At 33.9% G+C, this 144,179-nt stretch overlaps 5 protein-coding genes across 6 annotated transcripts in view; 3 read left to right on the plus strand and 2 right to left on the minus strand.

The window, feature by feature from the left end:
* The window catches only part of LOC128986369 (peptidoglycan-recognition protein LF-like), a 3,928-nt gene extending 2,956 nt beyond the window's left edge, over positions 1 to 972 (plus strand). Inside the window, exon 4 of one of the 2 annotated variants that reach the window (XM_054406717.1) lies at positions 705 to 972. In XM_054406717.1, the coding sequence (XP_054262692.1) occupies positions 705 to 871 (167 nt within the window). In that variant the 3' untranslated portion in view covers positions 872 to 972. Of the gene's footprint in view, positions 164 to 704 lie in introns of those variants that run through there. The other variant, XM_054406719.1, reaches the window with a different exon arrangement.
* Positions 973 to 1,796: 824 nt separating this feature from the next.
* On the minus strand, positions 1,797 to 5,208 carry LOC128985213 (peptidoglycan-recognition protein 2-like). The gene is made up of 4 exons (XM_054404600.1): positions 5,111 to 5,208; positions 3,853 to 4,153; positions 3,336 to 3,463; positions 1,797 to 1,954 (listed from the first exon to the last, which is right to left on the minus strand). The coding sequence occupies exons 1-4, from the start codon at positions 5,127 to 5,129 to the stop codon at positions 1,797 to 1,799; spliced, it is 606 nt and encodes a 201-aa protein (XP_054260575.1). The 5' UTR covers positions 5,130 to 5,208.
* A 1,242-nt stretch (positions 5,209 to 6,450) lies between these two features.
* LOC128985214 (peptidoglycan recognition protein 1-like) lies at positions 6,451 to 9,402 on the plus strand. Its single transcript, XM_054404601.1, has 4 exons — positions 6,451 to 6,574; positions 7,273 to 7,492; positions 8,400 to 8,527; positions 9,116 to 9,402. The coding sequence occupies exons 1-4, from the start codon at positions 6,451 to 6,453 to the stop codon at positions 9,292 to 9,294; spliced, it is 651 nt and encodes a 216-aa protein (XP_054260576.1). The 3' UTR covers positions 9,295 to 9,402.
* A 20,968-nt stretch (positions 9,403 to 30,370) lies between these two features.
* On the minus strand, positions 30,371 to 108,871 carry LOC128986373 (netrin receptor UNC5C-like). The gene is made up of 18 exons (XM_054406723.1): positions 108,749 to 108,871; positions 88,683 to 88,712; positions 60,770 to 60,896; positions 59,399 to 59,812; positions 54,151 to 54,429; positions 44,544 to 44,711; positions 38,101 to 38,265; positions 37,749 to 37,787; positions 36,720 to 36,866; positions 36,227 to 36,466; positions 35,824 to 36,045; positions 35,347 to 35,513; positions 34,795 to 35,043; positions 34,384 to 34,530; positions 33,965 to 34,156; positions 33,066 to 33,145; positions 32,790 to 32,891; positions 30,371 to 32,082 (listed from the first exon to the last, which is right to left on the minus strand). Exons 3-18 carry the CDS (start codon positions 60,834 to 60,836, stop codon positions 31,911 to 31,913), a joined length of 2,850 nt encoding a protein of 949 aa, XP_054262698.1. The 5' UTR covers positions 60,837 to 60,896; positions 88,683 to 88,712; positions 108,749 to 108,871; the 3' UTR covers positions 30,371 to 31,910.
* LOC128985215 (involucrin-like) lies at positions 64,679 to 66,459 on the plus strand. Its single transcript, XM_054404602.1, has 6 exons — positions 64,679 to 64,824; positions 64,911 to 65,033; positions 65,223 to 65,342; positions 65,747 to 65,866; positions 65,953 to 66,075; positions 66,165 to 66,459. The coding sequence occupies exons 1-6, from the start codon at positions 64,679 to 64,681 to the stop codon at positions 66,457 to 66,459; spliced, it is 927 nt and encodes a 308-aa protein (XP_054260577.1).
* Positions 108,872 to 144,179: the final 35,308 nt, after the last annotated feature.

Consider the following 144,179-nt stretch of genomic DNA (forward strand, 5'->3'; position numbering starts at 1 on the left):
AGACGAAGATATCATGAGTTATAAGGTCACTGCTAAAAAAGCTGCAATGGATTGGATTGTACATGGTCCGCAAGGAAACAACTATGTTGATAAGAATTTCTTCCTCTATGAATTTTAAATCTATTAACGATAGACAATTATAACAGTACACTACTTCGTTTGTTTTTACTGATCATGTTTAGCTGAAGTAAAATTTCCTAGTTCGAAATTTACTGTTTACTAGATTGGATATATGAAAATATGTTCGTTTAAATTAAACTATTTAAAACAAATCTTTCTCTTTAAACATCCCGATCTTTATAAATCGTAATACTAACATATCTCAGTACTATAACAAAATATCACATTGTTACTAATTTATTTTACATTACCTTTCATCAGTTCCAAATTTTAACATTCAAAATGCTACATTTCATTGCGAGCTGCCATTTCAGCAAAAACTACAGTCACCGAAACCTGTACCACTTTGTGCCAATTATATAATACAAACTGCAACTATACAAATACAAACTGATAATAGGTATTATAAAACTAATTAGTCAATGTTGTAATTCCTGTGCCAATACAATAAATTGTAAACCTGAAATCAGTATTATATCTAAGAAAATTCATTATAAAAGGATAAACACTTTAATCCGGTTTGAAAATCCAAATCTAAGCTAACCATTTAGCTATTAAAGCTTGAAACCGGACATGTTTTTCAGATCCTAACCATTCTGTCATGAGGAACCCTTTCCCGAAGCAAAAGCAAGAACAACACGGGTTCAACTGGGCGAATCATGGGACTGACAGACACGGTTATGTCGTAGAAAAATTCGATGTTGTTCAAGACCTCCTGCCTAATATGTTCGACCCATTGTATTTCATGTAGAATAAAATAATCGAGGGCTAGAAGTACTTAACATGGTTGTGGCCAAGTTTGATGAATCAGCCAGGCTATATATTGGGATGCTGAAGAAAACATTCGCCTGACGAGAGCTAATTAATTAAGAATATGTCTGTTATTATTTGTCTTTCCAATAGAAATAAGAGTAATAGTTTTTTAAGAGTCAATTTATTTGTAACATTGAAGGAATATGTAGATTCAATCCAATAATGGTTTAATGTACCATAAACTAAGTTATGTTAAACCCAGGTAACACAGAAAAGTCATATAAATACAGTTAAACATAGAGAATGAATTGACATGGAGTAACCATAAAGGTGTTCTCTGAATGGGCACAAAAAAGCAGTCCGCCTACTCCCCCCCCCCCCCAAACATCACCATAACAAAAGTGCCTCAAATTTTTTTAAACGCTTTTAAGTTTGATAAGAGCTAAATCAATTAACGAATAGGGGAAAAACGTTAGAATGATTCAGAGTTATAAAGCATTTAAAAGTATGCAAATATTTTTTTGGAAACGATACAGAAAATCATATTTTAGTTGTAAGGCAAACAGTTTGAGCAATATAAATTTCACAAACGGAAAAATAAATAAATCACTCATAGTTAATTTTTTCATTATCAATGAAGTTTATTGTTAAGCGAGCAAAATCAACCGTTAAAGTAAAAACCTGACATAAGAAGAAATTAGGGTAGACATTTTTTTCCTAAGAACCATACCATCAATTCTGTTGCCGTTTTATCAGTCATGACTTCATATTTCATGATATCTTCGTCTTTTTGTCGATATAAAAGTTTTAAGGTTGTACCATGAAATAAGAACGGCTTATTTGTATGTTTAATTGCATACATACAACACACTATACAATTTTATAACACAATTTACCCTGCGAGTGTAAGGACATTTCTCAAGTTATATACCGGGAAATCTAATTACATTTACGAAGGAGGTCATCATTTCATGATCCTCTGCTACTTGTTTTATTTCAATTCCGTATCCTGCCCAAGCTGAACCGTGCATTTCACTTTTCTTACTTGGAAAAGGATTGTCTGGGACATGTCGAGACTCATCTGAAAATATAATGTCGTTAACTACGATACTTTTACTAACCTTTTTGACAATTAAATATGTTGTCTTTCCAGGAGAAAAATAACACTATGAAAAATCAAAGGGAATACAGTAATTCTAAGCCGGGTTAACTTTCAAAGTTAAAAATCAATCTGCGTAATCCATTTCAGAATAATATAACTTTTCCCCATGCTTATATTGCTAAGCAATTTTGTGTAAAAAAAGTTGAAGATTTCTAAATATTTAGAGTAATATAAAAAAATCAAAACAAATCTACTTATTGTTTGCTAATTACAATTACACACCTCAATCTAAATAGCCCAGTTGAAGCTATGCCATAAGCTGTATTTTTATAAATTAAACTAAAAATACCTTAAACTATTTAACGATCTTATAAATACTAGTTGATTTGGTGAGAATGCAAAAGAGAGACGTGGGTCTTTGCATCTACATATCTCAAAATAGTTACACGCGTATTTTAATGAAATCTCTCATGTAAGAATATAAACTGACAAATTTATCTTAATGTTAAATGTAGAGAATCTCTAACGAAAGTTAAAAGTTTAACATAGGAAAAACATTAGACCCACGATAAAAATAATAGATATAAATAAAAAAACTGATTAAATAAAATCCTTTAGCTGAAATTCATGCCCTTAGGCTCTCAGGTACGTGTGTTAAAAGGGTTTATCGAGAAAAAAAAACTATTCTTTCGGGGAAGTTGCTCATCGAGACCTTTTACTAAAGAATTCAGTTGATATGCAAGTTTTCTCGAAATGTTTATTCGTTTACCCTTATTAGTTTATATATTGAGATAAAGTAAGATGATTCATATCCAAAACAATTACCGTGTATCCTGAAGTAAAGAGTCCTTTACCTCGACTTCATAATTTTTTTTTTTTTATGATGCACACAATTTTGGGTACTTTTCTGTTAAAGGGAACATTCATTAATATGGATGATTTTTTCGATATATCGATATTTTTGTTTTCCGATCCATTACAAATTGACAACAACTAACTACTGATCTTGTTTAGGCTAAAACAGTCTATTATATAAATTAAGAAATGAAACTTTTCTAACCTAACCGTTTGATAACAGAAAAGGCAAGTTAAACACGGAATTTTTAAATGTTACAGCAAGTTTGGTTAGTTATGTTAGGTTATTTTTTAGAACAGTTTCATTTTATTACTGTTTGATGATCCTGAACAATATTTATCGTAGCTGTCAGCTGATATGTTTCAATTTGTTAATATCGATATATCGAGAAAAAATAATAATGAATGTTCCCTTTAACAGGAAAGTACCCAGTTTTGTCACAAATAAAATGAATTAAATGGTATTTTCAAACTATTTAGCTCTGATACGGGGTTAATTACCAACCTTTCTTATTGCCGATGAAAGCGATGTCGATACATTTCGTCTGTAGACGGTTGTATTTTGGGGCACGATCTGCATCATTCGTCCAGCCTCGTCCCTCGTATATCGTACCGTCAGCTCCCACCATGAAACTGAGGGAAGGACAAAGCTAAAAGACGTCCAGGCTACTTAGTAGCTACAACAGTAAAAGCAAGTTGTGAAGACAATGAACAAACCCCAACAGGGATTGAGAACGTTTGTATTATATAAGGAAAATATGTTTTACATTATGTTTATGCTTTTTAATTTTGATTATTCAGCCTGTGAGTCGAATAGATTTATTGCAAGAGAAAACTACACGATAGTTAACCCTTAAGACTGTATTTTGTCGATTTTGATGTTGGTTCTCGCTCTGATTTCTGCTACCACATTTGACTACATTTGTGGAGTTAGAGCTTTACTATAGGCGTGGAAATCGGCTGATCCCTAAAACACCTATCATCTAAAAATCATCTGAGTACTGAAACAGCGTTTTCGTTACTTGTATTTGATGTCGGGCAGATTCTCTTTCTCCATGTGGTCTTTCTGCAGACGTTGCAGTAGTCGGAAGCAGTCGTGGGGCGTGTAGCACTCATCAGTGCCCGTGTCTACAAACCTCACATGACTCGCGGGAAACTTGACCTTCCTCATGGGCAGCCGCGGGTCCGGGTCCATCGCTCCCCACAACTCCCGCGGACAGAATGAGAAAGTTAGTTCATCGTTGTACTCGCTCCTTTCATGCGGAATTTTTGTCATTTTATCAAGAACTTCTAGGTCTTCTTTGGTGTAACTGTTTGGTTGAACTGGAATAGAAAACGGTATCGTGTTTACAATAATTGCACAAAGTATGCTATTTTAATGTGTAAATGTGTTCTAATTTTCAAGACTAATTTTCTGGTGGTACATTTCAAACTTGTCTCTTTTTGTTCTATTTTAAGTAATATTCGTGCTTACTTCCTGGGTGGGAAATTCACAAGACATCTTTCCTGTTATATACTGTGATGTATTAGTATTTTTTAGTTATTAGTTTTACATGTATTTATGCGTTAGTCAGGAGTTTGAGTCATACAAGATATAAATGTTGAGTCATACAACAAAGCTTGTCTTGGTATACTGACTTGTTATTATTCAAAAAATCTAAATAATTAATACTACGAGAGGTCGTCCAGTGGTCGAAACTCGACCAAAAATGTCCAATGTACTGTACTCACTTATCTATTTTTACCCTACACTGTAAATAAAACATGTGATTGGAGTTTCTTCCATTTGTTTTGATTTTCTGTTTATATTTCGTTGTTATTTCGTCACCATGGCAACGCATAAGATCCATGTTAATTTTTTTCAAATTTTTAAACTCATTTTTCGTGCTTATCGTTGAGCCTATTTAAATTTATAAAGGGATTCTGCACACCTAGAGGAAAATAGCTTTCTAACGGTATGCGTAGATTTCACCTACGATGCACACGAGCTGAGAAAAAAGGTTTTAAAGAAACATGCTTGCCTATTAATATATAGATAGATTGTTACAATAAATTGTATAATTTTGTATAAATAACCTACTGTGGTCCATCATCCAGGACAAGTGCGATAATTTTAGATCAATAGACTAATATAATGTAGATGGATAAGTATACTTCTCAGTTTTTGTATAGCATACTGTCATGATGTATTTATGGTTTCGTGTTTGAATAACATTGCAATCAAATTAAATAAACTAAACTTATACAGCACATTTTGTCTAGTATATAAAAAATACCTACCTCCTTCGTAGTCTTCCATGTTTATAAGTTATGTGATTTCTTGAAAGAACTTGTTGTAATTGACAGAATTTGTTATCTTCCTCGTTACTAACCTATACCTACTAGTGCGAGTAATGCTCAACTTGATCTACACAAAGAACTAATATAGATATTGTTAAGTGCGTCTAGACGTATAGTTCTTTGGTTATTTATGAGCTTAACTTATCTCACTATAGATAGAGTAGTTGTTTATAACTGTAAATCTGAAAATAATATGCACATTTTCTTCTGAAATGCACTCTTGCTGTTCTACCCAACGCATTTGCTCATTACACTTTTACAAGTTATAAACTTGTTTTTACAACTAGTATAATCAGGGTTCGAAAGTAATTCAGGTGTAAGGGGACTAATAGTTATTTACTTATAAATAAATGTATCAATAGTCCGATCTAATAGGAAAATAAGTTCGATCATTCATATAGATTTATGAACTTCAATAAATTGTACTAAGCCATCTCTAACAGAATTATTTAACTGATAACATAATCTCGGTTCAATTTTCTAGCACGATCAATTACCTAAACAGTTAGAAACACTTGATCAGTTGTATGTCCATTAATACATAGTGAAATAAAATTTCACTTTACTCACATCAGTAAGTACGAAAGTTTACTGTAACACTTTATGAACTTTTTAAACATTTCTTTACTTGGTGGAGCTCAATTGTAGGTTCAAAATTTGTGGACTTTGACTTTTATCCTTTTATGTTTTGTGTACAAACTTTAATCATTTTTGACAGTACTTTTAGCTAATCCTCGTCAAGGAATCAGTATCACAATCGTTAAACTAGTTAAAAAATGATTTTACACTCTATTTTTACAGTAAATATATTCATCTCCTTAGGAACAATACTTCGTGTAAAGATCGTATGATATGAGCCAACTGTTATCAAAAGTTTGAGTTAATAATTTCAGATTATAACGTAAGGAAAAAAATAAGCTTTGTGAACATTTTTATCGTTGTATTCAGATTGTTAGCAAAAAATACGGTATATCTCACAAATTTAGTAATCATTGTTTTAAGTGCCAAACGGAGTATTTTGTCCGTTACGTTATCCTAATACAGCGTATAATTAGTTATGTAGATATCTTTATATTACAAATACAGTTATACAATTTGACAGCTTTGCTTCTAATTCAATATTACAATTTATCAACACTAATTGACTCATTTCAGGAAACCTAACTCTTTAAGAATGAGTAATTTGTATTATTCATAGGTTATAAAAATTCCATAAAAACGCAGTATACATCATGCAGGTTTTATACAGCAGATGATTTTTTAATGATAGTTAGATAAAAATGGAATCAACAAGTACCTCACTGCTCTCTGAAGAACTGTCAGACTTGATTGGTGCCAATTCATCGTCAACTGCTTTATTCAGTAAACTTAGCAAGGAGCTAGGATACCCGGACAGCAAAACAGGTAGGTAATTGCTCACGTAGAATAAAATAAACTTTGCTGAAATATCTGCTTATTATGCGTCAACAATTCTTAACATACAAAAACTATCTGTGAAATGACTATAACTACAGAATACTAACACTAAAATATTGGAATAGTTCAATGATTCACTATCATTGTTTGAATTATACATGTACAATTTTGTCAGAAAATGTAAACCAGTTATTTAGTTATTGGAATAATCTAAATTTGTATAATGCATAAATACATTTGAATTGCTATAACCTGACTACGAACGTGTGCAAATACAGTCATCTACCAATTAAAAGAAGCTATATAATGTAAAATAACAAGGTCATTATATGGTATTTGCACTTTGCATTAGTTTAAAAGCGGAATTTTCTTCTATAATATGTTTATATGAGGTCCTATTCAAAGTAAAGTTTAACGTGATGAAATTAAAGAGAGTTGTGTCCTAAAGGTTAACTCAAAGAATATGATAAGTCACTAATCAACTATTGACCAACCTCTAAATGAAATGTCCATCCAAGTAACATCCTATATCCTATTCTAGTTCAAATATATTGCGAGTCAGAAATGTTTTTTCTAAGCATACAAACGTTCAAAGATTTAATTTAGTTACTTAAAATTGTATTTAAGGCAATAGGAGAAGGGAGTTATATAGCTAAGCTTAGCAGCCACGATATGAAAATTTTCAGGATGGGATAACCCAACGTTCATACTGTACGAAAGGAAGGATTGGCAGGCTCTGCCTACTTCGCAGACACCGCCTATCGTGAAGCCTGTCAGAGCAGTCAGGTTTACAGACACAGGCCCAGGTATACCTTACTGTACGGACCATGAGATGTGTGCACCGATCATACAACAACTACAGCAGAAACACATCCAGGACCTGGGCATGGTCGATATACAGTACAAGTAGGGTAAATATGACTTTGACTGTATGACGTAATAGAATAATTGTCAACCAGCTACTGTGCTAGGTATCCAATGTTAGGAGCTCTTGCAAATAGTTGAATTCTTTTGCTGGTTTCATATTAGGAATATAGGCCTATATAGATTACAATAAGGATGCTCACTAGATTGGCTCACTGATATACTTTATAAAGTATCAATCGTGTTTGATTTTGATTTTCCAATTAAAATTAAAAACGGAATTTTTTTCAAGGTCACATTGATTTATTTAGGTTAAGACCACTTAATTGTAAACTCTGCCTGGCATAACTAAACTTTAGTGCACTATAAGTGATAAGTTTTCAAAAAGTATCTCTTAGTCATTAAATAAATAACTTATTGATCAGCAATAAATACATATGAAAGGAGGTTAAGTGAAAACACAACCTTTAGTAGACCTGAATTATGTTTGACCTTAATTAGTGTGAAAGGTGCGAAATTTTATAGAAGGCAGATACTGTTTTAATTCAATACTCAAAATACAAATGTGCGATTAGGAAAGGCATCAGTTGTCACTGTTCGGCAAACTACTTGGACAGATTTTAATCAGTTCAACTGATAAATAGACGTAGACGATGATAAAATCATGTATTATTTTTACATTTTACGATCAGTTTTACCCGCTTTCAGCACCTAAATGACACGTAACTTGGTTCCAGTTTTTACAACCAGTGATCCACAATAAACTTTGTAAATGTTATCCAATCAGAATATGCCAGTTATGTGTAGAGAACATCACTCGAAATAAGAAACATTACGTTAAGAATATCTAAAAATAATGCTTTAACTGTTTTTACTTACACTAAGTCAAATTTTTAGATTTTTTTTTTTATATTTGGATGATTGGCGTGATGGTTGTATTGTTTTACAGCTTTCTGATCGGCAACGACGGCACCTTATTTGAAGGCAGAGGCTGGCATTCCGCACCTCACATGACACCGGAGGAGGAGCAGATTGGAGAGTATTTCTATCATTTCGCTTACATAGGCGACTTTAGCAGTAAGTAAGAACAGAACAATTAACACAGCATCCCTCACAAACTTATACACATTGCTTAGCAATAAAAATACTAATTGCAAGATATTGATTTCGAATTCGAGTAAGTGAAGGATATTATACTATTACAAAACAAATTCAGATCACATTGAAGTATTTTTATCACGAAAAGTATTTTAATAATACCTTCTTATCAATTTAGATTCCATAATTGCCAAAGTCAGTAAAAAGTTGCTTTTGAGATCATTTTAGCTCAGTGACTCACATCTGCAACCATTATTTATTTATTATTATTATTTATTTAGCACAATGTTGAACGTTGCTATGATGGCTTGACTAGACAAGAAAATGGGCCATTTAGATTTTTAAATGACCTTAAAAGTGTCCGTTTGCAATTGACTCTAGTAAATGTTTATACTCTAACCCAACGTATACAATACTTAACCTATAATAATCCAATATAGATTTAGTTTTTTTGCTTTTGCATTAGTTTGATAATCTTTGGAATATAGTCAAAGTTATACAACTAAGTATAACACTTACAATGTTCAGTGTTTACACTAACTGTCTGCATCTTGTTTTATATTTCAGGAAGAAGCCCAACATTCCATATGCTTACCAATGGATACAGCATGATGGTTAAGGGAGAGTCGTTGAAGTACATTGTGAGACCTCCAAAGATAACTAATTTGAAAACACTAAAAAAGTCAGTTGAAAATGAATTGACTCTGTTATATAAGCGTTTTGAACAGAAGCATCCAGATTTGTAAGAATACGTTGTCATTGCAATCCTAAAATTGTATAGCTTTAAACAAAGGTAACTAGGTATAATACTAGAAAGGTATACAACAAAAACTATCCATAAAACAATATATGTTTTGTTACATTCTTCAGAAGCAATTTATCAGCATAAAATATATGTTAAAAAGTAATGGTTACGTAAATAACAATTGGAGAAATGTTGTCCTTACACCTGCAACCACTATTCTTAAAACAGTTAAAACAATTGGGAAATGGCTTTAAAGTGCCCAAAAATAATTATAAATTACTTAAAAATCTAATTAATGCCCTTACAAATATTTATTTTTTTGTCTAAACCAATCTGTAGTTTTATGCCTCGTAGTAACTGACTAACTGATTAAAATTATTTATTTGTACGTGAGTCCATTTTGTATCTGTGCTTATTATGGTGTAAAAATAATTTTAGAAAATATAAGTAGAGTTTTTTTAAGCTAATATTGTTATGAACATTTATGAAAGACAAAAGTTGTACAAAAAGGAACCACAAGACTTGGTCGAGATGTGTCAATAAGGTTGATGAGGAAACTTTCAACATACCGGTAAACCAATAAGTACAAAGGTAGGGGTTCTATAGTTTTGTTTCTTTTGGACTACCTTCATTCCCAATACATACCTCTTATAAACACGTCGACGCCCAAAGTGCTTATTTTGACCTCGCAAACCGTCAACCGTTTAACAATTGCGCGCCACGGCCCATTTTCATAATGGGTTATCTAAATTGGCTAAGCTCAGCCTTTGTACTTCCAGGACAATAGGAGGAAATTAAATTTTGTTATGGCGCGCATCATCCGTGCAGCCCTGCCAAGCCGGAAACAAGATGTTTTAAAACGTCTGTTTCGTTGTATAAACCTCCAAATGATTACATCACAGTAAATTCAAAACCTTTAACCTATAGCTGTAAAACAACGTTTGTGGATATGTTGATATGAGAATTGTACATGTGAGTATCAGACTTAAAATTATATATAGCCTTTTAATTGCAGCTGTACTGGTTACTTTTGGAATCAATTCACCCTTTCGTGGGTAAGACACCCAAACTTAGGAAATTTGGTCAATAAGGAAATAGCTCTTAAATCCAATTTGTATTATACATAGATTAGAAATGGAATAGACGGGTTTGTTTTTTGTAATTTATTTATTTTATAGTAATGCTATAAAACAACGTTACACCCAGTTACAAAGTAGCATTAATACACGGCAAAAGAATATTTAACATAATGAATATAGTATAAGTCCATCTTGCTGAAGAAATACTTCCAAGTATTTACACTCAAATATATATCATAAATAATCATACATAAATCAAGTTGTTTATATTAAATTTAACGAATAAATGTAGTAATGTTTTCATGTTATAATAATGAACGAGAACAATGCCAGTTTTCACTATTCCTAGAGGTTAAAAATTACGTCGGTAAAATACTTTCACAACTGTGATGAATTGTCTTTTCGTAATTTATTTTTTTGTAATTATATTATATGTAATTATATTTTTGTAATTGTATTTTCCGTGATATTTGTGACGTGCGAAATCAATGCCGAGACACGTGGCTAAAGTTTGTCCAACGTTTGATTAAACCCCCCCCCTCCCCCTACAAGTCAGACACAACGGCTATTTAGCTCCTTTTCTAGTTGTATCCCCCAACAAAGTAATCAAAAGCTGGTCGATGATGAAGGAAATTGTTATTATTTATGCGTCTGTAAACAAATAACTTAATATGCAACAACAGGTAATTATACGAGATGAATAGTTTTAATTAAATGTTATACCTTTACAACACAAGTCTGTGTGGTATCATATTACCATAGATTAAAGGAGTAGACTATACTATACTATGTCTATACTCCTTTTATCCATGATATTACCTCTTGAAACTGTACCTCTTACCAAATATTTGTTTGTAAAGTTTTTCTAACGAAAAATGTTTATTGTTAAGGAGTATACAATTTACGTAAATGCAATTTTGTCAGGTATCTCAGGAATTGTTGTTATGTATCCTCAAAATCTTAGAATGTCTTTGAGTACTAATACAAATGAATAATGAACGAAACAATCTCCTTTACGTAAACTAAAAACAGTTTACCATAAGTTTTATTAACATAAGTACACTATGTCCCATGCAGGCCAGATTCTCTAAAACTCCTGTTATGTGCATCTTTTCTCACAATTACTGTATTACTTCAATTTATAAGTATGAATTACGAAAAAATACAGTTTATAATATATCAATTACTGTAAAAACACTTGAACACAAATTAATAATATTCAAAGAAAATACAAATGTTGACGAACCATTTCCACATACATAGAGTTGGTAATTTTATAAATCTAGAAAGTTATTGATTTACATAGAAATGCGTGTAAATGGCCGTACAATAGAATAGAAGGGTGTAAAACATCCTGTTAAAAACTGCAAACAAGTTTGTACAAATAAATGTTCAATAAAAGTGTATATATAAAAAATATAGTTCCTGACAAACTAATGTACTTTATATATTGCTTTCCATTTTGAAGCAATCTCAGAGCTTAAACGGTTTCCCAGAAAGCCCGTCCGCAATGCGCCCAGCTCTAATATAAAGCCAGGCTGCCAGTGACAACGGCGTGGTTTACCCATCAGCCAAGGATTAGCCTGTCCTGACCATGTAGTCTGTGATGTTCATGCGTTTATTTAAAACTCAGGATTTTATAAAATCAAAAATTAAATCCCCTTTGTAAATATAATATACATAAGAAGTGTAAAATATGTCACGCTTTTCAGTAAAAAGGACGTAAAATTGTTCGCTGACATCACATTGGCTTGGAAACGCAGTGCTGCACGTTTTAACCAGAATATGAGAGGATAGCCTATCTGATACCTTAGACCATTTATTAAAAATACTTTTAAGGACAGCTGGGTCAGTTTCGAACAGAAATAAAGCCAGAACGGTTGCCGCAACGAGCAATGTCGATTAACCCGGAACGTCAACATACAATGGGCTTATGTTGCATGTTTTATCTGATAATTTTCAGATATCCCTGATTATTTCTCATAATTTTTTCGTTGGCTAAATAAAATTTAGATAAAAATATATCTTATAAAATATAGTAAGTAAAGTAAACGAAAGATCCTCTAGATATACTCTAAAGACACTCTAACCCATCCTAATTTTAAATTTACCCACGGAAGAACATTCAGCTTCTTAAGGACCCTACGTCACTCCCCGATTTTATCAATCCATTGTACGCCCCCGTTTGTTCTTGCGTTAACAAAGTCCGTTCAATTATGCCTAATTGCGTTCTCAAATTGAGCAACAAAGGGCAGCATCCTGACAGAGCTGAGCGTGGGCCGAGGAAGCGGGGAATTACACACTTGGAGTTTTAAGTAACCAATTGAGGGATTGAGCAATCTGACAAAACATAGGCAATTCAATGAGTTCGAGAGAGGCTGACAAGATAATATGAAAAGTATTTGTTTTGGTACGGGCATTTGAGTGTATGGGGTCGAAGATGATTGGTTTGGAAGATAAGTAGTATGGTATTGGTGGAGTAACTTAAAATGTGTTTAAAAAGAGGTATTTTAAGTGAATTTCGAAGACAGGAAAGGTTTCTGACAATATTAGAGCGGAGATGGCTCAAGTGAGCCATTCATAAGACATTTAACGAAGGTAAGTTGAAGACTTGAGTGGTTCACATCAATAATAAAGAAAATTATCGGACGTTAAAGACATTTAAATGGATTTTCAAACCTATTCCGCACCTTGATCAGACGATCATGAGAAATCTTGATAAAATAAAACGTTAAATGAAAAATGTATGAAAATTTGAAAAAAACAAACAGCTATCCCGTACTTGTACCACCTGATCCCAACTATTGGTGTTTACTATGACGTCAACCATTCAAACCATCAAATTAGGTCATCAAACAATGTCACTCTTTTCATAAATACTTCACAATTCAGTCCCATCTTCACCCCACCTTAATAAACCTCTAAATAGCCTTATTGACTCCAGGAGTGCTGTATCTCTTACCGAAATTTGCGTTATTTTGCGTAAAAGGTTTCACGAGTGATTATATTAGTACCCTACACAACCTTTTTAAAGCTTTTTTTGGGGAATTAAATGTAATAAATGCATGTTTTCGATCTTTGAAGCACTATTACTGTGCACTTAAATTTTTCGTTTTTAAGGTTTTGCGATGTATTATTGATGTAAGTTTATTAGTTCATAACCACATTAATTCATATTTCCACACGTTGTATAAATTTTTGTTAGCTTAAAATAGTGAGAGCTGTGAATAAATGGGGATAAAAACTAGATGTCACAAAGGGTAAATGAGGTGTTAGAAGGGACGTGTGTCGTACAATAATTGTTTCATATCGCTGTACACGGGGGTGAAGTTTGACATTAATGTTATAACTGATATTCCTAGTGTAACCGTGAATCTGTGTAACCTGTTGATGTGTAAACATCGCTCCTGATTTAAACATTCGGTGCATAAAACATATGATCATGTTACTTAAATAAAATACTTCGGTCAATTTATTATTCATATAGAATTGTATAAGTTCCAATAAGTACTCTTTTCAACCAGGCACAGAACATGTTTAAACTTGATTCACTATGTTTCTTGAAAATGTATTTATGATTTTTATCCAAATTTACTGAATACTTCTCTCCATCAGTTCTTATTTTAAACCTAGTTGGAAAAAATTTACTATATATTTACTGTACTGGAGTGAGGAGTGAGCTGGAGGTAGAGCACAGGACTTCAGTGCCCGAGGTCCTGGGTTCAAATCCCGCCAATCACCAATGGATTTTATCCATGTGATAATGCAACAACCCTTTAGGACTAACCTGGAGTAAGGTGTAAAATAGTTCCAGGATAGAACTATCGTCTTAGGATGTGAAAGCGAGACGTAAAAGATTATATATTGGAGTGTAAAAATAAGCATAAGTACAAATCTTTTAAGGACATTTATTTCTGTTAAAACTATTTATACATCGGCAATATTTTGTTATGTATATTATATTATAAGTAACATTTAGATTTCCGTAAAATAAATATTTAATAATTCGCTTTGGCATTTCGTCCAAAAAAAAAACTATTGAAAAATGCAAATATCTATTACACTTAGTAAAAAATGTATTCATTCAAAAAACTGTTCATTTTGAAAAACTTATTTTTGCGGAACTATTTTCATGGGTTTATTACTAAAATATTTTTTAAGGGTTTTAAAATAGTTTAGGATTAAATAATTTGAAGGAAAGAAATAAACAAGATCGTTTAAGCATCGTAATTTTACCTTAGCAACCGTGGATCTACGGTATCCTTTTTCCTGAGGTGCACTCGCCACATGGCAAGATTGATCATTTGCTCCTGGTCCCATCAACCTAAATTTGTCCCTTTTATCCCCGAGATGGGTTTTGTGGCCAAGTGATCTTCTTGATGGTGTAATTCACTTCACTCCAATCCCGCCAAGCTGGGCAAAAACAGGTGTCGAGCGTTGGAGCGAAACAGGTTAATGAAACTAAGAAACCTTGTGACGCTCGGTTCATTGTTGTTTGGTTTTAGTCGGAGTTTTGTTTTCAATTCCTTTATTCAATCTGGTTTATTTCGTTTCAAGCGTTTATAACTCATTTCAACGCTTAAAAGGCTATTGATTATTATAAACAATAATTTGTATCAACGATTGTTGTAAATAGATTTATTTGGAAAAATAAATACAGAAATAAGGAAAAGATTATTAAAACAAAGCAATACAAAGTCTATTTTTTTATACAAATTAACCTACTGATAAAAGAAAACTATTATACACCCATTTAAGATTTTTTTGTTGACAAAGACATACTGTAAAATAGTTGTCAAAGTTATGGATTCTTCAAGTTACAATTAGACAATGTACTACAAGTTACAATTACATACTAATTTGAATGATGTTCGAAAATCATAAACCGTAGTTAATGCTATTAATCGGATATAACACTACAGTTGAAAGAAACTTCGAATGAGCTTGCTTTTCTCAAAGGGACTACCAACAAAATGTGTATTAATTGATCATGGTCAATTTATTAGTAGAGGGTCTATCTAGATAGCACTAGTACATATTTTATACAAGTTCGTGCATTTAAAAAAAATTAGCTAAATTTGCCTACATTCAGTACTTCACCTTTAATTATTAAGTTACACAGATATATTGTTTAACCTCCATTTAAGACACAAATGTAAGTAACATAAGTGAATTCCAGCAAATTTACAGTGATATTATCCAACACACTATGATATTTCAATAAGATACGCGAGAGGGCTGTAAGTGAAGTCAAGCCGTTTCTGTGAGGTTTGCTGTCAGCTGATGACCCGATGCACACCACCTCATCAGCTGATGGATAAGTTTGTCAACGTCATGTGGGCTGAGTGAAGAGATCACCAATCTTGCTCGTTAAACACAGCTGATGAGATGGCGATTTCATCCCATTCGTCTGATCTTATTTGCTGTGCAGTGTAGTAATAGACAAGGATCTCGAACGAAACTTTTGGTTTTTCAAATATTTGAGGTTTATGAAATAATTTTAATGTTACTGTTTTTACAGGTGGGTTTGTTGGGTTTTGGGTTTTGTTAAGTGTTTAAATTCTAAAGTAAAGTAATAATTTCCTATTTTCCATACGTTTATATACTTATCCAAATTGATTCACATTTTATTTATTTTATAGAATAAGAAGCTGTTAGGAGTTCCTTGTGGAAAACATAAGTGTAATTTTTATAATAATTATCAAACTTATACTTACACTAAATTGTTTAGCCATTAACCACATAGTAGCACAATAAACCCAAACTAAAACCAGCCAAACGCTTATAATGGTTCCATTATTGAAGGCTGGTTACTACCTGAAATTGTGAACAAGTGTAAAACAATTCCTCATTGAAATCACGCCCATTTTGATCGGGAGAAAAGTAAAAGGTTTCCACAAACTCGTAAAATACTAAAAATATCGACTTTGTTTTCAAAGCCCTCATTTAAAATGCATTAATTAATCCAGTACTGTATACCTTTTATATTATGTTATAGCACAAGTAAAGTAATATTTGACGTTCACTAGAAGGAAACAATTTACTTATATTTCTCTTCAACTAATACTGTATGTAAGATACCAGTATAGGATTATAAATGAGGTTTTTTTATCTGGACTACCAATTTTTTCATCACTATAAATAAATTCTGTGAACCATATAAAACCTTTGGCCATGGATTAATTTATTTATAATAGTTAAAGTATATACATGGTATTAATATACAGATGACGGTTATTATGTTGCTTTTTAAAAGTAAGTCGTCAGTATAGCGTTGGCGCAAGGGAAACCAAGAGACTACATAGGGGAGATTTTATCACACACCCAGCCCCAAGCTGCCCTTAACAATTAGGACCCTGCCGATGACGAAAAAACTACGCCTTTTATGGACTTAATTATTTTGTTGTGGTTTTTAGCTACAATTATCCAAAATGAGTTGGCTTCTATGTACTTTTTATCGTCGTTGGCTCCTAAATGTGTCTAAAATTATTCGAATAATGAGTTCAACAATAAGAAGTAAACCTGATACGTTTTAAGAAAAGAGTTTCATCAGGCGATCATTCAACACCAATTCAAACAATTTCCGTTATAAAAAATAGTTCTGACTATATGTTTCCTACAGTTCGGATCATGATAGTAACCATCAGTGAAATGATTTGATGATTCAAAGAGCTCGTCTTCTCTTATAAAAGTTAAGACCGCTGGAACCCCTTATCCAGAGGTCGAGAGTTCAATACATTCCTACAAAACTCACGTACAAAGTCCCGTAGTTGGTAAACGCAATGAATACACTTGGACTTGTATTGCATTCGCTAAAGATTAACAATTACTTAAAGCTCAACATCAGCTACAAATAAAATGTCGGTTGTTAAATTTAGCAGGATGCGTTTTAGAAGCCTTTTAAAGTTGTTTTTTTTTTTTTTTTTAAGTTTAGGTAACGGTTACTCGTACACTAAGGGTGATTAATGTGAACAAATAAAATCGTTAACGATGTTTTCTTACATTTTTTTTACGATTTCGTGGATGTAAAATTCAAAAACGTTAAAACGTGTAGTACGTTTACATTTTTAATATTACACCAAAACTTATGAACATTTTTATTCTAGATTACTGCACAACTAAACGATACGGAAATACGTTTCAGAAAAGTATAACAGATGTGTAGTGAGCATATAATGGTAGGGCCTAGTTTAAAAATTAAACATACATATTTTTGGTTTCAGATAGTAAGCAGAATGTAATATTTAGTGTTTGTTTCGTTCAATAAAACAAAACAATTATTTTTAAATTATTAATGTAAAACATATTTATCTTCTTATAACACACAGTGCTATCATATTGCACTGGAAACTAATTCCGAGAGCTCCTGAATAGCCTACATATTGTACTTGGATGTATTTCACTTATCCACACACTGTATGCATTGCACTCTAATAACAATAATGTAAAACTCTTCATCCATTACAATATTAAAGCTTGAAAAATTTTGAAACACAAGTTAATAGTGTGCACACCAGTAAATACCAAAAGTATGCATTGTAACAGTCAGATTTTCGCCCCCATTACCCTGGGATAAAACAATTATCTGTATCCCACCCTCGTCCCTTGCATCACGCTTCGCTGGGGACATCCCCAACGTCACTGTCCACACCCCTACACTGTAGAGCTGTTTGCTAACTTCGTAATCTAGTTAGAACAATGCTCGGCTGTAGAGGGGGAATTCAGTTTCATTTATTTATTATCTCTGAATATTAAATATATTGATTGATACTCCTGTATTTTATTGATTTTGATATACAAATTTTTTTACATTTTATATTGTTTTTTAGTTCACAAAAGCTTTTTTATTTTTACTGTGTATTTGACCGTTATTAGCATTTGTAGCCCCTCTCCCAACAGTTAAATCACAATATGGAAATAAGAAACTGTACCATAAACAAACTAGGTTCAAGAAACAGTTACGGGCAGTTACACTACTGTTTTCGAAGTGTATGGTTTCGCCTTTTTTAGTATTAATTTTCTGTATAAGATTTCATAATGTATTTAGTTGGTATGGTTTTATTAAGCTGCTAACGTACTTTTATTAAGTTACAGGGTTGTAAAACATTTTATGTCAATAATATATAGATAAAAATTAGCTATGATGTTAGAAATAGAACATAACATGGGCCAACCGAGAATTATCATTAAGTAAAATAATTTTTTTATGTGTAAGGCTTGTTTTTTATTTAGTAGTTTTAAGTTGGAAAAATAATAGATTTCATGGATTGTTTCCAGTTTTTTTTTCATTTACCTAAATATAAAAATAACTATCAAATACATACATTTAATTGTGTATTATAAAATCAAATCAACTTTAAAACGGCAAATGAAATACTCATTAGTCATAGTACAACAGGAACTCCTGATAATGGAAAAGCATCAAAATACTTAAATATTACTTGAACAGTTTCCATTGTACCAAACAGGATATTATGAGTCAACATCAGATGATTGTGTAAAACCACATAGCACATACTTCTTCTATTATATCTTTTGTCAAATTTTAATAGTATGCAATATAAAATCATGTTAAATGCTTCATCTTACTTTAAAAAAATTTCCTTATTAAAAGCTTATTGCTTTTAAAATTGATCTAGATTACATACATAACAAAACATAGTGTTTGCTTGGTAAGCAAAATATCAGCATAACAGTTCTTTGAGAGTTGTACACCAAAATCAATTGCATTAGTCTATATTTAATTCGTTTAAAACACCTTTAACGTACTTAATTGATCAAATTAAGCTCAAAGTAAGTCAAATGTATTCTACAGTACGTGTTTTACACATCACACGTCGGGTTGAAGGTTGTGTGAGACTGGAGGTCCAGTCTGGGGAGGAATTTAATCAAACTGTGGACAAACGGTGAAACGTGTGACAACGTCACTGAAATCACGGCGTGAAGCGACGCCGACGTCAGATCTAGGGGTTTCAATTTGAAAACTAATCAGGTGGTCTTATGAGGATAGCGTTATATCAAACTAAGTTTTTAATCAAAATGTATCAGTTATGAATTTCATAGTGTTAAAAATCGTAATATTTCGATCCCAAGATCGGATTACTGATTGAGAGTATATGATATTAAATAAATGATGCATGCGGATGATCTTAGATTGTTAGGGCATGGGCAATAAAACATAGAATTAATTATACTTCGTAAGAAACTATTCTATAAAATTACTATTATTACTCAAGTAAATTACTGAATTAATCTATCTCATATTAAATGAATAATGTATGTGGAAATATAAGTTCTTAGTATATTCATAAGAGTAATAGCAGTAAGCTTATTAACTTATAAGGCAAAGTAGGTTAACTTTTATTTCGCTAGATTTGATTACTAACTCAAGATATAAGATTAAATGAATGTATTAACGATTACGTGTAAGGTCTTCATACACAAAACACACACAATTAAAAGTATTGTATGTGTGTGGGGAAAGCCCTTTTTATAAAATTCAGCAAGTAAATTTTATGCAATTGATCTAACTAATAACGTTATTATCAAACACTTTATATTATTACGAAACCTAAATTATCACTGAATTAAAATATTGTCTTAATAAAATATAATATTTCTGAAACTAATAGAATTATTTTGAACCGTTTATTCTATGAAACATTTAATGTTCAGGTAAGCCAGTGATGGTTTACATCCCCCGGGGGTTGTTCGTAGTTCTAATTGTTTCCACCAGAGGGACCGTCTGTGATAAGATCTCCCCTTCAGACCACCCTTGCCTTCTCTTCTAGGCATCACACCTCTAGCGGAGTAATCCCATCTTCATGATGAAAAATATATCTAAATTCCCATTCAAAAGTACAAATGAAATTCATTCTTCACACCTGTAAAAATATTGATACTCCAAAGTTTCCTCTGGTATTGCAAGTGTGGTTGGTGTTGTCCAAATCAATCTACGTCAATTTTTATCGCAATCATCTGAACGTTATGTATCGCTTGACTTTATCTCCAATCGAAAACTTTTTCAGTTACAAATATATCTGACACAAAGTAACGAATGGTGTGTCGCCAGTTGAAATTGGCTTTTCGTCCTCTAAATTTATCGTCATACAGTAAGTATTTTATCACCGATTTTAAAGAAATTAAATTTGAGAACTAGACCGTCTTAATAATTTGATTAACTTATTTATGAGAATATTCATTTTATAAATTTTACATTTTGTCCAAATTTTCTTATGACTATTTTAATGAATATTTTTTACAAAACAAATTTTATGAATAAACTCAAAACTTTAGTCTCATTGTGAGTTTGGCAATAAAATAAGTTTCTGTGCAAAATGTTTAGCATTTGATCACAGGCTAGTTTTATCCACGACAATTCATTGAATAAAAAACAGGGTAAAGAAATACTATATCCGGAACGAAATTTCTTGTCGAAGACCTATATTTAATGTCAGTTAAACAAATCTTACAGAAATTTGAATGTGATTAAATGGTCATTAAAGCTTGTACAATTAAGTATTTTGTATTAAGTTTATCGGGGGCAGAGTAAAACTGGCAGCTTAACAATATTTTTTCCACTTGTAATATTACTTAGTACAATGTTGTTATTTAGTAAATCCATAGTGGGTTTAGTATTAGAGCTAAAATAATGTATACAGGCCTAAGTATTCAGGAGTAATAAAATTAATATCAGTAGAAGTTATGATAAGAAATAAGTTTTTAAGCCTTTATATGTAAAGGAACGAAATAATCGTACGAGAGAAGACAGTATACGTACGGGTTGGAATTTAATTAAATAGCAATACAAACATTCGGCACGTGTTTTGAAATTAGTATCAAATGTCACAGAAAAAATGCGATTAACAGCTATAGGTACTATTATTTTTTATTCAGAGCAGTTACTTGCAAATTTTAGCTGTTGAAATAACGTTGGGGATGTCTTATATAATAGTAATTAAAAATTGTAAATGACACTTACTTGAAATCATTTTGTCAGTAGCTCAAAGTTTGAGCGATATATTTGTTCAAAAATATCTATCACTTACTCTTTAAGGTCGACAAATGTATTATTAAGTTTTTTTTATTTCATGATATTTTTTTATTTTAGAATTTTTTATAAAGTTTTGACTGAAATGTTTGTTAGGTTCTTTGTGGATTTCTATTCTACCAAATTTAAAATTTTAATATAAGTAAGATTATTTAAACACTATATTGTGTATATTTTCCAAAGGTTTTACTCGTATTCAAAAATTTTATATACGTGAATTTATTTCTGGATTGGATCCGAAATGCCTGGATTTACCTATGCGACCCCTTTGTATAATTCAACTCCAGTGGATACTGCAAAACACAGCGATTTAATTTAAAATTCCAAATAACTTTCGTCCCGTATGTGTTGTTGAGAGGGGAGGATTTGATCAGATACAGGGAAACATTGACTATATTCCTCAGCTCCGGATGGATCCTGAGCTCAACATCATTCACAGAGATCGGCTAATCGAACTGGCGTGGACAACAGAATAAATGATTTTAAAATACAAACGTTGCTCGGAAATGCAGTGTAGTAAGAGTAACCGATACGTTGTGCGAAGCAATATATGTTACAGCAAACCCATTAGTTTCTAAGATATCAAAAGTGCACAATTTCCTAACCATTAAAATTAGTTAAAGAAATTATTTAGGTAAAGTACCAAACAAAAACAGTATAGGTATAATTTGTGTGCAAGTTATTAGTAACTTTAAACGGTGTAAATGTGTTTTTAGAGGGTATTTCAGTTTTTTGTTTTTTTGTTTTTTTTTAGTTTTATTGACATTGGCCCACGAAAACGTTTAAACTTTATAACTCACCTCTATAAGTCTATTGAATTTTAAAATAACGTGATTACTTTCTATTTTTATTTTTAAAATTTATTTAGACAGAGGTATTTAGAAATATATTACTTATGATAGGTAAAGCTTTAAAATAAAATGAAAAATAAATTGAATCAAAACTAAAATTTTGTTTGAACTATATTTTTGGGTTTTAATTATAATTTTGTTTTTAGCTTAGTTGTTATAAAGTAGTCAAATTAGTGTACAATATTTAGTAATGAGTACTAAGGCGTGATTTTACGCCCACACCATCAAGATTCATTATTCATTCTGTGCTGGTATTTGAAAATAATAATAGATTATAAATAAATATGTCCAAAAATTAGCAAGCGTTTGTCTGATACATATCGGGTTTTCAGAACAACTTTTGCCACTAAACTACTGTACTTACAACTAAACATTCATATCTTTTAAGAACCTTCTAAACTTAATCATAAGATAATAATTGAAGTTAATAATAATAAGAATATAATATAATCATAAGATTAAGGTAATACTCATAATAATTGTTTTATAAACCTGTATAGCACAGGTTTATGTTAATTATATTTATGTAGTATGGTATTATATTATGACAACAAATCAATCCAAAAACTAATTAACATTTTCAATATAAAATATGTTTTTTTCTACATTCTTATGCAATTAAATTGCGTTAGTTGAATGATTCAAGTAGTTTCAACGTGGGGTTGTACAACCAACACGCTGTACTAATTATGTAAGAGGTTCCAGAGTTGATTTGTAGATAGCATCTACCCTCTACGACCCTTACAAGATGCTCTGAGAAGGGGTGAAACAGTTTGAATAGCATGTTACAGAATAATGTTGTCGTATAAACAACTTCTAATTGTTACAATAAAAAAAAAATTAAATCTTATAATATAGTATTTATGGATAAAACAAATTTATATTTTAATAAGATATATCAAAGAAATGATTTAATTACACATATCCCATTATAACTAGGCGTATTTCAGAAATGGTACGTAAGTCAAATATCAACAAACAACACGCTGGATTCATTTGATTGGTCGTGCAGTATTTTCAATATGTCTGTCTAATAATATAACAGTACTGTATAATCAATTACAATGTAATAAATTGTCTCTACGACAGATTAACGAAAAACCACTAATCCGAGCCACATGTTACCAACCATCCCTGATATGTAAAAATGCAGCCCTGTAAAATATTTTAAATAAAAACAAAATTTTACTCCGTCCATGAGACTTTTTTCATCTTTACATCGAATCGCTTGGGGAGCGAGCTGACGAGGTTAGAGCACGGGACTTCAACCCCTGAGGTCCCGGGTTCGATCCCCGCCAAGTCACCAATGGATTTTATCTAAGTGATAATGCCGCAACCCCTAGGTCTAGCCTGAAGTAATGTGAAAACCATCTTAGGCTCGTGCCTAGCGTCCTAGGACAAAAAAAACATAGAATCGTGTTGTATCTTACTTGTTTCTTTCAATTAATTTCTTCTGTGGATATTTAGGTAGGATATTTTATATATTCAATCACTACTACTGTCGTTAATAGAAACTATTTAAGATAAGGTAGTTAACGAAACACTCTTGAAAAATTCACATGGTTCATTACAACACTTATCATTTTGCTACGCAATTAATCAAATCAGAAACCACGAGGATAATTTATATATTTACATATAGTTACTTATACCCTAGGTGAATATATAGATTTATGTTTTAATCTAAGTAATTTATATCCATCGTCAGACACATTTTCCTTCAAAACCCTTCTATTAGCCCACCAAAGATTATTTCCCTCAAACGTTTACTATGGTTTTTTACGATACTAAAGCTGATGAAATGATACTATCTCGGTGACAGCCTCCTGATCACCTTAAGGAGATACGACCAATCAGGAGGTGAGCGGAACACTCAGGTGCAATCAATCTTGCCCTTCCTTGAGTGAAACTGGCAAAAACTCTTAACTGAAACCATCCGTTAAACCTCTCCTGTAGGGTAAGCCCTAGGTGAATGTATCGATAAACTGTTCTATGTATTTGGCGAGTAAAGACAAAATCTTTTAAGCAAAGAGTGAATGCAACCTTTATTTGACCTAAATAGTTAATTTTTAAGTGCATATCAGATGCATGTACAACTTGTATATGTCTTGTTTGTACTTGAATAACGTTTGATAGAAATAACTATATAGTCAATACGTATAGGTTTTTAAAATCCTAACATAACATGTATCAAAAGGATTTTTGGTTGCTTTGGTATTCCAACACACACTAACACTAACATTACATTTATCATCAACGTGCTCATGCTTTTGGGAATTGTTGAATAAAACGTCTTGCTAAGTTTGGTGACTTTAAGCAGTTTTTTTATTAATTTGAAGCCGAATAACATATTTAAATCAGCATAGCTCACTTGTTAGACAAATTAAGTTTTCTTTAACTCTTTAGTGTAATAATTTATCCTAAAATCAATACAATACATCTACAATAGTTATAATTAAAACAAAACCATCACCAGTTGATATCGAGCGCCCTAAGTCTGTTATTCATAATATTTTTGGGTAAATTGAGTTCAGGTAAACGATTCTAAGATAAAAATGATCCTGAACAATACAGTGCTTTAGACTTACAGTAACAAGGGCAAGTTGTGTACACTGCACTAATAAGTATATTGTAGTAAGTAGTATTTTGTTTACTTATACCTATAATGTAGGCCTAGTTATCAAATAAAAATTAAGATAAAACTACATCTCTTTGATCACTCATGTCTTTACTTTCATAACTTTCGTCCGAAAGAAAATTCGTATTATGAAAATCATTTCAATGCGCAATCAGAATATGTTAACTCCAAGTATCCGGCAGTAATAAGTCCTGTAGCTGGTTTATGGCTCTCTATGGCAACCGTCATGATTTCTACAACATTTACTCGACATAAAACAATAAATCGGAGGGTAACAACCCTCAGGGTCTCACGCATCACGCTTGTTAGCAGCATCTCACTTTCAGCTGTACCCCTCCCCCCTCCCCCACACAATTCGGTCTGGGACTGACTAGATTTTTTAAATATATTATACAAAAGTTTTTTTTCGATTTGACCACGCGTATATTGTTCAATTTAAATCGTTTCTTTCGTATGAAAACATTTAATTATTTTTCCTAGGGATGTTTGTACCATTCTCCGAAGTGATTCGCTGACATAGCTATTTACGTATTAAATTCCCAGGAATGAAATGGTAAATACCTTAACTTTGGAAAACTGAAAAAATTACTACTTTTTACTTGAACGGCCACAAAACATAAAATTTATTAAGGTCTAGAAATTATAATACTGCTGCGAAATGACCACGGTTTTTGGATTTTTCAATTTTAACACTTAGATCTCTCTTAAGCTAGTTATTAAGATTTTTGCTTCTTCATATTATAATTACCATTATAATAAGGATTTCTAGAATTTCCATCATTAGGATATTCAATTACGTATATTTAGCATAATTCGTCAACAATAAGCTAGATATAATTTTCAACCTCGACTTTCTATCTGATAAGATCAAAACAAATTCTCAAAAACCCGTGATAAATTTGAAATTTCCAAATTAAGTTATGAGATAACCTTGAATTTTGCCAAGGTCTCACAAGTCTTTGAAAAACGATTGCTTACTGAAAAAGCCCTAACTCCTAGCATCTTTGGAACGACCTTATCCGCTACATTCAGGATGCTGCCCTTTGTTGCTCAATTTGGGAACACAATTAGCCATAATTGAACGGACTTTGTTAACGCAAGAACAAATGGGGGCGTACAATGGTTTGATAAAATCGGGGAGCGTCGTGCGCCGCGGCGGATATTGAAGTCTGTAAGGCGGTGCTACTACTGTGTTGACCATTTTTTATTGTTAGCTGCAATAGTACATTTAATTTTAAAGTCAATAAAAATAATAGAGCATACTACGATTTATTTTTAAAAAGCGTTGAGCCATACATATCCTAAAATTAGACTTACCAATCGAGATTTACCTCTGTAAATCTACAAGGCGAAAAGTGTCTATTTACGAAAACCTTCAAAATGTATTACACAATCCAGGTAAAGGTAGTGTCACAGACAACTTAGGTGGGGATTACTGTCTAGAGTGTAGTTTACAATGTACAGATTGTATTTATGTACAGCGTCCTGTACGTGAGCGCAGTGAGAATGTACATACACCTCTTGACCTCTGTCGCGCTGCACCTTGCATACTCAGTGTAAACTCTTATAATACCACTTTGATGAAAGTTAGCTGTAATAAAAAAAAACTGTTTTCTATGGTTTTAAAATGTATTCAGTTCTTTTGTTTCATTACCTTCTGAACAAATAATATTTTCTAACAATAATCATTACACTTTTCAGCAATTACAGTTTCGTCTTACGTACGTTCTAAAAGAGGTGCATAATTATCACGATTATTGGCACTTTCCATCGTTATAGGTCAATATAACGAGATAAGATAGATCCAAGAGTCAAACTAAAACTTTACTCTTTACTATATCTTAGGAATTTTTTTTGAGTAGTTTTCTTTTACCTTGTCGTTTAAGAACGATAAATGTTTTTTTACCCAAGAGGTTTTCTATTGTATTTATGAAATGTTGTTAATAAATATATTTAAAGTGTTGGTAATAGTGAACTTATATTTTTAATTGCGGAACAAAACCTTAAGCAAATTGGCCAGTAACTCTACAACTACGAAATTGACACATTTATCTTAATAATTGTTAAGAAAACCTTTAAATGTTAAATCAACCAAAATGTTAATGTTAGTAGAAAAAATCCTATTGATAAAATATTATTGTTCTAAAGATTCAAAAATGGTGTTTGCGAAAAATAAAGTTTTGCTAAATTCTTCCGTCAAGAAAATTGAATAGTTATTGTTGGCCACAAATAAAAGAAATATTTATATAGCCAAATAAATGTTTTTAAATTGTTAAGTTTTTTACTCGTGCATATAATGCATACGGTATATCGTTTTATACGTAATTGTATCTTGACCATTAGTCTTTGAAGTACAAAGGAAATGTATTATTTTACACCTTACACTAGTCAGTAATGTTCAAAGAAAATTAAAAAGCTACGTGCAATTAAAAGAGAGCACGAGGTACTGGCTTTAGTGACACGTCGTAGGGACTAGCCCCGTCAGCGATAAAATCTCCCATTGCCCACCTGAATATCCAAGGGGAGATTTAAAGTTTGAATGCACCTAAATAAATTGACTTGTGACGTTACATCAAAATACTTGAAGTTGTCTAAATTTTTTAATTCAACAAAATACATACAATATGAAAAGACGGAGGACACATGTTGCCCAATTTTTTTTAACTTGGTTGAGTATTTTTATAAATGTCCATACACATTTTAGCTATTTGCGTTCATTTATTTTTAACTAGAATACCATTTTCATACACAGTTATGTAACCATATTTTCTTTAAAATTTCACAAAAATAGTTTTGTATCATTATACATATGCACCACCGAGTAATCTAGCTCATAGAATACCATTACCTACATAGTAAATATTATCTCCATTTAAAGTGATACCGTTTTAAAAAAAGCTACAGGTAAAAACCTAAGATTTTATGTGCTTGTTGTTAAACTATTTGATCATAGCCTTTAAGCACATAATTTATAATGTTTCAAAAATCTAATTACAATAATATTGTACGCACTAGTAGAATTTAGTAAAGTTATGCAACACTTATCTAATAATGTTTTCCTGGACGATGTCCAGCTAAAATATTTCTGATAAGAAAGTTTGTTTTAATATGAAATATTATTACATTAGTGTAACAAATTCCACTTATGATTGGTTGTAATAAAAAAAAAGAATAACAATCAAATTTCTTAAAATAAGAGATCATAATGAGACCCAGTCACTAAAGGACTACCTTGGTTGCGCTGGTACTAAACCCTTTCCTTGATAACATCTACCCTTCGTCTTCCTAACTCTCTTGGTGGAGATTTAACAAAGACAGAAACACTGAAATATACCCTCCGTGTCTTCCGCTGGAATTGTGCTAGCAGCTTAATAAATTCATTTTATTTTGTTAACATATTCTGAACCTTAACAGTTGTTTGAAATATAAAAACATATATTTTTTCTAAATACCTGTTTTTATAACAGAGTATAAATGTACTTCATTGATCTCTACTAAGAAAATTAAAACATTTTTTTTATATAAATTTTGATATAGAATGAGTTTAGTTTATCCTAAGCCTGGCAGCTAACTTGCGTTAAGGTAAGTAATACTAGAAATCTGTGTTAAAAAACATTCTAGCATTGATGATGAAGTAATAACGATCAAATAAAAACAATGTAAATTTTCATAAAATACAATAATCAAATTTTAAAAATTAACATTATTTTAAAATGGGATTAAATGAAAATAAAAAAAAATTTTGTAATAAATATTTGTTTATAAAATTCTGCTACGTCTAATTCTATCAACTTTGTTGACAGAAAATGTTATTCATTTTGTTTTATACTCTGAAAATCATTAGGGATAAATCTACGAATTGTAATCTATAATTACATTTATCGTTAATAGCAAAGAGAAATAACCCTCAAGTCTTACTTAGTTTTTTATTCCGAGAACAATGTTTTTTACGTACTAATAGTGGAAATGAAAGTGGATTCTAGCTCCATCAATAAGAGGCAGAAAGATCATTAATTGAAAGTCCAAAGATAAATGGACACTGGGTCAAGTGCCGTACCTTCAGCGGATATTTCCTTAAATCGATCTAGTTAGATACTCCATCTTGTATCAGGAGACCGTCTGAATTATTGTACGATTTAACAAAATAGTTTATTTCTTAATACAATTAAAGAACCCCCTAATGTTATTTTAAAGTTTGCATCATTCCTATTTTTAGAGTGGACAGGTCAAGAACTCAAATTCAAATAAAAAGTATTTTAAAATATTTTATACTCTACACTTTGAATGTTATCATAATTTTTATCAACAAAAAATATTACCTTTAATTGTTTAGATTGTTTTGATGTAGAACCCAAAAAAAAATTAAATACAAAATTCTATATGAATACAAAATATATTTTGGTTTTGCTTATTTAAATCTATAGAATGACAGATGCTATATACGATGTATCACAGTCTAGTTGGACAGGCTAATCCTTGGCTAAAGGGTAAACCACGCCGTTGTCACTGGCAGCCTGGCTTTATATTAGAGCTGAGCGCATTGCGGACGGGCTTTCTGGGAAACCTTTCACTTGTAATATTACCAGACTTGACTTGGAAAACAACGAAATTCTTCAAAGAATACTAAAATAATTCATCGTGCTTTTACCAGGACAATAAAATAAAGATATATTTCTCTGAAAAAGAGTGTTATTGGAATCTTTTAGTTTATTAGATATACCATTCCTTGTTTACGGATAAAATCAATTGTATAACCATCGCTAAGCTGTAATGATTTGTTTTTTACAAGAATTTTACTTGGTATCCGTTCAATTTAAAATCATACTTTTAAAATTACTCAAAAATAACGTAAAATGAACTAAATCATGGAGTTTTAACTATATATATATTTCCTAAGTAATATTAATGTTTTTACGTGACATTTATATTACTTTCTTTACGATACGTAATCATTAGGTTAGAATTTAACACAGTAGCTGATTCTTTTTCCATACGCATTTCTGCATTGGAACAGTTATTGTATTATGAATTATGTGGTGAGTCAGTGGCTCAGTAGTTGCTGATTTTTCCTGGCACCTGCCACTGTTATTTATCAGTACCCTTGTACTGTACCGGCTAACTTCTTGCTTTTTAGGATACGTTCCACTCTCAGGTCCTCTGTGGCCCATGTGACTGGTTAAATGCAAAGTAAAAGAAGCTGGTAGCTTTTTTATACAAAACTGTAGGCTTACAGTCATCCATGAGGATTCTTGAAAATAATACAAAACCATGTTTAAAAATGTTTATAACTTTGTCAAAAAAATTTTAGTATCTTTATTTGTTTTTATTAAAACTCTATTAAACTCTCTTACTAACTGTCCCCGTCTAACTATTAGCCTTAGTAATATTTTTAGCTTAAATACTATAATAACCGAAAATATTTGTATTGCTGATAATATACTGGGAATAATAAAGTGAACCATTGTAAAAAATATTTTACTGATCTCTATGTACACAGTACATATACATTACGTTTGTACATTTCTACTAAGACACAAACATCTCATATACAGTTATTGTACAACAATCTACAAATTTCTACATACTCGGTTAAACAGTATAACACGATTGTTATCATAAATAAAGATCTACAAATCACCTTTTAAATAAATAGTATAAAAATCTATGACACTATACATTAACTTCGTGGCCTCTATAAAGGAATACAAAAATATCAATGCGCCATACATCCAATTTACTCAATTCCAGTTATATTTAGTACTGGGAACTTTGAAGTTTTATTGGCCTAGGCCCTTAAGGAACTACTTGGTTCTAGAAATACGCGTACATTATCATTTCGCTATATATTGACTTATAAAAATCAGGCGGGGTAAGAAATTCTAGAAAATATTTACATTTCGTAATATGTAAATGGTTAAACTGTATAATGGTAGAGGAACATGTATATCTTACAGACTTATGTTATTGATTGGCTTGAGTATACTTAGTTTAATATTGTTTTATTGTAGTATTGTACGGTATTAACCTTTTACAACAAATCTATCCCTTGTAGATATTGTACTTTTAAAATATTTTAGTATTTTATGGAAAAAAATGAAACATTTAAAATAAATATCTGACCATTTCTTACCTATTACATAAACTTATTATTTTTAATATATATTTGTTTATTCTTACAATTTTTACAAATTTATGTCTTGTAACTAATAAAATATAGGATGTACATAAATATACAAGATATGATGAGAATAATGTATATACCAATGTAAATTCGTTAAGAGGTATTTTCGTTGTACGTGAATGTAATGATTTCAAATATAGAGATACCTAATTGAAAGAAATACCTTTACCAATAAATATTAGTACATAATTGTATGTATATTAGTACATAAAATGCATATTAATCAATGTAACATTTATAGTAAGCCAGCCTATAAAAAAATATATTAGAGAAGTATACAGTTCCTAGCTTTTGTTCAAAGAGTATAAATAATACAGTGATATTTAATATAACGCTATCACGTATATTTGCATTTGATACTTTACTTGTTGTTTATTTGTCAAATTATAATTGATACGTAAAGTCAAAGACCATTCTTTAACTTTATTCAAGCCAAATGTATTTTTGTTAAACAGCTCGAGTCAAGAAATGTTTAATCATATTTTAGAAGAAACACTTATACTAATCGATTCAAAGATACTGTAGTGTATGTTATACTTTATAACAGAGTCTAATTATTGTTCATATGTAATTAGTAAACTCATATTAACAATAACGAAGTCTATACTCTGCATATTACTACATCCAAATATTACTCTAGTTTGGTTACAGCACACTTCAAAATATGTCTATCACAATATTGTTAGCTTAAATCACTTTTTTCATGAAGTAACGTACCTCCAGTATGTTATTGTTGGGCCGAAGTATAGTATCTGATTCATTTTCATCAACGTATTTGATGTTTATGTTTAGAATTATTAGTGTTGACCAGTAGCTAACTACAGCCAAGGTCCTAGTTGCTTCTCTATTAGTGATGCTGCATCATTTCTACCCATGACTCTCAATATGTTGACCAGGTCAGTAACAGCTGAGGGTTCCCTGTGTCTGGCTTCCCATAGGTCAAGGATGTGCTCTGTTGGGCTCGGCTTGGTGGCGAAATAGTTCAGATATCTGCCAAAAAAAATAAAAGCTCTGAATTAGTTGTATCTAAGAAAATATTTTTAAGGTAATAGATTTAAATCCAATTTCCATTTTACAGTTAAGGGTGTACCCAACGTTGATGGTATTACTGATTTCTCGGTATAGGTTAAGTACAGTGGAACCTCGATAACAAATTAGACTCTCAAGGGGATTATAATATTGACACATTCATATATAAATCCCAAAGTACCCATGAAATTTTGAAAAAAAACTTCAAGTCACGCCTCCATAAACCACACACTTAAAATGTTCGTCATGACGAGAAACCTTGCGCATAACATTATTTCATAAATTGCCCTTTAAGGTCGTAATTCCTTTCGAAAGGGAACTTTCCATATACCTAATGTTAGAAATACCTCATCTGTACTATTGGTTTGTTATTCTTTCAATTTATTACCTTATTAAAATCAAGTGTGATGATTTGTTTGTATTACTGTGATTATCTGTTTTTGTTTATTTCAGCTTAACTTAACCAATAAATAGTTTTATTAATACATACAAAGTCAAACGGGGTGAAGCCCGTGGGTAACAGCTAGTTTTAAAAATACCTATATATTGATTTGAAAACTCTTTTAAACTTAACTCCAAACAAAGTGCTAAAAGAAACCACTGTTTCAAACAGACAACGAATTTAGATATTGTTCACCACGAGAGTTTTGTTTGTATGGTTGGTTTACCTGTCTATATTTAGTTTCTGGGCCAACATTCTCCAGTCGTTGCAGGAGGTGTTGGGCGGGTCCAGACATTGACTGAGCTGCCTCCTCAGTGTTCTGCTAAATCTAGAATAAAGAAAGATACGTAAAAATTTCATTTTTGTTTTAAAAAGCAATACTCTTTATAATTTATTTACTAAATTTTACCAAAAATGAATATTTCAAGTATTGTTTTTACTGTTTTCATTACTTTTGTTTATTATTTATTACATTCCAACAACATTAATTCTTAAAACTCACTTGAAAGGCTTGGTGTCGCACGTAGTAACACTAGAGCCACAACCACTGCTGCTCGTGACGGTTCGACAGCCCTGGATTCCCTGGAACAAAAAGGAAAAGTCACGAATTAAATGTTAAGTTTTTTTAGGTGTTGGGTGACTTTTTATCAAGCCTCTGTAGAACAAATTCATCAAAAAATGCACAAAAATGACTCGTTGACATGTTAATTATTCAGGATAAGAAATTTAATCGTTTGAACATAAAATATTTATTTTTTTATAAAAAGAGTTTGGTAGCCTCTTTTAACCTTGCATTTGCCCGTCCACATAGACTAAAGATCCGTGCGTGGAACCTAGGAACGTATCCAGCAAAGCAAGGGGTGAGCCGGTACAGTACGAAGGTGAACTGTACTGATAAAATGTTTGTGCTAGTGGCCAGGATCCAAACCCACGACATCGCTGCCTTGGACCCCAAGTCCGTGACGCTACCAACTGAGCCAACGCACCGAAAAAATCCAAAACTAAAAAATTACTCTTGAGGATAGCAAAGTGAAAAAATATTATTCTCCATTGATATTGTCGAATCTATGAAAATGCTTATAGGCCAATTTTTATCTTTCACCGTGGTACGTTTTCTACTGTATAATTTATATGTAAGAATACTTTGTTTTAGGCAATGCTCGGTTCTAATCTAACCCAGCCGAACCTAAACTAAGTGTTACTACTACTAACTTTACCCTAAATAATAGTTTTGGATAATTATAAGATTGCAACCTGTGAAACGAGGTGGTAGTCGTATAACGGTAAAAAAATATCATAATTATTTATTTTGGGCTTAATTTAATAAAGCAAAAGGTGCACTTCAATGTCCTAATTATGATTTCCTAATATACAAAACACTCTGAAATCATAAACACTCACGAAAGAAGAGCTGCTAGAGTCCGAGGAGAGGTCGGAGTTGACTCTGAAGATGAGTCGCTGGTTGTGACATCCCGCTTGACTGACGAGGAGTCTGAAGCAGACTGAGGGTGCTTGACGATCAACCCTCTCCAGGGTGAACTGGCAATGTAGGTGGTTCTGACTGCTGTGCCATACGTGGTGAAACGGCACCTCCTGAGAATAGGTAGACCACTTCATAGAATGTGATTGAAAAGGTTTACTACAGCACTACAGTTTTTAGTAAAGTAGATCAAGGTTATCTGCAAACTGTTGCGAATTGGATAAACTACAATTCAACTAATTGATTTTTTATGTCAAAAAACATGCACATCCAAAATTACATCCAGATACACCTATCTTACTCTAGATCTTTTTTGTATGGTTTTAAACCAATGAACTACCTGATAATCTGCTTGTAGCTTGCTTCTCCAGCCTGGTCCAATGTCTTCAAGACTTAAGCACAAATTTCCACCACCTTCTTGGAACAGTAGAGTCTTCGTTTTGTCCATCAAACATCCTCTGAGCTGCTTCTCCATTTGAATAACACCCTGTAAAAAATAATTTAATAAAGTAACAAAAATGTAAGGTAGGGTATTTATGTAAGGGGGAGAATATTAGTTACCACAGTCCCAAGAACAACCATCCAAATAATTTAGGCAATAATTATAATGTGTCAAATTGGCCTACTATAAATAAATCTCACAACAATGACTCTTTGCTTATAATACCAATCCCCCTATCCATCTTTAATTTTTTTTAATAGTTAGAGAACTTTTAGTGAAAATGTATGCAAACATGTTTAGAAATCCTACCTCTAAAGCAGCCGATGTGTCCTCTAGAATATACACTCTGACACTGTAGTCCAGAGGCTGCTGGGACAGTGGCAAGGGAGCGAACACAGCAAGCCTTAGAACCTTGAGAGGTCTCTCAGCAGAAGCGTGACTTGGTTCTCCTACCAGGACGAACCTTGACAATCTCTCAGTCATCAGAAACAGCCTACTGTCGTCCAGCTGGGCAAATACTGGAGTGTTGATGGTCTCCTCTTCCAACGTCACCACCTCCTGGTAAAGGAATATTTTGTTGATTACCTTTCTAAAATTTCTGTTCTACTATTAAGAACATTTCAGTTAAGGATTGAGATATTTATGAGGTATACATGCCAAAAAACTATGAAAAGTATTAATGGTTGGGAAGTCATTTTGTTTATAGAATCTTGAATATACGTAGCTTCAGATTTCTATTAAATCCGACTTATGAATTCGATTTTCAAATTCTACCCATGAATATTAATAGTCTATTAATTAAGTTTATGAATGGGCCTTAGTCAGTTATGATGCAAGAGCATTGGCAAGGATGTCACGTACATGCCATGTGGGCGCCATATCTAGAGGTGTGTCTGAACTCCACAGAGATATCCTCCAGTTGCCGTGCTGAAGACTGGCGCAATGCTGCATACTTATGACTGCGGGCTTCTTCAGCGTCACTCCTCCAGGTCCGCTCAGCACTACTGGGCTTAGCTGCGTCAGCCCATCTGAAGACATTGAGAACTTCAGAATCCGATGAGGTTTATGTGTAATAGTTAATAAACCTCTTATTTCGTGTAATACAAGCAATGTCGATATCGTTTAGTCCACGAGCTTGGATGTAGCAAACGTTATCTACTTAGCCAAGATAAATAGCTAATTTGGAAAATTTACTATTATTATCATTCTGTAAGGAAATTCAAATAAACTGTATAAAAGCCTTTACAAATAAAATTACCTGAAGGAAAAATAAACTTACCAAAACTTTTAGCATATTTATGTTCAATCAACTATTTAGAAACAATGTTTAACACTCACCCTTAAGCTTAGGCCTGTGTCTGTCCTCTCTTAACACGGCGAGATAGACTTGTTCCTTCACTCCCTTAGGCACCGCACCCTCTGGGATTGTCAAAGACACTCCAGCATCTGGCAGGCTTAGTCTGGTGCCTGCAAACGTGACAGGCCCAGTAGCCAAGCTGTCGGTGTCTCCCAGGCCACAGACTGAAGTACAGCTCTTGCAGGACCCGTCTGTACTGGAGCCTGCAAAACAATCAAGAATAGTTTAGAACCGTGTATGATGAATAATCAATCAAATAAACCCTTAAACTTCCTTAAAAAATCCATTGATTCCAAAATAAACAAACATTATGCCTAGTATTCTTCCAACATCACCACCACCTAACCTATCCTAAAAGTAAAAACATGTGTATTTTCTACTTACAGGAGTCCGAGTAGGTGCTTCTGCTCTGGCTGTAGGGACTGTGTAGGTGAGGTACGTCGTAGTGATGATCGCTGAAGGATCTGTGCATGGAGCCACATTTGTCCACGGTCTCGGAGTAAGGGTATTCGTAACAGCTAGGCACTGCTACTGGAATCACGACTCCACGAGTGAGGTCCGGCTGGAGGGGCTCTACCTGGTAGGTCTTCTTGTCCTCATTGGGAAGGTACTCCGGTTGGTACTCTGGAAAAAAATAGGATGAAATGGCATCTTAGCTGGTCTGGCGTTAAATAAAACTGAAAGAAAAAATATAAGGATATCCATGCAAAATATCTGCATACTTGCATTTTTTTAATACTTTTTGAGTGCACATTTCAATACTTTTTGGGTGTTTAAAATTTGGAAAAACTGTTAATATTTACCTATAAAAGTAAATATCAATACACCTAAATTTTCAGTATCTGGTTGCATTATCAATCGGGAATATAAAACTCACCGGAGACAGCCATGTTGTACATGCTGTGGTCTCTGCCTTTCCGTCTATGCAGCAGAAACAACAATGTTGCAATGCAGCTGAATACAGCACAAGCTACGATCAGACCAATGTACAAGGCAACCTTCACATCGGCGTCGGCTCTGCTCGCTAGAAAACACAGAGACAAGTTTAGATACAAATATCACATACTGATGTTAAAATTGTTTAGTTTTATTATTCATTGTAAATATGATAATTTTCTATATTCTTCAGTCTAAGGTTTAATAAACAAACAATTAAATATTGTACAAATAATTGGTTTGTTTCAAACAAAATACAATTGAACACGTATTACGTCGCTCAAACAACCATCTTTAGTCTCCCTCTCGAAAACGAAATCACGTTCTGAGGGAAAACGTTGTCAAAAAAGGGAGAAAGAGAGGCGGATTTGACGGCGCCAAAGTATTATGTTCCGGCCACGATCACTTTCCATATTACAAAAGGGATGAAGTAGGGTGCGAGAATGGATTGATTCGGTTGATCTAATGAAGGACGTATTTATTTACAGGGGAGGATATCTCTCGGTCACGTCCCAATACCTGCTTCACTTCCCTCTCCAATTCTCTCTCTCTTCTGCCCTTAGGCACGTAAATCTTAGCTATTTTTGTCCCGGAGCTCTAAGTGATTTATTTTACAAAGCGGATCTCAACAATGCTCTTTTGTAGACCCTCACTGGTGTTTACTAATTAATTCCGTAATGATTTTTGTATTCACAATTCGGTGTTGAAATCACTGAGGAATTCTGCTCCTTGACATCGCAAACATAATTTAAGTCGGTCCTTCAATGGATTATTCAGCGCGCTCTTTATAGTCGCCGGCTTCAACGTTATTGAATATAAATAATGCTGTAGAGTGAGATTGTTTGTTTATAGAGTTTTGTTTGTAATTTTGTGGGCAGTTTTTACAAAATAATAAAACTATTTTCGCAACCTAATTCATTATTTTAATTGTACTGTATGCATTATCAAATTAAGTTAATAACCATCTTACCTTCCTCTGTTAACAATGAACTCGGCTCATCCCGCATTACTGAAAAAAAGTACAAATAACATTAGTACAACCAGATCAGTAAACTTAAATATTTTTTTATTATATATTACTTTATTGTTTTTTGCTTGTAATATGATTAATATTGCTACTGATATTTAATATTGCTCCATGATTGATCAACATGAAACTTCCCATTATTCATTATACAAACTGACAATGAAAACATCAAAGAACACATATTTTTTCACAATTTATTATTGTTAGCATTGTATCATCACTATTTTTAAAGTAATCGAAAATCACAGAAATATGCTAATGACAATACAGTGAAATAAAATATATATCCACCAACCTGTACACAGAGGTCCAGTACAGTTGGCCGTAGCGGTGTCTTTGCCCTGACAGTAGCTGCCGCCGTTGGAAGGTGCAGGATTGCTGCAAGTTCTTCTCTTGGTGTGTTTACAATCAGGACCACAGGCACTCCAGGACGACCACGCCGACCATCTACCGTCCACGGCTGTCGACAAAGAATGATATGTAGAAAACCTAAGAAAGATACGTTCCAAGCGAAAATACTTGAAGAAATGTATAGTTGATATTTTATAATAACACTAAATTAACGAATTAACGGTTTGTAGACACAAACGAACTAATAATACAAACTCAGCGTAAACACTTTGTAATTTAAAGTATATGTTTCTGGTATGTTCTTGTTGTTGGCCAATAAATGATGATTATGTAAACTAATAATGAGGACATAATAATCACTCAGAAAACATTTAACCATTTCAGGGGGCACGACTTATTAAGAATTCAAAATTTGAACCATTGTTATCAGTGTTGGTCAATAGTTTGCAGTTTTAACCATGATATACAATTTAGTTGTGCTAAAACTCGAAAGATTTGAATTTATATACATCTTAGATATTTTCTCACGAATAGAAAACTAATTTTTTTAAGTTACAACAAAGTGCATTTATGCAATCCATATATTAAACATATATTGAAACACCATCCGTTTTGTTACTACAACATTTGAAATTGATACAAAGACTTAAAACCAGCATAACATTAATTGAAGAAAGGTTGAATTTTAATTAAAATTGATTATAATCAATTTGTGTTCATTGTTATAATCCACCAACCCCATGACTACCAAACTACTCAACTTTCAAAACGACATCCAAACGAAAGTAAGAATGCACTTTGTAAAGCCAGCAGAGGTATGCAAGGTATAAATAACCCGAAGCACGAGGTGGGTTTTTAAGTGAAGTTATTGTTTAGTAAAATTTGAATATTTCCCAAGTCGCATACAGACGACGCTCGTTGTGAAGTGAGCTATCGTCGCCACTTTTTGTAGGTGTGATCCTAGTGACTAATTGTTGGCTTAAGTAAGCGTTGCACGCTCAGGCTAACAATGGACATTAATCTTGAATATATTAACAGCGGATATTACTTTAGCTGATTTACAACACGCGTTTTAATAAGACAGGAAACGCTGTGGAGGTTGTCATTTATAAGCAAACAATACGTTAGACTGTGATTGATACATAGACAATTATAGGGGAGTTTACTGTTTATAAATCATTTGAGAAGATACAGGGTTTTATAAATGAGAAAAATCTTCGTTTTGTAAATTTTGTACAATTAATATGATATATACCCTAAAGCTCACAATGACGTAGTACAGTACCAGTTAAAAAATTAACATACTTATTTGATTACAAAGTAGTTTAAGTACACCAAACAAATGTCTCTATTCTAAAAAGATTATTCTAAAATATAAATAAATAAAAGTCTAACGAGTTTGAATTGCAGTCTAGGTTTGGATGAACAGTTAGTCACGAAAGGTGTATGGAAACTCTGCTTGGTTTTTATGAAGTGCGACAAGTGTTCCCAGGCTAGTGTCCAAAGAGTAGAGGATGTTTTTAGTGGGTAGTCTTTGGGTTTAGACCCTTTGGAGTCCCACACTAAAGGCTAGCCATCTTTTTGCGTAAACGCATTACCCATCTTACTAAAAAAAAGATTTAAGACACCACAATCGTTTTAATACATTTATGACTTAAATTAATTCTTTAAAAACATGTACTGTACATGATATTTTCGGGTAAATTCCATAATTTTCATCAGCCATTACAGACAATTTAAACTCAGACGTTTTTCTGATTTTACATTATAAAACAAGAGCAACGCTGTTTATTTATATAACATGAGTTTTAAGTACGGTATTCAGAAATTTACGTTTTTTGCAGTAACAGAACTAAATTTTATTCATATATATACAACAATCAATATCAATATGATTATCAACACGTCATATGGTTCAAATTTTTATATTTTCATGTTCTTTGATTTAAAAAAATTGATTAGGACGTTGACCTGGTAACTTGATTCATCATCACTGTAGTAATACTTTAAACGTTTCCTTTAAAATGTGTAATGTACTACAAGTGAGATAGCCTATCGGAAAAGCATCACGACCGTGTAGCGAGACACGTTACCGAGCAAAGGTTTTATCATGTTTCAAGCTCGTGGTTCTCGGGGTGAATTTTCGTATAAATCTAACTTTTCAGTTATCAGGAAAGTAGGCTTGTCCTCGACAACATTAGTGTTTCCAAGAGCGAGTGTCTTCCGCGACATTACTCTAGATGGAGACTTTCGCCACACGCCATTGCTCTTTGGAAAACTGTAAACTGCATATTAGAAAACAAGAGGAGACGGTGTGAGTTTTAAGGGGAAAACTTTTAATTTACCATGGGGTTAAAGAAAAAATATTTCCGGTTGTATAATAAGTTGTTTTTTATGAAGAAAAAAATGTATAGTTTAACTTTTACGGATAGAAGCAACATTCTATTACTGTAAACACATTTTTAACGCATCGGACGGATAAGAAAATTAATAAAATGCTAATCATTGATCTGACTTAGGGGATGACAATCTACAATTTATTCGTTAAAGCGTTATGTTTAATTAAAAGTAACATAAACGTTGGATAGGTACAATAATATGCCTTTACAATTGGACATAAGAAATAGTAACATTTTGCACTACTGTTTATCATAGTTAACTTTAAAAAAATATCAAATGGATATAGGTTAAACATACATTAGAACTAGAAAAAACTTCTAGTTCTTGGCGTTTGAATTAATATAAAATACAAACAACCTCTGCTTAAAGTACAAGATCAAAGTACGAAGGAATGGACAACAAAGTATATTCAAAATCATGGAAACACAACTCTATAAGTAAGGTACACAGAGTGTAATAAAAAATACTAAATAATATCGGTGATTATCACTTTAATTAGGATTACACAAATATACACAGTTGCAATATAACAAATCATTCAACAGAAACATTAACGCCCAAATTTACCAACATATAAACATTTACAAAACCCATATCACATGCATGATAAAAAATCTGATTTAACACTAAAGCAAGTACATTGACCCCGTAGTTGACTGGGTAAGTAGGTGCTTGCAGAGGCTTTTTACACCGACAATCTGACATAGATAGAAATACCACGTTTGTACCAGACACTATACAGAGATGGAGATAGAGAGTCCACGCATCTCATGTTGTCTATAACGACCTCGTTACGCCGATTGTATCATTTGATTACGTCATCGGCTTATCAATAGGTTAATCAAACACAGAGTAAACAAACATGGAGGTACTTACTCTGTTCCTCTTCGGCGGCAGTGGTACAGAAAACACACAGTTAATACGTCTCACTTTTTTAAGCTTGTTTGAATAAGTTTTATAGTTATTTTCAGCAGTCTTGTAAATTATTTTTAAACAATTCCTACTGAAAATCAGGGATAATTAATTTTTGGGGTATTTGGACACCTGGGTTTAATTGTATTAAAACCACATCTTTACGGTCTTTAGAAAAAGTCTGAAAGGAAATTGGTCAAATTCCACAGTTCAAAAACTGTGAAATACCCATACAATATATTTTCATATAAAACATCGAAAATTTCTAAATGCATACTATTTTTTCAAAGTAATTCTCATAAACTTATTTACGAATTTTATAATCCACAATATGTAGGCCTACTCAGCAATATGAAAAAATATAATCAAATGTTAATCATGCATCAAAACAAAACGTAACATAATACTCGAAACATTGACTATGATAAAAAATAACGGCAGTATGTCATGCACGTCTGAAATTATATTTGTTCACTATTACAAATTTAGTAAATTTAGGAAATAATTATTTTTGTAAAATATAAAATATATATACAGGAGTAATTTAGGTTAACAGGTGTTTCCCATACGCTATAACCACATAACAGTACATTTTCTTCATCGTGTGAAAATCGTTACGCTCCGTCTAATCCAGCAAACAGGTGATCTTATATCAATAGCATGTAACGTTGCTTTAATGGCTAATTTGTTTAAATAAATCCTCCGAAACAAGCTGAGATCCTTATCTCCACTGTCGTAAGGACTTTCTCAGGAAGTGAAGTCCAGTAGTTTCTCACGTGTTATATGTAGGACATTATCAGTTGGTTAACTCCCGATTAAACTAACAACGGTTCTTGTTCACACCTTGACGATCCAATTCCATTGTTAACTTGGGACGATTTTAACCATGAAACTGCACTTTACAAACGAGCTCTCTGTTCAGAGTGCCACTAATCTCCAGTTTGCTAAACACCGTTTGGGTAAAGCGATTTTTCGATATAGACTAACACGGCATTGACTGTTCGATCTATTTCAGAATGGGTTGAAACATGTGAAACAATATTTTTGAATGTGAATTGTGGGCAGTTTGTTTTCATATAGAATGGGATTAAGTATTTGCAACAATTTATTACTCTTGAAACATTTCCAAGATGTATTCGGATGGATATGAATTTCAGAAGTTAACTCGGAAGTACAACTAAGGAAAATAATTCAAATGAAATCTACCCAAATAGATAATAATAATTATCTAAATTATTAGATACTCTTTTGCATTAGTGTTTTAACTTTTAAATAGTTAGACATTTATTATTGACATTTTGTTGCACTTTTAGTAATTACTTTTGAAAATATATTAAGCTTTTTTCGTTGTTTTTAAAACAATCTGTTAAATATCTGTCTGCATATTTAAAATTTTCAAATACACATTTTGTGGTAACACAAGGTTTAAACATTGGATTATAGTTCGTATATATACATTGCAAATCTTTTTTTCAGCAATGACAATTGATTTTGGAATTTATTTAGATAAAAATTTTAAAACAAAATTGTCTTACAAAGATTTGTCAAACAAAAGAGGAGCCGGCTTATTTCAAAATGCCTTTCTATAAACTATCAGCAATATACTTTAATATTGCTAAAATTGTCATTGTATACAAGCTTTACTTTACAAAGCTATTTGAACTTTTTTGAAGTTTTGATAAACAGTTTTATTAACTTCCTGTTCTCAAGTCAGTCGGCGAGGAAGTAGTTTTTCCAACCTCTGCGTTAGCTCGGTAGATAGGGTAATTAATGACGCCCGATCTATTTACTGAGGTAACCGTTTTGGTGAAGTTTGTTAATTAACCTCAACTACTGAATGTTCATTAGTGTTATCGCTCTTTGGATTCAATCTATCGCTTTACACTGCCCAGATATTGGTATTTGGACACCCAAACCAACTGTTATTGAAAAGTGTTGATTTAAAACCCAATAGTCGACATGGTAAAGTAGAATCTTTTAGGTATATGTATTTAAAATGTAACACAGACTGGAAAATGTCTCCAAGGTGGTTGAGATACTCCAAAAACTGTAGTAAATCTTACATACGGAACCCTCCTCCGAAACGATGTTTATACTAATTTTCCCTTGATGAAATTTGGTTTGAAGGTGTAAGGCGGGATAAACTTGAATGAGTTCGCGATTCAGAATGATCGGGCCATGGGAACAGGGTTTTATGGGGGGTTTTATGGGGTAAAAATTGGTTTTTCTCGCTTTTGACCCTCAAAACACAAAATTTCCCAATTTTTCTCTAAACCTTCTTAAAGAGCTTAAAAAAACAAACAATTCAGTATATCAAAGTGTTTTTGTACGGTTATTGGTTACGGAGAAAACTAAAAAAATTGTAAATTTAAAATTCCCATGTTATTCTTATGGAGAATATTGTAAAATGTTGTAGTTTGCTTGTTTATGGATATCTTTTGATCAAGCTTGGCAAATATATTCATTTTATACTAAGCAATAATTATTTTACTTAAAACACACACTTTGTTAGTTTCCTTGTAGCAGCAAACCTAGGTACTCGTTAAACCTAATGTTATTTAAATAGATCAATTGAAAATCAATTCAGCCAAATGGAAATTCGCTTAGGCGTCAGGTTTGCTGCGGCGGGGGTATTTAAACTGTAAATTATTTAAATTTGTTTACATCATACGGTATTGAAAATGTATATTCTTTTGTTTGTGCCTCTGGACAACTTAAATTTAAAATACTAGAATTTAGTCGGTTGAGGTTATACAGAAACTTTATCTTTACGTAAAACAATTATTATATTTCGTTTGAATTAAAACAAAGACAAAGTGAATACTTATTTCATCAGTAAAGATTTATTCTTCAAGGACTTTTGGTTGGGAAGGTTAAGGGTTCATTTTGCAACCCTTATCATATAAATACTATGACAGTGTAACCTTCATTAATATTTATTTATGTGTTTCTTTAGTTTGGCTCCTATGCTAATTTAACTTGGTATGTGGAAAATGGGTCGATAAGAAATTAATAAGAATTAATATTAAACATGTTTTGCATAAGCAACTAATGAGATAAGATAACCAGACATACCGGGACATACAGATGTACAGTCCGCCTTCTGTAGGGCGGGTCCCGTACACTGAGCGCCTCCGTTGAGAGGCGGGGGATTGTTGCAGATCCTGGACCTCTTCTGTATCCCACGACCACAACGAGAGTTGCACTCCGACCAGGACGACCACGACGACCACCCTCCGTTCACTGGAACATCACACACAAAGGTGAAGTACAATCTAGCTTAGCCGGCAAGGCCAGGACACTGAGCTCCTCCGTTGAGAGGCGGGGGATTGTTGCAGATCCTAGACCTCTTCTGTATCCCACGACCACAACGAGAGTTACACTCTGACCAGGACGACCACGACGACCACCCTCCGTTCACTGGAACATCACACACAAAGGTGAAGTACAATCTAGCTTAGCCGGCAAGGCCAGGACACTGAGCTCCTCCGTTGAGAGGCGGGGGATTGTTGCAGATCCTAGACCTCTTCTGTATCCCACGACCACAACGAGAGTTACACTCTGACCAGGACGACCACGACGACCACCCTCCGTTCACTGGAACATCACACACAAAGGTGAAGTACAATCTTGCTTAGCCAGGACACTGAGGACCTCCGTTGAGAGGCGGGGGATTGTTGCAGATCCTAGACCTCTTCTGTATCCCACGACCACAACGAGAGTTACACTCTGACCAGGCCGACCACGACGACCACCCTCCGTTCACTGGAACATCACACACAAAGGTGAAGTACAATCTAGCTTAGCCGGCAAGGCCAGGACACTGAGCTCCTCCGTTGAGAGGCGGGGGATTGTTGCAGATCCTAGACCTCTTCTGTATCCCACGACCACAACGAGAGTTACACTCTGACCAGGACGACCACGACGACCACCCTCCGTTCACTGGAACATCACACACAAAGGTGAAGTACAATCTTGCTTAGCCAGGACACTGAGCGCCTCCGTTGAGAGGCGGGGGATTGTTGCAGATCCTGGACCTCTTCTGTATCCCACGACCACAACGAGAGTTACACTCTGACCAGGACGACCACGACGACCACCCTCCGTTCACTGGAACATCACACACAAAGGTGAAGTACAATCTTGCTTAGCCAGGACACTGAGGACCTCCGTTGAGAGGTGGGGCCCTGGAACATCTCAGACATTATGAAGCATTGTTGGACATACTGTAGTGGATATCGTAATTGGCTGTTTTACGAAATTTTTTTTTGTCAAAGTGAGTTACTAGTTAAAGCTTTAAGATTTTGGTGACTGTTTGACAAAATTGAAGATTCGTAGATTGTTTAACTTACTAACACAAAATTATTGCAAAGTTTTAAAAGCGAAGTTACATAACGAACACTGGTATGAAATCAAAACAGAATGAAAACATTTAGTGACACCATGAAGCTACATGTGGCGTCGTATCGTCTCCAACCCGATGTCCAGGGTTGTGGAGGGGGGAGGGGGTAGACAGAGTTGCGGTGCAGAGTGACCGCACGCTGGCGCGGTCAGCTCACTGTATTGTTGTCTGCGGTATAACACCGCCAGCCATTGTGTAAAACTTTCAATTGTTTGTAAACCCCGTCCCCAGCCCTGCAATGTTTGAAAGCCATTTCCCTGCTAAACGGTCTTGGTGTTTAGTGCGATTTCAATTGTGATAGTTTTGCAAATGGATTTGAAAGCGTTTAGTTTAACTGGATGAAACTGTTTTGATTTCTTTACTCTTTTCGTTTGTTACAATTTAACACTTTTGTACATTTTAGTGAACGGTGCACTGATTTCGAGCACTCACTGAAGCGGCAGTAATGGGATCGCTAATCCTGTGGTGATTTCGAGCATGGAACCTCCAGGTCTGGAAGGACAATGCATCTATCTGTTTATTGATGAAATAGCTACCTTAAAATATATCATTGATTTTGGATCCTAGGCAGCCTAAATAGGTGTTCACAGTCTGAGTTAACAAAAACGTACTACTGTATTATACAGTTCAATTTTGTTTCTTAATTAAATTATGGGTGTGAAACCATTTTAAGGCTTTTTCAAAGAACCAACTTTGTATCTTTTGCATACTGATCCCGTTGCAAGTTTTGTATAAATGTCGCAATCAAAATTTATTCGAACGAGTTCGTGAACAAGCATGATCTGACCATGGGGACGGAGAATTATGATGGTTTTATAGGGTGAATTTGGGTTTCCCTATTTTTGAGCGTCAAAACTTAGGATTCCCCGATTTCTTTTCACACAATTTTCGAAAGTATGTTTGTACGGTTAAAAGTTCAAATTATTCAAATTGAAAATTGATTCAAATAATTTAATCTATACGAAATAAAATTCAAAACATCGTAAATCTAAAACACTCAAGTTATTCTTGTGCAGAGTAAGTAATTTTATTAGTTTTTTGATATATTTCATCACATTTGAAAAATTTGTTTATTTCATCCTAAGCTTTTATTTTTTTTTTTTTACTATAAAACAGTCTAAACTAGGCCTTTAGACCTTTCTTGTGTCAGAAAAGTACTAAGTATGCGTTAAACGTAGGCTAATGGTATCTAAATAGAGAATACATCTGACATGTTTAAGGAGATATTTAAGTATGGATGGAATAAATATTTGTTTATTTAACAATGGAAAATGAAATCAAATTATAAAAACCTAGATTGTACGGGTCGGAATTTTACCCCCGGACTTTTACCCCCTTCATGAGGTAAGCTCAAAATGTACAGCCTGGATTTTTACCCCCGGAATTTTACCCCCTGGCCAGATATAGAAATTATCAAGGATGATTGATTTTCGTATTTCTGTTTTTAATTAATTGTAAACATTTTATTATTAAGTAGCCTATCTTTATTTATTTATTTTGTAATCTCAACTAAGTAAACAGAATTCACTGTTTAATTTTTATGATCGGGATTTGCGTTTGGGGCCAACTGTTGGCTGTTGGTTAATATGTATGTAAAATAAACTGAGTAGCTCATTTAAATGATAATTGTGTGAACATTACTTCGTGAAGAAACAATAAGACATATTTTGTTATTGTTACAATACAAACGGAAAACATTGTTTTACCACGTTTGTATAATAAATCGTTAAAGAAATCTTCGAATCAATTAACGTTCTGATGTTTGTTTATACGTCATATTAACCAACAGTTGGCTTCAAAGATCGAATCCTGATACTCAAATTTCAAAATTTTAATTAAAAACCTGTTTGATTAGTTGATGTTACAAATAAATTAAGATAGGCTACTTCATAATAACATGTTTACTATTAAATAAAAACAGAAATAGGAAAATCAATAATTCCTAATAATTTCTATATCCGGCCAGGGGGTAAAATTTTGGCCCGTACACTCTAGGTTTTAATAATTTGATGTGTTCTGATTAAATTCACAACCGTGAAAATATTCATTTAATTCCGCGTTTAATCCATCGAACTGATGTCGCGAAACTCAAAAGTTCGCGGCCGGAGTTTTACCCCCTGGTTTGTGACGTCACGTTTGCCCAGGGGGATAAAAATCCACTACCTCCATACAGCTTAGCTCCGCCGGGAATTAAAAAAAACCTTGTAAATAAAAAAAAAACATGGAGTAGCCTACATAATATTTATACACGTATTGCATTTTAAGTAATGATTCAAGCAAAGAAGGGTTTCAGAGGTACAGCACGCACGTTGTAAGGGACGCACCCGGAACGACAGCGGTATGCAGCGTATGACTTTATGACAAGATAAGACGAGGCATTCTGTGACTTCATTTCAATAGCGCCCAAACCGAAACGTACATACGACTGTACAATCGCGTTGCGCAGAGAAGAAACGAAGCAAAGGAAGGACACCCGAGTACGGCAAAAGTTTATCCATGTGAAACTAAAACAACTGAGGGACTCGCACATTAATTTGTTAACTTTTGTCAAGTGTGTTGGCCACAAGGTCAGGAAATAAATGCCGTAGTTTGATTTGAACGTTTTTCCTCATCTTCCCCTATTTAATCATCCTTAAAGTTCTAGGAAGGCCAAATGCTCGAAATCACCAAAGTATTAGAGAACCCATTATTGCCGCTTCAGTGCAATGCTCGATTTCACCGCGTTTTGGGTTTTCGTGCTCGAAATCAGTGCGCCCTTAGTGAAATTAATCTAAAGGTTTAGAGGTGTTCATGAATTCATATGGCATGGTGTGTAAACTGTTATAGAATTACTGAACATATTTTTAAACATATTCGTATTGTATCGTAAGGTGCTTTAAACGTTGAAACATATTGTGGATGCAAAATTGTTTTTTCGGCTATTACACCATTGACTTTCAAACTATTACCAGTTGTTTAACTCGAACCTCTTTCACAAAAGTCTAAATTATCCTCATCAAATTATCTCTACTGTAACTGATACCACAAAACCACTATGTGCGTTTAAAAAACCAAATTGCACAGGTTCAATCCTCAAACCACATAATTCATTTTGCAAATCACCCTAATTCCGTGGCAATTGAGCGTCTGCAATAAATCTGCGGGTGGTCCTTCCACTAGTTCTGCTCCAGTTAATCGAAGACCCGAGTTGTAGCAAAGGTCACAATTATCAAATGATAGAGGGCCTCGCCAGTCCGCTCTTTATGGAGGTGCACTCTCGTAAAAACATAATAGTGGCGGGATGATTTGAATTTAATTGAACCGAAGAGCCGGGCTGAAGTGGAGTGAGAGCGAGAGAGAGGAGTGACTAACGAATACAGAGTCGGAGCCAGTTCATGAATATGCGAGAGGTTTGAACCGTGGACCTGTTGGTCGGTAGCTATTAGCTAAGCAAATACATTAGACCACTCGGCTGAGAGATGTTTGCTGTTACATACGCGGAGGGATTTGGAAAGTAAGTGGTGGATTGTGGAAGGATGAGTCTTATGTCACTGTAGGTGAGTTACCGATAAAAGTCTCAAAGTACATACAGTAATGTTTGGCATTTGCAAAGTGGTACATTAACTAACTATTTACATTTATGTATGTATATTCCCTTGGGGTGAATTATGTACTTTTACAAAAATGTGTTTATAATTTTACATAATTTAAACACAAGTGTGCCACGAATATAGAGTTTTCTGCAATGTAAAATTTAGCAAAGGAGTACTAACTAGCCCAATAAATGACGAATCACTTGAAAGAGTGAAATTACTCTCGGGTAGTAAGATTCCCGAAGCACTTTCAGTTTTATCATGCAATTTGTGTCGAAACGCTTGAACTTCGTGTAAAATACAACCCTTTAAAGAAAGTAGGACAATAGGGTGGTGAAAACTCTTGAAAGCTCAGGGAACAAGGGTCTTTTAGATTACGAAAACGCACGGATAACGGCAATTAATTCCGTGCCAGATAAGGGAAGAACACGCAATAACGGGGTACTTTATCCATCCCCGCCCCTAATGAACATGATTCACTCACCCGCTGAAACATCTGGACACCTTATCAGGGGCGGCAATGGTCTTATCATCGATAAGACGCTGAACATGTGAGACTAGACACGCTATGCAGGTTTAGCTATGCAAATCTAAATTGGACTCCTCGTTAGTTAATTTTTATGCGTGGAACCCATTGTGCTAAATACAATGGTCGTTTATTCCACGTGATTGGGTAAACAACTGACAATTACGGCCGATTATATGGTAATCAGGGATTAATTGTCGATAGCCAGTTGGTAGTCGGAACCTGAAACTCCTTATTGAGCTATTATATTGTTACCGGAACACAACCAGTTGTAAGGAGTCTGGAACGACGGTTGTTAGAACGGTAATTGAGTGTTAGAAGTGTTCTGGATAATTTTGTGACGTGAATTCGAGAGTTTTAATCATTCGTTTGGTGATATTCCTCCTTGGATTTCACAGGCGAAACCCTTAGGATATACCTCATTTCAGGTCAATGACGTTTGTGACGGACAAATTTCAATAAAACCTATTTGAAAAATTTTGTACATTGATAGTTTAGAAAACATCATCATAGAAGTTTGCCAAATAACTGATATATCTCCGAAATGTAGCCTATTATTTTTCATAAAAAAATAATAGGTTGAATATAGTTAAATAGTCGACCAAGTATATATTATTTACAAAGAGGGTAAATAATAACATCTAAATTCTAAAACCTAACATCGAGATATATTCCTTAAATCATAGAAGATTATAGCATCACTGATTTTGTAAACCACATATTATCAGTGCAACAGAGGATTCTCCCAGAACTGCAGATCAGTGTGTGGTAATATGCATTTTAAAAGCAAGAGACATAAGAAGGGATTACAAACCACGCAATTAAAGCTGAGTTAAAACATACGTAGCAAAAGTGTTGGTACAGAGAATGCATAACTTGTTATTAAAATGGTCACGTAAGAGTTTGAAAAGTGAAATAAGAATAAGAAAGAAAGTTTGTCGAAGTATCAAGAGTTGAAAGAAAACAAGCTATTCTCAACGTTTGTAAGCCGTGGTAAGTTCTTCGCCGTTTATGTTAATAGTCTTACAACTGCATTGCCGAAACTTGTCCAACTAAGTTGTTGGTTTTGCTGTTGTGTATAACAAACTCAGCAGTGGTATTTGCAGAGGATCTTACTAAATAAAGGATTATTCAACGAAATATTACACAGGTAATAAGGTAAGGAACAAAATTTGTATGGTTTATAAAAAATATTGGCTATGACAATTATTGATATATGGAATATATGAAATATAAAAAAAACTCATTGAGTTAAAACAGTGTACTTATACCGTAAATACCTTAACCACAGTAAACAGTTTCCATTGTACTACTGTCACAGTGATTCTTCTTTCTATTTTTAACTGAGGCCAAAGGAATTGTTTAATCTTTTAAAAAGCAAATAGGCCTAGTTCAAATACTAATCTTGTTCATTTATAACTTGAACCATACATTAGATAGCATTACTTTTTAGATGATAACGATTTTAAAATGGCACTTGTAGGCTGGTAATGAGTGTTATTTCTTAGGGATGCGATTTAGGAGTTCAGTGGGTCTTGTTGTGTTGGATGCAAAGGAGAACACAATCATACTACCTGCTTTCTACTATCTACTATCTATCAATCTGTACCTCACTTCTCCTTCTTCAAATGTTGTTAAAGCAGTTGAAGACATTCCTGTTGTATTCTGAATATGTGTTATGTTTTATTACTATTCTGTATCACTTACCATAGACAGTGAGCAGCGCGGGGTCTGAGATACGCTTGGCGGCGATGTTCTCAGCAACACAGGTGTAGTTGGCCGTGTCCTGGAGCCGTGCCTGACTGATGAGCAAGTGACCCTCACTACTGACGATCACGTTAGGTATAGCTAGGTACATATCACTTGACTTACCATAGACAGTGAGCAGCGCGGGGTCTGAGATACGCTTGGCGGCGATGTTCTCAGCAACACAGGTATAGTTGGCCGTGTCCTGGAGCCGTGCCTGACTGATGAGCAAGTGACCCTCACTACTGACGATCACGTTAGGTATAGCTAGGTACATATCACTTGACTTACCATAGACAGTGAGCAGCGCGGGGTCTGAGATACGCTTGGCGGCGATGTTCTCAGCAACACAGGTGTAGTTGGCCGTGTCCTGGAGCCGTGCCTGACTGATGAGCAAGTGACCCTCGCTACTGACGATCACGTTAGGTATAGCTAGGTACGTATCACTTGACTTACCATAGACAGTGAGCAGCGCGGGGTCTGAGATACGCTTGGCGGCGATGTTCTCAGCAACACAGGTGTAGTTGGCCGTGTCCTGGAGCCGTGCCTGACTGATGAGCAAGTGACCCTCACTACTGACGATCACGTTAGGTATAGCTAGGTACATATCACTTGACTTACCATAGACAGTGAGCAGCGCGGGGTCTGAGATACGCTTGGCGGCGATGTTCTCAGCAACACAGGTATAGTTGGCCGTGTCCTGGAGCCGTGCCTGACTGATGAGCAAGTGACCCTCACTACTGACGATCACGTTAGGTATAGCTAGGTACATATCACTTGACTTACCATAGACAGTGAGCAGCGCGGGGTCTGAGATACGCTTGGCGGCGATGTTCTCAGCAACACAGGTGTAGTTGGCCGTGTCCTGGAGCCGTGCCTGACTGATGAGCAAGTGACCCTCGCTACTGACGATCACGTTAGGTATAGCTAGGTACGTATCACTTGACTTACCATAGACAGTGAGCAGCGCGGGGTCTGAGATACGCTTGGCGGCGATGTTCTCAGCAACACAGGTGTAGTTGGCCGTGTCCTGGAGCCGCGCCTGACTGATGAGCAAGTGACCCTCGCTACTGACGATCACGTTAGGTATAGCTAGGTACATATCACTTGACTTACCATAGACAGTGAGCAGCGCAGGGTCTGAGATACGCTTGGCGGCGATGTTCTCAGCAACACAGGTGTAGTTGGCCGTGTCCTGGAGGCGCGCCTGACTGATGAGCAAGTGACCCTCACTACTGACGATCACGTTAGGTATAGCTAGGTATATATCACTTGACTTACCATAGACAGTGAGCAGCGCGGGGTCTGAGATACGCTTGGCGGCGATGTTCTCAGCAACACAGGTGTAGTTGGCCGTGTCCTGGAGCCGTGCCTGACTGATGAGCAAGTGACCCTCGCTACTGACGATCACGTTAGGTATAGCTAGGTACGTATCACTTGACTTACCATAGACAGTGAGCAGCGCGGGGTCTGAGATACGCTTGGCGGCGATGTTCTCAGCAACACAGGTGTAGTTGGCCGTGTCCTGGAGCCGTGCCTGACTGATGAGCAAGTGACCCTCACTACTGACGATCACGTTAGGTATAGCTAGGTACATATCACTTGACTTACCATAGACAGTGAGCAGCGCGGGGTCTGAGATACGCTTGGCGGCGATGTTCTCAGCAACACAGGTGTAGTTGGCCGTGTCCTGGAGCCGCGCCTGACTGATGAGCAAGTGACCCTCACTACTGACGATCACGTTAGGTATAGCTAGGTATATATCACTTGACTTACCATAGACAGTGAGCAGCGCGGGGTCTGAGATACGCTTGGCGGCGATGTTCTCAGCAACACAGGTGTAGTTGGCCGTGTCCTGGAGCCGTGCCTGACTGATGAGCAAGTGACCCTCGCTACTGACGATCACGTTAGGTATAGCTAGGTACGTATCACTTGACTTACCATAGACAGTGAGCAGCGCGGGGTCTGAGATACTCTTGGCGGCGATGTTCTCAGCAACACAGGTGTAGTTGGCCGTGTCCTGGAGCCGTGCCTGACTGATGAGCAAGTGACCCTCACTACTGACGATCACGTTAGGTATAGCTAGGTACATATCACTTGACTTACCATAGACAGTGAGCAGCGCGGGGTCTGAGATACGCTTGGCGGCGATGTTCTCAGCAACACAGGTGTAGTTGGCCGTGTCCTGGAGCCGCGCCTGACTGATGAGCAAGTGACCCTCACTATTGACGATCACGTTAGGTATAGCTAGGTACATATCACTTGACTTACCATAGACAGTGAGCAGCGCGGGGTCTGAGATACGCTTGGCGGCGATGTTCTCAGCAACACAGGTGTAGTTGGCCGTGTCCTGGAGCCGCGCCTGACTGATGAGCAAGTGACCCTCACTATTGACGATCACGTTAGGTATAGCTAGGTACATATCACTTGACTTACCATAGACAGTGAGCAGCGCGGGGTCTGAGATACGCTTGGCGGCGATGTTCTCAGCAACACAGGTGTAGTTGGCCGTGTCCTGGAGCCGCGCCTGACTGATGAGCAAGTGACCCTCACTACTGACGATCACGTTAGTGTCGGTCTCCAGAGGCAGACCGTTCCTCAGCCAGTAGATCTGTGGCGGTGGCACTCCCGGAGGCGCGTGGCACCTCAGCTCCGCCTGGTGGTCCATCTCCACGGTCTGAGAGTATGGTGGAGAGTCGAACTGCTTCTTCAAATCTGAAATTGGAAATTCTGGCCTTAGTGTTTAAAGAAAAAATGAAATTTGATCTCTAAAAAAGAGCTCTATAAACATCACAGTGATCACTTGAATATTTCTAGTCGCATATGCTCAGATTCCAAGTTCTTGTACAAGTCCGAGGATATACTTACAACTGAGCTATCAACTGAGCTATATGAGCTATCAATCAACTAATGTTCACACCAGAGGCTATGTTTTGGAGACAGTGTAATTTTAATTTTCTTGTACTTTTTTATCCGTTGGTTAAACAAAGAGTACGATACCCCTCAAAAGAACCAAAGGCCTTCTTTAAAACCATAGGCTTTACCTAAATTCAAGGAAATTGAATCTTGTATAGCATATGAGTGGAGATCATCCCGACATAATGAGTTAAAAATATGGAGCCAGGTCTAGATAGAATTATATCGGTTTTAGCCAGTGCAAGTACCACTATGTTGCATCAACGGCAAGTACAGACAATAAACATATAACAATTCAGACAGGCATATTGAGACAGCAATCTCATTTGTGTGTGATATCCGTTGTAAGGTTGGTCAATTTTAGAGTTCATAAGTTAAAACAAAACGGCTCCTTGTAGTAGTTTGATTAATCTTATATTTAGTTAACTGTATGTACCTGATAATCCCTTTAAACTTGTCAGATAAACGATGTAATACGTATTTCGTTTCACGCATACCCACAGACTCTAACACCAAACACCAAACAGCTTACAATGTAAAATGTAAATCAAGTTTAAAGGGTTTCAAGTATAATATTTCTAGCAGATTTACAGTTTTATCAAAGAAACCCTCAACATTTTGCAGTTAATGTGCACAAGGCGAATTATCAGTACGCTTGTACCAGGAGCAAAAACTCTGTAGTTTCTTATGCCTCCAATTATACAATAAGAAGGGCACGTCCAGCTGAAAACAGGGCGGTTTTGTTTACGGAACCCCGCTGAGTATTTGTGTTAATTGTCGGAATTTTGAGTAAACACAGGATTGTTTGATCAGGCTGCGGATAAACAAACTTTGCGGCGAAATCCGACCTGACCCCGACTGGCAGCTGGCAACAAACACTACGACAACCGTTAACACGGCGGTAATGTTACAGGGAAGAGAACTCGTAAAGATATCGAGAACGATGAGACAAGTGAGGATTGACAATATGAGAGAACGTATCAATTTGCATCAAGAACGACATGTCTGCGTATTTGTCATGAGGCAGATGATTTGTTCAGACGTTGTGTGTGAGACATCTTGGTTCATTATATTGAAAAACTTTACTTCTTTTGTGAAAACATCTACTCATTTTGTAGTACAACTACCTAAGTTGTAGTTGATGCTATGGCAATATTCAGTGTAAAATTATAGAAGCATTTTGAAAGGTTGGTTCTTTTCACACTACTGTATTTCCAATAATTACTTTGCTTAAGACTTTGTCTGTATACTTTTTTATCATTAAATGAAACTTAAGCTTTGCTAATTAAACGTTTGCTAAGGACGTTGTAATCTAAAATACGAATGGTAAATATGTAGTAAATCTTTTTTGTTTTGTTTTTGGGTTACATGAAAATAACAAAATGAATCTTTGACAATGCTTTCTTTATGCGAATCTTTACAAAGGAAATAATGATTTTCACTTTATATTATTGAATAGTTTATTATTCTAGTGTAAATTCATTTTAAATCGAACCAATGCTAAATCTGATCCAATCAAATTAGAATTTTTGTTACGTAAAATTTAATTTAGCAGGGAACACTATTTATTAAGACCCACTTATAACACATCAAAGTCATCTGTAGGCTTATCTATTTAAAGATAAACACCACCAATAAATAACATCAAAACCAGACTCGGTTGAACTATAATTAACAAGAAGCCTTCTGAACTTTAGCACAGCGGTCGGAGCGGTGCAAACGTAAAAAGCTTATCTAGCAATAACTCAACCGAGCTCCGTGATTAACCGTTTTTAATTCACACAAGCAAACGTGCAGTCAGCTGTTTAATGAAAACATCTGAGCAGTAAACAGCTGATTCAGCGGAATCAGCGCGCACTTCCTCGACTTTGAACCGGCTTCAGCAGCTGTCAGATAAATGTCCCGTGATGAGTTATGTCCCCGAATGACCGTCCAGCGGGAACCGTATATATACGCCATAACTCAGAATTAATTTGGAAGACGGATGGCTCGAACCTTCGCGCACGAACAAATCATAGAATTATATTTAACCTCAAAGACAACCCGGGTCGATTTATGTTCCAAATTGACGGTATTTTTACCGCTGCGTCGTCGAGTCAACACAGTTATAAATTAAATTGTTATTTATCTATGACCATGTTTCATATTTGTATCGGGTCTGTATAAATACGCTTAGAGGAAACAGTAAATCTACCATCAGGAGGTGTTTGGATTATTTAATTCCTTTGACAAAATGTTTTTACACACGGGACACTTCTTGCTACAATGTTATGATGATTTAATGGCATAATGTTTAATTGCATTTGTTATTAAAAGCAAAAAAATAATTGATTTTAGCCAGTCAAAACTGTATCAATTAAATACTCATTTATATAAATATGATATATTTAATACGTATATTAAAGATAACAGTATATATCGTGGAAATTATTTTTAGTCTGGAATTAAAACAGATAAACATAAATAAACGAAACATTTTAATTGATACTACTATTTCAGTAATAATCTGCCTTTATTCCCTATATTCCTATATATATTCATATATGAGGTTGGGCAAGATAAAAATCACAAATTCAGTGAGGTTAAGTATTTCATAGCTGATACATATTACCAGCCACATACAGGATGTTCCTATAAACAAATTGCCAAAGGTATTTTCCTAATAATTGTATACAATTCATCAATATTTAAAAATACAGCTTTAAATAAATTACATTTATTAATGAAATTTCAGATAGTAAAAAACGTTTCAAGCCATAAACACGTGAACACTAATGGCCGGTTTATCCAGTGCAACTAACAATAATGAATCGATGGAGATATTCCAGCTGTAATTTAAACTCACTAACATTGTTATCTCCTATATATTTAAAAATACAGCTTTAAATAAATTACATTTATTAATGAAATTTCAGATAGTAAAAAACGTTTCAAGCCATAAACACGTGAACACTAATGGCCGGTTTATCCAGTGCAACTAACAATAATGAATCGATGGAGATATTCCAGCTGTAATTTAAACTCACTAACATTGTTATCTCCTACGAAGCCAATGACGAAAGAGACTTCGGTCGCCAATTAAATGGAGTGAAATTAGGCGCCTCAGGTTGTAAAGCATCTGAGGAAGTGATTAAAATGAACTCGGTAATTGCTCGATAGAGCTGAGTCTATCGGACCACCCAGAGCTCGGGATAAGTTTACGGATCGTCAACGAAATTTGGAAAATTACTTATAATGTGACGAAATCAACCAAAGTGTCTACAAAATTACTTAAATACCGGCTGTGAAATGAATTTTCACAGCATGCTATTGGGGTTATTAAAATGGCTATGATAAATAATTTCAGTAACGTGAGCATGTTAGGAAAATAGTTAACGAATATTTTATCCAAATATTTATGAAATTGCCTAGTCTGTGGTTTATAGAGTGACAAAGGTATTAGACTAATTTAATATTGCATTCGAACTGTTTTTTCGATTAGCTGAGTATGGTTATTCAATCAATGCATACACTTAAATTCTGATTGATTTAAATGGATAATCAATATCTTTACTCTAAATATAGGTCAACTAATTAACTGTTTCAATTAGTTATCTACAAAACAGTAATGAAAAGGGTTAATAGTGAACATATGTTCTAACTACACAAACCTAGGGTATAGATAAATGTATTCCGCACCACGTTTCATCAGTTTCCTAAGCTATTTATTTACGTTTCAACACGTATTTGAACTAGTGGGCAAATTAACCAGTTATTACATTACGGTATTAAATCGATGAAGTTATTCCTATGATTTAAATATGATCTAATAATCTAAACCATATGAAGTAAAAGAGACGATTTAGGAATTTTTTCCATCACTAATACTTTTATTTAGTAGAAGAACAAAGTTGGGATCATCAGATGCAGAAATATTATGAAACATGGTTTTTTACTAACCGTGATTGAAAAGATCGCCGATAACACTTTAAATAACGTAAGATCATAACCTACAAAAATAAACTTTTCCTACAGTCACCCGACAAAGTTGGCTTCCTTGTACTGTTTATAGTACAGAAAGCTGCTAATTGCTGCATATTTATACTTTGCCGTACGGTTTATACTTTGCCGTACGGTTTATACTTTGCCGCACATCAGGATTCCAACGAAACAACACAAAACAGCGTGGTTCCATTATGCACGTAATCCGTGTACGCTTGGAAATAGGTTGGCAACACTTAAAGATAATTATACTATGAGCAGCTGATTGACTATTATAACTACGATTTAACCTGTCATTTCGTGTTTATAGTTTCGGTATTTCTGAACTTTCTGGACTTTTCTTTTAAACGTTTTTAAAACCTTCCTACGATCTTAATAAACAAGAAAATACCCTTTAAGCATTTTTTTTTTGGCGCGGAAACCACTTCAAATTGCAAAAACATATGGAACTATATTCTCAAAACGCGGAGCACATTTCTTGCCGAGGAAAAATAGCGGAGTGATATGGACCGCGGGTACTACTTTCCCTAGGGCACCATTTGTGTTGCCAGCTGAACCTAAAAACGTGTTGCATAGTGTTTGAAAGACTAATTATTTATATGCTTTATAGTGACTGTAGGAAAAATATAATGTGTAACACGAGTGAAAAAGGCCTTTGCTGCACTCGAGATCATTCCACACTCGCCTGCGGCTCGTGCGTAAACATTGCTCTCGTGTGCAGCAAAGTGCCACTTTCACCACTAGTTACACAAATAACTATTTCCATAAGAGATTCAAATATACTTACAAGCCACATCGACGACGGCGGGTTGACTACGTATCTGCCCTCTGGACGACCAAGCGACGCATTCACATTTGAACTTGTCTTTGCCGAAGTATTCCTCTACGTCGTCCCTGGTCACATTCACTGAGGTCTCTACATTCCTCACTCCTGTCTGAGGGTCCACAAACTCCAGGTGAGGATGTTCCCCGGTGCTGCTCTTGTGTCGCTCCCCGTTACACTTAAAGTACACCTCCAGAGCGTGCGCCGCCCGGCAGGATATGGTGGCTGGTTTGTTCTTGATGACGTACGTGTCTGTCGGTTCCTCTAGGAAGACCGGGAGAGGGACCGAGTGCTGGTCCGAGCCTCCTGGAAGAACCGCTGGGAGAGGGTCTTCCAGGAGATCTTCATCGTCGGGGTCATGTTCTGGCTCTTCGGCTCCTGGAAGAAATACATTGATTTCAGTGAGTTTTTATCTCTAACGTTTAAGTTTTGAGCATAGTTGATTTGTATAAAGAATATACAATTTATAGGATTTAATAAATCTGTAATGTTTGAAAACGTACCACATAATGTATACGGTACTTGTGTATAATGTATCAAAGAAATTAATAGCTGCTTAGTATTAGGAGGCTGCAATTGCACAAAAGTGTAAAATGTTCAGAAAGTAATCTTAAATGTGTATTGAAGGCTGTAACCATTTTTTTATTTAAAATTAAATGTTTCCAACATACGAGTAAGTATTATCTTTATAACTTTACTCTGGTTACTTGACATTCTTAGAAATGTTACAAGCTTTTTCCTTAAAATGTTTGCCCTCCCTACTTTTATAATTACACGACTACACGAATCAACAATAATTCAAAATATAACTAATGTGCTAGAATCAAATTAGGCTACACTATTTAAAATTTATAGATACAAATGTATTTATTAAATATTTTTTGATGGATACTTTTTATATAAAATCGTGTTTGTGAAGTAAATTAGCAGTTAACAAAACAAATGTGTTGGGTTTCGTCAGGATCACGGTACAATGAGCTGGATAAACGAAATACGATCCTTTTATTTGATCCAGACACTGGGATGAGTTTAGATTAGTTAACAGTAATCCCACTGTTGCAGATATATTTTCACGTTAGTTAAAATAATTTTACACGAAGAATGTTATGTTGGAGGAGTGAAATTTGAATCTGTAAATTAATTTTAAATCCACATAACGTATGTTTATCGGACAATCATATTTTTTCTAATTCACATGACGCAATTTATATATTTTAATTCCAAACTATAAGATAATATGGCCAAAAGTGCGTGCTACTGTTCTTTAACGGGACGTTTTCTAATTTCCTAATCCTCAATATATTTACTCTAATATTGTTGTATGGTTGTACTCACCAAGCGTAAACGACGTGGCCAGTAGACATAAGTACAGTATACACCAGCATTGCCGACATAGACCCATGGTTACTGACTAGGAAGTGATACGGCTAGTGAAGTGTGGAGACACCATCGCACCCGCAGCCTGCAACAATGTACAAGTTGACGTTACCAGATATTAAATACATTTGCATAGATCATAACTCTAAACACACGTTGTAAGCTCGTCAATCCACATTTTACGTGGTAAAAAGTTTAAAATAGTTATCTTATTATGTTAAAATACTTATAATAGTTGCAATAGTCATGAAGTTCCAAAAGAAAAGACAACATTTCGATAAGTCAGCTTTCAACGGAAGAAATTAGTTAAGTTCAACAAACCTCTGAGACTTTGTTTAAACATATGCGACACGTGCGAATTCACTTACATAAACACTAGATATATGTTAACAGTATAAGTGCTAAGAAAATCTACTATGGATAACCACTAAAACATAATATATAAGCTTATTTTACACTACCACTGCAGTATTTTAATCTATGCTGAATGTCGATAGTGATTACCACCACTCCACGGCAATGAGATGAACACTGCTAATAATTGTGATGCAAGCTAAATTATAGCTGACGGAATTATTTCCCAATGTTTGCATAGACAGTTAGATCAGTTTTAATTGTTAATTTTCATCAATACAATGAAGTTTGTTCATTTTCATTTATGTGGCTAGAATCAGTTATATTTCAACATAAATGTAATCATTGTTTATACAAGTAGCCTACACAGTTTCATGTTAAATACTACTGCATAGATTTATTTTTCTGAATTATTTTGAATTTTATTATTCTAATTATTTTAACTTTCTTTGAACAAATTTGGACTAGAGCATTCGTAAAAAGTTGACTTTACTAAATAAAACCGAAGATAAATTAGGAAGATAATGTCCAGGGAGAAAGCAGGTGTCATACACAGCCTAGTCTCAGCCTATAATGTTTGCTCGTGCAGATATAATCGACCTGAAGGCACAGAGTTGCAGGGCCAGAGATTATATTGGCAGACAGCCTGTCTTCTCCCAAGGTTGTCCGGTTCAGGTCCGACGTTCCAGTCTCTCCGGTCCGGGCAACCGTAAACAATAATGGCTACCGACGTACGCCTCCTACACCAATATCTGAATAATTCCTAAGAATTTACAAAGCCGTTTTTTGTAGGAAAATTAGGTGGTGATTTAAAACTGAGAGTAAAATAAAAAATAATCCGTCAATCTTGAATTTAGTTTTTTCTTGCTTATAAATACGTTATATTGGATTTAAATATAATTCATGAATGGGTATGTGACTATTATTAGTGTGTATGGAGGAATATGGAAATTGTATCAATTGGTTTACGGTAACGCAATGTTACATTTCTAATATACCTAAATATATTACAATCATAAAAAAATACTTTGATCTGAAATAAGTTAAATATAAAGGAGATTTAATAGAATAATGAGATCGTTAATATTATAAAAAGTGATAATATGTGCAACAATGACAATATGAAAATAATAAACCTAATAAAGTATACCATTTCTATTAGTTGATATAGGCCTAAGAACTATTCTAACACATTTCCATTTGAAATGTATCCAAAACGATTAATTTAGCTTGTCATTAGTTAGGATTTTATATTAAATATTAATATTTTTCCAAAAACTTCATACAAATTACTATTTTCTCAAGTGCTTAGGGAAGTTGGCTACACTTGATTCATTATAGGGCCTATAAGATTTTTCCACAAAAAAGCACGCAAATCTACACACTTGAACAAAGACTTATATTTCCCGATCAAACAAAATCAGTACCAATTTCGCGAACAGCAAAATGAACACGTCGCAGCGCAACGCCATCAAATGATTCATCAAACCGTGAATCACATGGAATAAACCTGGACACAAACGAGCTCCGAGAGAGAGAGATAAAAAGCGAGAGATTGTACCAGCAATCGATGCAGTGTTAAATATGTATCCAGGACTGAATATTCATCATCATGGCTCCACCGACCGCCTGTCGGTCCCGCCAAATGTTTTTGCGCGCGCATTAGTCCGCGTCACCGACCTAAATTGTTTAAAACACTTCTCCTGTTTCACTCATTTTGTGTAATTTGCGGGGATTTTATGCGACCACAGTACCGGATTGTGTATATGTGAGTCGATGCTTAGAGTTATTGTATCTATAATATTTTTATTTTTTATGTCCCCTATACAGGGTGATTGATATAAGTGTGCCAGCCGTTTTATTCGAAAACTATGAGAGGTATAAAAAAAAGTAAATGGTAAGTTCCTTGGATTTTTTATTTAAAAAATTGTAGTCAAGTCAAAAAAAATTATTTTAGCCGCCATTTTTCCAATATGGCCGCCAACTTTGATTTTTCTTATGGAACACCCTGTATTTTATGATTATTCTGGTAGAAAATGTAATTTTAAGACGATTTTATTCTTGTAATTTTTTTCATAAACCTAACCGTTTTAAAGATAATAATGGTTAAAGTTTTGAAATTTCTGCATGAGAAAGAGTTTCGATAAAGGCCTAAGCAAGCATGCCAGCTGTTTTATTCGAAAACCATTCAAAATTTCACAACTTAAACCATTATTATCTTTAAAACGGTTAGAATTATGAAAACAATTACAAGAATAAAATCGTCTTAAAATTACATTTTCTACCAGAATACATCATGGAATACAGGGTGTTCCATAATAAAAATCAAAGTTGGCGGCCATATTGGAAAAATGGCGGCTTAAATAATTTTTTTGACTTGACTATAATTTTTTTAATCAAAAATCCAAGGCACTTACCATTTAACTTTTTTTTATATCTCTTATGGTTTTCGAATGAAACGGCTGGCACACTTATATCAATCACCCTGTATATATCCTTTAGACAATAGCTAGGCTCTATGTTGGCATAGTGTTTTTAATTTTACTTCAGGTAAGTCCTAAAGGTAGCGTTATTATTACTTAAATAAAATCCATTGGTGAAAGGCTGGATTTGAACCCGGGACCTCGGGAACTAATTTCTACGCTCTGCCACTATACCAGATCACTGCACTGTGACCTTTTCAATTGTGCAATTTTCTATATGGGAAGTAATTATTGATACCAATCACCATAACCTTAATAAGTTTACCTTAGTTTATCAAATCTTTATATCATAGACTAGTGTCGGAATAAGATGCGCTTAAAACATCTTCACCAAAGATTGCACAAAATGAAGAATATTAAATCCAACAGGAAGCTCAAGAATGTGGAGTTCATTCGCGGCTCTATCGCGCTTATTTCGTGGTTTCTGTAAATTGCAATGCGGCGTAGGGGATTGCTTTTTGTGGTAATTCTTGGCCAAAGCGTTTTATTCTGTTCATTTTGGAAGTGGTAAAACATGGATTCTTTTGTAGTTATTTCATTGTAAATTATATATTTTAGTAATTCGCTTACAACAGCTTCAGTCTCAAATGCATGATTTCTCATAAGACTTAACTGTTGAAACATGGATGTATATGTGAGTAGATATATATTAGTGTGTTTTTCTTATAATTATGTCTATTAACCATCGTTTTTAACTTTTGTTATTTTGAGGAGTCACCTAACCCTTGGTGATGCTACATAAAAACTAAGTAGATAAAACAGATGATGAGGTTATAGCTCTCGAAGTGTGTCGTAGCATGATGATACACAATTATACCACTGTTGAAATTCATTCAAATTCATGCTTACATTTTGTAAGAGGATAAAAAATACTTCATTTACAAGAAAAAAGTAGCATTTCGTGAAAGAAGTCTGAGAGGAAAATCTCAATACAAAACATAGGGAATATGAAGTCAATACAAAAAGCACGAGGAGGGTTCTGTGAAAAGAGCGGGCAGATGATCAATAACTAATCTGGGAGAGCGGCTGAATGGGCCACTCAAAGACTACCTGCGGGGCTACCTACTGGGGGAGTAATGACTTCCAGCTACAGACGAAATGTAGTCAACAACTGCTGCATCTGGTCCAACAACAACTACAACACCTAGACTACCTGCGGGGCTACCTACTGGGGGAGTAATGACTTCCAGCTACAAACGAAATGTAGTCAACAACTGCTGCATCTGGTCCAACAACAACTACAACAGCTAGACTACCTGCAGGGCTACCTACTGGGGGAGTAATGACTTCCAGCTACAGACGAGACGTAGTCAACAACAACTACTGCATCTGGTCCAACAACAACTACAACACCTAGACTACCAGCAGGGCTACCTACTGGGGGAGTAATGACTTCCAGCTACAGACGAAACGTAGTCAACAACTACTGCATCTGGTCCAACAACTACTACAACACCTAGACTACCAGCAGGGCTACCTACTGGGGGAGTAATGACTTCCAGCTACAGACGAAACGTAGTCAACAACTACTGCAGCTGGTCCAACAACAACTACAACACCTAGACTACCTCCAGGGCTACCTACTGGGGGAGTAATGACTTCCAGCTACAGACGAAACGTAGTCAACAACTACTGCAGCTGGTCCAACAACAACTACAACACCTAGACTACCAGCAGGGCTACCTACTGGGGGAGTAATGACTTCCAGCTACAGACGAAACATAATCAACAACAACTACTGCAGCTGGTCCAACAACAACTACAGCACCTAGACTACCTGCGGGGCTACCTACTGGGGGAGTAATGACTTCCAGCTACAGACGAAACATAATCAACAACAACTACTGCAGCTGGTCCAACAACAACTACAGCACCTAGACTACCTGCGGGGCTACCTACTGGGACAGTAATGACTTCCAGCTACAGACGAAACATAGTCAACAAAAACTACTGCAGCTGGTCCAACAACAACTACAACACCTAGACTACCTGCAGGGCTACCTACTGGGGGAGTAATGACTTCCAGCTACAGACGATACGTAGTCAACAACTACTGCATCTGGTCCAACAACTACTACAACACCTAGACTACCAGCAGGGCTACCTACTGGGGGAGTAATGACTTCCAGCTACAGACGAAACGTAGTCAACAACTACTGCAGCTGGTCCAACAACAACTACAACACCTAGACTACCTCCAGGGCTACCTACTGGGGGAGTAATGACTTCCAGCTACAGACGAAACGTAGTCAACAACTACTGCAGCTGGTCCAACAACAACTACAACACCTAGACTACCAGCAGGGCTACCTACTGGGGGAGTAATGACTTCCAGCTACAGACGAAACATAATCAACAACAACTACTGCAGCTGGTCCAACAACAACTACAGCACCTAGACTACCTGCGGGGCTACCTACTGGGACAGTAATGACTTCCAGCTACAGACGAAACATAGTCAACAAAAACTACTGCAGCTGGTCCAACAACAACTACAACACCTAGACTACCTGCAGGGCTACCTACTGGGGGAGTAATGACTTCCAGCTACAGACGATACGTAGTCAACAACTACTGCAGCTGGTCCAACAACAACTACAGCTAGACTACCTGCAGGGCTACCTACTGGGGAGTAATGACTTCCAGCTACAGACGAGACGTAGTCAACAACTACTGCAGCTGGTCCAACAACAACTACAGCTGGGGAGTAATGACATCCAGCTACAGACGAAACATAGTCAACAACAACTACTGCAGCTGGTCCAACAACAACCAATGCAGGTGGTACAACAACCAATGCAGGTGGTCTAAAAACAATTCAACCAAAACTGGCGGTCCACAACAACAGCTACAGCTGGCAAAAGAACAACCACTACAGCTGGTACAACAGCAACAACTACAGCTGATACAAGAATAACCACTAGTTGGTACAACTGTACAACAACAACCAGTAGAGCTGGTCTAACAACAACTTCAACAAAAACTTTAAGAATAATGTCTAATAATGACTCCTAGCTGCAGACTAAACGTAGTCAACAGTTGCAGATAGTGCTACAATAACTACTGCATATGGTTCAACAACAACTTCTACAGCTTGTTCTAAAAGCAGGTTATTCCATATTGAGAACATTTTTGTTTGAAAAATTCGCATCGTAAAAAGAGTGAACCCATGTGAAACTCAATCCGAATGCAAAAACTCCTAGTAGATTTATCATCATCATGTTCAAATTTTTTTGAAACCCTCTATGGTCATTGTTCTTATAAGGAATAACAAATTTATTTTAAGTTACGTTGGTATGGTGGACTACATGAGCTTTAAGGAATGGCAAAGTAGCTAAGTACTCCCGACCCGCACAAATTTTAAACTATCGCTCCTTATTTTGAATGCGAATTCATAGACACAGCTCAATATTGCCAGTTCATACGTAGATTCAGGTTCATGGCTTTGCGTAAATTAGATTTTGTTTCTTGTGACTAAGAAACAAATAGTATGGGCAATATAAATATGATGTTGTCCAATTTATTCAATATAAACTTAATAAACATAGTACCTACTTGTAATAATAAATATAACATGTTGTACGAAACTACATGAAATAATAGCGAATCGCAAAGAACCTCATCGATGCTCAATCCGCTCATAATCCCAACACTGTGTATTAACACAAACTGACTACAAATGAAACGTTTTAATATTCCTTCATCCCTAAAAGCAATCCGAATCATATTAATTACGGCAAAAATGCACTGAAAGCTTTGTGTTGCTACAAAAATCCAATGTTCGCTTTTTCAGGAAATAATTAGCAGTGTCCATGGTCGAAATATTTGATGAATAAATTATAAGCATTATTAAAACGGAACAGTATCAGATTTGATGAAACCGTACCGATACGCGGGGTTTTAATTTGACAGTGGATGTTTGAGTTTGATGTAATTGGGTTTGTACGACTGTAGCAGCCGTGCGGACAATTGTGTTGGATGTTTTTGCAATAAGTTCGTCACTCATTATCAATGTTTACAGTTGGCATCATTGCGCTAAGTCAACAGACCGGGTTTATTTGTAATGAATATAGGTTGGTTTGTTTCCAGCTGGGTTTATAACGTATTATTGAATTACATTTAACAATAAATTGTGCAGCTTATGAAAGTGGAAACTATAGTTCGGCCGCTTAGAAAACGACCTGCGCGCTAATGCTAAACCAATGTTGGAGGAGGTCGCTTTCTAAGCGGCCGAACTATAAGTGTAAACACCGTATTTAGTTATGGGTAAGTGTATGAATGTTTACTAATAGTGAATATATATTAATATTCTTTTATTTATTCCATTATTGATGAGGCAATAGTTTATCATTAATACAAAGAAGTGGAAATGAGCAAATTAAGAAAATAATAATATTATTTTAAAAGTATTTAATAAACTAATTGTATAGGATTTTTCTTACAATAAATTAGGAATGGCAAGGGTTAAGTGTATAAACGCCAGATATTTAGGAGAAGTAGGAGAGGTAGACATGTAACAAACATACTTCCAACCGAGCCTCAACATTTGCCTTGAAGGAAACAAATTATACTTGAAAATAATCCAAGACAAGAATTCTCGGTTTAAATCAATGAAACCGTCAGATAAAACAATATTATCTGACATCCCGAGCAAATAACAAGGACCCAAGTGATATACAGTCGAATGCTAAGTGAAACAGGTGGTTTTATGTGAAATAAAAACCTGACCGGGATATATGTATTATTTAAGTCGCCGTCTGGGAATGATAAATCGTCTTCGACCACCCATGGGGCGCTTTATGTCCTGTCTTCACTGTTCTTGGATTCCGTGATCGTTCGTAACCCATAAATCGCAGCCGGAGTTAGCAGAAAGTGCGCACTTAGTCCTGTATTTGTAATTCCACGGGGACGAGTTGAGCGTTTCAGTGCGGTTTTATTTGTCAGTCCGCGGCTACATCCACGGACCGCAAGCCTCATTAATATACCATTATTTGTTTTGTCAGGGTGATATTTCTCCGTAATGTAACAGGTCGGGGTCAGTCACGATGATGTGGTTCTCCCGAGAAGGCGTGGGTTCCAACACAAGCACTCACCTACACACACACACACAAGCACTCTTTGTTTAAGCCGTAGTGTGACGTTGATGCATGCGCACGCTGAATCATTAGTCCAGACAATCTACGATCGAAAACCACCGTCCATTAATTGTATGTATTATATTAATTACAATACCGTCTAATTAATGCGCTCCGTCGACCAAACGCTGGCTGCATTTTTCATCTGAACAAACGAGCTATACAAAGGTTTACCAATTGTGTCTTTATACCGACACGTGGCGCGCGGCGCGGGGAACAGTTACAGTTCTGACAATGTTGTAATGCGTCAAAGAACACCTCCCAACGCGGCATGGAATTTGTCGACAAATGACGAATATTGTAAGCTTTCTTTGTGGATTGTTACCAGGTATTACGAGGTTGTTTGAGTTTCGTTGGAAAATCAATTACATACTTTAACTAATTAGTTGTATGTATTGGATCAAATTATTTTGAAGATGCAGTATTATAACGAAATACACATGTTCAATACATTATTATGTTTTAAAGAGCAAGTATGCAATGGTTTGAATAAATCTTTTATATAACGGTTGTAAAATATATAAATTAGAATGAAATGGATTTAATTTAATTTGTGTATGAAAATTTGATCCTCGGGCTATGGCGTGAGGAAAGATTACACTACATTCTTAATTCTCTTCTTATTTACATTGGCGTATGCCATGACTTAAGAGGTAATTGTATTTATAAATTGTACTAACACACAATTAATCAGTTAGTGAAGATTATACCTAAGGGTTTATACTGACTAAACTAGGTATTTAAAAATTAATTTTATACTTTTTAAATGTAGATTAAGTAGGTAGTTGGGTAAATTTTACTTTTTTCGATTTATTAAAATTTCAATCTTAATGCACTGGTTGATTTTTCTTTTGTAAATTAGATCTTAGGTCTCTCTTGTAATTATAAAGATATAAGGATATTAGATCATAAATATATTAAAATCATTAAGGCTTAATAAAATGCATTTAAAGCAGGTGATCAAATGTGACTAAAAAATCTCCTTTAATGTACAATTTTCTATTGACTACCCATACACACTAACCTAACGCCAATATGCCTATCTCAACACGGGTTAAATAATGGCAATGTGTCGTTAACATTGTTTACGTGAATTACGTACAGTACTTTACATACGACAGTGTTTTAATTACTAAAAATCACTACCCATATATTCTTGAGATCATGTTTTCGTTTATAACCTCCCATTGATTGTGGTGCAAAGACTTATTATCCCTACCAATGACTCATCGTTTAATCAATTAATTTGGTCTTAACAGCTGATAAGTTGACTTTGAAGAAATACAATTTAACTCTTTTTCTCTCAATCCTTGAACCTCATTGGTCAGTTACTCGCGTTTTAAAGTAAAACAATGCTTTTAAGTAAGTGAACAATGATGTTAAGTGAATCTTTTCAATTATTAGGACTGGACTGAAACGGCTATTAAAAAAAAAAAATGGTTGTATATTAAATACTATAACACCATAAGCAAATATGAAACAGCTCCAGAAGGGTGTTGAGAAACGGCAGGTGTGTACAAAGAGTTTCGCACAACTCGAGGTAAGCTTTATGATACTTGGGTAATATCCATTCTCTTGAAAAGCCTATGAAACACACTGGACCGTGAACAACAATATAGAACCTCGCTGGTTTAATGGGATCGTTCTTTCTAGCGATTCATTATTTATAAGAGTTTCAATGTTTAAAGCAGTTGTGTGCCAGTCTCTTGCGTCACAGAAAACATATTACTATAACCCAGAATGCCAACCGCGTGGTAAAAAGCATTAAGTGTTTTGAGAGAGCTTTGCCTGTCAATCGTAGGCAGCGCCACTAGCGTTGCCATGCACTCAGCATAGCAACGCTGGTGGCGCTGCCTACGATTGACAGGCAAAGCTCTCTCAAAACACTTAATGCTTTTTACCATGCGGTTGGCATTCTGGGTTATAGTAGTATGTTTTCTGTGCTTGCGTCTTTGTAGGTTCATGATTACATTTTCAGATAGTATTGTTAAACTTTATTAGCATGTAGCTAGTTATTTGCACTATTTTGAAACATTTTAGTATGGAAACTATACGGATTTTCTTTTGTGAAAATAACAACATACTAAACGTTTAAATGAAACAGTAACGTTCTAATTTTATATGGGAAATCTAAAAATAGGATTTTCGCAAGAACTGTCGTTTTTGTTATGGGCCTAGTCTAAATGCTAAGTTTAAAATTTAATTTGTTATGAATTACTTATATATTTCTTTGGGTGGACTTCAGATTTTCGCTGATCATCGTTAACCTAGATTAAGTTCATTTTGACATTATCACTATACTACCACTCATATAGGCAAAGATCTACCATATGACAATGAACGTATTTATTTATTTTAAGAGTTGGGTTTCGGAAAATTATAAAAACAAATTTGTTTTTGAGTGACACATAGGCAAAGATTACTTGGAGAACAGTTCGAGAGCTCACTTGATTTTATCCCTATCCTTTTCTAAAATGAAGGAAAGGGGCAAGGTTTCTGTCACTAAACAAAATTATATTAGCGCATTGATTACAAAAACAGTTTCAAAACAACTCAAATATTTTCATTCAAGTCATTACAGTATCACCCTACCAAAAATATACTGCAAATTAATACATAACTCTCCATCAAGATTGGTTCCCAGTCAATAATTACTTGTGAAGTGAGGTAATATATAGACCTGGTGTTGGGAAACTTCTTTACTACTTGCCATTACTCATAGGCAAGACGTTAACTCCCAATCTCCTGGACGGTAAATAATCAACGGAGATAAGATGGTATCTAACGTAATTGGCTTGACTGCGCCGAGGTAATTCGTGTAGGAGGCGTCGCGAATTCCCTACGAGTAATTAAATTTACTTAGCCACCTCGCATAGTTCAACCTCGACGTATTGATTGGGTCCACAACTATAGAGAAACTTGTTGCATATACATGATCGATTAGTGTTAGGATTAGTTGTTAGGAGATCGCTGTTAAAACAAAATTTTAAAAAGCCGGAAAGTGTGAATAACTTTGAGTTTTTGAATCTAAGAGGGAGCTTACTTTTGTGTAATTCTGAAATGTAAAAAAAGTTTGTTATATAGAAGTACGTAAAACTCACAAGTCTATAAATTATAATAATTCTCTCTAAAAAATATCGATGTCTGGATGTACTGCAAAACAAATAGTTTACCAAAATATTCCTTTTTTTGTAATAAAAAATATATAGCCTAAGTTATAAAACACTTAACAAAATGATTCAAGTACACTGTAAATCTACCCTACCAAACGAACTCAGCCTTTGAGGTACGAACTTCCTTTTAGTGTGCATCTAATTTAAATACTTCTGAACATTCATAATAACCTAAAAGTGCCTTAGGCATCATATGCCTTTGATGAAAAGTATTACAGTGTAATGGACCAATTATTATAATAGTTAAAACTATGATCATATGCCTATGTAATATTTTCTGCTAGAGAGAACATATTATCATATATTTCTTTATAGAACTATGATAGTGTATTACCGGCCATATTGAAGAGTAATATCATGATTTCCAAATTATAGCCAGTGGTATATATTGACGTTGACAACTGTTTATTTCTTCATTCAAAAACCATTAAGCAAACAAATTCGTTGAACATGATGTAAACTAAACACACATTACAAGTCTCCACAGCAATGTTAGCACTTGTTAAATTGTCGTTATTCAAATAGCAGAGAGAGGTGGACAGATGAGCTACACAATGTAACTCCCCAGGGTGAAATGTCTGGCCTGGACTTTGAACCACCCCAAACACAACTGTATGGAATAGACTTGGTTTGAAAATTATAGTAGTTAGTCAAAATGTATTTGCAATTTCTTTCTCCTGTATTTTAAAACTGTATAACCTCCACTTCCCCTAATAGTAAATGTCATAACACTTTACGACGCATTTTGTGGTCACCTTATTTTGTACTATTGTTGCTAGACATTTATTGCTTTGCCTCACAGTATAGGGTTTGATGCTATTCGTTTTGTTAAAAACTTACATCGGATTTATGTTTTCTGTACGTGTTAAGCAAATACACTTATTTGGATTGTAATGTTGTATATTAGTATTAGTTCTTCTCGGTTCCACTGTAAATTCAAACATTATTTGTTAATACATTCTTTTCCTGTTTTATTTTTTTATTCCATTATAAAACATATAAATGTGTTTTCGAACTAATATAAATCTCACTTAACAGATAATTATTTTACTTAACTGTAAAAGCGTGTATATATTAACTTATATACTAGCCACGATTAATTTGTTTTACAAAATGTCCAAATTGACACAAAGGAGACAATTTTTCAAGAGAGATTTCTAGGTCAGATCTCAATCGCAGATATTGATTCAGAAGACAGAGAGGGAATCTGTAACGTGGAGATGCGTCTTTCATATGTAAATGTGTGCGGAAGCAAATACTCACCGCCGACTGTATAATGCGGACATCTAAATACCTCACAGTCTACACACTGAGGAGTATAAGGGTAAATGTAGGGTAGAATGTTATTAAAGTGTCACTTTATAAGGAGATTTTGTCAACAAGGGCAAAAGAATATTATGTCCACCCCCCCCCCCCCCCCCATAACTGAACTAAACCCTGTTACTGAACTTTTTAAACTTTGTTTATATTTCACAGACCCCTGACGAAGGGAAGCATATACGAATAAAATGGTGTGTTTTAAAAAATTCTGCAACATCATACTGTTCCTAGTGTATTGTTCTACGCTATGGTTATATAGGGTGAAAGCTCTATCTGCATTATTTTTTTAAAGTATTTATCTGTCCTGAGACTTTTTTACCACCCTGTATTTAGTTACTTAAAGTGTTTAAGCTTTTTAACCTTCTCATCCTAGGACGCTAGCTAGCCCGGAAGTGTTTTACATATTACTTCAAGCCCTACGGGTCGTGTCACTATCACATCGATAATGTTCATTGTATATCAAGTCAAATATATAACTTTATGTGTTGGATTTCTGATTTGTTGTAGACTACTAAATAAACAATTAAAATATTACTGTATATCATCTATATAAACTCATCACGTACTAGTAAACTTACTCAACATGCACCAAAATATATTAAAAACATTTTTCAGGGTTGCTCATCAAAATCTAACGTCAATTTAACAAGATAGACCCAGTCCTTTTACATTTCTTAAGCCTTCAAAATTACAACCTGAACGTTTGACTACGTTTTAGACCAGTATTTGCCTTAAAGGTCATCTCTATTTTAAAACCGATGAAAACGTAACGAAGCATCAATCATAGAAACTGACTGAATCAGATTGAAGTTGAATTCATTGGTATGGTAATAAGTATTGCTGCAACGTTAGCTGCAGCGGCATGTGTGCAGCCTGATAGCGACTGACAGCTCATCAAAATATTCATGAACAAGGTTATCGTTTATCGCTTAAATGACTGACAGTCAAAAGATATTTTATAAATATGTGGAGAGCCTACTTCTGAACTTCACTCCCTGAACATCTGACGAGTTATCTTTCCATTTCATGAATAAAAATATTAACAAAAATAACACACTGAGCATTCAATTTACAACATTTAAGCAATGTTTCAGTAAATCTCCTTTGAGCTGCAACTTTGATAGGTAATAACCAAACTTTGACCGTAAACAAACTTAGATCATCCAGGATCTTCCGCCTTTACTAAGAGATATTGGATATCATAATATCTATGGTACAATATAAAATATCATTGCAAAACGTTATTTATGATTGTTAATAGTCATATAACATAACATTGTAATTTCCCACTAAACTCCAAAATGTCTTACGTTTAAATAATAAGAATATATTGAATTATTCATGGATTTAGAATTATTACGCCAGAATAAAATAGCACTGCTGATATGATTTAATAATCTAATATTTAAGCTAATATAAATTATACACGCCAGCAGATAATTAAACTGGCTCTGAATTCCATGTAACCGCTACTTCAATATTGCATATAGATCGTTAAATATTGGTTGATTAATGAAATTCGTTAGATTATCGTATTATTCTGCATTTATACGTTTATAATTTCGAGGCGTTTAGTGTTGTTTACTTTACCGTTACCGTTGCTGTTTGATGGAAAGTATTTTGTGTGGCCGTTTGCAATGGTTATTAAATTAGTTTATCTTCATTCTGCTGCAGTAAAACTAAAAATAGGTTTAAGCGTTAAAGGTGTTTTAAACAAATTCGTAACTGGCCAAAATACAACAGTAAATAATGTTATTAAAAAAGAAATTCATGCCCAATGAAACCCTGGCACTGGCCACTTATTTTGACTATATATAGCTAACTGTCTCTGTATATCAAACAGTTTCAGTTGCAGTAGGATAAATGTTAAATTATTATAATTCATTTCCATTCTAGCTCCTGAGCTGTTATATTCAATGTGATGAATATAACCCTTATAATGCAACAAACAGCTCAATTATGACACAGTGTTGTTTACATGTTTCGGCAATGTCATAATTGAGCTGTTTGTCTCCGACCTTATAATCCGTAAGGTATGTAAACCTATTCAACACATTGATAAAGTATTACGAGTACAGTATATAGGTCAGAAGAAAAATCATTATTGGACAATGGTCTCTTAGTTGTTCGGTCCCAAACTAACAATTATGTATAGTTAAATACAATGGAGTATATAGTAGCTCGATATTTTTCCGTTTTTCAGTTTCTTATTAATTAAATGAAGGTCATCATATACATTTACCTACTCGAAATATAACTATTTTATACAAAATTTTACTAGATCCCTATGCAATTCTTGTTGCAACTTCCATGAAAATAATTGCTAGAAATATTACAAGTACATTTTGTATTCATAAATGATTGATCTTTTGAAACCCCCGCATGTATGTTTTCACTATGTCTAAAGCCTACTATATGTAAACAGTTTCTTTCGACTCCACAACTCTCTAGCTAGGAGTAGCTTGAAGTACTGTTTAAAACTTTTCCAACTTTTCCTAGAGCCTAGCGTCATGTGAAGGTGAGACATTAAAGAAATCTGCCGTGCAGGAGCTAGTATCTAGTTACGAAGACTATTGTATGTACAACATGTATCTTACTTTTCCCTCGTTTTCTATGTCCAATCCCATCCAAGCACTTTGCGATACCCGCTCACCCGACAACGGTGAGACCTCAATAACCGCTTTTAACACAAACATTAGCATATCCCCAGCTGATAAGACTGGGATGATTTTATGTTACTTTTATTGCAGCCTCCATTAGGGATTTCTGACCGAATCACCGCAGTATCTCAGGAAGGGTGTTGAGCTCTCATTAGCTTTACATGGGTTTCCACTCTTCTCTGGGTCATAACCGATCCTAGCCTACTGTCAGTGACGAGTCGTGGCTGGGTGAGGTAGCGACTGTCAGTGTGTTTCTGTTATAGTCTGTGTGATGTAACCTGTCTGTAGACCCTCCATCTACCTGGGGTTTAGCCAAGTGTTTCTGTTATAGTCTGTGTTATGTAACCTGTCTGTAGACCCTCCATCTACCTGGGGTTTAGCCAAGTGTTTCTGTTATAGTCTGTGTTATGTAACCTGTCTGTAGACCCTCCATCTACCTGGGGTTTAGCCAAGTGTTTCTGTTATAGTCTGTGTGATGTAACCTGTCTCTAGACCCTCCATCTACCTGAGGTTTAGCCAAGTGTTTCTGTTATAGTCTGTGTGATGTAACCTGTCTCCAGACCCTCCGTCTACCTGGTGTTTAGCAATGGCCTAAGGCTCGGGCCACTCTCAAGTTCAAGAGATAGGTTCCATCATACAGACTGTTATATAGGGTTTGCATTGAAACGTTATGAGCTAAACCCCCGGGTTAACCTCATGTTGACAATGGTGTTGAAAACATTAATTTGGGTTTGGAAATTCGTTCAACAGAATAATCTTAGAAAAAAGAGTGCAGTATTAACCACTTTAGTAAACTGTAGTTCCATTGATTGAGGTATTACGATAGTAAACTATTTGGCCAATCTTAAAACAATGTTTATTGCATTGTGTCAACTAATGTTGCATTGTTGAATGAGCTCGTTAAGCTAAGGAAGCGATTTAAATCAGACCTATAACGAAATGCAACTTATCAACGTTAAAGACGGGAGGAATTAGTGTATTGAAATCTCACATATCTATAAATCATAAATGTAACAGGACTTCTAGAATCGAACCTTTCTGGGTACATATATTTGTTTGGGGTAATGTCATTGAAGAAATATGTTTTTGAGGGTTTTGAAATTGTATACATTTGTGAAAGAACTGACATAGGTATAGGTAAAGAATCCGATTTTTTTATGTTTTCATTGAACTAAAAGTTTATATTTTTGTCCTTTTTAGCTTCTGTGGATTGATTTAGTTGATTTGATATTGGTTTGACATTTTGTCGAAAACATAGACTTGTATATTCAATAGTTTAGTCAAGTATCTGAGTATTTCGGAAAACTGTACTTAGACAATTTCACTCCTTTAACTTAACGTGGGCTTTTATTAAAGTCTACACTCCAAAATGTGTTAAATGGTCCAATTTTAATATATAGCAAATAAATTTTTAGATAATGAGGTTTCAAAATCCCAACAAAGCACAAAATGTCTTTATACGCCCATTAAAAGTAATATTCTATCTGCAGCCAAACATTTTGTTTTAAATATTAACAATTGCTTATCCAACTGATAACTATTTTAACTGCAAAATAAATACCTACACCCCTCACCCTTTGGGAATAACAGTAAACTTTCAGGAACCTAGAACTGTTGAAAACTAAAACTTCCGGACTGTCATGGTTTAAGGGAGGATAAGAGTGTTTTGTCAGTCGCAGGAGCGCATTCACGCCCTTCCAACCACCGGAACCGGAAAAAGCGCTGCAGGTGAGTGAAACAGGAACTTCCTGTACATGGACACTGTAAATGTTCAATCCCCCGGAGGATTAGAGAAGCTCAATCCTTGCAGGTTGTGGCGGAGACGTGTTTGCGTCTGGGTTTTACTGAATATTTTATACAAATTTTAAAGCAAAATATTGTTCGTGTTGAAATGATATATTACCACAATTTTTACAAACTATTATTACGACCATTTTTTTAAGTAGGTAGCCGTTTCAGTTCAAAAAGTATCACATAACAGCATTGCTTACTTTTATAACAGCATAGTATTACTCATAACAACACGAGTAACTGACCAATGAGATTCAGGGATTGAGAGAGAAGAAGTAAAGTAGTAATGATTCGAACTTCAACTAATCAGCTGTTCAGGCCAATTTAATTGTTGATTGGTGCAATTAGTATTTGGTACAATGTTTCGTTGCATCACTTTCAGTGGCAATGGGAGGTATTAAACGAAAACATAACCCCTCTTAGAAGTTATAAGTAGTGATTTTTTGTAATTCAAACACTGTCGTAGGTAAAGTAGTGTACGCAACTCGCGTAAATAATGTAAACGACACTAGTAGAAGTTTTTAAGGCACTCGCCAGGGCTCGTACTTTATATTTTCTACTGGTGTCGTTAACACTATATTTACGCAATCGTTGCGTAAACTACTATTCCGCAATAGTTACATAAACTACCATTACATACATATTAATATTATGAAATTCTGTTATATATTTTTTACACAAAGACAAACAAATCTCTATCATACTTTATTTATAAACTTAATATTTTCTTTTGCGATGTAAACTCATACTTATTGTATGCTGTATATGTATACGATAGGAGCTAAATAATGTGTAGATAAACCATTACACAATTTAAAATTACGTTAGAGAACTTGCCTTAGGTTTAAACTGATGGCGAAAAGACAAAAGGCGTCTACACTAAACCTGGATTAAAAAGTATTTGGTGGATAATGTATGCTTTCCAAACACATTTAAAATTATATTTCACCCAGTTACAATATTAAATTAGAAGAGTGTTGGGTAGATAGTCTGGCAGAAAATTAGGGAGAACGTGTAAAACTAACGTTAAATTAACCTTGTATCAAAACTACCATTTACAGTGTAATTTAATATGTTCTGTTAAATAGATTTTTTAAAGGAATAAGATGTTCATGGGTTAAATCAAGAATACCATTCGAAAATATTTACACAAATAGATAACGTGCAAAAGGAGTAACAATAAATTCAATATCTCCTTAATTTGTGATCTTCATTAACAAAACTGCAGTAAACTTTAAATTTACAAATCTGTTTTAATTATATGTTTCAATCAGGTAGAGTGGTTCAATACCACCAGATGGCAGCATAATCTTCTTAATATCAATTTTCACTTTTGAGCTCTTGTCTTGTCTTTATTAAAAACGCGTTCATTTTGGTTTCAAGCCTTCCTTACAAAGCTTCGTAAACCCTTTGAGTTCCAACCATGGCTATAGATTCTCTTGCAATATTGGATAAATTAATAAAATAATGACTTTGTTACATTTTAATGACATTTTCTTTGCATCTAACAAACTACCTATAATAACTATCCTGTTGTCATAACTATTGTGTTTATCATTTATTTAAAATTGTATTATGTGTGTTATATAGTTGATTATGTTTTTAAATTTGCATAAATATTATAAGACATCATGTCATTTAAAAAATTGTGCAAAAGCCCTAGCTGTATAATGAAGATTTCAAATAACACAAATGGAGATTAGTACAGTTAAAATAGTTACAAACATGTATGGTGGGATTACAACTAAATACGTGTCTTATTTACAGTTCAAATGGTCAAATACTACAGACTACAACCATACAGTATATGTTACTGTATTTGGTTTATTTCATTAAACTATAACTTTAAAAGACGATAACATTTCATCGAGTAGAGCAAATCATAGTAAATGTATCCTATTCTAATATACTTAAAACTGATGTTAACCAGCACATTTTAAGAAATTTAAAATAAATTAAAATGATCTCATTTACAAATAACTTTCTGAAGTGCTTTATTTAGTATAAAAATCGCTAAATACTACGATCTACAATCATCTGTGGTACAGTAATTTGTTTATTCCATAAAACTGAAACTTTATGATGACATTTCAAGCACACACAACACGACATATAGCAAAGTCCTCTCTTTATAGTGTACTTAAAATTATTTATGTTTACCAGAACATTTATAAAAAGTAAACATTACTTAAGGCTATCTATTGAAGTTTTTCCTCTTTCAAGAGTTATTTCTTGTTGTAATGGGAAACACAATTATAAACATGAGACAAATGTTGCTCAACTTATATTCCTAATATTATAAAGGGATGTGATATTACCATTCTGACGCCAAGACAATAAAGGTAAAAATAATACATTTTGTGTGATAGACAACAATAATATAGAAAATAATATAATAACAATAATACGATCATAACCTTAGACGACAATGACAAATACACATCTTCAACATGCACAATACTATTCTGCAACCCAAACGTATAAATGCAGCTTTTATGATCTACCTATTACAATGACCTAATGAAGGTGTGAACGTACTGCTGGACATGCTCATTAGTTTGTACACAGGATTCCACTCCCCTTGTATATCATAACCCGACACTAGCGCTGCCATTGTGCGGTGGCAGGTTGTGTCATTAGTGGTTAATGTCCTCTACAGGTGGTTATGGTCGTAAACTGGTTGTGTTTAAACAGTAAACTGGTAAAGTACACAGTGTTATTGAAATGGATAAAATGTGCAACATTGGTCTTCGATGTTGGTGTTGGTTATTGTTTTTGTAAATTTTGACCTTAACTTGAATATTTATGGATAATGTAAAATATAGAAAGAATGGAAATAGTTATAGTTTTTTATATTTACAGAATCTTATATAAAACAAAGGAAAAATACTATCTAGACAAAATTGGGATACCGTTGCTATCACTAAAAATGTGGGTTTTACCTTTGACTATTGATACAACTTCAGTATTCAATGGTTTTACTATGGATACTGAAAAAAGCTCGTAGATCAGTATTGCATGGGTTATTGAGTTTACAGAAAGTAGTGATAAATACGTATAGAAACATTTAAAATAAACACTTATACTTATTATTGATATATCCTATTTTCTAATACGAACTATGTCTTTCTGTCAGCCTGTAATATTAATTGGACAGCTGTATTCAGGAAAATGTCCATCAAAATAAGTTAAAACTCCACTAAAACTTAAATAATAAAAGCCAAAATACTAATTAACTATACTGTATACATAAAACGCGAGTTTCCTTTATATTGCTTTTACACTCTAAATAAACTATACCGAACCATGGCTCGGTCCCTTGGTACTATTTACAGTATGGGTGTAAATGTATTTCAAGTGTTGTAAGACATATTTTTATTTAATTTATATTCATACTCTATTGACTTAATATATTCAGACTATTAAACAATCGTACTCATTAAATGCTGGACCAATTCAAATGTTAGTAGTATTACATTATTTGCACGTCACTAAACTCTCTAATAGCAACACATTTGCTGTGACGTGATGGATGTGACCTGTCAAGTGGTGCACACAAGCTCAGTAGTGTTTGCTCTCTGTTTTATTGCTCTTCTTCTCATCACAATGTCAAAGCCAATTAACTGGGCTCTGATTTAATTGCTATTGTGACAATTGCTGTAGTGCCAATAGCAACTGATTCCTCTGTTTTATGCCACATTTGCCAGAGTATCCAAAATTTGAAGCTGGTTTTAGTTTTTTGTAAGAGCATTACAGTTGTAGATCGTGTGTGTTGTGGCACGGTCGGAATGAGTATTGAAATAAACATAGGATGTAAGCGTTTTGTATACATTTTAGATGCATTTTATCAAGTAACACTGGCAATTTTTGTCATAGTAAAATTGCATACTTTAATCTATCCGATACAAATTGTATAACGGGTTTGTGTATTGTGCAAATGGAACTGGTTGGTTTTACTTTACATTATAAAAAGCTACCCAAAAATAATTGCTTCGTTCTAGAGTTGTATCCACCATTGTTTTATTTATTAATAGTTTATTTTATTATTTATTAGATCCCTAGTCATGTCATAGATCATGTAAAGTATTCAATGCTTATTATTTATTCTTTAAAGGGTTTTAAAAATAAACGTACAAATTATTCGAGCCTAAACTGCACAAATACGACTCGCCTATGGTACTTATAGTAGAAATTACAGTGTAAGGTATATTTACTACGGATGTATACTGTATAGGGTTTGTAATATTACCTGTTTTCCATGTGTAATGCCTACAACACCATGGAACCATGGAACCCCTCGCCAACACAGAGTAGAACCCTGTTAAGACACTCGCGATTCAACCTGCATCATTTACATAAGATATTAGAAGCATTCATCTACTTAAGCCACTCTTAATAAACGGCGCTAAGCGATGAACAAGGAAGAGTTATGATGACGTGATACCCGCGTTGGCGGGAAACGATCAAAGTTGGCGCGTAAACCTCCTCCTCTTCCCTCCTTAACTGCGTCTCCAGCGATTCTGTGCTTTATATTGGAGAGTAAAATGCTTTCAAACTCGTTGGGAGCTTAAACCGCGCAATAACAAACTATCGAGCGACTGTCTCTGTTGGGATAATGGAAAACCAATGGGAACTTTTGGTGGAAGATTAACAATGTATCATCAAGTTAAATAATCATATTTGTGTTAGTTCTGTAATTAGGTTGGTAAAATAGTATATTATGTTAGGATTTATATAATTATTATCAGTGCATTTAATTACATTTAAATAGGTTTGAATTGTCTAATCATCCTATACTGCCTTAATTTGTATTGCAAAAATTAGTTTTAGGTTTTACTTACCCTCTATTGAAAATCCACCCTGGGCCAAAGGGTTGCTTTTTAAGGTTAAAACTACCCTTATTCAAAATATTTATAAACGTTGTACAGAAGTATGGTGTAAAAGTTATATTTTTCCTGAGATAAAAATCATAACTCCCTAATGTTTTTCCTATGATGACCTATTTCTAATAAAGTAGAACTTACTTAATTGTTAGCTGTTGTATCCTCGAATTTTTATTGGTGATCGCAACGATTTCACAATTAAATTAAAGTTGTGACAAAGCACTATATATTAGTGGATTATTTTTTTATTAAATTAGGTAAGAGTGTTTGAATTTATTAGGCCTATAGGCCTATTTAATAGGCATTCGTTAGGCTATTTTAGGGTTTAAATAAATTCAGAAGATTGCCAGGTAATACTCCTCCATAAAGATTATTAAATGAATATAGTGAAATTCTAGATGTTAAACGTACCTTAAAAAGACAGTTAAATAACTTTATAGTTACTAACACTTCTTACACCTGCAAGGAATAAAGTCAAAAAACTTAAGATAATGGTCAATGATAGCCTTTTGAGTATCTTACAATTTTTCATAACAAACAATAGAAACACTCCTCACATTATATAGACAAGAAAAAATTAGATCCGTTTTCAAACATTTTTTTCTTTGCACTGTATCTACCCTTACACTGTTCAAATTATTAGGATTTGGCCTGGCAATCGGTGATTTTGATAGGTTAAAATTTATTATTATTCTCATATGTGTTAAATGTATTCACTGTCGTGCAAATGTGTAAAATATAAAGTGTGAGATACGTAGAAATCATATTCCAGTGATTTCATTAACAAAAAAATGCCAAAAAAGAAGTTATTGTAAAAACTCTACTGTATATGTAAGTTGAAAATTGATATCAGAAACCAACGTTGAGTCACTCCACTACACTGCACAATGTAAATTAAATTTCCGTGAACCAATAATAGGATACTCGATACAGCTGGTTTCCCCAATCTCTAGTGATCCAATGGGAAGTTCCTCAATCAATTATCCAGTTGGTTAAAAAGCATGTCCGAACATACAAGCTGAATGTGACTGTTTCCAATAAAAATTACTTATTCCGAGAATTTTTTGTGTAGTGGATATGTTTTACCCTATTACCTTTAAGATTGGTATGTAGCTCCACATGTTTGTACTTATTGCTGGTGGAGCTCGAATATATTCGCGACAAACACGAAGCCTACAGAGACAAACGCATTAAGGGATTGTATGTTTCCTGGTAGAATTACCATATGAAAGGCATCCCGTTGTGAACCTTCTCTGATTGTTACCTCAGAATTGCACCTTGGGTTTCATCGTACTCATACTGTATTAAGAAGAGTATTATAATTTACAATGTATATATATATCAACTAAAATGCACTCAACTACTGTCTATTACTTGCAATGTTATATTTTACGGGCATCGCAAACTCTGGATGTCTTAGTTGGCTAAAAGGACTAAACGTTTTAATTATCACCCTCTATACTCAAATATTCATATTATTTTGTCTTGAAATTATTTTTTAAGTAGACTACTTTTTATTAGACATTTATGGAAAAACACGTTACTATGATTCAGAATACCATGTAAACGATATTTATTGTTTACCAGAAAATATTTGTGTTTAATTTCCAAATTGTGTTTACTTACGACGTTAAACCCGGTTGATGACCTTTTTCAGAACCAAACTGACGCAAAAGAAATTTGAATTGAGTTACACGAATTTTCTAAAATCTTTAATTCCATTTACCCAACTTTTTGTTGTGGATACGACCTAAAAACGTCATTTCACTTATTTAATGAACTGTCAACCATAAATCCTTTTCATGCAGACCCCACCATATCCTTTTCACACACCCCGTTACCCGACGGGGAGTCCTTAGCCCTGCACCTGCCACCACTACCAGGACTGTTCCACCAGAACACCGCCTTCGCCTTTATCATTTAAATAACGTCCTTTTGATGTTCCCTGAGCCTAGCACCAGTTGATATACGTCTTTTTAAGGTATGCACCCTCTCCCTAACGTGTTTACGTGACATTGTATCACCAGTTGAGGGTTTATTGGATTTTTTGCCCCGGGGTGTTTCTGATGGACATTTTGTAGGGAGGCTATTGGATTATAATCAACCTGCGCTCAACATTTTGAGAAAATGTGTAACAAAAAAGAGCTGTGTGATTTTATAAAGGAAAATTAATAAGTACTTAACACCGAAAATTTTAATTAGAACCTAAAAGCTAGGAGTTATAAGACCTCTTAGGAGTCATGAACAGGTAAAGGTTGTACTTACAAGAATCCGTTTTCTCATCTGGCGATTGACAAATTGGATTATTGTACAACAGGTTTTTAACCTGTTTAAAAAACTACGTAGTTTACCATATAAGGTTCAGAGACTTTCAATTTTCATCAATGGATTGAAGAAAAATATACTTTTTAACTTACGTTTATACTAGTGTGGAATGTGATGGTATATACAGTCCTTTAAATTTGGATTGTTGTCTTTATCTTTGGAGGGAAAAAACTTGAATTACCTTTAACCCTTTTTGACGTGCAGTAACTCAAGTTTTGATTTTGAGTCTAAAACACACAAACTTCCTACTACGGTATTTTTTTTCTAATTAAAACACAAATAAAGCTTAAATTAATATTAAGTAAATTGAAAATATTACTTAAATAATTATGGTTACAGAAGATTTTTCAAGTAACAGATTTAACCAACGCGTTCCACTGCTACCAATACAGATGCCACACCCCACAATGAGCTCTAATAAATACCACGAACTCTGGTTGTTTGGACAATTAATTGAATGGAAGAGCAGTGGCCAGCTGACTCAACATGTGATGACAGCTGATCACTGACGTCACTGATCAGCTGATTATGACAGGTGACTGTCATCACTCTCTGGTCATTTCTGGATTCAGCTACTGGCTTATTTGCCTCAGTGTGTGAAGCCTAAACTTTCAATAAACTAGGATGTATACATACGTTACATTTATTTGGTCAGGTGAACACTTCATAATCTCTGGGTAAGAGAGTAGAATAACTTAAGCTACTCAACTAGTTAAAACGCAAATAAATATAACACATTTTGACTGTCATTTTGAAGTTCATAATACCAAAAAATATACAATTTCAATTTTAGTTCATGGAAATTTCCTACAAGTGTTTTAATGAAAATACGTTTCGGGAGAAAAGGAAAGTGGGAGGAGTTTCCTTACTTTCATTTTAGGAGTGACGACACGTCTTAAGGCTTGACAATGACACCCTGAGTACGAAACCGGTCGCGACCAATGGGTTACGTTGGCAACAAAAAGGTATTTAACCACTAGAACAATTAATATTGTTTCCTTACCTCCCGAAGCTAGTACTTCAAAGACTTTGTGTAGGAACAGTCCATGAACTTAAAAACATATTAACTTGTATAAGCAATACCTACAGGACTTAATTTTTATCCTTTAATAATTTTCAACCTATAACTAATTATGATTAGTTTTTGCTAGAAATTATTTTTCAATTTAAGAAATACACTCCTAATTGAAAAGACCCAGTGTATTTCTTTATTAAAGCCACCTTTTTTATCGAATTGAACAGAAAGTGTTTTTCAAAGAGCGGGCTCAACGGAGAGGCACGTCTGTTTCCGATAAGAGTATCGAAAGTGAAAACCAACATTGGAATGGCGCCGCGCGGTGAAAAGGTTGTTTCAACGTTCGACCGTATTTACTTTTCATGACTCATTACATTTCTGAAGTGAAGGGCCTTAACGGTTCCCTCCAGTTTCGTGGAAAGTAGCCTCAATAAATGATACACCCGACCTCGTGTATCGTAGAATAACTAAGCTTCTTTTCCAGACCCATTTTAATATTTATAAAGGAGACTTAACTTTGTTCTTAGTTTATTTTGTGATTTATATTCTGTTTTACTCTAACCCAGCTTTTTATGTCGTTTTAGTTTGAGAGAACTTTGGTAGGAGGAAACCGAACATGTTTGTTTATGACCTAAAATTATATAACGTGAGTGTAGAGTATATGTTGTGTTGGTGTGAATGATAAGTGCTTTTATCATCTTACTATGACTCTAGAGAAAAATTATTATAATATACCTTTCGATTTCATGATGGTCAAGTAGATTTCGTTAAAAAATATAATTTAAAAATATACAAACACAGGTTTGAGACTATACGTATATTAAGAAGCTCTTTATAATATATACCATAGTGTACTGTATGGTATTATAGAAAGGCTACACAGGTATACAACAAAATATATCCCAATATGGATTAGTTTACAAGGAAGATACACAGGTGCGCTGCTCGCACAGTGGCAATATCTTTTAACTTTGCTTCTCGGTAAGTACTCGCGGGATGTTGCAGTTTTTATCAAGGGAATCTTCAAAACATCGGCGTTAAAGATAACCTTTAACCTGTGTTGTTCAAACATTTCAGGGTTAAAGTTAATCAAACTTAGCGCTTAAATGTGTGTGGTTTGGTTAGGATACCTCATTGAACTTTTCTTTGTAGTACGAAGTACCGTAGATTTTTTTTATTCAATATAAAATGAAGATTTGGGAAACAATAAATTAAATTGAATAGAAAATCCCAAAAACTACAATGACATAGGCCTACTACATTAAAAAAGTTAAAAATTATTGTCTCAATGTTTATTGATTTATTGAGTTAAACGTTTAATAAAACTATTCCAACGTATTGAGAAGGCTTAGACTGAATATGGCTGTACAACGGAAATTTTAGAACAAAGACACTAAAATGTTATAACTTCATGCATCGAAGTCAAGCATTGTTAACAGGTGTGGCATTTTTCACCACCAAGAAGTACATAAACATAAGATTGACTGGAAATAAAACAACAATAAAACAGTCCCCATTCTACAAGCAAGACCAGCTGCTTACCAAGTTCTACAGTAGCTCTACACACGTTTTGGGTTTTGAGTTTATCGAACCAGAAGGTCCAGAACGAATTGGGTCGACTCGATTTACAGCGTGACAGATGAGCCGTGTCATTTTCTCTCCCCTGAGCTATGATTGGGCCTGAAACCTCGCCCACAGTAACCTATATTGGGGTTTGTTAGGGGCCTCGAGTTTTTGGGGCGGATATTTGTATTTGCCCTACTTATGACAAAATGTCGGTCAGTACTATTTGTCATATCGTGTTAAAAGTAGTCAAAGATAATTCGATATGTAACCGAAAACCACCTCCGACTCGAATTTCAATTTATGGACAGTTGCCATTCAAATCGTAGCTTACCATCATCATAGCAGCACGTCACCATTTGATAAAAATCAACGAAAACTATTATCATGGAATATTATCAGAAAAATCAAAGCTAATATGCAAATCCATAATTTCCATCGTGACCGATTGAAAATCAACATATTAGCAAGTTATCGTGTTTAACCAATATTATCATAGTTAACTATTATCATAGACAATTATTGCAGCCAATCATTTCATGGCTAACTATCACCGTTGATGTACATCTACCATTGATAATCATTCGTAAAGGTAATCATCATCGCTTAGTGACTCTAGGTATTATAATCGATAGGATAGGATGGACCTGTCATATGTTGCACAGCTATGGAGCAAAATACGTATTGACTCTAGTAAATATACCTAACAGATGTGTCTAACACTATACTAAGGTGTATGTTAGGTACAAGAATTATAGGGGGAAATAAGTCTATTGCCTTATATAATCACATTATTTAACTAGTTCAAATAATATAGCTATAAGTGAATCTTATATGTTTCTGAAATTATTTAATTTGATTTAAAAATATTTACTAACGTATTTATCTGAAGTATACATTTATTTTTGTAAGAAAGGACTTAAAAGTACTTGTTCCTAAAATATAATACAAACAAGTGTTTAAGGCGTTTTCCGTTTAAATCTCCAACAAAGAAAGCCGGTTGGTGGTAAAAAGTTATTTTTACAGCGTTTGTTTTCTGGCGTCGCCCATTAGAAAGCTTGGAGCCTTCTTACATCGTTTGTTGTTTCACTTACAACCACTGAACCAACAGATTCAGAGTTTGTAAAAAATTACTCTGTTTACAAAATTGTAAAAGGGAAAGTCTTTACCTTCAATGTTAATCCTTGTTCTCTTCAAACCTGCAACAATACACAGTTTATTAATATTGACAAAACATAAAAGTAATCAATAAATCTATTGTACAGATTTATAAATAATATATGTTGAAAAATAAAAAAATAAAACCATAAATAAACTCCGTCTGAGTTTTAGTTCAGATATTTATTAAACCAGTAAATCTGATCAAAAATGTTTTATATTTTAAATAAGATTTATGCATTTAATTTATTCATACAATCCTAAATATAAAAAACCTAAAGACTATTATATGGCCAAACTCATATTATAATCAAACGATGTCATAATAAGCCTATACATGCTCAAACCGATCGATAAAATTATATCACTAGTCATCAAAAACTTACGAAAACCCACTCGACTTTATACGGGGATACGTATTGTTCAAAATCAAAGTCAACATAAAAACAAACTTAACTACTTATAGATTAGTTTCAAAACAACTTGCTAATGCATATTACAAAATATTTTTTATTGGATGTCGTTAATTAAGTAAACAAAAATTGAACATAAAAAACACTAAAAGCTGAATTTTATAACTAGCAACAAATCCCCGACAGCAAAAAAACTGAGTATACTTCTTGTTTTTATTTATTTGGTTTTAGAATTATTGTAAATTCAGGAACAATAGGGGACAAATAAAATAAATAAACCTCAAGTTTCAGTGTAATCTTGTGCGTTGGGTTGATTCGATCATCCTGACAATAAATGGGCAGATCCAATTTGTAACGCCGAGCGACACTCCTATCGATAACCAACGTTGCGATTCTCCTACTTGTCAGATTTCTGCAATAACTCATGTTTCCATGAGAACTAATGACTGTGAAATATTCCTTGGAAAAAGTTTACTGTCCCAAACCTTAGTTTTCAGGTGGAAAATAATAGTATGCTTCAATTTGATAATGGGGCTAAATTATGAGAAATTCAAGGGAACGACGATAGTGTTTAGTTATAGAGCCTTGTAGGAAATTATTATTTACAATTTGCAAACAAAAAACTCCAATTCGATGTTTAAGCTTGTTTTTCAATTAATGAAAATTATACATAGTTTAGTTTAGACAAATGCCTTCCTTTTATGTCAAATGCTGTGATGGAAATCGTCACAAAAGACTGACCATCAAGATTTAAATTTAAAACAATATAGTGTACGCTAAAGGATATTTAAATATTGTCACAACTAAATAATTGAATCTTTAAACATTTCACTAGAATAAACATCTACTTTCAAAAAATATTAATTCACAGTTAGCAAAACGGACTTTGAAGGTCATCCTTCATTTATTCCTTACGTATTCATTTCATCCACATGTAAGAAACTTGCCTCTTACGTTTTACCATTGTTATAAGTTAGCAATTTTACTATAACAATGCATTGAGAGAGACACAACTATAAACTGCTGCGAGATATTTCACAAGTAAACCATATAGTTTATAGCACATAGATTAAGTGGTATGAGAGCACCGCAACCGGGGCTAGTATCATATCTCACCTGGCCACACACTCACACAAACACACACACGTGATTAATAACGTCACAGGTAAGAGTGACGAATGTTGCACCTCGCCATACAAAATGGTTTTCGGGTAAAATTTATTAATATTCAACGTAACATATTCCGCCATTATTTCACCGCTTGAATGAGAACAAACGAGGTGTTTGTCATTCGCATCTGCCGTGGAAAACAAATAAACAGTCAACAATAGGTAGCAACTCATCGCGCGTTATTAATGTCTGTGTTTAAATAAGGTGATTTAACAGTTTCGGTAACAGGTACTATTGTAAACCTGTTTTATGTAACGGTGATAAAGCTGTTGGATGTTGATGTTTAAGGGGTTTCTACGTCGCATACTTTCCTTGTAGATATTCCTGAAAAGATTTGAGTTGTGACAATGGTCACAAGGCTTAATCTATGCCTGGAAACTAATAGGACAGCCATTAAAACACAAATATCAAACAGGGGTTTCCCTGTTCTTACACTAAGGCTTAAAGTGCAGCTTTCGATTATTTTTTTAGAATTTAGGAATAAAGTTAAAAATAATGCTACTCTGTAGAAGGTTAATATAATTTTGAAATATAGAATACCCTTGCTCATAAATAAAACCTAAACCAAACTTCTGTTCTTATTATGATTTTACGTAAAACCATACCTAATTTATAATTAAACTTCTAATGGGTAATATTTTAGTTTTAATTTTCTAAAGAAGCATTTTCATTTAATGATTTATGTTTTTGAATATATTTTTATTATAAAAATACGATATTGTTCTAAGTTTTAGGCAAAAATAATTACCCTAAGATTCAAACGTAATGTATTAACTTATATACCAAGTTTTTAATTAGGAACACTTACCGATATACATAACATACCCTCATATAATATACAGATACAGCAAACCATTCGGAGAATGATGTAAATTCAAACTCAATTTATAATTCTATGGTGCAGATTTACTTTACCGTGATTCAAGATAAGACAGCGCCCCATCAATGTGGAAGTCTCGTTTTATTAAGTATTCCGTCCTGAAAGAATTTTAATAAACCGATAACAAAATATTATCAACCCGAGCGCTTTAATATAGGTTGGTGGTCTATTGTAATAGGTCGCGATCCTGGGACATTTCAATATGGGATTATCACATCAGCACAATGGCACCTGGAAGATCTTAATATTATGGTAAGCGGATAGCGAACAACACAGCATCTCAGTATGGAAACTACGAACTTCTCGCCGGTTTGATAACTTAGCTTTGCCAATTTGGTTTATTCCTAACCAATATAATCTACATTCCTAATAATCCTCTTTCCAAATGTAGGGCATCTTTAAGTTGAGACTCGTGTTTTTATTGCATCGTTCTAAGAGATGAAGTTATAAAGTTGTTTCATTCAAATAAGGTGCTGACTTGAATTACAAAATTGTATATATAAAATACTGCAGGATTTAGCGTTTAAAAAGAGGAAAACGTCATGAAACTATAACGCCGACCTTAGAAATAATAGGCAGTGTAAGAAACTAGTTACTGTTTATATGCTTTTATTGTATCTCATTTTAAGCTGTTATTTTGAATTATTTTTATGTCAATCATAACCCACTCACCACTTTATTCTACTCATTACATTATTATTTCCTTTTTTGTTACGATTATCAATTATTCAGTGAAATAATTCTCACGTTTTCTTATGATTTGCAATTTAGTAAAATATTTTGTACCATTCTGCACAGATTTTAAAACTTCAAAAGGCTATATTTATAATTTATATTGATGAATATTTTATGAAAATAATTACTTTTCGGAGTTAAATGTTTGTTAAAGTTATTTCTAAAACTGAATGCAATTTTTTACATATTTTAATCCAATGAGCTAATGCTTTAAAAGGGTATGTACACTTTTATGTTATCCATCATTAAAACTAGCAACGTTACTTCAGGTTACGAAACAAAAGTACACAGCGCACTTAACTTTTATTTATCGCTTATCACAGACTATAATTAACTTGAAGACAAACACTCAATGTTTATTTCAATATTTCAACTTCAATGGCAGAGAAGGTGGCCAAGCTGGCAATCAGAAGGTAATTTAGCCGTTGAGTGGATTTATGTTGGCTTGTTACTGCGGAGGAAATTGTTTGCGACAAAGTGTGCAATAAGCAATACAGGTGATGCAAGAACCCTGCACAGAGGTACTGCACTTCCTTCAGATGATAAGGATATTTTGTTCCACAGCAAGAAAGATGATTTCAGAAGATTTATATGCAGATATATTTAGATCATACTGAGAGCTTGTTCAATAACTTACTAAACTGTTGTGCAATTGTATGTAAGTATTACATTATGATTCTATTATAATTGGTTTAAGGAGACAGGTTTATATTTGAAATACTGAACTTATTTTGTTTAGATTTAGATCCATTATTACAAAAAAATAAAAATTAAATTATTTTGATTGATATATGGAAAAATAATGGATTTCGCTACACAAAAGGCTTCTGCTCATTTTCATAGATTTCCTATTGGACACAGACCGTATCATTGATCATTTTAGGGGTCAGGCCTATATAATACAGTAGCGTCAAAGTATGTGGGTGTTTTAATCTTGCATTTTGCTTAAGATCATTTTGCCTCATGAAAAAGTTTCATTATGCTCAAAAATAAATTGATCCCTTAAAAACAGTAGTAGAAAAGAAATGCTGAAAGAGATTAGGTGTTTTTCCTAAGAGGAAATTTACTCAGTATAAAACAGCTGTCTTCACGTTGGACGTTGGTTATTATTGCTTTAGCCATCGTCGGAATCTACAAACTACCTGACGATTGCAGACTAGCGAGATTTATGGAATTTAACTAGGTAATTCACACAGCTACAATCCCTTGCTCTTTATTGGGCTGGTTATAAAAATAGTAAATTTTTCATGCATCTCTTCAAATGTGATGAATGATAATCTATTTTAAACTATAACTATATAAATTCTCATTACTCCTTTGGATTGAATCAAACACAATCGTTCCTTGAATGTGTTGTATTAGATATTCCAAAATGTTGTTTAAAACACATTTTTGTTTTAGTTTCCTTTTAAAACTAGAGGGAGGTTTAATAAACAGGGGAAGTAAAATAAACTAAAGGACCTCTCATACAAATTATAAAAATTTTGTACTTTATGGTAAAAACAAACACAAATAACCCATAGTTTCTGTGACATGACTAATCTTAACACGTTACATAAATGAATCTTTATTTATATCCCAATTTATAAAGTGTACGATATAACTACCCAGAGCTATTTAGGGAGAGGATGATAGTAATAGGATTATAATAGTACAATAGGCAGATGTGTTCAATAGTGAGATCTAATTACCTAATAGAATAGATGCCTTTGACTATTGTAATACTGCAACTCTCAGCACTACAGGAAACCTTAAAGTTCTCTAGTCTAGTTTCACTTTAACACAGCTTTACTTAAACTAGTAATCTCACTCCCGTATCCAAAATACACTACTTTTACATCAATACAAATTTCTTAACGTTGTTTTTTGCGATGAAACTATTACACTATAACCTGCCTAAATGCACAGATCATTGTATGTTGCTGCAATTCGCGAAACATATTTTTTTCCATAAAAGAGGTAGTAAGGGAGTAAACCCGGCCAGAAGATATATAGCTCCAAGTCTCATAAACCCTAATCTCCTCACAGCAATGATGGATACCCACTAGGCTTGCAGCGTAGTGACTGATGATCTAATATACCACATTCTCATACTTCATTCTACTGTAAGTTGTAACCAACATGTGTAAAACATATATAGTATTATTATATGGTATATGGTAACGTATATGTCTCTGTCGTTGTAATTATTAGATTTTCGAATTGTTGTTTAACTTATTATTTAATGAACGGCAGTAATTTTAAACGGTGTAATGTTCGTTGTGTGGAGGGCTTGTCTAGTGGTTGAGTTCGAGCCATCATATCGATGCTCGCGGGACTTTGGTCTCTAAGGTTCCGGGTTCAAATCCGCCAAATCATCAATGGTTTGTAAGTGATGATGCCGAAACTCTTAGTCTAGCCTGAAGTAATTTGGAAAACTATCCAGGGTTAGTAACTAGCGTCCAAGGAAAAAAAAATGCTGTGAAGTTTGTAATAAAAATATTTACACCCTTTTTAGTTTTGTTTTTAAATGCTGGTCTAATTTCAAATGATTTAGGGTTTTAAGTCTGAATTCCATATAATTATGAGTACATTTAAGAAATGTAGAAGAATATTCGGAATCCAAATTTTTAAGGTATTGAAATTGTAGCATTTCTGTGTGGCATTTTACAGTCAGTGGATTAGGTCAATAATAAAAGGAACGTCCTTTAACCTAAAAACATCTTTAACTTTGAGATCAATATTTAATGTTAGTTTTTGTCCGAGCATTAATGTAATTTTTTTGCAAGTAATCTTAAACTTGTTACATTTGTTATACTGTATATTATTTTCATATCGAGGTTCAATAAAACATAGGTTTATGGAAGTGTGTGGGTTTAGCTATTACAACTATTAAAAGTATTCCGAGACACCTGAGTAACCTTGACTCTACTGTGAGTCTATCATTAGTCCCAGATTAGCAAGGTTGATGCAATCAAGGCGTCACAGACGACGGTGTTAATCTGTCTACTAAAACTAGGTCACGCGACGTCACATCGTAAACTAATTATAGGCGAAATCATCAACAAGATTGGTTTTGGAAATTGACTATAGAAACATAGTTAAGTGTCAGATCTAGGTTTAAATTGTTAGATAGTTTATCGAAAGCGGAGTTATTATATTAGAGTCGGGTAAGGAGAAAGTAGTCACCATTTATGTTTGATTTTGGTGGGTTAATTTAGTATAATATAATCAGTTAATCTAGAGTTTTTATTTTCAATGAACACTGATTTCACTTTTCCGTGAATTTAAATAATGTCGGTGCGACAGGGACATATTCGATTCACATGGGTTTGTATTGCATTCCCAAAAAGTGTTTGTGTATCTCATATATAACTCGTTAAAAATCCCAAATGGGTAGACAAAAAAAATTAAACCAGTAATATTGTCACAGTACGTAACAAAGTGATTTAAAAAGTAAAGTAAAAGAAACAAATAAATTGTAACTATTTTTACACGTTCGAGTGGATGACACTTTTTTAATGAGAAATATTCCCAATTGCAAACATCCCGATGGAAAACAGAGATATCAGTGGCCATTTATGAGAAGATAATCTATGTTTCAACGTAGTAAAACAGCCACAGTAACTCGATACTGGAAGCTAAATACATCGAGTCTTACGTCAAATGTCGGGACATTGGAGGGTTGTAAAAGTCACTAGTAATAAGATCAATTAAGAAAAGGAGAGCTTCGAGACACAATAATTGGGTTTCTATGGCGGCTAACTTCTTTAAGGCGAAACTGTCCAACGTGAAGCGGTAAAGAACCATCTTAAACCTTCGTAAGGTGGTTACAATAAATTGCTCTTTGGAGGAAATTAGAACTTTATTTTTATATTAGCTGCAAATATGGCGTTAATATTGTAAAACAAAAATTCATATTTACTGGAATGTATTACACATTATTTCATTTCAACGATATAAGTTTATTTTACAGTTATATGTGTTTATAGATAAAAATAATCGTTAAGACCTAATAAAAAATGTAGTCATATTGATACAATGAAATGATATATTTTTATTTTCATAAAATTAATTAACCTGTTTGATTATAAACTTGTATTTATTGAAAAATGCGTCATATTTAGGCTTAGCTATTGAATTAGAAATTTGAATTAGGAAACGATTCAACTGAGATCAGAAATCATAAATGCATTAACTACATCATTGCAGTTCGACGTGGCTGCAATTTGCAATCGTCATTTTAATTTGAGGAATTCGCATCCTACAACTTGATTACATAGTCTGCAATGTGAAGATTGCCGTGTTAAGAGGGGTACTGTATTTGGAATTGGTGGTTCCATTTAGCTGCTAACATTATTAATTTGTTCAAAATACACCCAAAGTAATCAAATAAACCTTAAAAAAGTGTATGTATTTTATTTGAATGTTATGTAATTTTTATTGAAAATTTTACAAATTTATGTAGTATCATATCTTTACAGTTTGAGACTATGTGTGAGTATATCGATGTGAGTGTTTTGAAGGTCTTTAATAGAGTACGAGTCAAAGTATAGCCTAAAGATGGCTCCAATTTGGTGACGAAACAGTTGCCAAATCAAGTAGGAGATTAGCATGGTTCGATTATTTGGAATATTTATGGTAATCATGGAAATAAAATAACATATTTAAATTAATTTTGTTGTGAAACTTAAGTTGTAAGAGGTAGCTTAGTAGTTGTTATACTTAAGTTCTTGGAGAAAGCAATTCCAATGAATATGCAGTGATATTGATATTGAATCCTTATAGAGAACTCACAGTTATGTATATAAAGTCGACCATCCAATTCCAAAGCTACATTGGGCCTCCAGTGTAAGGCGATCCGCTTACCATAATATTAAGATCTACCATCAGGTGCCTATTGTGCCGATACGATAATCCCGCAGTGAGATTGCTGAATATAATAGACCGCCGACCAATATTGCGGCTTAGCTGTGTGATATGTTGGTTTTCGGTTCTAATAAAGACAAAGTTACATAAATTTAATTTTTGCTACTATGATGAAACGTGGATGATATATTTTCTGTGAAATTTTTTTAAGCAAGGAGGTTAGTTAGAAAGGGAGTTTTGTGTGTTTCTTCAGTTTTTGATGGCACATCGGACCAACCAAGTTTTGTTGCAGTTGTAAAAACTTCCATACAAAACCACTAAAAAAACTCATAACAAATAACTATAGGGCTATGTTTACTAATGCAACAATAAGTATTAGCATTGACTATTGGATAAAGAATGTATTAGGCAGTTAAAAAAACAGTAATGTCGTTATATTTAAGCTTAAACCTATCTCTGAAAATTTACAATTGAAATTCAAAATCTGTACATTTCAATATATTAGAAAGCAATTATTAAACCAAAAGATTTCCTTTAAGTTTACATGGCATGGCAATTAAAATCATTTTAATTTGTTGCAGAGTTGTAATTTAAGTTCTGCAAAGAACAAATATGTTATAGTTTTCACAACAAACATAAATTCCCAGCAAACATTTTTAGGAACAAATTTATTTCACCTCTCTTGATAATTTAAAATAACTATAAAATGCTAGTACAAGTAGTAGATATTAAAAAAAATTATTTCTTAATCATAAATTTCCCACACACGTGGACTACTTGGCCAAGACATTAGAGCGACTTGGGACACAAGAAACCCTTCTATCCGTCACGAGAGATGGGATCAATTAAGAAAAAGGGAGCTTCAGGAACCAGGTAATTGGGTTTCCATGTCGGGTAACTTCTTTATGGGGCAAACAATTATAAGACGTGCTGGGAATCTGATTCCACCCTCCATTTCTTCCACTTCGTTACGGGGTGGGCTTATACTTACATCATTAGTTTGGTATTGGTAAAACTTGAGGAAATGTGGAAATTCGTGTGGATTACTAGAACTAATGAAAATAATTATTATTGGACGATAAATGATTTTGTAGGTTCCGAAATTAACTTATGTAAAAGGTAATGCATTTCCAACTGCATTAGGAGCAGTATTTTGCATAAGTTTAATGTACTCCAAATTGACAGTCCTGCTTGATTAAAACTTTTTTTGGAATTTTAGGTTTTAAAAGTGTTAAGTGTTTCAAACCACTACAGGTTGCATCAATATCATTAACAGCGGAATTTAAGTGTATTAACTTTGTATAACAATATTTATCGTGCTATAAGTTCAAAAGAATAAATATTTGATACTCCGTGAAAACTTTCGATTATGACCCATAACCTATTTTAACAACTAAAAGTCCGTATTACGATTCAAAATATTAACAAAGTAGTAAACAGATGTACGAGGCAACAAAAGTAGAGAATATGAGAGAATTACTTACTTATATCTTCCAAGCAACAAATCTGTCAGCTGACTTCCAGCTTGGGAAGGATGAATACAGAGCTCATTTTATAAACTTATTCTATATTCTATATATATCTATATAAAAAAATTTTCGTGGATAATTTGTCAAAAACTAGTTCAAGCATATTTTGTAGGCCTACTTCACAAATGTTTCAATGTTGATTTCTTTCATGTTACTTTTCCGATGTAACACCATTTTGACAATTGTTCGGACTTTCCAAAAAAATTGTTTCTCAACCAACGCTATTCCTCCACGTTAAATCTGCATACAATACAAATATAGATTTAGTAATCTCCTTTAATAGTATTTGTTTAGTACTTTTAATTCGGTAATAACATAGAGAAGAGTTCAGTTTAGAATTGATTCTTTTGAAGCAATGAACCACTTCACACTATGATTGTTTATTGATGAAGTCACCTGTACAACTACAATGATTTTGATGCTGTATACTCAGCTGTTTTTGACAGATGCATGGTTGACAACACAGCTGTGCTGGAAAGATTCTATCTGGCAACAAACAATTCACTTGTGAGTGCTGCATTATGTAATGAAAATGATTGAAAGTCATTATTGAACAGAATTATGAATTTTGAATAAAATATGTTGATTTGTTTTTACATTTAGTTTTAAACATATATCTTTTATTGGATTAAGTTAGAGTTTCATTTTACAAGTAACATTGGCTTTTATACTAATACAACTATCGACTAAATTATTTATTTTAGAAACAATTAGCTCTTTTTTAAAACGATGAGAATTTTTTTTAGTTTCGATATAAGTGGTCTAAGTGCGTGATGGTTTATCCTATTCGCCCAATCTTTTAATAAATACTCTAAGGCTGTGTTCAAATTTTTATTAAAGGTAAAAAGCTAATTTGTTTCCCTTTAGAAACTCCTATTTATACTTTAGGTTTAGGTTTGACTCCAAAAGAGAATACTACACAGAGTCGGCGTTCTTACTGAGGATTCTCATCGTGCGAACATACATAATTTAAAGGCGAAGATGGCAAGACAGACTCAGAGAAAAGTTAGAGGCAGTATATGACTCCCGAGTGCCCCGATATGTAATGAGTCATGAAAAGTAAATATACCGAGAAAAGAGAACGGCTTGCCGAAATTCCACACCCGATTCCTTGTTCTAAAAATATGCAGCCATTTTCACGTGTATGTAGGTTGTCGTGGAAAGCCATCAATTAATATAATTGATATAAAAATTCTTAAATTGCCTACAAACAAACATACAAATAAAGGGTTTTTACTTTTTCATTGAAATTTAGTTAGATTTTGTTTAGTATTGTTAGGCTAGTAATAATAAGCTGCAATTTTTATAATCTATATTATTAATACTCTACGTGAAACTTTGCGAACAATAAGACTTTTTGTTTTAAGATTTAACCCCAATTATATACCAAAATATTCGTCTAGGTGTATAGATTTGCAAACTGACCTTTCATTTATAATACTTCGCAATTTCTCGAATTCGAGCAACAGGTACATTAGTAATAACTCACCAATAATTATCTACCCTAGGCATGTGTTTTAATGAATAACCACTTTTATAAGTCAATTATATTGCACTAACTTGCCAAATAGTTATCAAAAGATAATCGATATTATTTATTTTGTAACATTCAAGTTTTCTGTAGTACGTTTTTCATTATAATTTGTGCGAATTCCCACTTTGTGTCCTTTATAGAAGTCTTGGCAGAGCTCTAATATCGCAGGATTACTGATCCGGATTCCTATAATCCGTGTTCGATTAGTTTGACTTGGGTAATTCTGAAATATTGGTCATAAATCTTTGAGAAAATCTTAGGTTGTTTAACTACTTTAGTTTCATAACTACTATGATTTTAACTAATTCGATTGAGTTTTTCTCAACTAACATTGATACTGATTTGTATAATATGTTGTGCTAATGGCAGAAGTTTCTAAATTCGTGGTGATACTAGCCTCGCACTTTAAAATCTTGGTTGAGGTAGACAGAAACTTTAACAATAATAAAAAATTTTACATCAACAAACAATAATTAACATTGACATGTCGTCATTTCCTTAGTGAGTTTATCACCTAATCACTATATTTACAAAACATTAAAGCCACAACGACGTTGTTCAGCGACATGTTCGCTCCGAGGCAAATGCTGCACGCCGTTTTCGTCCTTATTGCATGCAATATGCATGGCAAATGAAGCTGTAATTGAATACCACAATCGAGGAAGTTGCAGTGGGGATCGCCAGTTGCCATATACGCCATCTATCTGCGCCAAGGTGGCATTATGGTTACCCTGACACACAGATGGCGCTACTGTGCGAGTGAGGCAACATAAAGCGAGGGAAAGGTACCAATTTGGCGCGGTTCCGCGTTTCCAGCTCTACACTTACCAGTGGCCTTGGGGGTGGAAAAGTCTAAGAGATCATTGCAGCCGTAGGGGTGTATTGCACAGTTACACTTTCTCGTCTTTAGTTATAAGTCAAATTTGTACAATAGTACACTAATTACGGACTATAAATTATTGAAATGAGACACTAAAATCACCTAAAATATTTTGATCTTATTGAAAGTCCAAGTTACTTGTAAGACTATTCAATAAAGCAGTACCAAGATATTTAATCCCAAAGTTAACAAGATCTCAAAGCATTATCCACGTTTCCTTTCAAAACAGAACTAATCTAATAACATCTGGGATTTACGTTGAATTATAAAATAAACTTCCCTTCCAATAATGAACTTTATTACAAGTATTGCAGACAGCAAGACAGGCTAACTCAGAGCCTGGTAAGACGTAACAAGGGACTGAGAATCCCGAGTTTGTTTTATTTGTCAAGTTGTCTAGTTATGGAAGCAAGTTTTGATGTACGATCCTGAAAAGAAGCAGAACTTTCCGCTTGAAATATACGCGAACGCCTTATCTTTCCACTTCGCCGTTTGTTGTGATTAGTTAGTCGGCTTGGCTGGATATCGCGAAGGTTAGCTTGAAATGCACGCGAATGCGAAAGTAACGATGCTATTCGTTCTGTTAAGGTACGTTCGTTAGAATGTGTTTTATTCTGCTGCTAAAGTTCACATTGAGCCATCGTTTCTGTTTATACGCATATTTGATAGACACATTTACCTTATGTGACAGATATCATTAATTTACACAAACGCATTCCGTCGAGGATGCAATATTCAACTTGGTTGACTCAAACAGACTAGAAAATAGATTATTTGAATTGAATGTCTAGTTCTATGCACAGTTAAATATTCAATAGTCATGTATTTACTGTAGTTCAAATAATTTATGATGGCTTTAACAAAATATTACGCTAATTACAGTGACAACAATCTATAATTTTCTACTCCTTACCTGTTTATAAATTCTAACATAGAAAGTCACAAATTTACAAGTTAGGAACACTTATCAGTCCACTTTTCAAACCTACTAGGGACAAGATCCACATTAATATGCCTAATCACCTTAACAAGTTGTAACCACAAATCCCACCAACTACATGTGTTTCCCATCCTTAACATTAATTGCCATTAATGTCTTCTTCACGACTCACACGTCAGAACGGGAAGTCATTTCCAGTCCAACTACCGATTTCTCGATCGATTTGGAGTCCAGAACGGTGATAATTGGTCGTATAACTGACCGTAAACGACTCCGGACACCGACAGATTGTATCTGGACTGGAGTCTGTCTGTCTGTCTGTCTGTCTGTCCACTCACAGCTGACCGTGTTTGTTCAACCACATAATTTCAGTTGAAGTTCTGAGAGTGGAGGTAGCGGCGTCCGAACCTGTTATACAGTTAGAAAGTACACAGGAATATGTGTACAGATTGTTTTTAATTTCGGTCATATTTTTAAAACATTTAGATATTAATCAGCTAAATAAGAACTCTAAATCAAATTTACTGTTTAAAAAGAGTTGTTCCTCGATTGAGTTAAAAATACTAGTCCGATCATAAACTAAAATATTCAAGCGGTCAATGAATAAAGTTGGTACGGTTGTTGATAAGTTCGTTTTCGCATTTCTAATCGAAAACACTTTTTAACTTTTCCCCAAAAAATACACTTTAGAGGAAACTCACGTCAATAAATTAAAACAATAAAGTATAAGTAGACTATCAGTTAATTTATAGCATAGTTTTAAATTATATGACGAATATACCACTACTTTTAACTACTAAACATGTTAAAGCTCATAAAGGCTAAGTTTAAGCTCGCTTTACGTAGTATAAAGATTTTAAAGTTTCTGAATCATCCCTAAAGTCTTATTTGTCACCAAACAGTATATATTTGTCGTATATAAGTAATTCTGCATCTCTGAATACCAGAGCTACGCAGTTCCCAGGTCCAATGTCGCTCACGACATCTTACAGTTGTTTACTCAACAAGTTGATAACATGTTGGGTCATCTAGCCCTGCCACAACGTTGGCCTTGCCGGTATCTTGCTGATAATTGTCTGAAAGGAGCTATTGTTCTATCCGTCCAAGGTCCGGAATTAACGAAATTGCTCGTGATTGTAGGTTTTGCATCACTCTTTCAGTAAAAATGTGTATGCAAAATCAATCCAAGTACGGTGGTATGGGTAACGGTTTACTGATAAACTAAGCTTGTCGCGGTTTGATAAAGAAATAGATATTTTTATGTTACATAAATTATTATTTTTGCCCCATCAGTGCATGTTTAGGTTAAAATCACAGTCATGGAGAAGGAGCAAATCTTCATTGTACTCTTAAATACATAAGAGGGAACATTGAAAATTGGATTGGTTATTTTACAAAACTTGAGAAAAAATATAAGTTTTTCGATAAACCCTCTCCTAAGGGCACAAACCTCAATTAAAGAGCTGTAATTTATCACATTATTACAGATGCATCAGCTGTTATAATATTATATTTAACTTATAAAATATTTACATAATATAAAAAAAAAAAAAACTCGGTGTACAGTATATAGATGTATATGGTTAAAATAATTGCCCGACTCTATGTAAATGCTCTGAAGCGCCGTATAACACACAAGATATAAATTATAGTATATGTGTAAAGCAAACACGATAAAAATCAAAACACATCGCGGTACAGTCATGTGAGGTGACAACAATGTCAGGTACAGTGGATAGCCGCTGTCAGTGTCACTTGTCAGGCTGACATGCTCTCGAACAATCACTCTTTTATTAATACATTTTCCTATAATTTTACATCTTGCATTTAGGCCACCTTAATTAGTTTGCTTATTAGTTATGAGCTATTACTGTAGTGGTAAGACGGTAAGACGTAGGTCTGGGACACCGATCATTGTTTTGTTTAAGGGTTCTTGAAAGTAAAAACAGGGCTAGTTCTAATTTGTGTATTTCTTTGTTTTTAATGAATGGTCTTAAAGATGTTTGTAAGCACCGTTGTACCTTGAGTAAAAAGTCTGCGATTTCGATAATATTTCGAAAAAAATTGTTAAAATAAGTTCACGAACCAGTACGGTTTCTGGGCATTTTCGTGTAAACAAATTTTAATTCACCCCACCATTCAGGGTCAAACTACACATAACTTTTGGCATTAAAATCTTCATTGAACACTATCTGGGTACCAAATTAGTTAAAATGTATAACACAGGACAAATAATATTAAAAGCATATAATATAATAATGTATATACAACAAACTATGTTATACCCATGGAAAATAATCTGTTGATTGTTGTTTGCGCAAAAATCTTATTAAAATTCTGCATAATCTGAGTAATAATTAATTAAATATGCTTTCAACAATAAACTAAAACCAAGGTTTGTCATATTCATCGTAGCAGTTAAATCCAGCAAACACTCGTTGAGTAATTCATAGTTAATACAGGACCAAGGTCTAATTAGGAATTCCCTACTACTATAAGAATTGTTTGATAATGGTTTTGTAACACATACAGTCTATATGTGTCTGTCGGTTTGTGTCAGAAAATTTGTATGAATTATGATTTATTTGTCTTTAAAAAAATACTTACGTGTACATTTCTGCTGTGAGGATAGATGCGGATTTAAAATGAGGTTTTCAAGTATTATTACAATAGCTATTACTAAGAGGAAAATTGTTATTGAAATCATAGCAAGTTAATTAAAAAAGTTTTATTAATGCAAAGACAAGTTTGATATCGTAATTGGTTATACAGTTATACATGTTGCCACAGAGAACGTTCTTTTCGATATAGTGCAAAATAAATCAAATATATAATAAATTTAATTAAAAATCATAATAAACTTATTCTCAGAAGTCCTTTATAACCAATTTTATTATTTACTATACCAATTGCAAGTATGATTGTGTCATTAGTAAGCAGTAAATATTATGGCTTTTTTGGGTGATATAAAGCTCTTTAACGACCTATTATTGCCTGTTTTTATATCCATGGATAATTGAGTTCATAATGAAACATTCTACTGCTACATTCTTCTTTAATTACAAGAATATAAAAAATAAAAAAGGTTATCGTAAAACGCAGCTAATAGCACTCGTGTACAGCTACTTACAATGTAAATTAAGTTGATAATTACCAAAAGATAAAGTGTATCCTAGAACAATACAACTACAGTACCACTATCGCTATCGCTGCACGAACTACTGTGAACTACAACTTGACATATACAACCAACCCCATTACCTGTAAACCAGAGAAAAAAGTCCATTTAGATAAGGGTAAATAATGAATAATAGAATCCCATACCGTTATCGCAATGGCTAAATAACATCGCAAACACCGTAATTTGCCGCCCACATCCAGCACGGAATATCCATTAGATATAAGAGCGTTCACTCTGTTTAGAAACAAAGGCAAACGAACTGCCAAGTTTGGTGGAGGATGGTTCGTTAGCAATTTATTCATTAGAGTATATTGCGTTTTGGCGATCCACAGGTCAGCTGGGGAGCGCACTTATAAAGCATCTCGTGCCCGTATACCCTTTAATTTTAGCCCCGCCGTTTGCGGCCCTTTATGGTAATAGGGAAGCGTATTTTTGCATTTCTGTCATGAGGCAGTGCCCATTTAATTTGAACAGGAGGATTACGTTAAAGACTGTGATACTTTATTGGCTTTTAGCACACAGTGTTATGGCCAACAATGTGAAATGTTACGAGAGTATTATAATTTCAACACTCAAAAAAAATGTAACACTAACATGTAATTGGACTATTACGACCTTAGGGTTTATTCCAATTGGTATAGTTATAGTGTTTGATTAAGAGTAGGGGGTTTTCCTTGGTGGCTACCATAAAGTTAATATTGTGAAGGATTTTTAAAGATTTGTTACCATCAAAAGATAACTTCTAAACATTTAAAGATATCATTGGAAATTCCAACGACAAGCGTATATTGAGCAGAATCTTTAATGACAATACAGATCATATAATGCAACGTTTTGGTGTTTGGTACGTATATGAATCCACAAGCATAATTGTTAATTCAACGTAGCACACTTCATATGCAGCATTGACACATGATTCATAACTAATTTAGACAGAAGTCATTGGGCACACTGTTTAACGGTCAATAGAAACACTTTGATAACTAACAGAACAATAGGTATTAAACGTGCACCTTTGTTTCAGAAGTAAGCTGCACTTGTAAAAGCCTGGATTTAACCTTATATAGTGCGGTCTGATTAAACTGCTTAGGCAGAAACGAATTCACCCTTTCAATGTGTCTCTAAAAGCAAATAGCAAAAATTACGAATTTGCCAAACAAAAATAACACGAGCGAATCAAAACAAACACAAATTATTTGTGTTGAAACAATAAACATCCGGAAATGAATGTAATCCCTGAGTCAGGCATGTGTGAAAGTTCTCACGAAGTAATATGATTTAGGTTTACAGATGTCACAGGCACAACAAATCGACCCGATAAGTATTTTGGGGGGTGAAAAGGGGGGCAGCAATCCACTTTGCTCTCCGTGTTTACCCCCCCCCCCCCCCACTCTATACCTGACGCAAATTCAGGTAAACAGAGTTCGCACACATCATTTGCGCGCCATTATCTACCAGTTTTCGATCCAGACACGGTAAATATACTGTAGTTTTAAATGTAAATTGTGAGTGAGTCTATTGTAATTTGAAGTTATGTGTTTAAAAGTATTGTTTCAGAAATTTGTAATTGTCACCGTAAAATACTTGGATAGGTTAATCGTTGCCTATATACTACGTTTTTGACTTATAATAGTCTTACAGAGGTGCACAACCCTTCTGTGTTTCAGCAAGTTGTGTAGTTAAAAAAGAGCGTTGTAGGATGGACTTCCAATTCAGTGTCCTGCTATCTTAAGTTCTTATACCTTTTACATAAGTTTATATTATATACTTTGACCTCCATTTAACTAAAAAGCTAATTTCTATTAGGAAATTATAATCATTTCCTCTAAACCTCTGCTAAAATACTTATTATTTAAGGTACACATTTTTAATTCGATGTTGCTACAGGTAAACTTAAATATAGCAATTTAACCACATTTTGGTGACAAGGAATTTTGGATAATGATTACTAACTGTGATAAGAAATGTTCACTGCAACAGTAAATAGATTTGTATAACAATCGTATTTTTTTTAAAGAGCTATGACCAGGGTTGACTTACTTTTATGCAATGCCTTTTCAACTGCGAATATAAGTGGACAAGAAGTTTTTAATATGGCTAGACGTTAAAATATCAACTTAAATTTCAATAAACTTACTGGAGGAGGAGGTATTGTTCAGTTAAGATCAATTTCCTCAAACATACATACATATATCGATAAAAATAAACGTGGTTAACCCTATCTTTTCTTAATAAGGAGAGTTGCTATTTAATTTTCTTAATGTTAGGGAGATTTTATATTTAGTTCAACAAAATAGAACTGGAGGAAAACAGAGAATAAAATAATAATTAACTGTTTTGAAATATGAGATGAATTTAGTTTTATATTTATCTTATATTTATTTGCGGTATGGCTGTACAACATAATTTTTGTTAATATTCCAACTGGCTGCTATGCGGCTATTTACGTAGTTCATCAATTATGTCTCTGAAACTTTCTATCCCGTATGTAAATTGTTTTAACTCCTAAAGTTTTGTTTTATGTTTTATATGAGGGGACGTCTACAGCACATATAATAACTGAATTTTGACATTTTAAGAGCCATAAATATATTTATTGAATTCCTGATTATTACTAAACATAATAATATAATATTTCGTACATTTTAAATATTTGTAAACAATAATGGATCTTGTGGGACGTATTCTAAATACTTAAACAACCAATAATACGTGCAGTTATTATATTGTTCTCATGAGATTCTTTCCTTGATACAGTACTCATTTACGTACTTTATTAACAGCACCTTTTTACAATTTCATACGTTTATGTAATGTTAAGTAGATATTGTATTTGAAAATGAAAATTTAATTTTCAAATACAATATATCTAATAATAAACAACTATTGCATGTCAAAACTATACAAACGATAATTGTTATAGATTTCAATACAGTACCGTGTTTTAAAGTTCATGATTAAGTGATAACTGTTTAAGTTTGTGTTAAGTAGATTCCTAAAGTTAGTATTAAATGATACTTTACAAGAATAGTATATTTTATAATATTTTATCAAATTGCAAATGTTCACTGATATACACTACACAACGTCTTTACTGAGTGGGTTACGAAATTGTTATGAATGTTGTTATGACAGGTATTAGCCTTACATGTCATTTATTGGGGACGTTTCAAGAAGCTCCTTAATAAAGTGTGTTTAGTATTGTTTTTCCTTAAACGGTGTTGACATTAAAACAATTTATATTGCAATTTATTGTATTTGCAATAGTATTACCTTTATTAAGGGTGCTCCATTTTTGATACACAACTTACAATATTAGATCAATCCCGATGTATCTTTCATACCGGCAGAGTTTATACATCTTTTAGGTAAAAACGTTGGTAGTTAAATTAATTGGAATTTAATATTAGCGATCACATTTACCAAAAAATAATCACATTCACTGAACTATGTTTGTTCGGGAATAATACGACAACATAATTGCATTGTTAATATTTGTTAAATATTTATTTATTTTGTTTGCTCACATATTATTTTAATTTGTCGTTAATGCTTGTTTTATTTTCAATAGTCAATTGGTTTTTATATCTAAGTGATTGTCAGCCTCTTTAGTTGTTTCCCATTTTGTTGGTGATTTGCAGTACATGTTGTAAAATGGTGTATGCCGTTACAAAATAAATCAAATAAAACACCTTTTTATTCAAATCCAAATTTGTTATTGATTTTCTTCAAGCACTTCATAATGGATAACCAAAATATGAAGAGCTTGAAGAAAATCCAGAACGAATTTGGATTCGGATAAAAAAGTGTTTTATTTTATTTATTCTCCAACGTAATACATTAAACCGAATATCACTAAACTATATTTTTAATATTTCTCAATAATTTCACATTAGAAGTAGTTCCATTGAATAACTAATTTAAAATCTTAAAACAAATTTATCTACATATATAAACTTCGACTCACCAAAGTCCCGGTACACAGTCGAAGAGAACACAACACAATAACCGAATATCCGCGCGACTCGCACTACGAACACGTGTATAAGCAGATCGATCTGCCTGGTCCAACCTCCCTGTTAGACGTCTCTAACACGACTGAAGCTGAGGACCTACTGACACCAAGCACTAGCGCTCCGGGCACGATGCGCGCGCATCCTCATCACCCACAGTAATAGATTAGCTTCATGTTTTCAATTGGTCCAGCTTCAAGACGTGCATCACTTGGTTTTTGCGAAAACCTCTTATCTTACCGACTAAGTGCTCGTGGGGTAGGACTTGTATCTGAAGGTCCCGAAATCATTTGGGAAATGTCATGTTTGGAATTTGTTTTTGTGAAGTGTATGGGATTGTGGTTGTTTTGGAAGGATCGAGGAGAAAAATCCTGTGTCACCTTTTAAAGTTAACTTTTTGTACATGAAAATATTTATTTTAATTTTACATTACGAACCCCCGCACTTACAATCTACGTACCCAACATCGTAGGGCAATCTAACCTCTTTATCACGCTTAGAAAAGGATTCTACAAAATACACAGTTAAGTAAGTTACGCATCCTTCTCTTGCGTACACAGTTTGTCACAGGCACATTGCTGATAAACCCTTCAGAAATATGCTTTTCACTCGTCATAATTGACGGTGAAAAAACGTTTAAGATACTTTCGAAAGAAGACAACTAATTGTAAAGGATCACTTACCCTCATCCCTCCACGAGAGTTTACGCTTCAGTAAAACAATTATCTGCAGAAACGTAACATTTCTTAAGCTCCGTCACCCCAGTTCCGCCCCTTGAGGAGCCGCCGTGGACGCTGAACGGAAATGAAATTGCGGTGATTTACATCGTTCTCTCCAGAACATGACGGGAATAAATCCCGCACTGAGGAAACAATTACAGGGATGTGGGTCTGGTAATTGTGGACAAGGGGAGATGTCCAAGACTTGTATATACATCACATCTACTCCACCAATATCGTCTTAACGACTTGCTGATTCTTACGAAGGCCTGGGGAGCTGCTTTTGACTCGGGCTTCCTCCCGGGCCGAGTGATAAATGTGATTTCTGCCCCCGAGAACCTCCCCCCCCCCCACCCGACACAAAGACCCTACGATGATGCCAAACAGCTTTCATCGCCCAAACTTTCAAACTTTTTACCCTTTTGCATATTTTATACTTAGCGTTTTCTTTCATCGGGAAAATGTCGGGAGTTAGTCCAATGTTGTTACTTCCTATTCAGAATGGGATGTTTTGGAACTCCGTTTGGTTTCCTCATTCGTGCTTTATTCATTCTTTTGCTTTAGGGTGAGTTAATTTTATTTTCGTATCTGGGGTTTTCCTTATTACTGACACGAAATGTTGCGTGCATGACTAGATGGAATACTATTAGGATTACTATTGCACAACAAAACATTATACTTACAACATTATTAATCATATTTGATACATATTCACATGATTTTGTTTTCATTAATCATCAGTGATTTCATTCAATTGTTGTAAAGATTCCTGTTCAAAGTTATAAAAATGTTACTAGAGTTAACCAGAAAATCGTGAGTCTTTAAAAAATGAATTAAGACTCACTAACTATTTTGGATTCTATGGTTTTATAGTCTGCAGTTTACAGTCTTAGTATTGTCTACACTTTATTAGATATAAAGCACCTTCTTTTATTAGGGGAAATGCTCAGTTCTGAGGACCCAACATAAATTTGTATTGAGATATTCTTCTCACTATAAATTATTTATCAATTCAATTAGGACTTGAAGGATAATTTATTAGGGGAGTTAATTTAAAAACAAATAAGAACACTTGGGCCTTGTAGCAAAAATTATTCGGGGCCCAAAAATCACAGAACAAACGGCTTGTCTCATCTGAGAGCTTCATAAATCCCTCCGCCTTGCAAGAAGTGATCTCCGTCCGCAAGAAACCCAAATGAGTTATTTAGTCCCTTTTTGTTCACACAAAAACGCAGCGATTCGTGCCGCATTCAGCCTTCAATCAGGGACTCATTACGTCAACAGGCGGTTTTTTACCGTCTCCCGGTGGCTTTTTATCGCAAACATTTACCTTCTTTGAGCCGTCAGGTCCCACCTGCGGCATTGTGAACCTCCCATCAAGCATCGAGCAACTCGACTCTTTTTGACGCAACCGTTATCCGAACGCAAGATAGAAATAGGTCGGTGTCCGGTATCCGAAGCTGGTAGCTAGGGCTAGACATGTGCGGGTCTATCTGATAACCGTTAGCTAATCTTCGTCCCTTGACAAGCTCCGGATCCTTTCTGGGCTGGACAAAACGGATCGTATGACGCAATCCGTGCAAGGAACAGAGAGAATGAAGATCTTTGTTGGACATAGTACATAGGAGCTGAAGCCATTGTACAAAAAGTGATTGTCAACCAAATAGAAATGAAAATAATACTCTTTCGTAATGGTAAAAGTTATATACGGTTAGACAGAGTTATTCGATAGATCCAAACTGTAATTTTTTAGGAGAATGCGAGGGCACTCAAATTGTAGCAATTTTAAATTAAACGTAGTAATGTGTTTTCTAAATGATTACCTTGTCAGAACGTTTTTGTTTAGTTCGTAAGTACATTTTTTCTTCACGAATCTATTTGAATACAAAATTTTCTTTAAGAATTAATTTTGCACAGTCTAATGGTACTGGATTTTTTTATTTGTATCTTAAACAATGAACAACATCCAACCACACAATCACCCGTCCTTAATCCAAATCCATAGTTAATTAAAATAAGTTTGAGCTGTTTCTTTCGGTGAAGTTATCTGTTAAGTTACTTAAAGCGCATCTGTGAATGTGCGACAGCATCAGTTCGCGTTGAGCCGTGTTAAAGTGGGAAAGTTTGGACGCCAGTCTGCGGCTCACAACTTCAACTTGCTAAGAATACTTGACAACTTGAGACGGGACTTAGGTTGCAATTGCCTTACAAGCACCACCCCATTTGCGATGTAAATATCAACTTGATGAATTGATTAGAGTAGTTTAAGTTGTACGAGAAGTTGTGTTTGGTTTCATAGATACGTATGTTGTTATGTCATTGCGACGAGTTGTCAGTTATTCATCATAACGGTCAGAGTTTGTTGGTGTCGATGTTATATGAATTACGAAGTAGGCCTATACTATTTGTTGAAAATGTTTAAGTTAGTCAGGTGCAGCTTAAAACCCAGAATTTGTTATAAGTTCTTGAATCAAACCAATGGCTTTTTCGTGTTTTATCTCTTAACAAATCTTGAAAATTACCTGAAGCAAAGCTTTCTTATTCACAGTACTGGACTGCCATACTAACATTCGTCTTCCAATAACTGTTTACTTTTGTATTTTTTGTTAGTAGGCCTACACCAATTTTTGGGTACAGTTGTTTCATCACCTACAAGCATCGTTCTATAAAAAGCTACATGCCCAGTTTGTCTTTTATGCGTGAGTCTTGTATTTGACATTGTCAAAATGAGTCACTTTGCATCCGAAAGAAATGGAAATGCTACGAAAAGCCTCAAGCATGGTTGAATTTATCAACCTCTTGATGCACCAAGAAATCAACTCCGATCAGTAAAAACATCCAAAAACATTCATTCTCAGCTTCTACGAGTACACCGAAGTTCAACATCTTAAATTTCTCATTTTCACCCTACGATTCATAGCGCAAAATCCAAGCAAACCCTAACACAAACCTTGGGCTACTTGTACTACTCTGGATGTAACTTTAACGAGAGTGGGGAGAGACTATAAATCAGTGTATCTGAGGTCAGATCGGGAGCATCAGAGTATGATTAGTTCCTCGGTCGACCACGAGAGCCGAGAGTGCAGCACGAGTTAGGATAACAAGAAGCTCGTGATCGTGTAGGGTTGGAGGTAAGGTCGACTGATAACGAGGCAAATGTCATAGTATCACTTAACACCAGGTGATCACTGTTGTACGTCGTGTTTTTGTAGAGCAATCACGTGTTTAAAACAACCATTGTTATATCCCTTGCACTTCAATGAGTTTACCTTCAGTTTCTTTAGTTGGATGAAGTTGCAATATCTCCTAGTTAAAAATGCAAACACCTATTAATTCTTCAGTTGCTGATACAACAGAAAACCACCACACTAAATAAGTACCAAATATTTTTAGTAGTTTCTTTTCCAACCTAAATAACCGTTTTGAAATTGATAGTAGACCTACTATACTGAATGGTCATGGCCCATATAATGTTCAGTGGTGCGATGTAAAGGGTTTTATTACTTAAGGAAAGACAAATCGATAATTTCCAACAACTAATTCAAGGGATTGACTAAAAATTTTTTTTTATTTTTTCGTTTTTGAAAAGTTTGTATATGTTTTTAAAATCCTATGTAGGAATGTAGGACAGCTCTATATTTTTTAAACCTCTACCTTCACATATCTAAACAACTATCCACACAATATGCCACGTTCAAATAAGAAACATGACAGCATCATATCACTTTGCACAAATACTAGCGAAAATGATCATCTTTATAAACTTTATCATTCCAGCTCCCACCTACCTGTTCTTCCGCCGACTCAGACACTAGTAGTCATGGCAGCGATCTAGCAGAAATTTGACCTTGAGATGATCTAGGTGTACTCTCAGCTGATTAGTTGACCACAGCTGACCACGTGACGTCAGTAGGTGTTTGTATTAAATATTAAATAATGGATAAAAAGTGTTGGCCTGACCGGGTTTCGAACCCCGGTCTTTTTGTTGGTAGTTGTATGCGTTAGCTGGTTGAGCTACAGCAATGTTATGGGTATGGAGTTTTATATTGGTAAATGACACCTTGTATCTTATATATATAGGGTGTGTATTGGAGGTTTGATTTTAATATGGTTCACGGGTTCGAATCTAACCTATGTTAGAGGTTCACGGGTTCGAATCTAACTAATGGTAACTGAGGTTCACGGGTTTAATTCTAACATATGCTAAATATGTTAGAGGTTCACGGGTTCAATTCTAACCAACCACAACTGTTTATTTCAGCTGATCACGTGATCTAGTTTAGAGGTTCACGGGTTCAATCCTATCCTAGTAGGATTTGTAAAAAAACCATTTTATATAGTGTATAATGCTTAAGCGGAACTTTACCGTTGAGCATGTTATGTTGATATTATATATGTGTATCTCTGTAACTTACATATACAGGGTGTGTTAATATTGGTTGGAGGTTCACGGGTTCGAATCTAACCAATCACAAAACATGTTATTAGAGGTTTAATGCCGGATGTAATCTTACCACAGCTGTTTACGTCACTTGGTTTAGAGGTTCACGGGTTTAATCCTATCTCAGTAGGTTTTATAAAAAACACTTTATATAGTGTATAATGCTTAAACCTTACTGTTGATCATAATGGTAAATGTTGGAGGTTATTTTATATAGTGTATAGTGCTTAAACTTTACCGTTGAGCATGTTATGTTGATTTTATAATTTGTACATGTGTATCTCTGTAACTTACATATACAGGGTGTGTAAGTATTGGTTGGAGGTCTGTGGGTTCGATTCTAGCCTATACTAGAGTTTTAATGCTAACTAATATATCATTGGAGGTTATTCTATATATGTTGTAGTGTGATGAAACAAATGATAATTTATGTGTCTAATGTTAAAAGTGGTTGAAAGAGGGCTAAACTTTACCATTGATTATAAAAAATGGCCTTTGTAAAGGCCACCAAATATTATATGTTAAACGTATATTTAATCTATGCTAAATGAGTTACTTAGGCTGTTTTTTGTATAGTGTTGTATTGTAGTGGGTGTCTTAGAGGTTCACGGGCTTAATCCTTACCAATCACCATTCATTTTCGGTTGGGGTGTTTTTTTGGTATAGTTAACTGTTTCTATATGAGTTCTGAAGGTTTGATCTCTTGTATATGTAACATAACCTCACTTTTTACCTATTACTACTGGAGTGCTAGTGTTGATGGTATTAGTTTATAAATTCTCTACTAGGTAGCAGTACTAGTGCTACCAACTACTGTTAGCCACTTATGTGACTTTGTATATGTAACATAACCTCACTTTTTACTTATTAATTTATTATTAAGTGTCGATGGTATTAGTTGAGGTATTAGTTTACAAATTCTCTACTAGGTAGCAGTACTAGTGCTACCAACTACTGATTATATTGTATATGTAACATAACCTCACTTTTAACCTAAACAAGTCTATTAATTTAGCATTAAGTGTTGACAATATGTTATTTTGAGTTGATGGTATTAGTTTACAAATTATCTACCAGGTTACAGCACTAGTGCTACCAACTACTGATTATATTGTATATGTAACATAACCTCACTTTTAACCTAAACAAGTCTATTAATTTAGCATTAAGTGTTGACAATATGTTATTTTGAGTTGATGGTATTAGTTTACAAATTATCTACCAGGTTACAGCACTAGTGCTACAAACTACTGATTATATTGTATATGTAACATAACCTCACTTCTGTCTTATATGCTTTCCCGCCAATTTTTCTATTGCCTCCCCCTATTAGATGATGTAATTTTAAAACTTGTTGGATATTTAGTTGAAAGAATAATGAAAACAACTGTGAAAGCTAAATATGAATTTATATATATTATTTTATTTATATTATGTACATAATCCTATAACTTAATACTTAACGTTAGTAGAGGAGGAGAGGGGCAGCCATCTGAAACAGACAATAAACATAATTAGCTAACTATGGTTTAGTATGGCAAACTGTTTGAACCTAGGGTTATAAGTTTGAATTGTACCAGGGAGACTAATGTTTATACTAAATTAATTAGCTATGCCCCTCCTTATTAAGATCATATTGAAGCTATAACATAGCCTCGCTTTATGTATTGTGTAGGTTGCCATTTGCTTTTCTGTCAGCTGTATTGCCAAATTGATATAACCTCACTTTTTTATAACTTTATAACTTCAAGTTGAACAAGTTTATTAATTTACCACTAAGTATCAATGAAATATATTTTGAGCTATTTTATTGAATAAAATAAAAAGTCAGGTAAAAACGATTCTATAGTAAAGATAACCTTATTTAATCAAAGATATTTACCAAAGAGTTATCTTTCTGACTATGGAATATTATTTGTATGAAACTAACTAATTGACATAGGGAATTTACTTAATGTTTTACTATAACAAATTATATTAAAAACACTGATCATATTATTTGTTACTAAAACATATTATACTAATGTATTAAAATATGAGTACTGTATATATTTTTCACCATTACATTTGATGAGTATTGAAGTATATCTTATAACTGAGGTCTGTTAGGCTTATATTTGAGTGTGGTTTCCTCTCTAAAGTATTATTTTATTGAATTACTTAACTTATAGTAACTTTAATGAATCAATAAAACAATATATATTGAAAGCTGATTTTTTCTTAAGTTAGTAATCTAACTTGCTAATTTAACCTCTTGAAACCTAACACTGTTAGGGCTATAAATGCTTAACCGGGTTCACTTAATGAGGGGATAGTTTAAAACTCTATCTAATATAAAGCTAAAAGAGGTGTAAGAATACATCATTTCCACTATGGAAGGCATAGCAGAAGAACTACACAAACCCGCTAGGAAAAACTATACCAGACGTAATGTAACTCTTAAGGGAATAAATGACTTGTACCAGGCTGATATAGTAGAAATGCAGCCATATGCAAAGTTAAACAAGGGGTACCGCTATATTATGACAATCATCAACTGTTTTTCCAAGTTAGGTTTTGCTATACCTTTAAAGGACAAGTCAGGTCCTGTAGTTGCTAAAGCACTTGAACCTATACTAGCTAAATATAAAATGAAAAATTTTCAAACTGATCAAGGAAAAGAATTTTTTAATATTCATATTAATAGGCTGATGAAAGAGTATAACATAAATCATTACCATACATTCTCAGAAATGAAGGCGTCAATATGTGAGAGATATAATAAATCTCTTAAGAATAAAATGTATAAGTTATTTACTGCTCGTGGAAGTTATGAGTGGTTAAGTATTTTGCCAAATATTGTAAAGTCGTATAACAATAGTAAACATAGGACTATTGGTATGAAGCCTAAAGATGTTAAACAAAAACATGTTAGGATGATACTAAAAAGGCTAAACAAACTAAAAAACCCTAAAGGTAAAATTAAATTTCAATTAGGAGATAATGTTAGAATCAGTAAAGCTAGAAGGACATTTAAAAAGGGATATCTACCTAACTGGACTAATGAAATCTTCAAAGTATATGCAATTAAACCTACAAGGCCTGTTACATATATATTACAAGACTCAACAGGGGAAATCCTTAAAGGTGGCTTTTATGCCGAGGAAATTAGTAAGGCCAAAATGAGTAATGTGTTTTTGGTTGAGAAGGTTTTACAACGTAAGGGTTCTAAATTATTTGTCAAGTGGAAAGGTTTTGATGAAACACACAATAGCTGGATAAATATCAAGGATGTAGTTAAGTAAAAAACCACCAAAGACCTAGTAGTTGTTATCTAAAGTATAAAAACACACATCCGCTTAAATCTGTGCAATCAGTAACGATGAGGTTAGTGCAACAGGATGTACAGTTTCCCGTCACAAACTTTGATATCTTTAGTGGCATGGGGTCAGATAAGAATTATAAAAATGGTCAATTATTACCATGTTCTATCCGGTCTATTATCTGTGGACCTAGTTCCTGTGGTAAAACCAACATACTGTTTAATATGATTTTTGATTCAAACGGTTTAAGATTTGAAAATATTTACGTTTTCTCAAAGTCTTTATATCAAGATAAATACAAGTTACTTAAACAGGTGTTACCTGAAGAAATAGGGTATCACGAATTTGATGATAATATATTAGTTATAAATCCTAAAGATACAAAGAAAAACTCTATAATTATATTTGATGATATAAGTTGTGAGAAACATAATATGATTAGAAGTTACTTTGCTATGGGGAGACATAAAAATTTAGATATATTCTACTTGGGACAGACATACAGTAGTATTCCAAAACAGTTAATCAGAGACAACTGTAATTTTCTCATACTATTTAAACAGGATGAAAGGAACCTGAGACATGTATATAATGATTATGTGACAACTGATATGTCTTTTGATAAGTTAAAAGAGATTTGTGCAGTTTCATGGAAAGATAACTTTGGCTTCCTAGTTATTGATAAAACATCAGACCTTAATAAAGGCAGATATAGAGTGGGACTTGACAGTTTTGTAACAGAGTTGTAATGGTTCGGATATACCATTATAATGACCTTAGAGGTTATGATACAAAGCTACATAATGTAAAATCAAACCTTTGTGCATACTACTATAAGGATAAGAAGAGATTCTGTGGTAACTACTGCAGTAGAAAACCCCCACATGGCTATATGTTTAACAAGAGATGTTGGAGACATAAGAAACCTAAAAGCTCTGCTATGACACCTCCTGTGGTGTTATTAATGATATCGTCAAGTGAACGAACATACAATAGAGATACATGGTTAAATTTTTTGTTTAGATGCCAAGAGAGGGCTGTTCCTTTAGAATTTGTAATATATCACGAAGATATGGCTAATTGCACAGTTAGGGACCCACAAAATTTAATATCGAGATTTCGACCGTTCCCGGATGTATTTGGTAAAGCCTTACCATTGCGCAACCTTCATGGCAGTGTAAACTTTACACAGATATGTAATAAAATGTTAGAGTATGGTTGTAAGATACCCTATGCCACTCGGTGTGTACTATTAACCGAAAGAACTATCCCTATAACATCACCTTTTAAATTATATAAACGTATTTTGGATCTAAAATGTCATATTGACATAAGTTACAATGTAAACTATGCTAAAGTTCCTGATGGGTTGCCTAAAGGTTATAGAAACAAACCCTTTGGAGGTGTAAACAACCTCTGTCAGGGATCTTATACTACCGAGTTTCTTAAAGTTGCACTACCAACAGTACCTAAATATTGTGAGAAGTTTGGCATCTCTTTTAATAATGGTGTATATAGTGTTACAAACCATGTGCTATTTGATCAGTGGAGAGCATTTACCGGATCTAACCCTAGTGAATTTTGGCTATTAAACTCGTTTCTACTAGACCATGTACGCGAACAAAGACCAATTGAGTTACTTAAAAAATATATGGAAAAGACGATTGAAAGTGACAAATATACAGTAGCTGAAATACCTCAGTGGAGAGATGGTTGGAAACGAACATTTGTATTTAAAAGTTTTACCGGTAAATACCAAATACCAAGATTTGATGCTAAAGTAAGACAATATTACCAAGGCCTAGACTTGAGTACAGAAGTAACTCTGTTAGATATTATATGGTATTTAAAAAAGAATAAAAGGCGTGCAGTGTTTTTTAGGCAGGTTGAAACCCCATAAAACTACACATGCATGCTGACATACTTCATTTGCAAATATGAGTTCCAAGGATAAACAACAGCTAACTGCTCGACTTATTGAGCTTAGAAAAGCTATTAAACTCAAGTACAAAATGTTTAAAGAGGGTACGGAGGATACAGATTTACAGCTGGAAAAACAATACAGACCTATTATACAGGAATTGAGAAAAGCTACCCCACCAGTAATCAAAAGTGAAGTTAAGGAAGAGCCTATGGACTATGAAACAACAGATTCGGAAAATGAGATAGTATCTGAACCACCAGCTTCATCCACCCCTATAAGGGTAGTTGAACCACCAGCCACCCCTATAAGGCCTAAAGAATCAGAATTTACCGAACTTGTCTCAACACCAACTAATTTAGCCTCTACTACTCAGTTTATTGAGGAATACTTTGACAATCCACTGACACAACAATATATGACATGGTTTATCAAAGATATGGGTGGAAATAAAAAGGTGATAGACTACACATACGGTCCACGTTACGAAGACGGTAGTAAGTTAATGGTTGGCAGTGAGAACTTGGACTTTGACCATATAGGCAATATACATATCGGTGGTGTTAACTATGGAGCGTCGGAAGGTCTCTATGAACTATTATTTAAGCATTTGCCCGATAAAGGTACTTACACGCAAAACGATTTAAAAACCTACAAAAGTATATTGTATGCTACAAATGCACATAGGGAGAATTATCAACCTACAGGTCAGGTTAAATCAAGCAAAGGTCATAAATATCTTAAAATTATCCGACCATTAATGTCTGCACAAGGGAGAGGCTTATTATGGAAAAATATACAATCCCGAGACATTATCTATTGGGATGATGTAAATGAGCTTGTAAACAGACTTGGACATATAATCATGTCTACAGAGACTGGAAACAGAGTACATTCTAATGAGATCATTAGTATTATAGAAGAGCTACGGGAAGCCGGGTATATAAGAGGTGGTGGAAACTCTAGGTTTAAATCATTAATATAATGACCATTGATAAGTTTGGACGTAGTAGTAAATCGGGTAAAGGTCCTGTTAAAGGACCAAAGGGTGATGGATTTATTTTTACACCTGAGGGAAACTATGATCTACAGAGCAAAATCCTGACTAATATTGGTAAACCTAAAAACAGTAATGATGCGGCTTCAAAAGAATATGTTGATAAAAGAATTATACCCAGTGATAAACACAGCTATAATCTTAGAAGTAAAAGATTAATAAATGTTGGTAATCCTGTTGAAAACAGCGACGGAGTCAACTACCAGACTGTAAAACGACTTTGCCTAACACTCAAGGACTCTCATTATGATGCACAGGGAAAACAAATAACACATCTAGCCGAGCCTATGGATAAAGATGATGTTGTAACAAAAGGATACTTAGAGAAAAGTACAAACGAAATATTTATACCGGTATCTACACATTTGGCTAAACTTCAATCTGATATTAATACCATCAATGAAAAAATATCGCACCATCACGGTTTAATAACACAAAACAAAGATCATCATGATAAAGAATTGAAAAAATTTGGTGTGATTTTATTTAACTATATCCATAAAAGACACACGGGAAGGTCTGCTAATCTACCTATTGCTGGGGAAAATGATTATTTAAATTGGGGGGAACTATTTAAAGTCCCTAATGAAGAAATAGAACCAACATCCTCTGATGGAGACGAAGTAGATAGATTTAAACGAGTTTGAATTGAATAAAGATGATATATTAGCTATACAACAGTTGGTACTACCGCCATAACTAACTATAATCTGTTTATGATGGATTAAAAGTGTACTTTTGACCATTAAAGCTTGAATCTTTGACCATGTCGGTTCTTGTGTTTCTATTGCTCGTACACACTGTGTTTTGTAATAAAACATTAAAATATCTGGAGAAGTATGGCTATATAGCTGATTCTGCTTTAACTGATGATATAACCGATGCTGTAAAACAGTTTCAAGAAACATTTAACTTGGAAGTAACCGGTGCTTTAGATAATGCTACATTGGAATTATTAGACCAACCTCGATGTGGGAATAAAGATAATCCACTACCATTTTCAGTTATACCTAACCGTAAATGGAATACAACAGTAATTACATGGTATGGATATAATATATCTCATCTACATAGTATTATTATTGAAAAAGCATTCCGTGTATGGGAAAAGCATGCAAACATTACCTTTAGAAGGTCATTTCATAACCCTACAATATTTATTTCATTTTCGGTACAAAGAAAACATATGTTATATTCTAGAAAAGATGTTTGTTATTATGATTTTGATGGACCTGGTCTAGTATTAGCTCATGCTTATACACCTCAAGCTGGATATAATTCAACCGATATTCATTTTGACTCTGAGGAGAATTGGGATTATACTATGGACTTACCACGTTATGGAAACATTTCGTTCTTTCTGACATTAGTACACGAGATTGGACATGCGTTAGGGATAGATCACTCTTTTGATAATGAATCAATTATGTACCCTTTTATGAGACATCCTCAAGGAATTGGGTAAAGATGATATATTAGCTATTCAGTTTTTATACGGTAGACGTCCTATTCAAACAACAGCTAGTAAACTAACTACCTCCACAACTATATTTACAACAACTAGTAATCCTACAACTATATCCATAACAACTAGTAAACCATCAACTACAATAACAACTAATAAACCAACAACAACATCCACAACAACAACCAGTAAACCAACAACATCTACTACAGAAAAACCTAATCACTTTGAAAATATTAATATTTGCGAGTTAAAAAGAAACATATCTACATATTTAATTGTGAATAAAAAAATATTTGCATTCCTACTAGATCGTGTATGGGTATTGAGTCTTGACCCCTCTGAAAGAACACCTGAACAATACAATACTAGTATAAAGATTACAGACTGGTTAGGGTTTCTACCCTATGATTTTAAAGAGGTATCGGCCATTTACCAAAGACTAAGTGGTCAAATCGCTTTATTTAGCGGGAATGATGTTTATCTATTTCAATATCCATCAATGATGTTAAATGTTAAACATAGTGTTAGTAGTATAATTGCAAGACCTGTAATTAAAGTAAATGCTGTATTAGCCGGTAACACAGGCAAAACATATTTATTGGTAGACGATTGGTCTATTTACTCACTGGATGAGCGTTCATATAGAGCTTCTCATTTAGGTCTTATAGGCTCCTACTTAGCTGGGGTTCCTAATAGTGTTAATGGGGCTTTCCGGTATATAAACGGTAGAATATACTTTTTAACTGACAGTTCGGTGTTGGAATACAACGAGTTTACCGGCACTATTACGGGCTCAGTAAAAAGTGCGTTTGATATTTTGGAAATTACCTGTATACGTGAGACATTACTCACCAGACTGTACGAGGTGCTTAAATACCTGCAGTAATGAAAAAGACAATCAGAAGGAAACAGACTCCCAAAAGAGGAAGTGGGTTTATCGCTTCAGCTATAAATAAAGTCATTGATAAGCTACCTATTGAATTACATTTACCAGCGGGTATTAATCCTTTTAGTAGTAAAAGGTATAATTATTGTGGACCTGGCACAAAATTAAAGGAAAGGTTAGCGAGGGGAGATAAAGGAATAAACAAATTAGACGAGGCATGTAAGGTACACGATATTGCCTATTCAAAATACAAAGATAACGCGAACCGGCTAAACGCAGACCGACAGCTGATTGATAGTGCTTGGCAGCGTGTAAAAGCATCAGACTCTAGTATAGGTGAGAAAGCTGCAGCGTGGGCTGTGACAAATATAATGAAGACTAAAACAGCTTTTGGAGGGGGGCGGAAAAAGAAAAGATGTACCCCTAAAAAGAAGGGTAAGGGTCTGTATCTTAGACCGTATAAAAGAGAAGGTGCCGGCAAAAGGAAAGTAAAACGCAGAGTTACAAAGAAAAAAAAGCTTGTCAATACCGATAAAACCTCTAACAAACTATGATTTGATAAAATATGCAAAATTACTTAAGGTACCAAACTTTAGAGGCGTATATATGAGGGATAGTTTACCAAAAAAGCCTAAAGTGTATAAATCGGCTATAGTGAATTTGGACAGTATATCAGGGGTCGGTACCCACTGGGTATGTTATAAAAAGATAAACAATATAATTTATTACTTTGACAGTTTTGGCAATCTCAGACCCCCACCTGAGCTAATGAGATATTTTGGGGGCTGTGAGGTTTACTATAATTATATGAGAGAACAGAGTTTTGACTCAGTCATATGTGGACACTTGTGTTTAAAGTTTCTAACTAAAAATGTTTAGCCTCACGGGTACAAGTAGCATTTTTACACACGAGTTATCAACACCTATTGATGTTAGTAATGGGGAGTGGGAGCTAGGGTTAATCGAACTATCTACATACAATTCTATACCAAATATTGAAAATAATATAAATAACAAGTTTCACTATGGTAATAATGGTCTTGTCACTATACCCGAGGGTTCATACGAGATTGAAGATATAGAAAAATATATAAAGTCCCAGCTATCTAAAGAGTACAAGTTTACATTAAAAGCTAATAATAATACACTTAAAACCGAGCTGACTTGTCAGGAAAGTATAGATTTCAGTAAACCCGGCACAATAGGTAAGACGTTGGGTTTTAATAATAAAGTATACGAGGCGGATAAAACACACGTTTCCGAACTACCTGTCGACATTATCAGAGTTAATTCAATCAGAGTGGAATGCAACATAACACGTGGCTCGTTTATTGATGGCATCGAATCTCATGTAATACACGAGTTCTATCCAGCTGAGCCACCAGGGTATAAAATCATTGAGATCCCAAAGAATGTAATTTACTTGCCCGTCATCGCTCAAAGGATAAACAGCTTAACAGTTTCGTTAAGAGATCAGGACGGAAACTTGGTAAACTTTCGCGGAGAGAGAATATCAGTACGTTTACATCTAAGACGTACTAATGGGTCTTATCATATATAATCAGGGACCTGTAGTTTCAAAACGCATTACTACCAGAACACCTGGAGGGTTAACTAATAAGAATATAAACTTGCTGCGCTCTCTTGGCTTTAAAGTATTTCAAAATGGCTCTACTAGCAATTGAAAATGAAGCCTTGTATGATGACACTATTACCGGTATTGAATACCATACATATCAACCATACACTTCAACTACTCTAAACAATAACGATGAAATACGGATTCCAATTTTACAGCAAGATGTAATTACTCTACCGTTTGAGAGTTATATCATAATACATGGGAAAGTATCAGCAAAGAAAACAGCAGATGGTACAGAACAAGATGTCCAGTTAATAAATAACGCAATGGCTTTCCTCTTTGAGGAAATCAGATATGAGATATGTGGAAAAGAAATTGACAGAACACGTAATGTGGGCCTCACTACAACTTTAAAGAATATCCTTTCAATACGTCAGGAGGAAATAAATCCCCTTAAAAATAGCTGCTGGCTAGGGCCTAGTAATACTGAAAAAGTTACCGAGTTTGTATATTCTATTCCTTTACGTCTACTACTGGGCATTGCCGAAGACTATAGAAAAGTTTTAATAAACATTAAACAGGAATTAGTGCTGTTGCGGTCGGCTACAGACATTAACGCTGTATGTTTAGCTTCACCTGGTACAGTTAAGGTGGATCTTACTAAAATATACTGGCGTATGCCTCACATTACAGTTAATGACGCAGAAAAATTAAAACTATATAGGTATATTGAAAAAGACCCGGTAATTCACGTTCCGTTCCGTTCATGGGAGATTCACGAATTTCCCAATTTACCAGCTACTACTAATCTTTCTTGGCAGATTCGCACAACTAATCAGACAGAAAAACCTAGATTTGTCATCTTTGGACTACAGACAGGGCGAAAAGGTGACGTAACTAAAAACATGTCACAGTTTGATTCCTGTAACCTAAACGAAATTAAACTGTATTTGAATTCAAATTTCTATCCATACGATAACCTTCGGGGTAATGAATGTCTATTGTATGATATGTACACAAACTTTCAAAGAGCCTATTACAACAATACAACTAGCTCACCTATTTTGGACTTTAAAGAATTTAAGGAGAAATGTCCACTATACGTTATTGATTGTTCAAAACAAGACGATACAATTAAAACAGGACCTGTGGACGTTAGATTGGAAATTGAATTTAGAGAAAATGTTCCCGCTTCTACATGGGGATATTGCCTTATCATACACGATTGTCATATAACGTATACACCTATAACCGGTGATGTGAGAAAAGTCTCCGCATAACAGGTTCACTTGTCAGTCTCTAACTGGTCTCCATACTAACAAGATGGGGAGCGCATACGGATGGGTTAAACTCGAGTTCTATACAAAAGACAATCTATTGATAAAATCACATTTCATAGACTGTTATAAATATCATACGGAAACATGTGTTTTTCAAGTACCTTTAGGGGCCTCCCGTATTATAGCTAAATGGCGTAAAGAATACGAAGATACTTCCTCCTCTTCTGAGAATGGAGAAGAAGAAGAAGGTAGGGTGCAATTTCAGGATGAAACGGGGTGATTTAGAGTCAGTAGGCAAGATGAGTTCACAAGGTGAGGACGTAGTTACAGAGCATATACTCATCCCTAGAGAAAAAGAACCTATAAATGTAATAACAGGAATATTTTTAAAGTCAGTCTACTTTCTAGACTTTGACCTAACCAAGTGTCTGATCACCGGGATCTTTAAAAACAGAGATAATAGTCTCGGGGTTTTATTTAAAGGGAGAAAAGGTTTTGTATTTTGGTCCTATGACTCGTTCTGTCAACTCTGTGACAGGTTTAATGAAATAACTATCGCTTTATTAAGTAAAAGTCAATACATTATTAAACTTGATACTAAGGCCTCGATTAAAGTAACAAGTATCTTTGGACATCAGTATGCATGTATCTCTGATGGAGAACACTCTTTGACTCTAAACCTAAATGAGTGGCATCTACTGATAAAAAATATACCTATGATAAATCGTTCACTTTTGGAACTATTCTATCTAGAGGAGGATATCAGAGTTTGTATCGAGAAACTTTTATCAGACGCAGAAGATTTATCACATAAACTCCCCGACCCATATTTTGACCGTTTGTATGGTGAAACCTCACTATGGAAGCTGTAGTAGAGTTTCAAGGGTTTAAAGATAACGATAATTGTTTTATTGTAAAAGAGTTTGCTATTGTCGCTAAATCATATAGAACACATTTAATTTTTCAAAACCCTTATAGCTTCAATTTTCTTAATAGTAAAATGAAACGTACAGCAAGATGGTTAACTAAACGTTTCCATCACCTAAATTGGTATGATGGGGACATACCTTATGATTTGGACTTTATTAAAGATTTATGTAAACCCTTTACAGCCTTACATACAAAAGGTCTTGAGAAAGCTCAATTCCTCAGAGAATTGCATGATAGTGTAATTGAAATTGAAGATGATATGTATATAGATAACAATAGTAGTGGTAATATAGTTTGCTTTTATCATAAAAATATATATAACAGTAACTGTGCTCTACGTTCTGCTGAGTACTACGCAAAAGAGTTACTCTAGGCTTAAAGTTTAGTGTCTGTATACTATCACCTACTCAAAAAAGGCCGAGCTAAGCCGTTGTAAGTCCTAGAGCGGATGTATAGGTTGGCCTAATAAGCCGTAGAACACTGGTTTCCTATGATAGGCACAAAACCTAGTAAATTGAGTAGCTCAGATTTAGAAGAACCTGTGCTACTCCTTGGAACGGTTTAGTGTACTGTCACCTGCTCAAAAAGGCCGGGCTAAGTTATAGTAAGTCCTAGAGTAGATGCATGGGTTGGCCTAAAAACCATAAAACGCTGGTTTCCTATGATAGATACAGACCCCTAAGCCTAGTAAATTGAGAAGCCCAGATTTAGAAGAACCTGTGCTTCTCCTTGGAACGGTTTCTAAGCCTGTATGAATAGCAGAACTTGGAGCCACCAAAAAAATCATAAAAAATAAAAAGTAAAAAAAAAGATTAGTTTAGACCGTGGGGTAGGCCTACAGGGGATGATGCCCACGTAAAATATACATCAACGCGCTGAGACCCCTACCTCATGGGTGGTGTGGAAACGTAGGTCACCTAAGTAATATTTTAAAAATTAATAACTTACCAATTTATCCACCTTCCACAGCCTCATGCTCACATCCTACATTAAACTCTTGATACGGGCCAAAATGTGCTGCCACAAATTCTGCTGGTCCAAGCATATCACATCTATCAATCACATAAGCAGAGCATTAAAACAATATATATAATTAAACCTTACATAAAACAACGCTAAGTTTAAAGATACATACCTGCAGCAAACATAGATTCCATCATCCAAAATCTGCATTAATATACAACAATATACATAGCGCCGACAGACAAAACACTCTCTAGCATCAGGCATCTTGTGAGGCTATAACTGATAGTGTAGCATAGGAGCTGGGGTGGGGAAAAGGATGTGGCAATAACCTCAAGCATTTCCTCTCCCAACCGTATATATACAAGGTACATTTGCTGTTCAACAGAACAATCTGCTGAGATATTGCTTCTGCTGAATAGACATTCTCTACATTCATCATCACTACAAGGTAAATATTACTACTATAATTTTAGTCCCCTTCACTAGAGATGTTTATATTAGTTACTTCCATATTAGTTGCAGAAAAATATTAGTTTTCATACTAGCCTGTTAATATCTATAATTGAGTATATTAGTTTAAACCTGATTATAATATAAGCTTTTGTTGCTAAATTCAGTTTATTATTTCAAGAAAGCCTTTGATATATATTACCTCTTGATCTAGCTTTCAGATCATTATTTTTACATCTTATTATTAAAAATTCAAAATTTGTTCAAACAAATATTTGTTAATAATTTATATATAAAATAAAGATTAATTCATATATACAAATTAAACTTTATTAGATGATTTGCATTAAACATGTCCTTACCAAAACAGTTTACCAATATTATATTTAATACTTTGATGTGAGTGTTGAAACAAAGCAATATTCTTTTTCATACATTGTCTGTTACTCCATAAAACTATTACTTTTGAATATCTCAAACCATCCCTACCCCTTACATATGATAATATGCTATGGTGATAACACTTTATTAAGCCATTAGAGATGAGTAACACAATCTTATGGACTTATTATGTGAGCTTATTCCTCAGACAAAACTAAAAGACCTATAGTTTATGGTGAAATTCTAACCTTTTTTTTGCCTTGTCAAATTTTCAGGTCTATACTCACCCTACTAATTTAACTGTATGATTTTAGATGGATCTTTCTGCCAGACTAGAGTCATGTGAGGTGCTTTCATCCCCATTGAAGATTCCTGTTAAAGACCTTAAGGAGCCGGCCAGGATCAAAGGGGCAAAGAGAGTCAGCACACGGTTCGGGACTACAGTTATTGTCTTGGAAGTGACCACATCTTCTGGGGAGGAAAGAATCACCTTTCTACCATCGAGATTCACGTCCCTCCTCACTGATGAAGATCTACAGTTTTTCACAAACTCAAGAATTTATAGTATAAAATGTACTGGTATGCATGGGAATTCCCCTAATGTACGTATATACAAGCACTAACACCATAATGTGTTTATAGAATAAACGCTTATATCTTAATAACTGTGTTTTCAATTGCATATGCATCCTCAGAGTTTAAATAATTTTAACACTTAAAGTTGTCACTATAATTTTTAAACTTACAACAAAATAGTACTGCTTTTAAGTATTTAATTTTATCATAATATTTATGTTGAAACAATTTTTACATATACCTCAAGATATACTATGGCAATATACACCTTTTTAAAAGTTTTTATCATGGTTGGTATAGAATAACCTTAAATAACAATAGAATAACTATTAAAAACTTACCTTAGACTGTCACTTGATACTAGCTGAGGTTTTCACTACAACAAAACACTATACAGAGACAACTAAGGTCTTATCAGAGTGTGATTTCCTATCTGGATTAAAAAATATATTATTTTGTTGGTTTAACTTGCCTAGAGCATATTTAAACATCAATGATTCAGTCAAATAACCAGCTAACAATAGTTAGCTAGACACAGGTGCTGCAACCTAGTAGAGAGTTTGTAAACTATGACAACTAATACCATCAACACTGGCGCTCTAGTGGTAAATTAACAAAGTGGTTTGGGTAAAAGTGAGGTTATGTTACATATACAATATAATCAGTAGTTGGTAGCACTAGTACTGCTACCTAGTAGAGAATTTGTAAACTAATACCATCAGCTCAGAGTAACATACTGTCAACACTTAGTAATAAATTAAAAAATAAAAAGTGAGGTTATGTTACAAGAGCACCTAACCTGTAGTTGGCTATACACTAGTGCTGTAACCTAGTAGAGAATTTGTAAACTAATACCTCAACTTAGAGTAACATACTGTTATGATGAATCTTATATCAAGTTAATCATTATTATAATTATACCATCGACACTGGCACTCCAGTGGTAAATTAACAGACTGGTTTAGGTAAAAAGCGAGGTTATGTTACACATACAAGAGATCAAACTTTCAGGACAAACAGTTAACTATCAAAAAAACACCCCTACCGGAAATGATTGGTGATTGGTAAGGATTAAACCCATGAACCTCCAGGACTCACACTACAATACAAAGAACTCATTTAACATAGATTAAATATGAATTTAACATATGATATTTGGTGGCCTTTACAAAGGCCCTTTTTTATACTCAATGGTAAAGTTTAGCCCTCTTTCAGCTGTTTTTAACATCTGTTTGTTTCATCACACTACAACATATATAAAATAACCTCCAATGCTACTACATATATATTATAATAGTCTTTTATGATCAACGGTAAGGTTCCACTTAAACATTATACACTATATAAAATGTTTTTTTTTTTTAAATCCTACTAGGATAGGATTGAACCCGTGAACCTCTAAACTAGATCACGTAATCAGCTGTGGTTAGATTACATCCGGCATTGAACCCGTGAACCTCTAATAACATGTTTTGTGATTGGTTAGATTCGAACCCGTGAACCTCCAACCAATATTTACACACCCTGTATATATAAGTTACAGAGATACACATATATAATATCAACATAACATGCTCAACGGTAAAGTTTAAGCATTATACACTATATAAAGTGTTTTTTTACAAATCCTACTGGGATAGGATTGAACCCATAAACCTCAGTTACCATTAGTGGTTGGTTAGATTCGAACCCGTGAACCTCTAGCATAGGGTTAGGATTAAATAACCAGAAATGATAGGTTAGATTCGAACCCGTGAACCTCTAACATAGGTTAGGATTGAACCAGTAAACCTCAGTTACCATTAGTTAGATTCGAACCCGTGAACCTCTAACATAGGTTAGATTCGAACCCGTGAACCATATTAAAATCAAACCTCCAATACACACCCTGTATATATATAAGATACAAGGTGTCATTTACCGATATAAAACCTGTACCCATAACACTGCTGTTGTAGCTCAATGGTAAACATCCCACCTACCAACAAAAAGACCGGGGTTCGAAACCCGGTCAGGCCAACACTTTTTATCTACAAAATACAAACACCTACTGCACGTGGTCAGCTGTGGTCAACTAATCAGCTGAGATCATCTCAAGGTCAAATTTCTGCTAGATCGCTGCCATGACTACTGACACTTACAAACATTCAGTTTTTCCAGACATGCCTCTATCAGAACCTCGGAGTTATGCCTCGGCTCTCGGTTGTATCAGCTGTAAGAGCTTTCAGAACCACCCACTTGCTCTTTATCTCAGTCCGGCTTTTAGTAAAAGTGGTCTCAGATAGGCGAAGCTTCATTCATATGTTACCAATGGTCTCAGCTATGTGAGTAGACCAATGTGACTGATATATCATACCGACTCTCAAGAAGTTGTGGGGTGGAGTGGAATTCTACCATGATTTACCATTAATTGCTTATTAATTAGTTGCTCACTTGTAAATAAAGGCCTTTTTATTTATTTATTTATTTAATTGTACCATTGCCGTTATTGTACAATTGCCAAACAGCAGATCAATCTTAGGCGTTTACATGCTAAGAACTCAGCTAAAATTAAGTTTGGTTATTAATTCATATTGTTTGCAATTTAATTATTTATGAAATTATTTCAACCTAATAAAGATTGTACTAGATTCAATAGATCAGTTAGTTACAGTAGCTACTGTTTTTAATCAGTATGACAAAAGCCGAAGTGACCGCTGCAAAATATAAAAAATTGACTTCCACAATTGACAGAATAAAATTGACTACCAAACCTTCAAAGTTTATTCGCCATCCACCAAACCTAGGTTTAACGAATATTAAATACATTTAAACAGTTATTCGTTGACTACAATGGTACGATTGGCTAAATACAAGATAAATACATTTATTGATAAATTGGGGTATTTTTTAGAAATTAGAGTTTATAAAAATGAAAACTAGAGGTTTGGCTTTTCAAATGTCTTCCGTTATTTCTCATGAATTTCAGAAAATGAATTTATCTTCAACTGAAATGTCATATTTATAGTATACTGACACGAAGTTATTTGAATGACTTTCGTATTCTTTTGGTTGGAAAAAACGTCTCCAATAGCAATAGGGTCTGCGTTTTTTCATGCCAGCCCACTCATTTAAATAAAAATAGATTGATAATAAACACATACTAGCTGAAAACTCTTTCATAAAATTACTCTGTTAAGTTAGTTCAGTTTATGATTTGCATTAAAGTGTTTTTTTCTACACAGAGAAAATATTTTTTTCGATAAATGTATCGATAGAAAGAATTTACCTATTTCGATGATCATTAAATTTAATTGTTACAAACCACTTCCAAAATAATTGAATGTAGATAGTAACTAAACACATACTGCAAACCGAAAGGCAATCAAACCAAATATTAAATCATACTAGAACTATCAACAACGCATGGAAATTACATTAACATCCAATGGGTATAATCCCGTGTTATTAAATGGCAGAACATATTACCTTGTTTTAATGTGCGCTTTGTGAATATCACATTACGGTAAGCCAATGCAATTTACTGAGTTAACTATCTATTAAATGCTCCTAGTAATACAGGCGAATAATTTGACTTGTAGTTTGTGTGGTTTCCAATTAACTTTTAAGCTATTAATACAATTACGATTTATTACACGAAAAATTTTGGATTAGAAAAATTGCACTGATGTTTGTCATTTCTTTTCGTTTAGCTCTAAATACATTAGTTCGATAAAATAATTAGTTATGATTTTTGTTGATGTAATTAACGTTTATTTTTAAAATTTAGTAATCCACTGGACACAATTAAAAACTCATAGGCAGATTCTGCGACTTCCGGAGTCTTTTTAATTTATCTTACCATGGACGATTTGTTAAAACTGTTTATCAATTTTTTGTTCTGTGGCTTAGTTAACATTAATTTGTATCCTGATTTATTAAACTTCTATAATACTGTGTGTTGTTTTTATTAACAAGTGTTTTGTTTTTGTAGCAAATATATTTACAACGCGCTGTCGTATAGGTCCTGTTATGTTGAGCGATGTTTCACAAGGTTAAAAACGGTCACTACTCAGTACCAAACATTTAAAAACAGTTTTCTTGACGATTTATAAGTATATAAATAACTGAAATACTTGCAGGTCCCAACGCATTCAGTAAAAGTATTATAACGGCTATTTCTTCCCTGAACATCTACTTTTGCAACTTTCCTAAAGTGATTTTGTTCTGTTGGAATATTACGGGGAATTCACGCAGCGTCTCAAATAGTCAGCTGAGAAACTCAGTTTCTGCAGAAGACAGTTGGGGACGACTACAATTAGGAAACTAACTTGGGGACTAACTGTTAACTATGTGACAAAACGTTGTCTCCCACTTAACTCACTATCTTAACTTTGTAACTCGACTCAGCGTCTTTGCTCAACTAATTTTCATTCTCATGAGTTGGGAAGTAGTTAATTTGAATATTAGGTTACTTAAAATGTATCCTCTCTACATGTTCTCCGTCAAGTTTAAAATTTCTGTTCGTTCTGTGACGTTGTATTTTTTTATAAATAGTAACAGGCTAAAATAAAGATATAAAACTATTTTGTATTCACTGTATGAGTGTTCGAATTTCTTTTGTCTAGAGAAAGCTTCGTGTTTAAAAACTATATTTATACACATGCTACCCGATTTGAAAATTTAAAACTTGTATATATCTATATAACAAATATTTGGAGTTAAATATTTATAATTAAACTAGCACATCATGTATTCAATCATAAGTAAAAGATAGGCTATAGAAGCTGAACAGATATACTAAGCCATAATTACTAAGTAACCGTATTTAAAAGAAAATTCTAAACCTAGGTAATGATATAAAGGTGACCATGAATTACTCAGGACTTGCTGTTGCCAAATTTTAAAAACACTTAACACATAACAAAGAAACACACATGAAGATACATAAAAAATCAAAACAAAAAAAATGTCTCTTCACATGTGTTTCTTTGTTATGTGTAAAGTGTTTTTTTTTTATCGGCAAGTGCTGAGTAATTAATTTTTTACGAAAAAAGGGTCAAAAGTATTTGAAAATGAGGTAAAAACCCCGAAAGTGAGCCACTAGAATCAATATATTATAGTATCGTATACTTATTGGTTTTAAATATTTACAGAAGCCATACAGTCAAAATATAGCTGAACCTGTATACAAAATAACAATGATTACGGAACATACTAAATAGGGCAACAAGAATTAACAAACAAATTGATATACATTTTCTGTTGAACTAAAATATGCAGTAACCACATGAACCATAACTTTTGTTAACTTAGGTAAAAGGATGGTTTCAAAGGATATGTCGGTCACAGGATAACATGGAGGATGTAGTGAGGAGACGACGGAAGGAGATGGTTTTGTAAGTAGCGTCATAACAGTTTACCCACTTTACACAGTTGAAGCTGTAGATAAGGACGGCCATTGCAGATGTGCCAACAACATACTCTACTAGCTTACTTTACTTGCACAACATCTATACTTGGAAGCAAATTGAGTGAGGTGTTTACACGGGCTTATCTACTGTATGTGTAAAAGCTTTAACATTATTGTATTTTAGCGGTTGGTAACGTAGATCTACGAGTTTTATTGAAGCTGTAAGTATCTGTACTTTCGGTTTAATATGATTTGATTAAATGCCTTGGTTTGTACAACTTATATTATATTAACTACCTGTTAAAGATGAAATTCAAATGATGTGGTTTTTTATAGATTTTTTTGGGTTTATTCTCCAACTAGAAATAATAACAACGGAACAAACTACTCTCTACGGAACAAACTGCGGATGGTATTCAAATCCAAACAAAACACAAGAACTTAAATCCTAAAAATAAGCTGTTTCTCAGTGCTAAAGGGAATGAGGCAATTGAGTGACAATGATAAATTTGGGCATATTAATAATTAATATTTTTAACAAATATTAACGAATAATTGGTGTTAAATTATAAGGAATTTTAAATATTTAATATTTTAGGGGAAGTAAGATGAAGCAATATAGACATAGAAAACGCGGAACTGTTAACATTTGGTAAGTATTAACCCATTAAATGCCTATACACATTTCAGTGTAAATTAATCATGCAAGTAAACCTTCAATATTCATTGTAATTGAGCCTCTCTAGTAAATCCAACACAAATATTAGAAACTGTATATTTTTTCAATTTTCTCTAAATTCAACCAGTGTTGTTCAATGGACCAGTAGATTCAAAATAATCACTGAACCTTTCCACGTATCACAAACAACCAAAACACTATTCACACCTCAAGGAATCATTCCAGGTGAGGACACAGTGGATGCCAGGTGGCTACAACTCTATTGCTCGTGTCGATTGACTCTACAAGCCACTCTTCCACTCTACTTTGCCCTTGTAAGTGCGGTTTGATACACCTCCGTCCTCCAAGCAGCTGGCTCTACCTTCCCTCCATTGTGCCTAGGATGTTATTCTTACAGCTGTCACTGCGCTCCACTGCCTTCCTAAGACTCGGACCCTCAGTGGCACAAAGACACAGATTTATGGATTCCAACGCGCGTCTTTATCAACTGGAAGATTGCTTCCAGATTTTACGCGATATAACTTCATTTGTGAGCATTGTCGTTTGATTTACCGATGGTTTGGGGACGTGGTGTAAAATTATTTGGAATTTGTAAGGTAGTTTTTGTAAGGAATGGAAAAGTAAATAAACGGAGATGGGGTTGTGGAACTGATGAACTTTAGGATTAGAACGTAAAGAATGCTTGGTGATTTGACAGTTACGAAAGTTTATGAATAGTTTACTTCTGTATACCAAATATAGTATACAATTTAAACTAAACAGGGGCTCTAAATTACATCAACCTTGAGAGTGACTTAACCAAGGAAAATTTTAAATTATTCTATTACAAAATATTTGTCCAAACTATTTGAAAACATGCATTTTGTACTGTATAATCACGCATTACAAAGAAACAACTCAACTTAAATCTGTTTTAATGAGAGCTATTATTAATCAATTAAATTTCATGTCTTATTGTGTTTAGGAAAAATATGCTGTAATACAATATCTATTAAAAATATAGTGTATATTTTTATCAATATCCACACAGTATTTCTTTGGTAGTGTACAATCCGTTTAGTATTTAACTCGTTACATACACAAAATTATGTTTTCATGGTATGTTTGAATGTATGATGTCAAGGGATTTATCTTTGAATAATTTTAACCAATAATTGAATAATTTCAACCCTTTTGTATAAATAAACCTGTAGATTTACATTGTGTTTAAATTGCTTGGTATCTCATAAACACATTGCATTTTACATCCTTATAGAGTGGTTCTGAATGCAATTCAAGTGCAGTGGCACCAATAGTTTCTGGAAGTTGTCCAAACAGTCATCTGCAGACTGCATTGTCTTACCTACCAGAAGTTAAGTAATACTGCAAAGTTGTTTGTTTTGCTGTCGAAGTCACCTGTACCACAATATTTAGTTGTAACATAGTCCACTCTACGTATTGAATAAGAATTTTCATGTTATAGCTTAGCATATTATTTATTTTTTACGATAGAGCTTGATGCTAATTTTGACTGTTTCTCAAATTGTTATGACGAGATTGAGAAGTTTTTTTTATTTATATTTCCCTTACATATGAGTGTAAAAAAGACGAAAAGTGTCGATTGTTTGACGTGAACAAACTTATAAAATATAAGTATATAAGTATAATATACATGTGTTCAGTAAACATAAATTTTATGAATATTTCATAATCCTTTGTTTAGTTGATTACTTACATGTTTTTACCTTCCAAAATGTTCTTCATATAATCTAATTATTTTTGTTTTGTTATAATGTTAGCATCATGTTATTTAAAAAGTTATATGTTACATAAAATAGTGCCTTTTCTCGTGTAACCAATAAAAGTCATTTTCCCCTCTTATATATTCGGTTTAAATTTAAATTCCATTAGAATGTAGTCGGTGTTCAACTCTGTACATGACTTCAATTCCTGCCAAAGGAATAAATTCCAACTAAGTACATCTTGCCACTAAAATATCCCTCGACATAAAATCTATCTTTATCGAGCCGTAAAACTAAGAAGCACTAACTGCGACAGTAGCCATTTCGATCCTAAAACCAACTCCAAAGGCCGCCAATTAAACATATGATTCCGTTTCTAATCTTTATTGCTTCCCCTCGGAAACCGCAGGATATTCGAGACGTTTCAAAAAGACCGCTTTAATTCATGGAGATCCATCAGCGAGCACTTACACTAAAAGCGAGGTTCGATAAAGAACAAGTGGAAACAGACTAAAAGCTCTAAACAGCAGATATCGGGGACAGCTGTAGTCGTGGAATAACTTCTATAGGCGGTGGACAGCGACTGATAATGTAAAAGCTTTCCAGCGCGGTTTAAGATGGCGGTTGTTTAGTAGACATCGGTATAATCCTAAAATAATCATTCGATACAAGACCAAACGTGTCCGAGGAAATGGAGCTTTCTAAATCCAATGATTGCTTCCAGATCCTCACACCATCTGGTAGTGACTTTGGGTTCATGGGTTACGCTTGTATATCTGGTGAATATTACGTGATTCGGTACTGTTTATTGAGATGTAAGTATACTTGCTTGAAAATTAGCATGTTTCCTATAAAGGTCCTTTTAAGGTATACTGAAAAGTTGCACGTTATTCTATCAAGCTATTCGTACGCCTTTTCTTGTGTATTTGAAAAACATTATCCTCCATATAGTATCACACGCCAATTATACGGCTGGAGAAAGTTGTTTATATATCACAGTTGTAAGCATTGTTCTTAGCTAATGCAATTCATTTCATGTACTTTCTAAGGGATTTATATTGAAACATTGAAAGATCCATCATTTTGTCTACTATTCAATGACTTTATAGAACTGTCGTTTCTATTTTGCAAATACCAAAACTCTACATACCATGGATGTTTATTTTCATGTACAGTACAATATTACTAAAACTGCTCTAATTACCTTTTTAACGTATTAATTTAAATTAAAATGTATTTTTTTGACAGCTAGTATATTAAACAAAGACCATCTATATTTACGATTCAACGAAATTTTAAATTTTGGTATTAAAGCTATCTCTAACCCATAGATATGTTAGCTAACTTCAAGCTAACAATTTACCAATAACTAATTGCATTCGTGTATACAGATTGTTATCTGTTTAAACAGACAAACCGATCATGTAACCGTAACGCTTCGACAGATCACAGAGAAATACAATAATATCAGCGACGCCACAATTATCTGCGATTTGTGTTGAACAGAAACAGATCAAACGGCAATAATCGTTCTCCAAGTTTCGCCAAATTGTCAATCTAGAGTTGATTGCCATCAAACAATCGCTGATGGAAACCCATTGATTGAAACGCGATTCTTAGAGAGGAAAATCACAGTGAAACAGGATGGTGTTAAGTTGGAAATTACATAACTAAAGTATTCGATTAGTAGTGAGTTTAATAACTTAAAAAAATTAACTAAAAAAATTTTATAAATAGGTAAAGGACGATATTTGTAAGGTTCGTATTGTGTTGTTAATCTAATTCACCTAAAAGAATGGCATAAATGTTGTTGAATACAACAAAGGTATTGAGGGCTCAATTCACAATTTTTAGAATTTAATCTTGTAATAAATAGCAAACAGTGTTAAATGTAAGTCTAAAATTGTAGAAAAAAATTCTTAAATTAATTTAATTTGGAACAAGGGTTTATGGTTTGATTAACACAACTTGCGAAATAAAATTAATCGCTAGAAACTACTAGACAACAACCCAATAATAATTACAGTTCATACTATAGTTTTAAATTTATGTTATCATTATGTTAATTATTATTATGTTTATGTTTATTATTTATGTTTGTGCTATTAGTGTTTTCGCGTTAAAAAAAACCCACGAGGGACATCAAAATTATGTGTAACCAATCTTGCAATGATAACCGATTAAAAACAGTATGCATGCCTCCTAATCGAAGATATATTTTATTGCTTCCTAAAATAATAGGAACACCTTCAGATTGTGATCTGAAATCACATGTAACGTCTTTGACACATAAGGATTCATTTGATTAAAGGCTGATTTCAAACCCCAATCTCAGAACCAAAGTTCTGCACCCTAGCCGAAGCTCAAGGGAGAGACAAGTCCACGAATTCAATTCATGAATACCTTTATTCTCCCATATACATAGGTTACAAAAACATAAATAACTTTACTGTAAGTACGTTATGGCAATAACCTTATATTTCACTACGAAATTAAGACGTTTAACCTCTTTCAAGGCTTAAATATCGTCCTCATCCAACTGGATATCCGCGGTTTAAATCGCTCCACAGCCAGTAAATGTCCGGTATAATTATTCGCCAAACACTAGCACGGAATGACCGCGACGACAGTCGAGAGAGGCGATGAAATATACAGGGTCGGGGCTATTCGCGGACCTCAGGACGAATAAACAGCTGACGTGTAACTTCATGTAATATCTGGTGCGAAGAGACGATAGTGAGGTCCGCGATATGTAGCTCACACTGGTATGGGTCCAGTGAGGTTACTGAACTTGTCACAATGGGATTAAAAAAAGTTTATAATATAAATAATAAGGATTAGTTTTAGATAATGCTAAAGAGTTAAGGATTGATTTTTAAGTTACATTTATAAAATAATAATTTTTCCTTGTTTCGTAAATATATGTGAAAGGCGAAACCAAACTGTGGAAAGATTATGAGTCTTAAACCTATATGTTTACCTGTATGTTCGGATTCCTCAATCTGATATAGAAATAGCTTAGTAATGTACAAAGTATTCGGATACCCACTAATCCCAACTCCCACGAATAACACCATGGATGTTGTTAACAAAAACAGCTATTAGTTATCAATAAATTAGTTTCAATATAAGAGATTTTTACAGTCTTAACAATACTTTATTCGTTTTACAAGTTGCATGTGACAACAACTGACTACCATTTATTTGAATTATTTGGTTTTTGTTTCAATGTGATGCACATAGTGCTTAGTAGTTCAGTTAAATTAATGTTTAAAAAAATATCACTGCTTTAGTCACTTTAGGCAAGTTTCATGCGATGGTTGAAGCACTGACGTGTTGAATGTTCAAGACATACAACGTACAAAGTATATCACAACTTACACAACCATGAATATATCCATATACGTGCGTATGGCAGGAGTGAGTTTTTTAGTGTAAATTTTGCTGTTTTGGCACTGATTTTTAACATTTAATTACTTTTAAATCAGCATTGCTTTTAATTCTGTAGCATTCAAAAACATTATATAATTATATAAAAATATATGTTACCAATGACTTTTAACTATTTTTGCCCTTTGACCCATTCAAATTGTAATTCTGTAACTGTATTTCTCTATTCTGTATTACTACTAATTCTGTATTATTGTACTATTAGTTCTGTGTAGTTCTGTGTTACTATTATTAATGTAGCCTATGTAATAAATGTATGTTCTGTATTAGGGAATCAAGTGTTTACCTCATCATCCTGTAACACCAATATTATGATAAATTCAAATGAGCGCTGTAATGTATAGCCTTAATAAAGCAAGTATACAATACACTATTTTCATGCACATAATTTTACTTGTTATTTATATGTTCGTAAAGTAGTTATTTTACATATTAGCAAGACAAACTCACGTTTAAAACAAAAAAAATTCATAAATTTCGTACCAATTACCAATTATTAATTCAGGAAAGTCACTAAGTGCTTCTGATTGGCGAGGTGCAGGATGGTAGGGGAGGTCCAGATGTCCCCTAAGGGAATTTTCCGCACATCTGGATGATAAGGGCCGAGAGTGGATCATGAGAATTGGGTTTAGCGCGCAACACACCGTGCGAGAATAGAATCTGTAAGAAACTTCATTCAAATTAACTCCAAATTTGACTATATATAATCCAATGCCGCATATATTTGTTTTCAGTAAGGTAAAAGATACATAATTGTTTTTTTTTTCTATTTACATTTAAAAATTGTTGGACGGGAATTACAACTAACTTAAATGGTGAAGATAAACAACTTATTTAAGTAGATACCAACGGACATCTCTAATTGTACATATTAGACATAATAATAAATTTCTCTCAAGTAGCTGTAACATAAAAACTAAAAAACTTACATTTCCTACAATCTATTAATAGACAAGGAGATATAACTAGTCTTCACTATGAGTCAATAAAAAAACTTAGAAGCTATGAAATGTTATATAGATATGAAATATTATTGTGCTTATAAGCATATATGGGAATGCCAAACACATAATCCCGGGAACAGATGGTTATTCTATTCTACTAATATTATAAGTGAGAAAGTTTGGATGTATGGATGGATGGATGGATGTTTGTGACAAGTAAACGCAAAATATAATGGTCGGATTGAGCTAAAATTTGGTGTGATGATAGCTCAGATTCTAAAAAAATACTTTATATATCTATGAGGCATAGCCCTAAGGTAGGCATATAATTGAAAGTTACTTTCCACAATGGTTCAACCTCACAATTTAACACTTTATTCGGGTTGACATTTAAGGTGTATTTCACCAGCTCTAATTATATAATCCTATATTTTTGGTCAAAGAACCTTCAGTGAAATACCAGCTTTCATTTAAGCTATTAGTTATTCAAATGGAACGAGTTTCAAGCAAACGCAAGGTGAACAACCAACATAAAAATTATTTTTATAAGGTTTTTATATATTAAAAACCTATTAATTAGAAATCAATTGCTCCAGTATTGTTTATCTTTTTATATGTTTTAGACTCAACATAATAATTAAATTATAGGCCTTAATTTAAGCTATTAATCGGTTGAATCAGTTAAGTTAAAGATACTGTATTGCTCAATCAAAATCATAAATTTGATTATTTCTCGGATATGATATTTATTTCAACGCTGTGGAGCAGCATGGGTACAAAATTCACTGGTTTAAAAATATAATTTGAAAACATTATTCAGTGATGATTTGTTAAAAAATAATTTGTCCTGGTCTCAGAAGAAAATCTGCGAGGTGCGTAGGTGGATAATATGTCCACATCGAATTAAAGATCTTTTTTAGAAGAATACAATGCCGCAAACCCGACCTCAAACGGACAACCGAGTCAAAAATGGCAGCATTGCGAATATTGATAAAATAGCGACAATAGGTGAGTAGGTTTTTAAACATTTAAAGAGATAAATGAATGAGGCGCTGCGTTATCTTATCGGTTTAAAGGTCCCTTATCGCGGAACGCCATTCATTCGCGCCATTCATTGTCCTTGGGTATTTAAATTTATCTCTACTATGGAATGTCATTGATTTTAATTGATCAATGACATTCCAATTTTTAGTTAATTTATACTTTTAAAAATCGTAGCTTCAGAACGAAACATGCTATTGGAGTCGGGCTTTCGCCGTTGTGTTTCCCCAAGTAAAATCTTCAAAATAAAACGTATTTTATTATTATAAAATAATTTTGATTATTTTAAAATATACAAAAATATACTTATTCCACCAGGTTGTTTTATTGTCACCGTTGCCTAGCAACTATTTATTATTATTTTTTTCCGATTCCTCATATTATTTCTTCACATAACCTTAAAGTTTTAGTTGTGTTGACTATCAGTGTGCATTATTATTGGGGTAAATAGTGGTAATAGTGGTATATACCATACAGGGTGTCCACAAAAAACGTTTCAGGACTTTGGGAAATGAATCCCCATACTAAAAGGAAGAAAAAAGTTTATGGGAAGGTATGTCCGAAAATGCATATTAACCCAGATATCCGCCATTTTGTTTTTTATACAAAAATATTTTTATCTGTGAAGTTTTTTATTCGACGATCATGAAATTTGGTATACATGTTAATATACACAAGACCTATAATAGAAAAAATAATAAAGTTGTTCCGATAGTAAATTTTAAAATGGCGGCCGTTTGAATTTTTCTAACTTAAATAACTCAAAAACGGCTAATTCTATGAAAAGATGTCACGAATACTTTTTTATAGCATTTTTAATTTCCTATCAAACGATACCAAGATAAAAAAGATCGGACAAAAGATAACTGAAATATAACGTTTTTTGTGTAAAAATAAGGCAAAAATTAAGGGTTCCTCTACTAACTTTGCCTTATTTTTACACAAAAAACGTTATATTTCAGTTATCTTTTGTCTGATCTTTTTAATCTTGGTATCGTTTGATAGGAAATTAAAAATGCTATAAAAAAGTATTCTTGACATCTTTTCATAGAATTAGCCGTTTTTGAGTTATTTAAGTTAGAAAAATTCAAACGGCCGCCATTTTGAAATTTACAATCGGAACAACTTTATTATTTTTTCTATTATAGGTCTTGTGTATATTAACATGTATACCAAATTTCATAATCGTCGAATAAAAAACTTTACAGATAAAAATATTTTTGTATAAAAAACAAAATGGCGGATATCTGGATTAATATGCATTTTCGGACATACCTTCTCATAAACTTTTTTCTACCTTTTAGTATGGGGATTCATTTCCCAAAGTCCTGAAACGTTTTTTATGGACACCCTGTATAGAGTGGTGAAATACAGGGTGATTGATATAAGTGTGCCAGCCGTTTTATTCGAAAACTATAAGAGATATCAAAAAAAGTTAAATGGTAAGTGCCTTGGATTTTTTATTTAAAAAATTATAGTCAAGTCAAAAAAATTATTTTAGCCGCCATTTTTCCAATATGGCCGCCAACTTTGATTTTTCTTACGGAATACCCTGTATTTTATGATGTATTCTGGTGGAAAAAGTAATTTTAAGACGATTTTATTCTTGTGATTTTTTTCATAAACCTAACCGTTTTAAAGATAATAATGGTTAAGGTTTTGAAACTTCTGCATGAGAAAGAGTTTCGAAGCAAGCATGCCAGCTGTTTTGCTCGAAAACCATTCAAAATTGCACAACTTAAACCATTATTATCTTTGAAACAGTTAGGTTTATGAAAAAAATCACAAGAATAAAATTGTCTTAAAATTGCCTTTTCTACCAGAATACATCATAAAATACAGGGTCTTCCATAAGAAAAATCAAAGTTGGCGGCCATATTGGAAAAATGGCCGCTAAAATAATTTTTTTGACTTGACTATAATTTTTTAAATAAAAAATCCAAGGCACTTACCATTTAACTTTTTTTGATATCTCTTATAGTTTTCGAATAAAACGGCTGGCACACTTATATCAATCACCCTGTATAGCGTTCGAACCACGAACCGAAATTGTTTTGCAGCTCTCGATCATTTTAAGTTCCTTCTCGACTTCGTCTCGAGCTTAAAAACCTCACACAACTGTACGAGATTTTTTAAAAGAAAAGGCGCAAAGTAGCTTAAACGTGGATCGAGGAACCATCAGTAATCATTCAACCATCT

Source organism: Macrosteles quadrilineatus, unplaced genomic scaffold (genome assembly GCF_028750875.1).
Source record: "Macrosteles quadrilineatus isolate MER2022 unplaced genomic scaffold, UCM_ALF_1.0 Scaffold_2__2_contigs__length_208266976, whole genome shotgun sequence".
NCBI classification, from domain to species: Eukaryota; Metazoa; Arthropoda; class Insecta; order Hemiptera; family Cicadellidae; genus Macrosteles; species Macrosteles quadrilineatus.

Coding starts and splice junctions, on each gene's coding strand:
- LOC128985215 (XM_054404602.1), top strand. CDS start 64,679: ATGGGCCACTCAAAGACTACCTGCGGGGCTACCTACTGGGGGAGTAAT. Junction 64,825..64,910: donor CGGGGCTACCTACTGGGGGA/GTAATGACTTCC, acceptor GACTACCTGCAG/GGCTACCTACTGGGGGAGTA. Junction 65,034..65,222: donor CAGGGCTACCTACTGGGGGA/GTAATGACTTCC, acceptor GACTACCTCCAG/GGCTACCTACTGGGGGAGTA.
- LOC128985214 (XM_054404601.1), top strand. CDS start 6,451: ATGGAATCAACAAGTACCTCACTGCTCTCTGAAGAACTGTCAGACTTG. Junction 7,493..8,399: donor ATGGTCGATATACAGTACAA/GTAGGGTAAATA, acceptor ATTGTTTTACAG/CTTTCTGATCGGCAACGACG. Junction 8,528..9,115: donor TTACATAGGCGACTTTAGCA/GTAAGTAAGAAC, acceptor TTTATATTTCAG/GAAGAAGCCCAACATTCCAT.
- LOC128986373 (XM_054406723.1), bottom strand. CDS start 60,836: ATGGGTCTATGTCGGCAATGCTGGTGTATACTGTACTTATGTCTACTG. Junction 34,531..34,794: donor ACACATCGGCTGCTTTAGAG/GTAGGATTTCTA, acceptor TATTTTTTACAG/GGTGTTATTCAAATGGAGAA. Junction 34,157..34,383: donor AGCTACAAGCAGATTATCAG/GTAGTTCATTGG, acceptor ACCTATTCTCAG/GAGGTGCCGTTTCACCACGT.
- LOC128985213 (XM_054404600.1), bottom strand. Junction 3,464..3,852: donor CTGCCCGACATCAAATACAA/GTAACGAAAACG, acceptor TCCTTCCCTCAG/TTTCATGGTGGGAGCTGACG. Junction 1,955..3,335: donor TTTCATCGGCAATAAGAAAG/GTTGGTAATTAA, acceptor TTATATTTTCAG/ATGAGTCTCGACATGTCCCA.